General features: G+C 39.7%; 5 protein-coding genes across 8 annotated transcripts; 2 read left to right on the top strand and 3 right to left on the bottom strand.

The window, feature by feature from the left end:
- The first annotated feature begins 2489 nt into the window (after window positions 1-2489).
- On the top strand, window positions 2490-19219 carry etfdh (electron transfer flavoprotein dehydrogenase). The gene is made up of 13 exons (NM_001005631.1): window positions 2490-2568; window positions 4179-4319; window positions 8717-8946; window positions 9064-9145; window positions 9478-9596; window positions 9724-9801; window positions 11597-11743; window positions 11986-12126; window positions 13693-13836; window positions 14261-14429; window positions 15251-15433; window positions 16241-16462; window positions 18680-19219. Exons 1-13 carry the CDS (start codon window positions 2538-2540, stop codon window positions 18841-18843), a joined length of 1851 nt encoding a protein of 616 aa, NP_001005631.1. The 5' UTR covers window positions 2490-2537; the 3' UTR covers window positions 18844-19219.
- A 476-nt stretch (window positions 19220-19695) lies between these two features.
- On the bottom strand, window positions 19696-31295 carry ppid (peptidylprolyl isomerase D (cyclophilin D)). Its single transcript, NM_203653.1, has 10 exons — window positions 31138-31295; window positions 29702-29842; window positions 28957-29063; window positions 28272-28460; window positions 26437-26559; window positions 26152-26258; window positions 25120-25261; window positions 22344-22430; window positions 21558-21600; window positions 19696-20273 (listed from the first exon to the last, which is right to left on the bottom strand). The coding sequence occupies exons 1-10, from the start codon at window positions 31220-31222 to the stop codon at window positions 20185-20187; spliced, it is 1113 nt and encodes a 370-aa protein (NP_988984.1). The 5' UTR covers window positions 31223-31295; the 3' UTR covers window positions 19696-20184.
- Window positions 31296-34208: 2913 nt separating this feature from the next.
- On the bottom strand, window positions 34209-36668 carry LOC105946468 (the record flags this gene model as incomplete). Its single annotated transcript, XM_012956168.2, has 1 exon — window positions 34209-36668. A coding segment is annotated over exon 1 (2460 nt), but the record flags the coding sequence as incomplete, so codon positions are not given.
- A 14338-nt stretch (window positions 36669-51006) lies between these two features.
- Window positions 51007-93565, top strand: fnip2 (folliculin interacting protein 2). Of its 4 annotated transcripts, none has more exons than XM_002934740.5 (18): window positions 51007-51325; window positions 69114-69240; window positions 71799-71936; window positions 73463-73563; window positions 75830-75901; window positions 76084-76184; window positions 76905-76994; window positions 79405-79476; window positions 79804-79939; window positions 80954-81155; window positions 81739-81827; window positions 83211-83357; window positions 83928-84097; window positions 84842-86054; window positions 86602-86758; window positions 87458-87658; window positions 88456-88571; window positions 89471-93565. In XM_002934740.5, the coding sequence occupies exons 1-18, from the start codon at window positions 51234-51236 to the stop codon at window positions 89547-89549; spliced, it is 3303 nt and encodes a 1100-aa protein (XP_002934786.2). In that variant the 5' UTR covers window positions 51007-51233; the 3' UTR covers window positions 89550-93565. The 4 variants fall into 4 exon arrangements, with proteins under 4 accessions (XP_002934786.2, XP_004911217.2, XP_004911216.2 ...); XM_004911158.4 differs by lacking the exon at window positions 51007-51325 and adding an exon at window positions 63318-63758 and having other exon boundaries at window positions 89471-93351; XM_004911160.4 differs by lacking the exon at window positions 76905-76994.
- A 691-nt stretch (window positions 93566-94256) lies between these two features.
- Window positions 94257-109776, bottom strand: c4orf45 (chromosome 4 open reading frame 45). Its single transcript, XM_002934741.5, has 5 exons — window positions 109566-109776; window positions 107074-107303; window positions 100554-100612; window positions 95486-95638; window positions 94257-94361 (listed from the first exon to the last, which is right to left on the bottom strand). Exons 1-5 carry the CDS (start codon window positions 109648-109650, stop codon window positions 94340-94342), a joined length of 549 nt encoding a protein of 182 aa, XP_002934787.2. The 5' UTR covers window positions 109651-109776; the 3' UTR covers window positions 94257-94339.
- Between the last annotated feature and the right edge of the window lie 599 nt (window positions 109777-110375).

Below are 110375 nucleotides of genomic sequence, written 5' to 3'. Positions count from 1 at the left end.
TTTTACAGTGTCAGAATGGAGCACCAAGGTTCTACCAGTAAACTAATATCAAGAGCCCACCAATCATCAGTAACTCCAGTTAGTCCAGGACTAATACTATGAGGTCAGCTGCCTTTTTTATGTACCCCATATGGTACTACAGGTATAGTATCTATTATATGGAGTACTTGGGACCTGGGGTTTTCCAGATAATAGATCTTCTGTAATTTGGACCTCCATACCTTAACTCTAAAAATAATTTTCATGCAGCTTACAAGGCACTGTTTTATTATTACAGAGAAAAAGGAAATAGTATTATCTGCTTAAAATAGACTCTGTCCAGGTTTCCAGATAAGGGTGAAGACACACAGAGCTACTTAGTAGCAGCTACTTTTTCACAGCTACTAAGGGCTCTGGCACTAGGGGAGATTAGTCACCCGCAACAAATCTCCCTGTTTGCGGGCGACTAATCTCCCCGATTTGCCATCACCTGCCATCCCACCGGCGACTTACTTAAATGTAAGTCGCTGGTGGGATGGAACACACGGCGGCGCGATTTCGGGAAATTGCCGAAAAAGCCTCGCGAGGCCGCCGCGTTTGCCTTCTCACCGGCGACTTACATTTTCTCCGGTGGGATGGCAGGTGATGGCAACTCGGGGAGATTAGTCGCCCGCGAACAGGGAGTTTTGTCGCAGGCGACTAATCTCCTCGTGTGCCAGAGCCCTAAGGCAGTGATCCCCAACCAGTGGCTTGTGAGCAACATGTTGCTCTCCAACCCCTTGGATGTTGCTCCCAGTGGCCTCAAAGCAGGTGCTTATTTTTGAATTCCTGGCTTGGAGGCAGGTTTTGGTTGCATAAAAACCCAATATAATGCCAAACAGAGCCTTCTGTAGACTGACTCTTATTGGCACCATCAGGAACCCATTTTATTCTTGTGTTGCTCCCCAACACTTTTTCCATTTGAATGTGGCTCACTGGTATAAAAGGTTGGGGAACCCTGCCCTAAGGGATCCTATACCTGTACAAGCTGTTCAGAGCAATTCAGTGGATATACACATCAAGACTGAAAAGGACAGCACAGAAAGACAGCATGCAGGCCAAACCTTTATATGCCTGTCCTATTTACAGCACAGACTATTTTTTGTGTGGGTAATCTATTAGCTCTTGCTCTTCAATTTACACTGCACAAATTCTTCCTAGGAAACTCACCCTGCCAGCCCTATATAATTGTCTCCTTGGTTTCCTCAGCTTATCTTTGGCAACAAATTTGACATTTTACCTAATTCCATCACAGAGTTGTAAACTAATGCTATCCTGAGGTTTCTGTGTTCCAGAAAGGGGAATGGTCCACCCAGAGTAATTCAGATAGTCTGGCCTGCCAGGTGTGGGATTGCCCCTTAGTGGGTTTTAGCAGCCTAACTGGTAAAATTGATGCTTTATTCTATAGAAGGATGGCAATTTTAGCCAGGGGTCTAGGGTCTAGACCCCTGGCTAAAATTGCCATCCTTCTATAGAATAAAGCATCAGTTTTACCAGTTAGGCTGCTAAAACCACTAAGGGGCAATCCCACACCTGGCAGGCCAGACTAGCTGTTTATCGATTCTTTGAGAAGTGTATGGCCAGAATAAAGGTTAGGCAAAAGAACCAGCTGCCTAGGGCGCAAATTGTATGTGTGATTTACATACCTAGCAACTCCAACTTTTGCCCAGTTTTGGACTCCTCTACATGGTTCCCATCACTATACCTCATTCATTCCCCTGGTTTTCTAGTTTTTTTTCTATCAATATATAATGTGCACATTGGTTTTCTGAATTTGGAAAAAGGTGTACTGCATGATAAACCCCACTACAGGTGCCTTGAGTCCATCTTGGAACACCAGTGCCTTAATGGGCAAAAAGGGGGGCTGAGCGCATGGCTAGCAGGCAGGTGAACAAGGCAGGGCTGTTAGTCACTCATGCCATAAAGGAGATAATGACTCCAGGCTTTTTTGACAACTTATTTCATGTTGCTATTTAGCATGAAGAGGAATTCAGACATAAAAACAGGACTGGATCATTATCCTCCTCATGCCATGGGGTTGGTTGACAGCTATGGCAAGGGGGTGGCAGGCAGACGTTGGTAAAAGTGCCAGTAGCTGATTTCTATTTAAATGTAGGAAACTACAATATTCATACAGCAGATGCCGCTCTTCTGAGAGTAGTTCAGTGACATTGGTGCGTGTTTTTGTTTACATTCTCTATACGTATAAATTTAAGATGAACATTATACTTTAACGTCCCACGCGTGTAAAATGACATTTCAAACGTCTATATATGGGATCTGCCTTCACAGGGGGTACAGATTTCACAGAACTGCGAGCTCTATGATTGTAGTCTGTTTCAAGCTCCTCGACCATTATGTATAGAGGAAAAGGGACTACACCTCCCACAATTCAGCGCGATCCGAGCCAGCGCCTTGTAATTGGTGGAGTTTCGGCGATGTTGTGTGCCAGTGCGTAGCTGAGTGAGTGAGTGTGTGGCGAACGTTCGGTATCGGGTGACCTCTGGTGAGCCACAGCCATGTTACCACTGTGTAAGCATACACTGCACGGTAAGTGGCAGGGAGCTTCTGTTAATGAGTATGGGGCATGGCAAGTGTGTGTGTGGGTTGTGGTACCCTGGGCACCCAGCTGTTGTACCATTTCCGTGCAGTATGAATCAATATTGCTGGGACACCATGCATTTTCACTCCAGCAGGCTGCAGGGAGTTGTATCCAACAGGAAGTGGGGAGGTTCAGGGATTCGATTTAGTTCTCTGTTGCAGTGCTTAGGGGCAGCTGCAGCACCTCTTTGCCCATGTCCTCTGGCAGTGATTGACAGACTGGGCTACTTGCATTGCTAAAGCAGTTCAGCACATGAGCTATACTAGTGCCCTTTCCTGCCCATGACTGCATACCTTGAGCTGTTGTTATAATTGCATGTCAGTGTGTAGGTATAAGAGAATAAATACACCACATTGGTAGAAATGTATTATAGGTGGCAAAGGATGTGTCCTTCCTGCACTGCAACTGTGTGTAGCCTGTCAGTGCTGCCCCTGCTGGTCAACTCACTATCTAGGGGAAAGGTCAGGAGTTTTATAACTTGTATATATCACTGCCAGATAAAGGGAATTAGTGCCTGACTATAAACCAAAGGTTAGAAAGGGATTGGGTTATACACCCCCGAAACATTGTGCAGGGTTTGAAAAGGTGTCATGCAATAAACATACTTATTTTTTGCATTACAAATGGATTGATGTCCTTTTTTTTCCTCTATATAAACCAAAGGTTCCTCCCAGACGTAGCATGGAGAATCAAGCAATATAGCAAGTCCATATAGAATGTTGTATAAAAGTCAAAATGTATACTGTAGAAATAACCAATGTGTTACAAAAACAATATTTTGTAATTATTTTCCTTTTTGTATAGGCTACAAATTAATTTTTTCATTGATATTAAGTGCTATGTGAACCTCTGCCAGGGATCCCCAACCAGTAGCTCGGGAGCTACCCCTTGGGTGTTTCTCCCAGTGGCCTCAGAGAATGTGATTATTTTTTAAATTCCTGGCTTGGAGGCAAGCTTAGGTTACATAAAAACCAGGTGTACTGCCAAACACACACACACACTCTTGCCATATATAGAGTTTTCAGTCTGTAGTCCTGTTGAGAGCCATGAACAGGATCACCCTCATTCTGCCATAATACACTAGACTTGTAATATAATGCATAGCAAATCATGCAGTTGTATATAATACACAAGAGCCATGAATATCCAGACATTTTGAAAAATGCACAACATGTGTCAACAAAGACAATACCCAAAACAGTGACAAATAGCCTGTAATATATACAGTATTCATAAAATACACAAAAGCCATGAATATCCTGTAAATTATACCCTTATAAACAGTGCTTGGTGATTTCATCAGTTATAATCGGTGCTTAGTGATGTAATTTCTGTTGCATGACTCACTGAAACTTGTGGTATTATAATAAATAATGTAACCCATTGTAAAATATGTAGATAAAAAAGTCATGACTATATAGAAGTATTTGGCCTTTGGGCTCATGTTTTTATATGGCCATGGAACTCCTCCGTAATTTATAATATATTATATTTTACAATAAGTTGTACAAATATTCACTGTTTATGAAACTAGATATTTCTGTTTTTCCCCACACAGCACATCACTGCTTTGCTTACTTCACGGCACTCAAGAATTGCCTTCCTTCTTCCTGTCTAAAGAGATGGGCTTCTTCCTCAGTGCCTCGCATCACAACACACTATACCATCTGCCCACGGGACCAGGATAAAAGATGGGAAGGTAAAACTGTCTTGGTAAAATTTGGTTTCAAAAGGGACATAAATATTTAAAGGATATGACAGACGAGGAGTTTCGCTGCTTGCAACAAATCTACTCTATTACGGGAGACTAATCTCCTCCAAATGCTTTTACACCAGTGATAATGTAAATTGTTTTTGTGAAAACGTATGCAATGCTTTTTAATCTTTTTCATCTTAATGAACATGCCAGGCTCACATAAGCCTTATATTGTATGGCTCTCCTTCCTTCTAACTCTTCTCTTTCTTAACTGTTGTTGTTAAAATGTATGTTAACTCTTTAAATAAAAACTTAAAAAAAAGAAAATGTTTAGGTTTGCCACCCTTTTAGGGCTCTGGCACACAAACCATTTAAACCATAGGCAAGAAGTATGTTTAGCACAAGCTCTATTCGTTGAACTAATGTTGAGAAAAGGGAAATATTTTTTAGGGCTCTGGCACACGGGGAGATTAGTCGCCCGCGACAAATCTCCCTTGTCATGGGCGACTAATCTCCCCGAACTACCATCTCACCAGCGAAAATGTAAGTCGCCGGTGGGATGGTACACACTGCGCAGGCGATGTCGGCAAATCGCCGAAGTTGCCTCGCGAGGCAATTTCGTCGATTTGCCGAAATCACCTGCGCAGCGTGTGCCATCCACCGGCGACTAACATTTTTGCCGGTGGGATGGCAACCCGGGGAGATTAGTCGCCCGCGAACAGGGAGATTTGTCGCGGGCGACTAATCTCCCCGTGTGCCAGAGCCCTAAAAAATATTTCCCTTTTCTCAACATTAGTTCAATGAATAGAGCTTGTGCTAAACATACTTCTTGCCTATGGTTTAAATGGTTTGTACGAACTCAATCAAAACAAATCACCAGACCACTGACCTTCACCAAGCCCTCTCTATAGACAAATCCCTCTGTCCCAAGAGCTGCTGCTTCTGTTAGGCTATCAGATAAGCAGCAGCTAATTGGACTGCTGATTTGTTTTGCTTGTTCGTGTACAGACCAAGAAGTATAAGGCTACTGTCACATGTGTTTCTATACACAGGCCGAGAAAACAACCGATCCACTAACAGGCACTGCTTGGCATGGGCGCAGACAGATGAAAGTTTTTGCTCTGAAATCTGCTCTGTGTGTCTGCACCTAGTCAAGTGTAATTCCTGTCAGTGCAGACAGAGAAGTGAGCTGTCAACTTTTTTTTGTGTATATAAACAGCCATGTATGGCAATAACCTAATGTAACTTTATTTTTTATTTTGGATTTTGCCTTGTCTAGTGCCAGAAATGACAAAAAAAGATTTTGTCTATTGATTTTGATAAGAAATTTGTTTGTTCAGCACATTCATTGAGCTCATGTTGCTCCTTTAAAGAAATACTGACACCAGAAATGGAACATTTTTTTATATCTATCTGATCCCCAATTTTCTTCTATGAGGGACTGCCATATGTGTGCAGCGGTAATCCGTTAGCATTAGAAGCTATAACTGACAGGTTAAGAAGGGGCAGCAAAACAGTCAAGTTTAGGAACTTCAAGTAACACATACAAAAACAAACCTTGCAGCGAAAATCAATCAACATGACCTATAGGTACCTTTTAATGTATGTTAATATTTTGAAGAGTATTGGTTTTTATTGTCAGGATCACTTTAAGACAAAATGTGCTCTAATTTAGTTCTTTTTAAAACATCTACAAAAAGTAGAGTGACTGTTTTCTTTTTCTTTTTAATAAACCTTTAGTTTGCAGGTCACATCTAATCCTTTGGGCTGTGGGCTCCTCTGCAAGGCTAAAAATAAACTCTGTCTAGTCCCATTACTGTAGTCAGTTCAAATTAGTGGGATGGGAAACTGGTGTAATTAACTGTTGCTAATGTCATGAATTAAGAGGCCAAGGCTACATCATTAAAACAAGGGAGAAAGCCAGATGTACCAATCATCTCAACTGAGCAGTTTCTTTTTGTCATATCTATTCCTTCCTCATGACCATAGGTAAGAGCAGGGTGTAAGGATGCTGGACCAGATTGATCCATCAGTCAGTGCTACTTTAGTGTGGGCTCAAGGTCATAAAAATAAAAGGTTGGTAAGAAAATTAAAGTCCAACTTAAATACAGTCCGGATAGTTAAGGCTTATAATGGAAATAAATCAAACAAAGGAGAATAATCCAGAAAATGACTGATGTCATGCACTTCTACAGGGTACCGCCTCCACCATGGTTTGTAACACCAGAAAAATTCTAAAATACAAATATAGAAGAGGGGTACAGTGCTACTTTCAAAAATGAAGGACATTTGGTCTAAAATTTTGTGACGCTGTATAATATCCCCCCCCTTGGTTTAAAGGACAAGTCAACCCAAAATATAATTTTCTGTCTAATAAAACATAATTCTGTCTAATAAAACATAATTCTAGGCAACTTTGCATTATACATTAATTAAAAATGTGTACATTTTTTTTTTTTACTTATTTGTATATATAATTGCTATTAGAAGTAGTGTTTGCCAGTCCTTTTCTATTCTCTGCCCTAGTGGCTCTGGCATTTGAAGCAATGTAACACAATCAGCAGACTGACAGACCTGTCTTGCTGGAGGAGACTGACCTTTGCAACATTGTTTAAAAAGTAACAACCAGGAGTTTAGCAAATGCTGCTTTCAATAGCAATTACATTTACAAATAACTTTTAAAGCACTTAAAATGTTCAATAAATTCACATTGGAAAGTTGCTTGGAATTATGTTTTTCTTTTATTAGGCAAAAATTATTGTTAAAATAATTATTATTATGTCTCCCTTAGGTAGAACTGTGTCACAAAGAATGTTACTGCAAACCATGTTATAACTTAAATCTGCTAAAAATCATTAAATATTGAATAAACCCAATAGTATTGTTTTGCCTCCAATAAGGATTAATTATATCTTAGTTGGGATAGACTACAAGGCACTGTTTTATTATTACAGAGAAAAAGGAAATCAATTTTTAAAAATAGAATTACTTGCTTACAATGAAGTCTATGGGAGATGGCCTTTCTGTAATTCGGAACTTTCTGGATAACGGGTTTCCGGATAAGGGGTCCCATACCTGTATTATTTTTTATTTTAATCTCAGCTTGAGCCTGTACAAGCAATTCCTTTTCTCTGCGCATCGACAGGTTACATTTTTGTTTTGGGCAGATCAGTTGTGATCCAACAGGATTGAAGCATAGTCTGTTGATCATATGGTCAGGCAGTATATTTGAAATGGGCCCTGTCTGCTTACCACTGTAATTCTTACTGAAATCATCAAGTCAAGTGGGTTATACACATGCATGGGCAGTTTGACTTTTTTGGGCCCCTTGACTGAAAGCTTAGAATCTGGTGTTTGTCACCTTTATTTTGGGAATATATTAGAGGATAATTTTGACATAGTAACAACAAGACCCTATCTCCCTCTATTATTGTAATGCAGCCTGAGGGCTGAACAATATAATAATGCATTGTAGCCCAAGGGGAGTGAATATTTATGTATGGCACTGTATATTGGTGTATTTATTTCTGACTAGTAATTTGCAATTGTGACCAAAACTTATTTGATTGTTGAAAGGTCAGTCTGTGGTTTAAAAACATCTGTAAACATTAGCAAAACTCCCATATTCAACTTTGCTCTTGTGTTTGTTTTAGGCTAAAGACTTCACTGCAATAGCTGGTTTATTGCTTTTTATAATAACAACAGGTTGGAAGGAGACCTTCTTTTTTATACAACTTAAAACAGAGCAAGTAGCAGTTACTGACAGAAAGAGCAGTAATTAGGCTTGCTCTGTAAGAGGGAATTCTACCCTATGCATAAGGGCTTAAATACACATTTTCACGTTAGTAAAAGAATTTGCAAATGTTATTGTTTAATTTCTGTTCTGATGCTTCAGAGGGGTAAGGCCTGGGAGTAGGCTAAGCATGTGCTGCCTTGGTGAAAAAGTCTAAGAATGAGAGAATTTGGCCTAGAATGTTGTTCCTTGTGAACAGCATCTGTAAAACCATAGGGTCATAGACCCGTTTGTTTGCAGATAGATAACTCCTAAAGTATGTTTGTGCCCCCACTGTACTGGGACACACAGGTAAGTCAGGAGAGACAGTCATTCTGTGTTGCCTGGAAGATTCGTTTACTTGTTGGCACTGGTGACCCCGTAGGCTTGCAGCTAAATTACATGGACACCTCAGGTGCAGGCCCTTTATCACCAAATTTCCCAAGTGATGCCAAATAAAAATTTTCTGCAGGGAAAGTTTGGCATCTGCATTTGCGACCTCTAGCTCAATTACCTAGATTGCATTTCTGCTGACCTGTAAATAATAATGTGACCTCAAATTAACATCATGTGTGCTATTGCCCTGTATTAAGATTGACTTTACTCTTTTTTTCCCTAACTTTTGAAGGGATGAACATGGAAAGATTTGCAGAAGAAGCAGATGTTGTGATAGTAGGAGGTGGTCCTGCAGGACTCTCTGCAGCGATACGTCTCAAGCAGCTTGCGGCTGAATGCGACAAAGAGCTACGTGTGTGCCTAGTGGAGAAAGGAGCACAGATTGGGGCACACACTTTGTCAGGAGCTTGCCTCGAACCCCGAGCCCTAGAAGAGCTTTTCCCTGACTGGAAGGAACGAGGGGTATGTTTTGTCCTATTGTTGGACTAGAGTAGTAAATATAGAAAGTTGAGTCATCATTGGCTGTGTTCTCTTCCAGAATAAGCAAATTGTTCATATTGAAATTATTTTGTTTCTCAGGCTCCTCTAAATACTCCTGTGACTGAAGATAAGTTTGGAATTTTAACAAAAAAACACAGAATCCCTGTACCTATCCTTCCAGGTATGCATTGCATAAATATTCCCTCAAAAAGTATTGGTTTACAAGATTATCACAGGTAGAACATAGTTACTGAAGGAAAAGCAGCTTTGTACTGTACAATTATTACATGGACCAAGCACCACTGGTACCTTTACACATTACAAATGTGCTATATGCACTAACGTGGTATTTTGAGCAGAGTGCAGTATTGATATTTCAAAATAGTGACTTTTTCTTTGGGACGCACATACAAAGCTCAGAACCCACATGATATATATGGAGATCAATGGGAAAGGGCAGGAAACTGTACATTTATAAGTAATGTTTACTAATGTTCTGCATATTGCACTAAGGACTGCCAATGAATAACCATGGAAATTACATTGTACGCCTTGGGCATTTTGTTAGCTGGCTTGGGGAGCAGGCAGAAGCTCTTGGAGTTGAGATATATCCTGGATATGCAGCTTCAGAGGTAATAACTGTTCTCATTTGTGTGTAAATGTGCTGAGTACCTGCACTAGAACATGCCCACTGAATACCTAATATTAAAACAACACATCAGCTTCATTAACTTGAAATGTGCATTTGTTTTTCTGCAGGTACTTTTTCATGAAGATGGCAGTGTTAAGGGCATAGCAACTAATGATGTCGGCATCCATAAAGATGGCTCACCAAAGGTAATTGCACAGAAAGATAAAGTCTATGTTTTCTCTCAATACAGTAGCAGCCACCTTTATCCCAGTTTACTAATCCAGTTAAAGGGATTCTGTTACGATTTTTATGGTGTACGTTTGATTTCTAAATTACACTGTTTACATAGCAAATAAATCACTCTTTAAAATTTCATTATTGAACCAACAAATGTATTTTTTAGCTGTAAGGGCTCTGGCACACGGGGGAGATTAGTCGCCCGCGATAAAACTCCCTGTTCGCGGGCGACTAATCTCCCCGACTTGCCTACCCCTGCCATCCTACCGGCGAACATGTAAGTCGCTGGCGGGATGGCAGACGCGGCGGGGCGATTTCCGGAAATCGCCGAAAAAGACTCGCGAGTCTTTTTCGGTGATTTGCGCGAAATCGCGCCGCCGCGTCTGCCATCCCGCCGGCGACTTACATGTTCGCCGGTGGGATGGCAGGGGTAGGCAACTCGGGGAGATTAGTCGCCCGCGAACAGGGAGTTAATCGCGGGCGACTAATCTCCCCCGTGTGCCAGAGCCATAATATTGGTGTGTAGGCAGCCATCTCAGTGCATTGTGCCTGAGTCTGAGCTTTCAGAATGAGCTAGCACTACACATTAGAACTGCTTTCCTGTCCTATTGTTTCTCCTGCTCCCATGCAACTGGAGGAGTCCCAGGCCAGACTTAAATTTCTTACTATTATGTGCTATTCTGATATCTACTTGGAGCTGCTATCTTGCTCCCTTCCCATTGTTCTGCTGATTGGCTGCTGGGGGGTGGGGGATATCACTCCAACTTGCAGCTCAGCAGTGTGACTGAAGTTTATCAGAGCACAGATCACATGGTTGTGGCACCCTGAAGATTATGGCTAGCCCCATGTGAAAACTCAAAATTAAATTAAAAAAAAATTTGTTTGGGTTTTTGAAAAATGGTTTTTCAATGCAGGATTCTGCTGGAGAAGCTCAATTAACTGATGCATTTTGAAACACGTTTCCCCATGACAGAATTCCTTTAACGGAAAATACTTTCAATAAAAGGAGAATATACAATTGCTTAGCAGTTTGCACCTGCCCCTGAGTTAGGCAAAAACATTACTAAAATAAAGTAAAACAGAGCTTCTTGGGAATGTATTTAGCTGTATGTATATTTTAGTACAGCCAAAGCAAAATTAAATATTTACCCGCTAAATGAAGGAAATGGGTTTCTTAACATATACTGGCAGATAAACTGCCAAATCAGTCTGAAGAGGACAGCTTTAATCTACCCGTGTATGGCTACCATAAGGAAGTGCTGGAAGTTAGGTGGGAGGGGGACAAGGGAAGAGAGAGAGCTTTAGGGAGAGAAAAGCAGCAGCAAACTGATGTAGGAACATGCCATTTATAAGGTCATAATTCACAGTTTGGTCCCATAGAGAAATGACTGAACTGTAGATAATATAGAATTGATTTATTTTGTGTCCCTGCAAGTAAGAGGCAGACTATCATGGCTTCCTCTCATTGTGAGAAATCATGTATGTCTGTGTAAAACAAAAAAAAAGAATGAATTATTGTCTTGAATTCTGAATTTTTGTTTATTTACACATGCCTTCGCAGACAGTGCCTAAGGCCAGGGGCACATTGTGTGTTTTGTCTGCTGCCATAAATATGCCAACAGAGAAAAGGCAATCTGCTCTCTTTGTGCTTCCACACTGTGTGTGCTGATCTTTTTATATATTGATCTGACATATCCTTGTTCCATCACTATATATGTGATAATTCACATCAGAGTGCCATTTCTGACATGTTCTTTCCTACAGTCTACTTTTGAACGGGGCTTGGAACTGCATGCCAAAGTAACTATCTTTGGGGAAGGTTGTCACGGGCATCTTGCCAAACAGTTATACAACAAATTTAATCTGCGACAGAACTGTGAGCCACAGACCTATGCAATTGGGCTTAAAGAGGTGAGTAACATAGAAGAACAATTGAGATCACATTCAGATAGCTGGTTTAAAAATGAATAATTGAGTGCTATTTCTTCTTGAGAATAGGGTTAGCATTGCAATAGTAGTTTCTTCTCATTTCTTCTCAAAAAATGCAAGATACTTTTAAAAGACCTTAAATTCTGCTTTGTCACAAATATGCCCTAGTCAAAAGGCTTTTTATTGGTGTGCGTATTTGGTAATTGTGATTTTTTGTTTTGCAGCTGTGGGTTATTGATGAGAAGAAATGGAAGCCAGGCTGTGTTGAACACACAGTGGGTTGGCCTTTGGATAGACACACGTATGGAGGTTCATTCCTTTACCACCTTAATGAAGGAGAGCCTCTTGTAGCGCTTGGGCTTGTGGTAGGCATTACCTGTGTTACATGAACAGTTTGCCAAAAACTATTCTTCTATACTTATCTTTGTGGTGCTGAAGAGTTACTTTTCTGTTGGATTTGATCTCGATTTCTGTTAGCCAGTGAGTTGAATTTTATGGTCCGTTGGCAGGTTTGCTGACATTATAGTCTGTTGGTAATTTTAACTGACCAGAACCTTGCTACACAACAAGACCCTGAGACAAGGTCCTCAGTTGAAATTATTTATTAATCAAACAAACACAGAGTCTTGTGGAAGCTATCAGCAACACAGAACAGCAACTGAAATGTGTCATTAACTGCTTCAAGTGAGACCCTGAAGGTTTCAGTCTTTTAGGGCTCTGGTACACGGGGAGATTAGTCGCCCGCGGCAAAACTCCCTGCTCGCGGGCGACTAATCTCCCCGAGTTGCCTTCCCCCTGCCATCCCACCGGCGAAAAGACTCGCGAGGCTTTTTCGGCGATTTCCCGAAATTGCCCCGCCGCATCTGCCATCCCGCCGGCGACTTACATGTTCGCCGGTGGGATGGCAGGGGGAAGGCAACTCGGGGAGATTAGTCGCCCGCGAGCAGGGAGTTTTGCCGCGGGCGACTAATCTCCCCGTGTACCAGAGCCCTTATAGAGGATGACATACCTTATCTAAAAAGTACATGATACCCCTTTTACAACTTTCTGTGTGCTCTGTGGTTACAGCTGTGCTAATAACAAAGTGCATGTAGGGTCTTAACTAGTCAGCACTATCATGTGTGGCCCTTGTGATTTTATAAGATGTTATACTGAGCTTTTTATATTCAATTTTATACCGTGTATATATCGCATATTTATATACCTTTTATCTCCTACCTCGCCTGCCTTGGGTTGTCTTTATAGGGGACACTAGGGGATTTTATGTGTCCCTTTATACAGAACTTACCCGTCATAAGCGAGTGTCTAAACAAGTCTGAAAAGTTACAAATTACACCTAATTACATGTTTCACTATATTTGCCATAGATATGTTTTAAATTGATTTTTGCAATAATATAGTAGAAATTCATATACTAGCAATAAATTGCTGCACATTATAATCATGTCCCCCCCCCTTGTTCTAGGACCGACTGGGAGTCAGCTTAGTATCACTAATTGCTGTATAATTATCTGTATAGTATGCCAAAAGCAACTTGCTGCTACTTCTTCATAAAGTTTATAGTGTAATATTTACAGGGTGAATTGAAAGGCATACTAGCCCCCAATACAGTTGCTGTTGTAAGTAATGCAGTATGTTACACACTGAAACGCCACTGTGGTTATAGCAAGAGCACAGCTATTCAGTTTACAATTGAAATTGCATTAGGATGCAGTGAACACATACAGAGGCAATGTTTTTATATGTTTTTATAAGAATACTTTCTGGGTGTGGGTAATACCAAATACCAGATTAACATTGAAACTAGGTAAATATGGTTGACTTTGCAAAATCATGCAAAAACAGAAATGTATACTTTTTTGGTTTTGCTGAAGAAGATTGTCTTTCAGTTTCCCGTTGTGCACTTGATCAAATGTGATTTGTTTCCTTAGGTTGGATTAGATTATCAAAATCCTTTCATAAACCCCTTTAGAGAACTCCAGAGATGGAAACACCACCCCAGTGTAGTGCCAACCCTTGAAGGTGGAAACAGGATTGCCTATGGAGCTAGAGCATTGAATGAAGGAGGCTTTCAGGTAAAATATTAATGGCTAGTATAGATGTGTTTAGAAACCTCATGGATGTGGAAACCAATGGGCTGTCATAAGTAGTCTTATTCTGTCATTGGGTGTATTTCCCTCTTAACTGCCTGCTGATTGTTCCCTTATTTTACCACTAAAAAGCTTTAATTTGTGTCCCACTATGAACAAAGCTTGACCTTCGTTTCCTCCCTGCCCTCCTTCCACCTTATCTTCTCTTTCCAACAGTTTAGCTACCTATTATAATTTCTTTATACTTCACATACTTCAATTTAAAATAAACTTTTAATGTGATGTAAACATTGATATTCTGAAATATTTTGCAGCTCATTCTTCTTGACTATTTTTTTGGGGGCTTACTGATTGCTGGGGTCAACAACACCATTTTTCATGTGTCTTAAAGTATCTGTTGCCTTTTCAGTCTTTGCCAAAACTCACCTTCCCTGGTGGTATACTTGTTGGGTGTAGTCCTGGATTCATGAACGTGCCTAAAATTAAAGGGACACACACAGCTATGAAGAGCGGCATGCTGGCTGCAGAAAACATCTTTAAAAAACTGACAGATGAGAGTATCCAGTCGAAAACTCAAGGTCAGATTTTCTTCAGTTTTTAAGCTAATATGTATTAAGCATTTTAACCTTTTATACATAATTTTTTTACCTTGTTTTAATCCCTGCTCATAACTAGGTCTAATATATAAGAACATAGCAATCATTTCTGATATAGTCTTAGGAGGATCCAAGGCAGAAAATATTTAATAACCATTCACCTCCAAATCTTACCCTTATTTGCCTTCGTAACCCGTTTCCATGTTGCGTCAGCCCTACAAGAGGCAATAAAATGACCACAACAGGAATATGGTTACTCTCAGTACAGAAATGGCATGTAGATTTTAATATTTTTCTGGTAGGAGTCTGTGACCTCATGTCTTTGTTTATATTTGCAATCAGAAACTTTGTTGCTATGTTTTATACACCCCAAATATATGGAACACAAGGAAAATGTTGGATCTTTATTAATAAGTTATATTATTAATGTAGAAATGTCAAGTGAGGCAATCCATTAGTGATTGCTGTATCTTTCATAATTTTCCATGGGTTTATATGAATTTGAATGAATTTGTATGTTCTGCATGTCTGTGTGGGTTTCCTTCAGGTTCTTCACACGCATGCAGGTGACTGAGGAACTGATGAAAATGACCCAAAGAGTGTGATGTATGTTATTGGGGCAGATACTGGTGTGAATGATGTGTAAAAGTGACCAAGTAAATGTGTCAATGTAAATAAAGATTTACATTGTAGATATAGTATTTGCTAGCAGTTAATGTAATAGCTAGTGCTAATGATCTGAGCTGTGCCTTCCTTATTGACAAAAATTGCTGTGATTTTATTGTTTCTTTTCTTTGTCTTAGGACTTGATGTACCAGAGTATGAAGAAAGCCTGAAGAAGTCATGGATTTGGAAGGAGTTATACTCAGTGCGCAATATTAGACCTTCTTGCCACGGGCCTTTGGGTTTGTATGGTGGTATGGTCTATACTGGAATCTTCTACTGGATGCTACGAGGAAAGGAGCCCTGGACATTAAAGCACAAAGGTAAAATAAAAGGCTGACTGTGTTTTTTGCATGTTAAGAAAACATTTGTTCTTTTGTTATTTTTTGTCTTTGATTTACTGCAACTTCAACAATGGCATATACTGACCCGTTACATGCCTACAGTTGGTTTGTCTTAAATCCTAAATGAGCATTGCTTTTCCATCCCAAGAGATTTACTGCTCTATCAAGTCAGCGACCCAACTTCTCCCTACCAATGTTTTAATGTCCTAATGTGGGACAAATTAGTTGACGTCCCAGGCCTGCCAAATTCTAATGAAGCTCCACCTCTTTTTGTTCCCAATTTGAAATTGTCCTGCAAAAACAGGGACCATTGGGGGACAGAACCAGCTGATGTTATAATGGTGATAATAGCATATGTACTGATGCTGTAAAATAGTCCATGTGGGGACAGTATTGCAAATATACTGGCACAGAGTGAGCAAAAAGTTATTGAAATGGTTTTATTATAAAGGACAAGGTCTTCAGAATACTTTGTCTACTCTTAAAAAGGTGTTCAAACTGTAGCTATTTTGGAGGGCCCAAAAAATGAATGAAATATAACTAGGATTTTGAAGGTCAGTGATGTAGTGCAGGCTACTTGCATGATTTGCACATGATCACTAAAACTAAATTATATTCCCAGCCATGCATATACTGAGCACTCAGTTTGCTACTGCAAATTGCTTTTTATATACCCTGCATCCCTTGTTTTTAAAATGTTACTTTTTTTTTTTTTTTTTGCATGAACCAGTGGATCCTTTACTTTTGATAACTTGGACTTATGATGCATTTTCTTTTCCAAAACAGGTTTGGATAGTAACCAGTTAAAACCTGCCAAGGACTGTGTACCAATTGAGTATCCAAAACCAGATGGCAAGTTAAGCTTTGACCTCCTATCATCTGTTGCCCTCAGCGGTACTAATCATGACCATGACCAGCCTGCACATCTTACTCTAAAGGATGACAGTTTACCAGTGAATAAAAATCTGGCAATATATGATGGACCAGAGCAGAGGTTCTGCCCAGCTGGTGAGTCTCCATGTTACCAAATACATAAACAAGGACTGTATCCCCTTAATCCGATCTCCCTAGTTTAAAGAACAGGCCAAAGCTTGCATTAAGAGGGCAACATTTATTGAAACTCATGCTTTTTATTGCATTCTTGGCAAACCCATCTGCCAGCAAGCAAGGGAGCCAGCATAAAGAGAATACTTTTATATTTTTCATATATAAAATATATATATTTTATATTTTTTTAATTTTTCGATGTTGAAAACAGACTTAAAGGGGTTGTTAACTTAAAAAGGCATTTTTGACTAAAGAAAGAAAATGTAATTCAAATCAATATACATTCTATACAAGTTATGTGTAAATGTATTTGGTATGAAGCAGTATCTGCCTTCCCCTTGCTGTTTGACTATTGAAACGATGTAGCAGGAGCCAGCTGATTATCAGACTATTATCAGATTATCATGGTTGGAGGACAGTGCCTTCTGCTACATTCTTTCAATAGCTTTGAACCCTCAGTGAGTGCATGGGAAGGCAAAGTGCCAAAAAGAAAGGTATGTGCATACCTCAGTTTAGTTTGTAGCATAGTTCTGTTTTGCTTTGTCTTTTTGAGTTAATTGTTTATTTGCAGTACTAATGTACTTACCAAATAATTTTATATTGCATGAATTTGGTATTTATATTTAAATGAGAACAAAAAAGAATAATTCTAGATGTCACACTATATATTTTGGGCTTTTGAACCAGCCCAAAGCCCAACACAGGCCTGTAGTAGTGACAATCTCTGCCTCTGTGCCTAAGTAACTCACAATTAGGGATTTAGCCAAGATTCTGCCTTTTTCGGCAGGATTCCAATTTGCCTGAATCCATGCTCCTGGCCGAACTGAATTTGTATCCTAAAAATCACTTGACTCTTTGTCATGTAAACACGGAAGTTGAACATTTTTTGACATTTAACCTTTCCAAAGCCTATTTAGCATATGCGAATTAGGATTTGGCGCATCCCTACTTTCAATCTATTCTGCTCTGGGGTGTTGTCTGATTAGTAAATCAGATACATATTACATGGCAACACAGTAACCAGTGCAGTCTACAACAAAATGAATTAAAGGAAATGTAACACTAAATTTTTTTAAGTAAAAAAGCTATTCTACCCTGCACCAATAACTGCCCTATACTGCAAACCACTTAATATTTTAAATGCTTTAATAGAAAATACCTGCTAAAACTTGGCTTCCTGTCAATTGAAGTATGGCGAAGGAAGGAGCAGCAATCAATATGCAATGATCGATTGATCGAGCCTAGCCTGATTCCTTGCCATACAAAGAGAAGGTTAGGCTTGATCAATCTATCGTCGCATAGTGATTGCTGCTCCTTCCTTCGCCTTATCACCGTAGTTCAATTGACAGGAAACCAAGTTTTAGCAGGTATTTTCTAATAAAGCATTCAAAATACTAAGTGGTTTGCAGGATAGGGCAGTTATTGGTGCAGGGTAGAATAGCTTTTTTACTTAAAAAATTTTACTGTTACTTTTCCTTTAATGAACATCATTGGCTATTAACAGATGTCTCCTCACGTTGTGATAGTGATTTATTTATTTTCTTTGACCCCTAAGTTTAGTTTCTCAACAGCAGCTCAGAGCCAACAGTCAGTATGTCCTGCTGTGAATAACTCAAAGGGCTTGAATCAGCTCAGCAAATGGATATTAACAGTTAGTACTGGGATTAAAGGGAAACGAAAGTCAAAGTCACTTGGGGGTGCCAAAATGTTAGGCACCCCCAAGTGACTTTAACCGCTTACCTCGTACCCCGGGCTGGTGCCCCTGTTAGGAGAAAACAGCACCAGCCCGGGGCACCTGGAGCGCAGCGCTTCCGTCTTCCTCGCTTCCTTTTCCTGAGTGCCAGCGGTGGGCGCATGCGCAGTAGAGTGAAAAGCCGACTTTAACATTTAAGTTCGGCTTTTCACTCTACTGCGCATGCGCGCGCAGCGAATCAGCAGCAAGGAAGCGCCGGCAGCTACCCCGGGCTGGTGCTGTTCCTTCCTCACAGGGGCACCAGCCCGGGGTAAAAGGTAGGCGGTCAAAGTCACTTGGGGGTGCCTAACATTTTGGCACCCCCAAGTGACTTTGACTTTATTTTTCCTTTAAGAAACAGTGCATGAAAAGCTCCCCACCAATTTTATAGAAACTATGACAAAGTTAATCACTTTAAAAACCTCTGTACGTGTTTTGTTTTATAGGAGTATATGAATTTGTTCCACTGGAATCAGGAGAAGGATCCCGGTTACAAATTAATGCACAGAACTGTGTTCACTGCAAAACATGTGATATTAAAGATCCAAGTCAGAATATAAATTGGGTTGTACCAGAAGGCGGCGGAGGGCCCGCATACAATGGCATGTAATTCACAAAAGCTAAACTGTGCTTTGCATTCTTGCGTCATGGAATGGTTCCGCCTTGGAAGACCTGACATCACAGGAAGAACAGATAATTGTAAATGAAGCTTCTAAATGAATGTGACTGGTGTGAATATACTAATGTAATATGAACATCTGATTTTTGTAGAGAAAGCAATCCATGTGAATTCCTGGTAGAGGTGTTCGGCTCTGGGTGCATGTAATATAGCAGAGGTGTGCTAACGTACCACATATCATTCCCATGAGCTGCAGATAAGGATTATTTAAGGATGGAAATTAACCTAAGAGCATTATATGCTCTGCAAGCATTTTTAAACTGTTAAAAGAAAAACTATGGAAAAATACACAGTATTTTTTTTTTTTTTTACTCTTTATTTGTATCTGTGAATTTGTGCACCATAAGTTGTTTTTGCCTTGCTTTCCATATCAGTAGGCTAAGAAATGGCATGTCTTGGCTTAAGAGGAAGACGGAATCCAAAATGTGGTTGTAGAGTCTTAGTATTTGTGGTAAGAGGATCATTGAAGTGGAAAGGAAAAAATGTGTAGGTGACAAAAGTGTTAAGGATAAAGAGACCTAGGAGGGCGCAATATATATAATTTTCCCCCACACCTGACAGAAAAAACTGTGTTGCAAAAGCTCATTCAGGGAAAATAACTAAAGTTGAGGATTTCTGGCCCAAAACCCAATGCAAACTCACAACGCAGGGTTTCCTTTATAGTTGCACGAGCCCAGAGGCTGGATGCATCACAGCATTGCAGCAACACGATCAACCCCCTTGGTTGTTCATTGTTGCCATAATGAAACCCAACCCTAAGTATTCCTTTGTGTAAAGCACAAATCAGAAAAAAACCTTTATTTTGTTTCAATACACAATGTAGATTTGCCAGTCACTATTTTCATAGCAGTAACAGTCTTTATTAGGAAGGACAGTAAACAGATGTTTATTCTTGCACAATTATAACAAAGAAATGTTTGAATTATATTGTAATTGCTTGTCTCTTAAAATTTACACAGGGATATCCCCCCTTTTTAAATGGGGTTATTAATGAGAGACTAAAACAAGCTTTACTGCCTTCATATCATCTGCCAACAAAAGCCAATTCACAAAACAATAACAGCCGGGCCTGACGGCAGATGTCTCCTTTGCATAGTTCATGCAGCGCCACAACAAACAGAACCAACAACCAGAGAAATGAGAGCTGTAAACAATGATGTACAGTTATCAACCTGGGGAAATAATAATCCTTCAGTTTTTATTTTTGGTTTATGAGACAACTGCTTATGCCAAACTCACACATTCCAAGGGACCTAAAAGCTGCAGACAAATTTAGGCAAACATCTTGGCATATACGGCCTTCTCCTTTTCTTTTTGCTCTTTAATCCTCTGCTTGACTCGCAGAATTTCACCACTGACAGCTTAAACGAAACAAAATGATCAGGTTACCTGCTGGGATATTCAGCTTCTAGTATTTCAGAACTGCTCCCCCCCCATCCAAATTATTTATTGCTAAGTGTGCTCTTTACCAGGATTTCACAACTGTGCCACTATGTCAGAACTGTATGTTCATATGGAAACTTCCCAAAACCTTGTCCTGAGCAAAGTTAGTAAACACTGGCATCTCTTATAAATAGCTATGGACTCTCATACTTGAAATGTGATATTTTATTCACTTCTATTAATAGGGGTTACTACACAAAGGAATGTTACAGGAGAACAAAACCTAATTAAACAGCTTTAATCCTCCTGCAGAGGACTCCCTGCCCCTCCTCCTAAACCGCCTACACACCCAAATACCCTGCCCTGCTTTATTTTACCTCATGACATTGGGCAGGGTTGGCAGCGGCCAACTCAGGACTCTTGGCTTCCTCTCCCAGGCACTTTGGTGGGAATCAACCACCTGTAGTATTGTGCAGTCGACGGTAGAACATACCGACTTCAACCGCCTGTGCTCCTGGTCACCAGAGAGCCTGGAAAGGAAGTTAAAACGTCTAGAGATGGCGCCCACTAACCCTATTGTGCTTCTCTGACTTATGAGGCATGGGGGAAGCAGGCTTTACTGGGGTACGTCCATGCTGTGACCCAGGAGGCCTCTAAAGGGTACTGAGGTTGTTGTGCATGGGCTTCATTCTGCTTTAAAGGGGTTGTTCACACTTACATTAACTTTTAGTATGATGTAGAGACTGCTATTCTGAGACACTGCAATAGGTCTTCATTTTTTATTCTTTGCAGGCTTTTGAATTATTTAGCTTTTTGTTCAGCAGCTCCTCAGTTTGGAATTTCAGTCGCTATCTGTTTGCTAGAGTCTAATTTAACCTAGCAACCAGGTAGTGATCTGAAAGAGTGGAATATGAATAGGAGAGGGTTAGAATAGAAAGATAATGATAAAATTGTAGCCTCATAAAGCAATCATTTTTTGCTGCTGGGGTCAGTGACCCCCCCATTTGAAAGCTAGAAAGTGTCAGAAGAGAAAGACAAGAAAAATAAACATGAAAACCAATTGAAATGTTTCTAAGAATAGGCCATTCTGCAACATACTAAAAGTGAACTACCCCTTTAAATACATATAGCTAAAAAATGTAACATGGACTCTAGTTCTGCAGAACTAGCAGAAGAGCTAAAAACAGATGTGCTTCACACAGTAACAAACCGTGTACAATGGGTGGGAAAAAAAACCCCATATAAAGCCAAGCCAATAGTACCTTTATCATCTGGTGATAATTCATGAGCCTTTTTAAGATCCTCCTATAAAAAAAAAAATGTAAGGATGTAAAATCACACTGTCAGAAACAATGGAGTAAATGGTTAGCAATAGTGCTGGGCGGTATACCTTTTAATACCAAATACCGGTATTTTTTTTTTTTTTTTTTTTTTAAATGATATACATTTTGCAAATACCCCCCATACCGGTGTCAGAACCCGGGAGTTGAAGCTAAGGAGCCGGAAGGCGGAAGTGCTTGGGGCCAGGACTTTGATGGAGCGCGGGAGAGGAATTTGATCGCCGGCAGCGCTTCACCCGTTACCATAGCAACTGTCGGGCAGCCGGGGCACGGAGGCATGAAGCGTGTGCTTACATAAGCCGGGAATCGGCTGGCAGCTGTGTGAGGCAGTACTGCTGAGACCGGCGTAATGAATAGAAAGAAAGGGGACAAGGGCTTTGAGAGCCCCCGACATTACAAATTATAAGTATCCTTCTTTATGGCCCTTTTATTGTGCCTATCAGTATGTGCTGTCATGTATTACTTATTTATTTGTGTGATACGTTCCATACATACCTGGGGGGGGGGCATCTGAGTCTCACCCTCTCCTTATAAATCTCCCTCTAGCAGTGACCTGTGCCTACCCCTGTGTCTGTACCTGTGCTGCCCAAGATTATGCATGGAAAAAAAATACCGTCAAATACCGTGACACCGATATAATTTTGAAAAATACTGTGATATAAATTTTTGGTCATACCGCCCAGCTCTAGTTAGCAACGTGTAGATTACCAGTGCTTGTTCATAGTCCTTTAATCCTTGCCAACCCTGAGCCCTCCTGTAAAGTGCTTTGGTGTGAGATGGATCAATTTCCAGGGCCTAAATGGAAAAAATATAATCATAATAATGAGTCAGTAAGTGGGTTTGCTCAATTGCACTGCACTTAAAAATACACTTTCAAGTAAAGTCAATTGAAAGCTACCATTGCATCTCTTAGGATTCTTGTTCTAGAGAAGCTGACAGTCACAGGCCTACAAAGGATAGATGCTTTTTTAGATGCAATAGCCAGTTTAATTCTCCATGTGTAGCATGCTGGTGTTTTACAGGAAAACAATTGCCTTTCAATCATTTCAGTTCCCAGACCCCCAAAAATAATAATTTTGTTGTTCCTGTAGTTCAGCCAGTGTCGATACTCCCCAACTACATGGGCACTGAGCTGCAGCCAATACATCAACTACAAGAGAATCTATTACCAAAAAAAGAAGCATCACAAAAGATATCATTGTGCTTAATTCATTAGCGCAAATAAATTAAAGATTATGGAACTACAGACTAGGCTGTTTTCCATGCATTACTCGTGCAACTAAATGCATTTATTGACAAAGAGAAAAAGTGGCTTAACCTACCCACACGTTATATAGTCAAGTTCAGTCATCAGCACGCTGCCCCTTAATATCACAAGGGTCTTACCTGCCATTAAGCCATATCTACTCTGCCTTATCCAACATTAAAAATTACAATGAGGCAGCAGGAGATTGGCCGCTAAAAAGGAACCTATACAAAACTATAGAGAATCATTCAGACTGCCTTACTCTAAACTACCTCCTACACTCTCCACTAACAGATATTTCCCCGGTACTGAAGAAAATCCCATTCCTAGACACCTACAAAACACAGCACTCTGAGATATAAGCACTGCCTCTCCCCACACTACTCACTGTATCTGACATCGCTGGGGAATAAAAAATTCCCTATAGCATTGGGAAAGCCATGCTACGAAAGCCTATTATGTATCTGGCAAGAAAAGGGACATCAAAACATACAAGATTTACTAACAAGGAATCATAATCTCCCAGACAGACCTAAAAGAAAAATTTCTCTTCACATTCTCGTTTTAAGCCTGCAAATTTACAAGACAGACAATACATAATCTAAAAGACACAGATAAAAACACCCCCTCAACAATCTGTTGAAAGTCAAAACTACAAAACATACCATACATTACAATCACAACTATACATGCTGAAGGGACAAATTCAATAAAAGGAGAAGGAAAAGCTAATAAAGAGTTAATCTCAAGCTGCAGGCATACATTCAGTTGTCTCAATAGTGCCCTTAAGTCTCCCCATATTTCACCTGTTCAGAAGTTAAATAGGAAGAAAAAAAATTCCCATAATGCCTCACTATTGCACAGACACCCAGACCTGAACATGCTCAGTTAGTAAGAGTATGGGGCAGATTCATTAAAACACGAGTTTGAATCCCGAATGGGGATTGGATACGATAATTTCTGAAGATCGCAAATATCATGAAAATGCTTACGAAAAAATCGTATAAGCCACGATAATATCGTATTGGCGATCCGAAAGTCACAACATTTTCATACCGAACAATTGTAAACAAACAGCAGAACCTTTTGAATGAACGCTCTAAACGTTCGTGTCTTAATAAATCTCCCCCTGTGAGTCAAGCTTCCCTGCTGATTGGCTCAGATCCACATTCCTAAGGGAGCAGCAGAGAGGAGAGAGCTGAAAGCTGCGTGTCTCTGGCAGAGGAAAACAGACACAACTAATCTTTTTACAGAGAAGTCAGTGCAGCGTTTCTGGGAGTGCTTATGGCTGTATTTACACAGACCTTTCTGATAAAGCTTACTTAGTTTTTACCTCTCTTTCTCCTTTAAAGTAAACCCCCACCAAATATTTTATTTTTCAACAGACACCTTAAAATTTCATATGATCATAATGAAATTGCTAGCAGATATCAACAAATGACATTTCAAGATGTGAAGTCTCCCCTCTGAGTCTCAGATGCCATGGCCCTAAGGCAAATTTTTTATACTGTTTTTGGCTGTGCTCCAATATTCAAACTTTCTAGCTGGAAGTGATCTCCTACTGGATGCAGATGGTTGGAAAACCCCTACAACTGAACATAGACTTGGCTTTATTTAGCAACTCAACCTGGCAAACACCTGGCAGGCAAATTGGCAGCAGCAGCCTGAAAACCCATATTACACCAATGGCTCCTCTCCACAGAAGCCATTACACTACATATGGATTGGCTGGAACCCATGACCAATAGGGAACAACTACTTGGTCCGCATTGCGTCTTTCACAGGCAATAAAGTATTTGACAGTCTATACTTTTCAAAAAACAACATAGTATGAAGTAGAAACCTTAAAATGAAACTCACTATTTTTTTAAACAAACCATTATGCCCAAAATATGTTCCATGGGATTGGAAGCACTCCATATTCCCCCCAGGAGTCACTGCAGCAATAAATTATTGGCATCCTAGCTACAGTGAACTCAGTTTATCCTGTGAAGCCAATTGAATTGTCTCGGGAAGAACCTCCTGCTCAGTTATGTTAAGTTGAAAATTCCTTCTGGTTTCCTATGTTTAGGACACTCATATTGTTGTTTTTTTTACTTTTCAATGTAACTTTACAATCTTCTGTTTAACAGACAAGAACCTAATCCACAATTTCTGTTGCTAATTTTACTTAAATTTTACAAATAAGTAAAGTATGCAAACAGCATTTCTGAGGTGCATTTCAGATAAAAGACTTACCTCATTGCAGCTATCAATGGCTGCTCTAAAGTCAGATACTTTGAGTTTGCAGGCAGCAATATTCAAGTTACAGCTGACAGCAATCGGGTTTAACTTTGATATGTTGTCATCTCCTGTGACATCTTTGCAGCTTTCTACATATCTGTACAACAGGAAGTGTGATCAGGATGTGTGCAACTTATCACCAATTAATCCAATACAGCATAGGAATGAAATAATGCAACCAAACATGGCACTTGCCAACCCCACTGTGCTGCTCTGTGTTTGGCAAAGCAAAACCAACAAAGTGTTACTTTTGGGCAAGTGGGAAGGATGAGGTTGAGAAAAGTCGATCCAAAAAGCTAAAAATCAAGGGCATGGGCTTTGGTCACCCTTTAACTCTGCAGCCTATCTGAAGGAACATCTGGTTAACCAGTGAATCAGGTATTTAACAGGATGTAATGGTTCTAGAGCTCATCTGCTGTAGCCTGGACACCTGGCACACTACATATTCAGCCCAAGGGCCAAGATAGTGACACTTGACTTACACAGTGCAGTCTAGCAAAGTAGATGGTTTTTGAGTGCAGGTCTGGACTGGGATTCAAAATAGGCCCTGGCATTTCGAGCACACAGAGGCCCAAACAGCCCCCTATAAAAAGTGACTGATTATGGCATCTTACAGCAGCCCTTCTGGCATTTGCCAGAACCCACAGATTGCCAGTATGGGACTGTATGGGCAAAAGATGTATCTGTAAAATGTATGTTACAGTGTAGTGTCTGCTGGCTTATTCCCAAACACAATAATTGCCCAGCAAAGGCTGCCACACAAAGCACACAGGCTGAGGTATGCTGGCATCTCAAACAGGGCAGCTCTGGAAAGGGAAAATAACTTTCATATGAACTGACTTTATATGGGGGCATCAGTTCATTTTTAAACATAGCAACAATCTTTCGTTTAGCAAGTTTTCTTTAAACTCTAAGTATCAATACAGTAAAAAAGAATAACAACTGTACCCCACAACTATGTACAGATATAATATTTATCTGATGTACCTTAGAGCTTTGTTATACTTCTTTGTTGCCATTTCCCAGTTCTGAGATTTGAAGAAATTATTTCCTATATTCTTCACATTTTCCGCTATACTGGTAATTCTTTCAACCTGCCAAAAAAATAAAAAATTTTCAGTGATTAAAATTGCTGGCATTGAAAAAAAAAAAATGTTCATTGTCCTCAAGTTTTGTATTGCAAGGAAACAGAGAAATTAATTTGTCCAACAATAATGAACCAGGAGAACTGATATTACTCTTAAGAGCGAGTACACACTACATTGTACTTACATCATTTAATTCTACATCCGAGTCCTCTGGAAAGTCAGGGTGGGTGTCGCCAGAACCATCTGCTGGAGAAGATATCCATTCATCCCTGTCATTCAGTTCCCCACACTCTGCTATCACACACATCTGGAAATGGAAACAGGTTGGTTTTAAAGGAAATTTGCTCGTTGCACTAGAATTAAAGTCTTATAGATGATTTAGATAGAGATCTTCTTATTGTTAATCAACAGAATTTGAATGTGATCTAAGCTGATCTCACCAAAATAGCAGACCTTGTTTTAAAATCTTAAAACCCTATACAGAGGCTTTTCAGTGGACAGCTGGCTTTAGTTTAATTTCAAATTTCACTGTTTAGAGAAAGGAAAAAAAAAATAGGTATTTTCTAATTAAAAGAATAGGCACAAGCCATATTCATTGCACCAGTGATAAAAAAAAAAGGGGTATACTTTCCCTTTAAAATGTTGGTTTTTGGAAACAACTATTAGCAAAGTATATATTTCATGAAGTGTTTTACATATGGGCAGTTACGTGCCATATTTTTAGAGAGACCTGCAATGTTCAGGGGTATATTTATTGGCATGTGCCATACTTGCATGGAGCAATCCATGTTCTTCTCGTTGTGAGATCATTTTGAATTATTTTCAGAAACCATACCTTGCTTTATAGCCATCAAGGATTTTAGAAATACTCCAACTTCTCAGAGGACATAGCTCAACTGCATTTTATCTGAACAAGTTATTAATATTTACTGTACTGTTGCTTAGAGTGCTTGTGGCTGATCTAACACTGGCAGATGTGAAGATCCATTTGATGTACATAGATGCACTGAGCAGATAACTATATAACTATAATGAACTATGAACCTCTGCAATCCACAGAGGGTTATCTTAAAAAAGGTACAAAGTTTGCTACAGCAATTAATCAGAAGATGGCTAATGGTATCCAGTTTAAATGCAAACATCCTATAGGCTGCTGCAAATGGGCAAACGTTGCGCTTTTTATTACATATAGGGGAAAACATAAAAAATACTTCAAACATAAATAATGGGAAGCCATCCTAAAAGGAAAACAAAAATCACTCACCTTTCTGTATAAAATTAGCTGGGCCTAAGCCCATCTATAGTGGATCACTGCTATGTTTTACTGGGGGTAGTTTCATGGAACTTTAAAGTATTATGCATTTAGTGCAGAAGCATTTGGTATACACCATATTTCATTGATCACTTTCCACAGAGAACATATACAGAACCTAAAGTTTATGGCAAAAAGTCACCCAATAGCATTACAAACAGCAACTAAAATAAAAACTTTAGCCCTTTAGGTTTTTTCATTTTCCAAAAATCAAATCCAAATACATCAGGAATGAAGCAACTTATTCATCGATCACAAGCCATCCGATTTGTGACACACTACACGTGTGCTTAAAGCACTGCGAACTTAAATATTTTTTTGCTTTTATTTCCATTTCCCCTTTCATCAATATATCTTTAATTGATTTATCATCTTTTCCACATAGTCAGTGTGGCCTTTGCTATGGTCATATTGAAAATTGTCTTTTTCCCTAAAAGGCACTCCAGTCAAAATTAGGGTGTGTATGGCTGTAATAGCTCAGGGCTGAAAATACTGCCATGTGGGCTGCCTATAGGGTCACAGAGAATAATAAACACATTATTAGAAATTATTATACAAAATATATAAGGATATTTGTGAGGAAGGAGGTTAAAAGGAAATACATGCTCTTCTGCAAATAAAACATGCAGCCCTACCAACTCCAGTTCTAGTGGTGTTCCAGTATGGTACCTGTTGTGGGGCCTGGAATGGAGCCAGGGGAATCTTACCTTTGCAGGCTTCTCATCCTTTACTTCAACGTTTTCCAACATTTTGACAATGCCATATCCTTTAAGCACTTGGCCGAAAACCACATGCTTTCCATCTAAATGAGCTGTAGGTACAGTAGTGATAAAGAACTGTGAGCCATTAGTATTTGGACCAGCATTAGCCATGCTGAGTAACCCTTCTTTGTCATGCTGCAGGGAGATAAATGAAAAGGCACTGATCAGAACACAATACAAATCCCAACAAACAACATTAAACTGTAATTATTGAATGCTGAAAATGTGCATATTTCGGATACCAACTCCTTAATATAGAACAAGTCTCTGCCTATAGCACATGTATCATTTCGCTGCAAATTGCTTTATATCATATCTGTGCAGCCTGCCATTCAGACAATATAAGCCATCTACCACATCCACAAGTCTTTCAAGTGTCTGCACTCCCAATAAATTCCACGTTGCGGGGGTGCTTAGTCAAATACATTTTAAAGAAAACCCTAATTAAAATTCCATATCTTTATTCCAAATATTTATTGTGAGCACATCCAAGGAATTTTGTGCGATGTGCTCACAATAAAGACATGGAATTTTAAATTGGGTGTGCCAGTCGGAATATATATAAAAAAAAAAAAAAAACACTCAAAGGATTTCAAATGTTAATACAGATGATTTGGCCTAAAAGATTTACCTTGTAATGGAAATTTTCATCCTCAAATTTCTCCCCATATATACTTTCGCCTCCAGTTCCATTTTGGTTTGAGAAGTCTCCACACTGGATCATGAATTTCTTAATAACTATGAGCCAAACAAAAAAGGGTTTGTTAATATTTAGGTTTTACATAAATGGTGACAGTACACACTCTGCCAGTGTACAAAGCAGATTCCATTTGTCTGTTCCTATATTATTATAAACTTGCTTGAAGGGGTGGTTTACCTCCATATATTATAGAATGGTCCATTCAAAAAAATTGGACTTCATTATTTATTTTTTATAGACTTTCCTAATGTAGGCCACTGATCACAGCAGCCAAAAAAAAAAAAAAAAAAACTGAGGCTAATGATACTGCTTATTTTTCAGCCTGGTTGCTAAGGTAATTTGGACTCTAGCAACCAGATAGCGGCTGAATTCCAAACTGGAGGGTTGCAAAAAGCGAAATAATAAAAAAAAAAACAAAAAAAAAAAACACAAATATCAGAAAATAAAGACCAACTGCAAATTGTCTCAGAATATTACTCTATAAATTATACTAAAAGGTAACTCAAAAGGTTAACACCACCACCAACTGTTATACCCACAGACAACCCTTTCCATTCTACCAAAGCGAATGCCCTGCTTATAACACTCAGTAATATTCTTTTATTATAGGAAAATATCATGAAAATATTGCTGCAACCCCAGTCCAAAAGCAAATAACAGTGTAAAGTTCACTTACTTCTGTGAAAAGGGCATCCTTTAAAATGAAGAGGCTTTCCGGTTGATTGGCCAATGCCCTTTTCCCCAGTAGAGAGGGCACGGAAATTTTCTGCAGTTTTGGGCACAACATCAGCAAACAATTCCAAAACAATCCGACCCACTGAAAAAAACACAATAAATGTTTCACAAAAGGGCACAAGTTTTCCTTTTTATTTATCCACCCATAAGTCTTTGGTATATATCATCAACTTCAATGTAACAGATCACACAGCACCTTGAGGCTATGCTGTGACTAAATACTTGGCCCAACATTATGAAAGTGCAAGGATTTTTCAAATAAAAATACACTAAGGGGCCCATTCATGAAAGCAAGATTTGTTTTTCAGATAAAACATATTTTTTTTCTAATTTATAGAACTTTTAATAATGACGATAATATTGTTAAAATTATGCAACTTTTTTGTGGTTTGCATTAACTTCCACGAAAAAGTCATATTTTTCACAAAGACTTCGACTATTTCGGAATTCATTCAAGCTTTGGTATCATGACTATCTTTTGGCCAGGTTGGATAGTGACATTGAGCCCTATGGAAGGCTTCTGAAATCATACATTGAAGTTTCATGCCAGAAATATATTTGCGCTGTTTATGATTGTTTAGATCTGAAAATTTTGTGACTTTCGGATCACAACCACAATATTTTCGTACAACCATGAAAAGAATTTTTGCACATCAGAAATTATTGTGGTTACTCCAAATTTTTTCCAATTGTGCTTTTAACCAGCGAAAATGAGTGCTTTTATGAATGGGCTCCTATAACTGAGGGTAAATAATGAGTGGTGCTGTGGTACTGACGAGCTATTAGAGTAGGGTCAGCATTAGGGAAAGGGGGTTCACTAGCAAGAAGCAATGCAGGGCTAAGGAACCCAAGCAGGACAGACCAACAGATATAAATAAGGAACTGCCCAACATGCAATCCTTCCAGCATCCCAGTGACAGGCAAGGAGATGGCTGTACCAACAAAGGCACACAGCTGACAAAGGCACACAGCTGACAAAGGCACACAGCTGAAGGCCTGCAGGTTGCACATCCCCTTAGAGCCCAAATTGCTCCCAAGCTGTGGGGGACCCTTACTAGGGAGGACCAGATCAGTAGTTTGGGATAGGCATTGGGGATCTGAGGAGACTTTTTGGACCTCAAGATGTGCTGTAAATCAAAGCCAGCCTTAATCCTATAGTCACTGTTACACAATAAAATGTCTTTGTGTTCTTATCTACATGCCCCCCAATAAGCCATAGCAATGCCCTACCTGCCCTTCCCAAACACCATGCATGAGAGAACCCCCCTAGGGCGGGCCTGCCATGTGATAGAGCGGAGATGCAGAGCTGTACAGTTCAGCCCAAAGCATCCCAGCCCTGCCGGCTATTATTAACGTGCAACCGGCAGCGCCACTCACCGCGCTCTCCTCCAATCTCCACATCCAGGAACACCTTTGGGTTGGAGGGGTTGGACGGCTTGGCCACTGGGCTTGGGTTAGACATCTCCGGGGTCCACACCACACGCTGCACACACGGATCACCGGCTTCTCAGCTCCTCGCCACACTTCCGCTGCAGGGAGGGCGGGACTTCCGGTAGCATCTTGGGTCTCGGACGAAGTTTCCAGTAGCAACATAGCACTTCAGTATGCTGATAGAAGCCTACGATTAATTATAGAGATAATTTGGCGCCATTGCAAATAAGCGGCCGAGTGCGCTTTAGATACAGCTTTCTTTCTAGAGCAGTCGCTTTGCAATGTACGTGGGAGTTATGCTAAGCGGCCATTTTAATCCTGGGCAACAATTTAATATATTAATCCGCGCCAGTATTACAGTGTTACGTTTCTGTTTGATAAAGGCTAAAGAGGTCACCAACTCGCAGTGGTTCTGTAGATTGTATGCTCAATGATATGGCTGCTTAAACGCAGCTGCCGCGGTAGAAGCATGGAATCTGTATAGAATGGAGATAACACGTAAGGCCTCATTATAAAAGTATTGTGTAAAGCTAGGTGGGAGCGTCAAACCCTCCGCATCAGGGTCACTGCTAGGCACCCAAGGCTTACAGTGTGTTAGTGTGGGCCTCTGCTAGGTTTCATGCAGCTTGGTGCCAGTGTTATTAAAGGAACAGTAACACCAGAAAATGAAAGTGTATAAAAGTAATAACAATATAATGTACTGCTGCCCTGCATTGCTACAACTGGTGTGTTTGCCTCAGAAAGACTACTTTAGTTTATATGAGTTAGCTGCTGTATAGCCATGGGGGCAGCCATTCAAAGGAGAAAAGGCACAGGCACATAGCAGATAACAGATAAACCCCCATTATATGTGGCTTATCTACTAGTTATCTGCTATGTAACCTGTGCCTTTTTTCCAGCTTGAATGGCTGCCTCCATGGCTACACAGCAGCTTATTTATATAGTAACATAGTAAGTTGGGTTGAAAAAAGACATACGTCCATCAAGTTCAACCATAATGCCTATATATAACCTGCCTAACTACTAGTTGATCCAGAGGAAGGCAAAAAAAAACATCTGAAGCCTCTCTAATTTGCCGCAGAGGGGAAAAAATTCCTTCCTGACTCCAAGATGGCAATCGGACCAGTCCCTGGATCAACTAGTACTAAGAGCTATCTCCCCTACCCCTGTATTCCCTCACTTGTACTAAGAGCTATCTCCCATAACCCTGTATTCCCTCACTTGTACTGAGAGCTATCTCCCATACCCCTGTATTCCCTCACTTGTACTGAGAGCTATCTCCCATACCCCTGTATTCCCTCACTTGTACTGAGAGCTATCTCCCATAACCCTGTATTCCCTCACTTGTACTGAGAGCTATCTCCCATACCCCTGTATTCCCTCACTTGTACTGAGAGCTATCTCCCATAACCCTGTATTCCCTCACTTGTACTGAGAGCTATCTCCCATACCCCTGTATTCCCTCACTTGTACTGAGAGCTATCTCCCATACCCCTGTATTTCCTCACTTGTACTGAGAGCTATCTCCCATAACCCTGTATTCCCTCACTTGTACTGAGAGCTATCTCCCATAACCCTGTATTCCCTCACTTGTACTGAGAGCTATCTCCCATACCCCTGTATTCCCTCACTTGTACTAAGAGCTATCTCACATAACCCTGTATTCCCTCACTTGTACTGAGAGCTATCTCCCATACCCCTGTATTCCCTCACTTGTACTGAGAGCTATCCCCCCTACCCCTGTATTCCCTCACTTGTACTGAGAGCTATCTCCCATAACCCTGTATTCCCTCACTTGTACTGAGAGCTATCTCCCATAACCCTGTATTCCCTCACTTGCTAAAAAGCCATCCAGCCCCTTCTTAAAGTTATATAATGTATCAGCCAGCACGACTGATTCGGGGAGGGAATTCCAGAACTTCACAGCTCTCACAGTAAAAAATCCTTTCCGAATGTTTAAATGGAACCTCCCTTCTTCTAAACGAAGTGGGTGCCCTCGTGTAGTAGCTTTTCTGTAGCAAAAACACCAGTTTTTTGCAGAGCAACAGCACATTATATATTAATTACTTTAATTTTTTGATGTTACTGTTCCTTTAATAGGGGAGGAGAATGAAAATACCTGAAGGCTGATAAGTTTTGTACAAATGTGGCAACCCTGGCGAAATGCCATATAGCATATTAAACCATACAATATATCAGGAGGTTAGGCTATAGATGTATAAAGAATGGCATTAGTGCACTGGGAATGCCACAAATGGCAATTGTGGCAGTAAGAAACTGCACCATTACAGTTACACTGCAATTATGGGAAAAAAATGCCAATTTCTGTATGAAGATTTGAAATGCAGTAGTAAATGATGCTTAATACATTTTTTGGCCATTGGGTTGTGATTTTCAGGTGTAGCAAGTAGTCATTTTATAATAATTTTAACAGAATTATCTAACCAGACCAGATCCCCAGCAATACTGTTGGTGCCCTTGAGGGGGCAGCCCTGCAGTTTTAGAATTCCTACTTTACAGCTACATAGACACATCTCCTCTGTCCCTCCTTATCCCTCTGTATTTACATGCTATCCCATGCCTTCTGTTCTATTACATAACCTTTGACTTTACTTTTTTTCTCCTTCTTATGTTGTGTCTTTTTATAATTTTGTACCAATAATATGCTGTTAATTTCTGCTTCTGTACATTTTTTTGTTTTTTTCTACTCTCCCAGTTCATATCTAGTATAAATAAATTTGAAGCAACTGGACTTGTTTAGTAATCATTGAAGACGTTTCACTACTCATCCGAGCAGCTTCTTCAGTTCAACTGACTGGTATGGGAAGTCCTCAGCATATATACTCTTCCACTAATCCAATCACAATGGCACTATGTAACTCTTCAGAAAGGTGACATCTGAAACTCACAGAGGTGTGAATGCTGTGGAGTTACTTTGAAAGGATTACCAAAGTATCATGCAACTCTTCAAACAGGTGTTACTTGTTAGAGTTGCATGAATGGATGTGTGAAGAGTTCTGAAACTGCCGGGGTACAGATGTTAGAACAGCATTGTATGTAGCAGACAGATGGTGTCGAAGTCCCCCGCCTCTGTTAAGGGATGGTTTCTCCACTTTGACATGAATGGCCTCTTTTACACCTCTTTCAAACCAGCGGCTTTCTTTGTCCAAAATTTGGACATTGCTATTTTCAAAGGAGTGTCCCTTGTCTTTTAGGTGTAGAAAGACAGCAGAGTCCTGGCCTGTAGTGTTTGCCCTCCTATGCTGAGCCATTCGCTTGGAGAGCAGTTGCTTTGTCTCACCAATGTAAAGGTCGGTGCACTCCTCGCTACACTGGACTGCGTATACAACATTGCTTTGTTTTTCCTTTGGTGTTGGATCCTTTGGGTGTACAAGTTTTTGTCTCAGTGTGTTGCTAGGTTTGAAAAACACAGGGATGTGGTGTTTGTTGAAAATTCTCCTGAGTTTCTCCGACACTCCTGCTACATAGGGGATGACTATATTGCGCCTTCTCTCTGCCTCAGGACGGTTATTCCTTTTGGTGTTCCTGTTGGGCTTAGTTGCTCTTGTTTTGACAAAGGCCCAGTCTGGGTAGCCACAAGCTTTCAGTGCTCCTCTGAGATGTTTACATTCCTTGTCCTTGGACTCTGTATCAGTTGTTACACTTTCCGCCCTGTGGTGTAGAGTTCTAATGACACCCAGTTTGTGTTCCAGCGGATGGTGGGAATCGAACAACAGATATTGATCCGTGTGAGTGGGTTTCCTGTATACTTCTGTTTTCAAGATACCCCCCTCTTGAATGGATATCAAACAGTCCAAAAAAGCAAGTTTGTTCTCATGGACATCCTCCCTTGTGAACTTGATGTTGTTGTCCACTGAGTTAATGTGTTCTGAAAAGGCTGCCACTTCGTTGGATCTGATTTTAACCCACGTGTCATCCACATACCTGAACCAGTGACTTGGTGTAGTTCCATTGAATGTGAGTAGGGCCTTCCTTTCCACTTCTTCCATATACAAGTTTGCTACAATGGGAGAAACTGGTGAACCCATTGCACAGCCATGTTTTTGCCTGTAAAATTGGTCCTTGTATTTGAAGTTTGTGGTGTTCAGGCACAAATCTAACAATAAACATACTTGGTTGGGACTGAGTTTCGTTCTGCTGCTGAGGGTGTTCTCTTTCTGCAGTCGATTTCTTACAGTCTCAGTAGCCTCTGTGGTAGGTATACATGTGAATAGTGAAGTGACATCATATGATACCATAGTTTCTTCTGCCTCTAGTTTAACTCCTTGAATATTGGTGACAAACTCTTTGGCATTTTGGATATGATGCACTGTTTTACCTACCAATGGGGCTAAGATGTTGGCCAAGTATTTTGCAATGCTGTAAGTCACTGAATTGATGCTGCTGACAATAGTCCTGAGTGGTGCTCCATCTTTATGTATCTTGGGGAGTCCATATAAGCATGGTGTAGCTTCTCTGGGGTACAGGCGGTGGTATAAAGCTCGATCAATGGCTTCCTCCTTTTCAAGTTGTTGTAGGCAATCTATCACCTTTTTCTTGTAACTGCTGCTTGGGTCTCTCCTTAAAGGTTCATATGTATTGCTATCACTGAGTAGCGAGGTCATTTTGCAGTGATAGTCAGTTGTGTTTAGCACAACTGTGCATCGCCCTTTATCTGCTGGCAGGATGGTGATGTTCGGGTCCTTACTGAGAGATGTGAGAGCTCTCCTCTCTTGTGTAGTAAGGTTAGAGGGGGGTGCTCTGGCACTTGACAATGCAGCTGACACTTTTAGTCTGAGTTGTTCTGCTTCCTCCACCTTTATATGGTTGTTATTGATGGCAGATTCTGTGGCTGTGATGAGCTCAACCACTGGGATGTGTTGTGGTGTCACTGCATAGTTTAGCCCCTTGGCTAGCACGTCCTTTTCTGGCTGAGTAAGTACCCTGTCTGATAGGTTCTTAACCCATGTATCTTTGGTGTTCTTGGATGTCTCATCTTTCTGCCTCCAGGTTAGTTCCTCTGTCCTCAAACGGCTGCTACGTGACAGTAAGCTGGTGAACTTGCTTATTTGCCTCTCCTTACTCTTAATGTGTTGGGCCATCTGTGCATGTTCAATGAACTGAACCACCCTTTCCAGAGTTACATCAGGTAGCTGTTTTGTCAGACTCTGTTTCAGTTGTTCTATTTTCTGTTTAAGGGCCTCAATGGTGAAGTTGATCTGTCTAACCCGTTCATTTAGTAGATGTTTTTGGGCCTTCTGTAAGATATTGCTGGCTCTGTGACCTTTTACGGTGGAACCCAGGCGTAGGCTACAAGGAGTGAGTCCCTGATGTCTGCATCTGAGATTGAAGCGTAGATGGTTCCGATAGTCTGCGAGTTTTCTTGCTGTTCTTTCATATTCCCGAACCAGTTTTAGAGTATTCTCTCCAAAATGAATGGCAATATGTCTATGAAGATTTTCATTCATCCAGGTCATGGTATATCTAGTATAAATAAATTTGAAGCAACTGGACTTGTTTAGTAATCATTGAAGACGTTTCACTACTCATCCGAGCAGCTTCTTCAGTTCAATGCTCGGATGAGTAGTGAAACGTCTTCAATGATTACTAAACAAGTCCAGTTGCTTCAAATTTATTTATACTAGATATACCATGACCTGGATGAATGAAAATCTTCATAGACATATTCTCCCAGTTCATCTTACATTCTTTTTGCACATTGTATCTTATATTGTTAATTTTCTTACCACCATGCTTTTTTCTTTCCTTTTTGCTCATTGCATTATACTCTCCTAATACTGCTCTCACCTTTTTATTTTATCCTATTAGTGTGGCACACCACCTCTTTCTTTAGGGACAGAGAGCGAGAGGGATCAAAACAGCAAAACATTCATTTTCATGCAAGAGCAATTACACAGCAATGTCCTTGATTACTTTCTATCTTGGTACTGCTAATGATTTTCTATAAATATTACACAACCAAGGTTGCCATCTCTGTTTTTTGGCAGCACTTCCACTTTAAGAATTCAACTTTCACACAGAAATGTTGTGCAAATCAAATGACATTGATGTCGAAAGGTAGTACCAGTAACTGGATAACATATCAGCAGCAGCAAGCTATGTGTTCTGTTCCAGAAAGCACTCTATGATCAAATTGTCATCTATTTTATTATTTCCTAATGATTCCTAATTGAGAAATGCTAGGAATTTTAAAAGGGTGTCCTAAGGACATTTATAAATAGCAGAATGTGCAAAAATATGTATGAAAAGTCAATTTCCCACAGAAAAGGCTGTTATATTAAGTAATATACAGCTATATATATATTGGTTATGGTAGTATTTAGTTGAATAAATTTATGGTGTATAGTTGCTTTGGACTTAATAAATATACCGATTATAGGGGGGGGGGGGGGTTTGTGGTTTATTGTTACTACTACTAAGAGGCAAGTAAACCGTTGTTTTAAAATGTTTTTAGGGCCCTCAGGGAAGAAATTGGCTAATAGCACCATAGCATTGTTAATGCAATATTAATGCAAAAGCAGGGATTATTTAAAGGAACAGAAACACCAAAGAAAAGAAATTAAAATATAATTTACTGCTGCTCCCCACTGGTAAAAGTTGTATGTTTGTTTCAGAAACACTACTAAAGTTTAAATAAATACCCTGCTCTGCATCCAAGGAGGCAGCCATTCAAAAGAAAAGGCGCAGGTTATATAGCAGCTAACATAAACTCTATAGAATACAATGGTGTCTTATCTGTTATTTAACCTGTGCCCTTTTTCCAACTTGAATGGCTGCCCCCATGGCTACACAGCAGCTCATTTAAATAAACTTTAGTAGTGTTCCTGAAGCAAACACACCAGTTTTATCAGTGCATGGCAACAGTAAATTATATTTTATACTTTAAAACACTTTCATTTTTTTGTTGTTACTGTTCCTTTAATTGTATTCAGTACCACGGACAGTGTTTTATTTATATATTATTGTTATGTAGCACAACAACATGCATAAATATGTTTCAGTAGAAAATCCAAATAGTGGATACAATATATACAGTACTAGTGTGTACATTTAATTTAATGCTGGCACATAATGCAGAAATCTATATCGGCAGGCAGAATTCACGGGTTTCAGCTAATCATACTAGTGATAGGGAAAATGTAGAATGAAATTAAATAAATTAAATTGTCATATTTTTAATAAATAATAATTAAATAAATAGATACAGAAAAAAATCAAGGTTATATTCTATTAAACTATTGTTTGTTTAAAGGGGCGGTTCACCTTAAATTTAACTTTTAGTATGTTATAAAATGGGCTGTTCCTAGCAACTTTGCAGTTGGTCTTCATTATTTATTCTTTATCATTTTTGAATTATTTGCCTTCTTCTTCTACCCTTTTCCAGCTTTCAAATGGGGGTCACTGACCCAAAAACTATTGTTCTGTGAGGCTACAATTTTATTGTTATTGTTACTATAATAATACTTATTCCAGTCCCTTATTCAAAGTACTGCTGGTTGCTAGGGAAAATAAGACCCTAGCAACCAGATTGTTGAAAAACCATTCTGAAGAGCTGCTGAACAAAAAAGCTAAATAACTGAAAATCCATTAAAAATAAAAAAAAGACCCATTACAAATTGTCTCAGAATGTCACTGTCTACATCATATGAAAAGTTAATGTAAAGGGTAACTGTCTCTTTAATGAAAGGGTCATATTTTCTAGTTTGCTGTAATGCAGTACAGAGTACAGCAAAATATAAGAACAAAAGCAAACTATTTTTATCTTCATTTTTTTTTCTCTGTAAGAAGAAAATTAAAAAAAAAACAAGTTTGTGGAAGGATCCTGTAAACCTTAGGATCCAAGTATTTCAGATAATGGATCCTTTACAATAAAATAAAAATACAAATTCTTAAAAACTATGACATGCTTACAATTGACTTAAAAGATGGCCAGTGGTTGGCTGTCCACTATTTCAGCCATTCTGCTTCACCATTGTTTAGGAAGTCTTAGGTATGGTAGAACATTTACTTTTAGCCCTTCCAAAAACACATTTTATAAAACAAATGTGAAGGACTCTGAAATTGTAAATCCCATGTTGATGGCAGGTGTTTCTGAAGGGAGGGGGGTTAGGTGTAGGATGACAGTACCAGCTCCACACACAGAAAGACACGCTGTACTACTTTTTGCATCTGGTGCAGGTCATTCCATCTCTGTCAACGCACTACCAGTCCCTAAAATCTGAAGATATCCTTCATGGCTGAAATGCCTATACAACTCTCTGCAACTCAGTATGATGCTGCAGAATTCAAACACTCTTACTTAGATCCATATGTACATACTAGTAAGAAGGTTCCCAAGAACCTCTACAGTGATCTGAAAAAAAAGTTTATTAGAACAATCAATCACATAACCTAGTGTTAACATTAGATAAATCTATATTAGATAAATTAGAGCACCCGCAGCAGAAGTTCTCTCTTTCAGTGGCACATGGAGAGATTAGTCGCCCCGCAACAAATCTTCGTTACCGTGGGTAACTAATCTCCCTGCAATGCCATCCCACCAGCAAGATGGCATACGCGTTGGTACGATTTCCCAAAGTTGCCCGAAGTTTCCTTGGAAATTGTATCGATGTATATGCCATCCCACCTGCGATTTACATTCTTGCCAGTGGGATGGCATTGCGGGGAGATTATTCGCCCTCAGTAACAAAGATTTGTTGTGGGGCGACTAATCTCCCTGTGTGCCACTGCCCTTAGCTCTGTTAGCCCACAATAGTTAGACTATTTCAAAACCAATTCTACAAAAAGAATGTTTACAAACTGATTATTTAGAAGCTACGAACAGTCAAATCTTGCTAAGAATGGGTATACCAGCAAGTTCCCCAAAGATCTGACTTTATGATACTCTAAGAAGTTGCAAAGAAACACAAAGCTGAAGGCCTATACTATCAGAAAATAAATGATAAAGTTTTGTCAAAGGGTACCCAGGTGAAACCCCCATGGCAGTATAGCTTGTGATTACAAAGCTGGGCTGGAATGAACCACAAGAACAATGAACAATGTTCTCTGGGCAGAAAATACCAAATTGGAATGCTCAGTTCCATGCTTAGTGAAAAAAACAGTGTATTACCACAAGAATAACACAGCTGCAGGATTATTATTTGGGTTTGTTTTGCAGGACATAGTAAGAGATTGTGTTGTGTAAATTGTATACAGTAATCCAATATCTGCAGCTTCTTAGAACTTATTTGTAAGTATATATGATAAAAATGCAGAGCGATCCTGGGGTTTCTTTCAGGTATAATGTTTCATTTTAATAAAAGAGCAGAATAGTGAGTAAACATAAGATTAGACAGTAAACAGCAAACACAAGCCAGACAGATTTCAACTTGATGCCAGCTAGTGCCACCTATCTGCATTCTCTGCCAAAAGATCTTCCCAAATAATGTTTTAAACTCACAATGAAATCACTTTCCAGTAGTTGGATGCAATAGTCCATTATTTTGCTTTTTTGATTTTCCTTAAATAAATAATGCTGAACAGTACTGAAACAAGCTAGGCTGTTTAAAGGTCTTTCACCTTGCCCAAACAGATAAATAAATGGTCGGGCTGTTCTCTTACCTGAACTTAGGTGGCGCTACAATCCTCCTAGCAGACTTAACTGTCCTTCTGTTCATTTTGTCACATGAACAACTGGTTTACTTTAGAGTGTGAATAATTCACTGGACATGTGTAATATAAATTCTGCTTTCAGTAAGGAGCAGGTGTTTTATATTTCAAGTTAAAGAGGGTTTATTCTGTGTTCTTTACAAGCGGCACAAAAAGGTAAACACTCGGACCCAGATTAGTAACGTTGAGGATGAAGTAGTAGAATTCTATTAAATGTATTAATTTCAATGTGTTTCTTTGACATTTCCTGTCAACAGTTATTCCTCACTCTGCTTTATGTACAGAACTCTGCTTTCACCACAGAATCACTAACATTTGTTCTCCAACTCTGACCTGGTGAAATCCCAAATAAAGATGGAAAAGAAGGATGGAATGTTACTTTTCAGCAATGTGAGATATTTTACTGATATTTTACTATAATTATCAGTTGCTGAAATAATGAGATTTCATTAAATTTTAAAATGTTGTACTTTAAGTGCAGTTCCATTACTGAATCTCCATTGACTGGATGGAATCCAGTAATTTACTTAAAACTAATAAATATTATTACTGTGATACTTTATAGGTGAATTTATAAGACTATGGGGCAGATTTACTAATCCACATATCCGAATCCCGAAAGGGAAAAAATTGTTTTGGAAATGAAAATTTTGTGACTTTTTCGTTGCCGTTGCGAATTTTCATATTTGTCACAACTTTTTCGTCACCATCGCCACTTTATCGTATTTTGCACGACTTTTTAGCCGCTGTCGCGATTTTTTCGTATTGAGCGATAGTAAACGGCGAAAAAACCAATCCGATTTTTTTGCGATGGCGACGAAAAAGTTGCGGAAAATATACGGAAAAGTCGCAACGGCGGCGAAAAAAACACGGGACATGCGAAAAAGTTGCGTCAGCGATGAAAAAAATCACAAAAATACCGATCATTAGGAAAAACGCATTTGGACGCCTTCGTGGATTAGTAAATCTGCCCCTATGTATATCTTTGTATAACCTTTGTATCACCTTTTAATTATCTATAATTTAATTTACTTTCTTATAAACTGCTTTATTAATTTAACAAAAGGTATAAACATTTTTGGTTTAAAATATTTACTTATAGACCCCTTTATTATTATTTTATTGTACAGCGCTGCAGAATATGTTGGCATTTTATAAATATGTAATAATAATATTGATCATGTATTTATAAATCCCCAAAACATATATTAAAGTATATAGTACAAATATACAATAATTGTTAAATACATTGAACATACAGATTCACATACAAAGCAAATAACTAATAGAAAAGGGAAAAGGACCCTACCCAAAAGATGTTACAATCTAAGGGGCTCTGAATGGGCTGATTTATTAAAATACAAGAATGTTTTTTTTCCCTGGAACTTAAGGAAAAAAGTAACCGCAATTATACTCAAGTATGATTTTATTAAGTAGAACAATGACTTTTTTTCCAAGCTAAAATGCCATAACAATGATTCTAATTGTTTTTTTTTTTTTTTATTATTATTATTATTATTATATTGAATATAAATAAACACAGCCACAGAAAAAAATGGTTTATTGTGTTGCATTTTTCAGAGCAAAAATTAATAAATCAGTCTAGAAGTCATTGAAGACAATGTACTGTAAGGTACTGTCATTTATTGCAACAATTCAATTTTCCAATTATTTAACAGATAGTCCTTTACTGTTATTACTCTGAGGGATCATCATAATCAAATAGTGGGGGGTCGTTTTCACATTGAAGATATAAAGACAAGAGGCTTTAGACTTAAAAAACAGAGTTTTCACTGCAGCAACACTAAAGCTGGCCATACACAACCTCATTTCGTATGATATTCAATGCATGTATGGCGGATCGTCGAGACGACCAATATCACAAAGGCTGTGGCTATCGGTCGTCTTGTCAATCGGCCGATTTAAAAGATTTTGATTGGGTGCCGTTGAAGGCGCCCGAACAAAATCTGCATTCAGGGCTGAATCGACAGGTGGAGGTAGAATTCCTATTGATTCTACATCCACATCTGACGATTCAGCCCTGAACGTCAGTGGGGGAAACAAACGATCTTTCCTGTGAACAATGGTCACAGGAAAGATCAGAATTGCCACGTGTATGGCCAACTTAAGGGCAATGCACAACTGTCAACCCCCAGAGTTCTTTTCCTGGGGGATCATTGGGCCGCTGACCGGAATATGTTTTGCGAGTCAATGGAAGTGAGGTTATGAGCATGCACACTGCTCAGAATGGCATTACTAATGTTAACTGCACATGTGCAGTAAGCGAACGGGAATTTAAATCATTTTGGTAGACCGGGAAATTGGGAGGGAATTTGTGACACTCCTTACATTTTTGGGAGGGTTGACACCTCTGGCAATGACACATGAGGAGATTAGACACCCCATAATTAATATCCTTTAGTGGTGGCGACTCATCTCCTCTAAATGCCAGAATGAAAACATATATGTCGCATCAGCTTTCCAAAGTTGCCTCACAAGAAATCTTCAGGTGACTTCGTAAGGGCAGTGGCACGCGGGAAGATTAGTCACCCACGATAAATCTTTACTACCGTGGGCAACTAATCTCTCCAATATGCCATCCCACCTGCAAGAATGTAAATCGCCGGTGGGATGGCATAAGCATTGCTTTGTTTTCCCAAAGTCACCCGAAGTTTCCTTTCGATGCGTACAGAGTGGCAATAAGTTTACGCAGATTAATTCTTCTCACAATTTATGGCCACCTCTGCATTCTGTACAGTGCTTTTCCCAAATAATATGGCGCCAACTGCATTTGTCATTCATAAGGGGCGGGAGGGAGGATGCCTACATTATTAAGACACACAAGTTAGGGAGCAGCAGAAGATGCTTTTGATGTTTTCCCCCTCTGATGCTGCGCTGTAAACATTTCCCCAGGCAGAAGTACTGTTTGAATGAGCACTTGTGCTCCTTAGAGCTCTTGCACTTCTTTCTGTGGTACAAATAAATGATCCGTAAAGTGTTGCACTATATAAAAAAATAGGGGATAATGCATTTATCGAAACACCTCTAGTATCTGTAGGAGGCAGACTGACAAAGCAAGGTGCACCATTCTGTGGTACAGTACTAAGACTGGCTGTGACATATGTTGGGACATTTACCAACCAGCAGAATAGTACATTGCAGGGCTGTTGCAATAATATCCACTTGCTATTCACTTTTGCTCTCTTCGGATGAGCTGAAGCCTGAATAATGTGACTGCAACAATTACTAAATGCACTGAAAGAAATAATTTTAGGAAACTTAGTCATATGCAGCACAAAAATAGAACTTGTTCTTGCAGTTATTGGCCTTACACTTCTGGCAAGTTTTTTTAAAAGCAAGATAATAAATATTTGTGTGGTCCTTTCCTTTCTAACAAAAGTAGCCCATTTTGTTATACTCCCATACTTCATATCTTGCACCAGTAGGGCCGTATTTATATATAGGCACCCGAGGGCCAATGCCTAGGGTGGCAGCATTAGGGAGGTTGCCACACGTTGGAAATGATGTCACATGCACCCATATGCGTGACGTCACTTCTGTACACTGGGGGCATACTTAGGTCTGGTTCTTAGCTTGGCACAGGACCTAAATACAGCCCTGCTTATCTGGAAATCTCGTATCCAAAGAGCTCTGACTTAAGGGAAGGCCAACTTCCATAGAGTCTATTTTAAACAAATAATTCAAATTTTTCCTTTAATTTAATAATAAAACAGCAACTTGTACTTCATCCTAACAAAGCTGAGTGAATACATATAGATGGCTAAAAAATAATATTGGTTTATTTAATGTTTTTTAGTAGATTTAAGTACAGAGATCCAAATTACAGGAAGACCCCTTATCTAGAATACCCCAAACATTCTGGATAATAGATCCCATACCTGTATTGTTGTTTAGCAAACTAACAGAACAGTGAGATTCTCAAGCTGCAAACTGCCCTTCAGCTTTTAATCTTTTAATGCTGGAATTAGTCCTCTTCCTTGTCCTGATTAGGAACATTATCCTTCCTTAAACAGCTGGGCAAGAACCCTGTTTTCTCTGACATGTGACAGCAGCATCTATGTCCTCTGTGTTTTTCCTTGGCATTCTTCCACTTAATACATCCAGCAGCCTCTGATGCCTGAGTCACTCAGCTCCTCTCAGCACCTGACAACAGATTCACAGCAAGTGATATGTCTGAGGAAAGCCTTTCCCAGCCAAATTATATAAATGCTTGCAGAATTCAAAAGTTCAGTAGGTAAATTAAGGACTGAGCTGGATGTGAGCACATCCTCGTGAGAGAGAATTAAAGAAGAATCTTAGTTTGATGGAAGCAGTCATGCCAAACTGCACCTCCAACCAAGCAATTCCTGGGACACTTGTCATAAACTTCTCTGATCTGCCTAATCCCACCAGCCAGAAGAAAAAGCAAGTACTCTATTAATTCAACCATATTCCTTGATACAAGTTAGTAGTCTAAAGATACTATGTGTGCTCTAAATATACCTCTTTGAATCTCCATATGATTTCCTGTGAAATGCAAACTGTGTCTGATTGTGTTAGGGTGTAACAGCCATATCCATTCAGTAAAATCTAAAATTCTTCTTCAGTGTCCATTGTTATCTGCATGTTTTTATTTCAGTAACACCAGAAAAATAGTAATAACAGTAACATTGCACATATTACTATTTATTGTGGAAGGCTATTTAATATAAAATACAGAGGGAAAATACTAAGTTGGACTTTTTAGGTAGTGAAGTTTAGGAACACAACCTGCACTTTAAAAAAAACATTTCCCTTTTGGTATTCTGACTCCCTGATGCATGGCCATGTCAGTAATTCCAAAATGATATGAAAAAAGGGGGCCTAGGCACACCAATATTTACTTCTATGTTAGCTTTATTGTGCTGTAAAACATAAAAATGGCTCAATAAATTTAACACAGTAATTGATATGTGGTGTGTGTGTGTGCTGCCCCCCCCCCCCCTATTTTATATGAGTTTAAGCTTGGACTTGCTGCAATTTCCTCCTTTAATTCTCGCTTTTTTGAGACTTTGCTGCTTCTTGTTTTAGGGTGAAGACACACAGAGCTACTAGTAGCAGCTACTTTTTGTGGCTACTAAAATAGACAATGCTGATCATTTACTGATAATTGTCTCTATATGTGTTTTAGCAAAGGCAATTCTCAGTATTGTCTATGGCAGGGTATTTTCAGGAGTTTAGTAGCCATGGAAAAGTAGCTGCTACTATGTTCTGTGTGTCTTCACCCTTAGGGCTCTGGCACACGGGGAGATTAGTCGCCCGCGACAAATCTCCCTGTTCGCAGGCGACTAATCTCCCCGAAATGCCATCCCACCGGCGAAAATGTAAATCGCCTGTGGGATGGCATACACGGCAGCGCGATTTCAGTGAAATCGCGGAAGTTGCATTGAGAGGAAACTTCAGCAACTTGCACCTCCGCGTATACCATCCCACCGCTGATTTACATTCTAGCTCAGGGGTGGGCAAACTACGGCCCACAGGCCAAGTCCGGCCCGCCGAGGTTGGCGTGTCTCGCTAGTTACTTGCGCAAATCAGAAGCGGTTTTAAGCGCAAAGGTTTAATATCGCTAATAAATAATCTGCCAGTGTCAAAAATGGCCACTGGGCTGCTTCCTCAACCTCCCATCACATGGACGCAGGTGGCGTCTCCGATTGGCGGGCCCTGGGATCGCACAGGAGTGCGCCACAGTCGAATCTGGATAAGAAGAGAGTTGGGCAGTATGGTGCAAGGACGCGGGTAGACGCTTGCAGGCACAAACGTGTTGAGTTGGGCAGTTCACCTTCAGACTTGACTAGTCCCTAACTCGGAGTCTGCTCCTGGTCTGGCAAAAAGTAATTTATCTATAGTGGTTCTGTGTGTGTAGGTTTATGTTTGATATGTATGCATCTGGTGCTGGCCCGGCCCACCTGTTTTAAAAGTCAATGTGGCCCCCGAGCCAAAAAGTTTGCCCACCCCTGTTCTAGCTGGTGGGATGGTAGTGCGGGGAGATTAGTCGCCTGCGACAACAGAGATTTGTTGCAGCGCGACTAATCTCCCCATGTGTCACTGCCCTTAGAGGTGTATAAGTGTCTGACATAATCATCAAAATACAAACCACATATATGTTTGCTTGTAATTCACATGGTTTACTAAATGAGCTTAGGGTTGAAAAAGGAAATTAAACCTAATGATTTAGATCAGGGTCCATTGATCACACCTAACTTGTATCTAGGTATAAAAATGGAATGGAATATTCACTTATACTGCTAGAAAATAGCTAAAAGGTTTTTCTTTTAGCACTAATTTACATTACATGTGGTTAATAGGATACTTTTTTCTGATAATTGTGCCCCTTTTAATATGGCTATCCTGTAGTCATGTGTACAGATTAGTGATTATGTAGAAAGTAAAGTAAAACATTTTTACAAATTTAATATTTTTTACTGTGTAATATGTTATTTTACCAATGATATGAGGATTTTAGAATATTTTCCAACAAAATAACAGGGGTGGTTAACACTGGGCGGATTTATGCCTTGCTTAAAGCTATAATATAGCAAGGGGTGGATAACAACTTGTTATGGTTAAATATAGACACTCAGAAATGCGCACACCAAAAACAATATTGCAAAAGAAATAGGTTTCTGTATCTTTACCCACTGCAGATCTCTGGACATTCTAAACAAGCCTGGACTGCCAATCTGTGGATTCTGGCAAATGCCAGAGGGGCTGCTGTAAGGTGCCACAGACTATTTGTTGGGCCTGTGGGAGGCTGTTTGGGCTTTTGTGTACTTGAAATGCCAGGGCCTATTTAGAATCCCAGTCCAGACCTGATTCTAAGGGTATGATTGGGAAAGAATGTCCATCCTCCTGCTCTTACCTCATCATTTAATGGGATAAACCAATGAACTTGGGCCTGCAAAAATTACATTATTATTATTTTTACTAAAAACAGACCACTTTTAAGAGGACCACACGGTCTTCCATTTAGCAGTGGTATAACTAGTGGGGTCCCACAATTGCAAGTTAGCATTTAAACTAAATTCAGCTGGCTAGATATAAACCCTTTATAAAAATATATGTCTGAAATATACTATTTGGCTTAGTTAGGTTAGCCCTATCTGTAAGTATTGTTACCCCAGTACACAATATAAGCAATCCATCCAACTTAGAAATACCACCTATACCTAGGGGCACATTTACTAATCCACGAACGTCCGAAAAGCGTCCAAATGCGTTTTTTTCGTAATGATCGGTACTTTGCGACTTTTTCGCGAATTGTCGCAACTTTTTCAAGCTCTCAATACGAAAGTTGCGACAATTCGCGAAAGTCGTAATGGCAATGAAAAAGTCGCGACAATTCACAAACGTTATAATGGCAATGAAAAAGTCGCGACAATTCACGAAAGTCATAATGGCAATGAAAAAGTTGCGACATATTCACATACAAATCAAGTTGGAGCTATGCCCTGTGTGATGAGAAAAGTGCAGACAGTAGCTTAAAATTTCAATAAAAGACCAAGCAATTTTCTGCTTGGCCTGGAACAGTGCAACGTAGTGCTGTATAGTGGTTCTATGTATATTTGTACCTATCAGGGGTGTCTTTGCCATGATGTAAGGTGACTTCAGCACCACTGTACCATAAAATTACCAGTTTTTCAAGGTTTGGTGCGCAATGTGCACACACGTGATATTTTTTTGCCAAAGAGGTTACAATGTAAGATAATTATATTAGGCATATATTAAACCCAGAATTGGGTTCAGGATTCAGTGAGTATGAAAACTGGTTCTGCACTTGAACAAATATTTTGTGGAGAATTCTGTATTTTCCCAAATCCAAAAATGATGGAATCGGTGCAATATATATTGTGCTTATTACCACAAGTTCAGGGTTTGTTTCATGTTAGCAATTCAACCTTTTAAACTCACAGGTATTTTGGGGCATTTTGTTGACCACTGGGAGTGCGATATCCCAGGTTTTCTGAAAAAAATAAAATATATATCTTGGACTTACTTTACTGTTATGTTTTTCCCTATTAATGACATTTGCGTGAAGTAACAATTTTACCATCTAGGTGGTAACCCTACCCACAAGGTGCCAAAACACCCCATGTGTCGTTGCATTTAAGGTACCAGCTATTTGCCACCCCTGTGCAATTCTATCCTTGCCTCATGCCAAAACCCCCACCTGAGAATGCTACAATGTCACTCTTACAGCAGAGCAGCCAGTCAGACTGCAGCCCAGCCAAGAATGCCACAGTAGCACTCTTACAGCAGGGCAGCCAGTCTGACTGCAGCCCAGCCAAACCCACCTGAGAATGCCACAGTAGCACTCTTACAGCAGGGCAGCCAGTCAGACTGTAGCCCAGCCAAACCCACCTGAGAATGCCACAGTAGCACTCTTACAGCAGGGCAGCCAGTCTGACTGTAGCCCAGCCAAACCCACCTGAGAATGCCACAGTAGCACTCTTACAGCAGAGCAGTCAGTCTGACTGTAGCCCAGCCAAACCCACCCGAGAATGCCACAGTAGCACTCTTACAGCAGAGCAGTCAGTCTGACTGTAGCCCAGCCAAACCCACCCGAGAATGCCACAGTAGCACTCTTACAGCAGGGCAGCCAGTCTGACTGTAGCCCAGCCAAACCCACCTGGGAATGCCACAGTAGCACTCTTACAGCAGGGCAGCCAGTCTGACTGTAGCCCAGCCAACCCCACCTGAGAATGCCACAGTAGCACTCTTACAGCAGGGCAACCAGTCAGACTGTAGCCCAGCCAAACCCACCTGGGAATGCCACAGTAGCACTCTTACAGCAGGGCAGCCAGTTTGACTGTAGCCCAGCCAAACCCACCTGAGAATGCCACAGTAGCACTCTTACAGCAGGGCAGCCAGTCTGACTGTAGCCCAGCCAAACCCACCTGAGAATGCCACAGTAGCACTCTTACAGCAGAGCAGCCAGTCTGACTGTAGCCCAGCCAAACCCACCTGAGAATGCCACAGTAGCACTCTTACAGCAGAGCAGCCAGTCTGACTGTAGCCCAGCCAAACCCACCTGAGAATGCCACAGTAGCACTCTTACAGCAGGGCAGCCAGTCAGACTGTAGCCCGGCCAAACCCACCTGAGAATGCCACAGTAGCACTCTTACAGCAGGGCAGCCAGTCAGACTGAAGCCCGGCCAAACCCACCTGAGAATGCCACAGTAGCACTCTTACAGCAGGGTAGCCAGTCAGACTGTAGCCCAGCCAAATCCACCTGAGAATGCCACAGTAGCACTCTTACAGCAGGGTAGCCAGTCAGACTGTAGCCCGGCCAAACCCACCTGAGAATGCCACAGTAGCACTCTTACAGCAGAGCAGTCAGTCAGACTGTAGCCCAGCCAAACCCACCTGAGAATGCCACAGTAGCACTCTTACAGCAGGGCAGCCAGTCTGACTGTAGCCCAGCCAAACCCACCTGAGAATGCCACAGTAGCACTCTTACAGCAGAGCAGTCAGTCAGACTGTAGCCCAGCCAAACCCACCTGAGAATGCCACAGTAGCACTCTTACAGCAGGGTAGCCAGTCAGACTGTAGCCCAGCCAAACCCACCTGAGAATGCCACAGTAGCACTCTTACAGCAGGGCAGCCAGTCTGACTGTAGCCCAGCCAAACCCACCTGAGAATGCCACAGTAGCACTCTTACAGCAGGGCAGTCAGTCAGACTGTAGCCCAGCCAAACCCACCTGAGAATGCCACAGTAGCACTCTTACAGCAGGGCAGTCAGTCAGACTGTAGCCCAGCCAAACCCACCTGAGAATGCCACAGTAGCACTCTTACAGCAGGGCAGCCAGTCAGACTGTAGCCCAGCCGAACCTACCTGAGAATGCCACAGTAGCACTCTTACAGCAGGGTAGCCAGTCAGACTGTAGCCCAGCCAAACCCACTCTCCTGGCAAGAGGTACCCCTCACCGGTGAAACAGGCAATGTAAGTAGCAGGTTACCACCAGGTGAATGGCTCAGTCTGCCCTGGGATATACAGATATATAGAGATAGACATAAATATTTGAGGTTGGTATGAAGCAGCCTGAGATAAGCCCGAAGCTCCCCGCCCCCACCCACACATCCCCCTCTCCCCCGCCTGCTCTGGGTGTGGAGCGAAGCCCAGACGTCCGATGTTGTGCCCGGCCCCGCCTTCTCCTCCCTCCTTCCCTGGTCACATGAGTCACTGCTCCTCTGTGTAGGAGATAAGGCGCTTCTTCCCTAATCCCCAGCATGGCGCGCCGGTGTGCAGCTGCAGCAGCTGTGCCATTGCTTCCCCGGGTCTCCGTGCTGCGGGCTCACATGCGGCCGTGCTAGAGGGGTTATGTCCCGGGATCGCCATGGCACAGACGCTCCTACACAAGCTCTTCTGCAAGAGAGGAAACCCGGCTTGTGCATCCCCTAGAGGTGCCAAAGAAGGACCCGTGTTCAGGTGAGCTACCCCCGATATCCGCCTGCCATGTGCAGCTACTAGCGCCGTGCTCTTACCGAACCCCACTTCCCAGCATCCCCTGCCAGCCGTAGGATGCTGCTGGTACCCATGGCGGCTTCCTGAGGCAGCTGAAAGTTGTAGTTCGGTACAGCCTTACTTGTCCCCATGTAGTAGAAATTCTGTGCGCCTTTAGCCACCATCTAGTTGTCTTATAAGGCTGGTGCTGCAGGCGAACTGAATCTGCTTTTACTTTACTGTTTCTTCTTTTAAATACTTGTATTAACCATAGCACCATTGTGGCTGCTGCACTGGAACCATCATTTGTAACCCAGGATGGGCACAGAGGGCATTGCACTGTTACTTGCCATTTGGTTCAACTACTTTATACAGGTATCGGACCCCTTATTCGGAAACCCATTATCCAGAAAGTTCCGAATTACAGAAGGGCCATCTCCCATAGACTCCATCTTAATCAAATAATTCACATTTTTAAAAATGATTTCCTTTTTCTCTGTAATAATAAAACCGTACCTTGTACTTGATCCCAACTAAGATATAAGTAATCCTTATTGGAGCCAAAACAATCCTATTGGGTTTAATTACTTTTGAATTACTGTTTAAATAATTTTTTAAGTAGACTTAAGGTAGAAGATCCAAATTACGGAAAGATCCTTTATCCGGAAAACCCCAGGTCCTGAGCATTCTGGATAACAGGTCCCATACCTGTACCACCAGCAAAGAAGGATCAATACTGATCCTCCATCACTGCCACAAATGATTACACACCTATATATACTCCTTTCTGTATAGATTTATTCTGGGAGGGGGATTTCCATATCCTTGTGTCCCATCCTCCAGTGCTTGTCTACATGCGACCAGTGACACTAGAACACCAGCTGCTACTTCCAGGTTGTCTCTTTCAGGAGTGTTATATAGTCTGTAGTCATGCAGTCTCTAGTTCAAAAAATGTTTGTAGTTACAGTTACAGTCCAGCAATGGGAAAATGTGGGGTTCCATAGGTGATGCAGTCATAAATGCCAGGGAAAGTGGCTTTCATAAGAGGGTACAGATCTGTGTAGTATTCATGTTAGAGGGCTTTCACTTGCTTTCTTGTATAAGTTGCATGCTAGCTTACAGGTGCAGTTAGAAGTGTGCATTCAGGTGCTGTCATTTGCTGTTTGTGTGTGAATTCAAGCCCAAAGTGTATATCTGCAGTAAAATGCAGGAACAGTGACCAAATCTAATTGAATTCAACCCCCAACAACCAAAGGCTATTCATATGGATTCTAAGAGTTCATCACCATCTGCCCTAGGACAATGGCACACAGCAGGATTCTAAGCATTTTGGCACCCAGGCAATAAATAGCTTTTGCTTGGAATTTGGTTTTAGTAATAATTGAATGGACCCATGGGTGCACTTGCAGGGCAGGTAAGTGTTGATCAGAAACATCAGTCAGCATTTCTGAACAGTGATTCCCCTGACTCATGAGTGCACCCGTGGGTACAAATATTTGCAGCTGAAATCAGTATTAAGTGATGCAGTGTATTTTTCCACCAGCCTTTATGTTCCCCAAGGGCAACAATTTCACACTTACAGAGGACCTAATTTCTATATAGGCACCAGTGGCAAGTACCGAGGCTGGCTGCTCCAGGGGGCAGCCATTGGGCGAAATTTGCAATTAATCCAGAGGAGGCGCTGATAGTGTACCCTTTTACTAACTGATTGGCACATTCACACTGGCTGTCTTGTGTATGTGCCAGTTACACAGGATGGGGGACATGCCTACTTCTGCTTCAGCTGGAGATCATCTCCAGGGAGCCTGAGCTCCAGTTGTGATGCAACCAACACTGCTGCACTGCACTGCATTTGCTCCACAGGTATTAGAGGAAGGGGCAAATGTTAGAAGTATGGTGTATGTTGTTGGAGAGGGGGAACTTGTGCAGTTCTTTCACCCATGCAATAAACTTGCCTGGATTACAGCAGTGTGCCATTGCCCTTAAAGGAGAAGGAAAGGCTAAGTCACTTGGGGGTGCCAAAATGTTAGGCACCCCCAAGTGACTTAGATCGCTTACCTTTTACCCCGGGCTGGTGCCCCTGTACGGAGAGAACTGCACCAGCCCGGGGTAGCAGCGAGCGCTTCCTCCTTCCTTTTCGCTTGTGCGCGCATGCGCAGTAGAGTGAAAAGCCGAACTTAAACAAGAAATTTGACTTTTCACTCGGCAGAAGAAAAAGGAAGGAGGAAGCGCTTCCTACAGGTACCCCAGGCTGGTGCTTTTTTCTCCTAACAGGGGCACCAGCCCGGGGTACAAGGTAAGCGATCTAAATCACTTGGGGGTGCCTAACATTTTGGCACCCCCAAGTGACTTAGCCTTTCCTTCCCCTTTAATGCATTGCCTACAAAACACAGAGAGTATTTAATTTACTTTCTAGGACCTTTTCAAATTGTTACTGTCATCACATAATATTTATTAATATCTTATACTGGTTTTTATGCTGTAATCGAGTCGAAGCCACTACTCGTTAAAAGGGCCACTAACAGAAATAAAAGTGCAGTAAAATTAAAGAGCTTTTTGATATTAAAATAAGTTATTTGATCCTGCCTTGTGGGGCAGTGATTGTAGAGAAGTAGAAATAGTTACATAGCTACATAAGGACAATGAAATTGATAATTTAATGCTAGTATGAAAAATGTTTCCAGACATATAGTAGAAATATTAATTCCAAATTCACACAATAATACACATTGCTTTAGATAAAAGCAAGTCATACACCATTGGATCCTCTAATTTGGCAAGGTTGCTAAACAAGAAGATCTTTCCACCAATATTCCCACCTAATGTAAGCAATATCGGAGTAATTCTTAGGGCCAAACAATTGAATTACAATGACTGGAACAGGGCCCATTGGAGTGAGGAGCACATCAAGTAGCTGATGCAGTCCCTGATCCTACTGGAAAATAAAATCTGCCCAAATGACATCTGCTCGATTTTAGGCCAGGTATCAGTTGGGTAAGTCTGTTGGGGGTCCCCATACATGGGCAATGCTGCCGAATCAGTCTGAAGCACTTAAATCCAAAGCTGAAATCTGCCCGTGTACGGCCACCTTAATAATCCAAATTTAGGGTCCTAAAGAAAATGTTTAAAAATCATTATTGACCCCCGAACATGTTGCAATATAGACAGCACTCCCTGATTGTCTGTAGCAATGTAATGTTATACTGTAAAAAGGTAGAGTTTGCCCAGGTGTTCTAAGCCATAGCAGCTGCTTTTAGATATTTAGCCACTACTACTGGTTTTTATTATTTATTTATTTTTATAGTTTTTGAATTATGTTATTTGTCTCTTTGGCCTCTTTCCAGCTTTCAAATGGGAGTTACTGACCCCAGCAGCCAAAAATAATTGCTCTGTTTATTTATTATTATTGTAACTTTTTTTTACTTTTCTATGAAGGCCCTCTGTTCAATTCCCATTTCTTGTTCTCTTCCAGGTTGCTAGGGTAAATAAGAACATAGCAACCATATAGCTGCTAAAATACCAAATGGAGAGCTTATGAACAAAAAGATAAACTGAAAAACCATAAAAACATGGAGACCAGTTGCAATTTGTTTTTAGAATATCAATGTCTACATCATATTAAAAGTTAATTTAAAGGTGAATACCCCTTTAAGCTATTTGGGATATTTTACCATACCCAGGTGCATTACAAATTATTGTGCTTGGTAAATATGTGTTGTGCATATTTATGTGTAGCTCTGTATATCACAAAGAAATTGACACGTGATGCTGTAACATGGAGCCATTTTGAACATAAAAATGCTGTGTAAAACGAATTCGCCGAAAAAACGGAGTTTACTAACTGGTTGCTGTGGGTTACTGCCCAAGTGCAAATTTGCCAGTGATGGTTTGGCTTTTGAGATCAGAAAGCTCTATATATATATATTTGGTGTATTAGCTAGTTTGGGGTGAAATCAGAATTAGCTGTGTTTTAATGCATTATTTATTTTTCTCTAGATTATTAAAATATTTAATTTTTTAATACTTTGTAGAAAGCGGTTATTGCCCTGAAAATATATGTAGTTTTTCTAGTTAGAATAAAAGCTACCCCTCAAGGAATGCCCCTAAAGTGAAATTGTAAAAGATGTTGAAAAGTGAAAAAAACAAAATAACTTTAACTACAAGTCTTCAGAAACCATGAACATCCCAGATAACAGTGGTTCCTAATATTTCACACCTTGTTTGTACATTTTTAAATTTTTATTTAATATAGCATTATAGTACACATGGGCCACAAATACCCTAACACAGGGGTCCCCAACCTTTCTTACTCATAAGCCACAGTCAAATGTAAAAAGGCTTGGAGAGCAACACAAGCATCATATAAGTTCATGGAGGAGCCAAATAAGGGCCATGACTGGCTATTAGGCAGCCTTTATGCACTCTATCAGCTTACGGGAGGCTTTATTTGGTAGTAAGTCTTGGTTTGTTTTCAACCAAAACTTGCTACTAGTGCTGGGCGGTATACCGGTATATACCGAACACCGTTTTTTTTTTTAAAAAATGATAAAAATTTTTAACTTACCGGCATACCGGTGTGGGCGCCTCCTGGCAATTTTTCTTACTATTTCCGGGTTGTGCGCACTGACGTTACGTGTGCGCTGACGTCACGCGCGCAACCCGGAAATAGTAAGAAAAATTGCCAGGAGGCTCTGTGAGCTGTCGGGGGTGCCTGCAGCTGCCTGGCCAGTAAGTTATATTTATGTGAAGGGGATGGGGGGGTGTTTGGGGTGGGGGGTGCGGATGGGGGGGTGTTTGGGGTTGGGGGGGTGTTTGGGGTGGTCACCTAATTATGCATGGGGAAAAAAAAATACCGCCAAATACCGTGATACCGATATAATAAAAAAAATACCGTGATATAAATTTTTGGTCATACCGCCCAGCACTACTTGCTACCAAGTCAGGAATTCAAAAATAACTACCTGGTTTGGGGGCACTGAGAGCAACATCCAAGGGGTTGGTGAGCAACATGTTGCCCCTGAGCCACTGGTTGGGGATCACTGCCCTAACATATAGTGAAAGGCTAAGGTATAATTGCTGCTTAGTGATGTTACTTAGAAAAAATGGAGCCCCAGTTTTTAAAATATAAATATAATAAGATATAATAATTATAATCTAATACCTTTATACCTAATACCTAATTATAATCTAATCTATAATCTAATTATAATCTAATACCTAATGCCTTGTGCTGTTATGTGGTCCCAGAATTTCTGTGGAATTTTTAATATCCTTATATTTCACAATGAGCTCATGTAAAAAGCCAGAAAGTACATTCAGTTAGGGTTATGTAGAAAGCTGTATAAACAATGTCTGGACTAGCTTTGAAAGAAATCTATAATGGTTTACCTCTGTTTGCACGCCTCAAGTTCCCCCCCCCCCCCCGTAAACTCACATTCTGGGACTTTCAAGTCTCTCTCCTATCCAAAGAATCTGTGCACTGCCCCTATGGAAAGTAAAGGGGCTTCAGGTCCCAGAATCCATCTGTTCATATTGGAACAATCCGAGGTTGGGGTTGTATTGATACACTGTGAACCTAAGAAATATTGGGGAAGGGTTTATTAGAGTATTGTGGGTTCTTTTAAAAATGTATATTTACTTCTGGTGTTTATAGTGTTTATACACCTTTTCTACATAAGCCCAACTGAATGCTCATGTCAACAAGGAAGGAAATTTTCCTACTTTTTTTTTTTTTCTTACTCTTTATTCCATGGAACTCCAGTAGCCAACGCAGCACAAACTATTTTAGCATTTGCAGCTCAAATATTTATATTGCATGTGCAGTTATGTGCTAAAATTTTGGAAAAACCATCCCTTCCTCATGAGAAAATATGCCCTCTATTGTAAAATATATCAAAGTCCCCTATGAGTTCCATAAGCATATAAAGGTTACTTTAAAGGACAGGTCAACCCCAAAAAGTTTTTTCCTAATAAAAGAAAACATAACTCGAAGCAAGTTTCCAATATGAATTTATTAAAATATTTTGTGCTTTAAGTTATTTGTAAATGTAATTGCTATTGAAAGCAGCATTTGCTGAACTACTGGTTGTTTCTTTTTAAACAATGTTGCAAAGATCAGTCTCCTGCAGCAAGGCAGATCTGTCAGTCTGCTGCCTTGTGTTACATTGTTTCAAGAGTCAGAGCCACCAGGGCAGAGAATACAAAAGAATATTACACCGCTTTTATTAGCAATTATATATACAAATATCTAAAAACCATTACAAGTTTGTAATAAATATATATTGCAAAGCTGCTTAGAATTTTGTTTTCTTTTATAAGGCAAAAAATATATTCTGGGTTGACTTGTCCTTTTAGTAAATTGTGTGGCACAAGCAACGTTAAAAAGCACAGATTATATAGTGAATAATGTACCCCTCTTGTAATATATAAGGTCTTCAAGGGGTTGAGTGACCATATTAACGCACAAGGCTGAAGGTCTCCAAGGGGACCTCTAATATCTTTATGAAAATAAAAAAATGAGTTTCAGTGAGACAAGCACAGATTATAACTGATGACATCACTTAGCGGTGTTTATAAGGATATCAGTAATAGTATTCTCATTGCTCTTGTGTATTATATGGAGAGATGTTACAGGCTATTTGTGATTGTTTTGGGTATTGTCCTAGTTGGCATGTGTTTTGCACCTTTTAAAATTTCTGTACTACATTTCTGTATCCCTTTGTTACCTTCTTATTACTGTGAATAATCTTGGCAGTGTATCTGTCTAGTAGCAGTATGGTTGCTAAACAATACAAATATGACCATCTACTAAGGGTAAAAAAAAATTTAAAGCCTATTTTTGTACTGCACTTTTGCCTTAAGTGCAAACCCACTTTGGGAACAATTGAACAAAAATAACAAAAAAAGGTTATGATGCAGGACTAGCCACAAATGTGTGCTTATTAGGACAATATATTCCAAGCATAAGTGGCCCTTTGTCAATTGATTTGATACAGGGCTAATTAGGCTGGAAACATGTTGTTGCTAAACAATGGCCTGTGTAAGCTGTTCAGGTAATACAGTCTCAGTCACATGTTGGGTTACTCACTGGGCAAAGTTTACTAGGATAGTCCAGTGCAGAACAGGTGACTGTTGTTGGTTCTGTCTGGTTACTGCTTGTGGGTTGTTATTCTCACTGAGCTGTGGTGTTCCCTACATCTGCAATAAAGATAAACCTCTGTGCAGCTCAGACTAGAGGGGGAAATCCAGCCCTTCCTGAGAACAGTGAATCATTTTGTTTTCTTACTATCAGGACAATTAAGACCTACAGGGAATTCTCTAAACAAAGGACCACATTCTAACCAACATGCTTAGTATTTACACCTATTGCTTAATTTGGGCATGTTTTTCACCAGTATACATACGTTTCACATAAGCAAAAATGTATAAAATTTGTTGCGCCTATTCATTAAACTAAAAAAATCCATGTTTTTTTTTTTATTAGAAAGTCTTATTGTAGGATTACTGGTCCTGATGGAAAATGTCCACTGATTGGCTGAATAGAAGAAAAGATGAGCTACAGCTCGGTGGCTTGGCTTCACTTCTTGCTGTTGTGATTGTTTTGGGAGATGGCTCAACCAAATGTGATCATACATGTATAGCCCCTGGTATGGCCACCTTACTTCCTCTCCCTGTGGATTTGAGAGCGTGTTTAACCCAAGTTGCTGCGTGTATCTCGGGTTTATTATAAAGGGGACTCCATTATACAGAATAGGGGTTAACTGTGAAGGGTATTAGTCAATGGTCTGTATAATTTTACAATGTATATACAATATAAATTATATATTATTTATACATATATAATTTTCACGTGGAGTTGAAAAGGGTAAACTGGAGGCATTACATTGGCCATCAGCTGCCTCAACATAAAATTCTCGCTATGTAAGCTTTAATTTTTAAGGTTTACTCATGGGAGGAAATTGCAGGGATGCATTATATGAGAAATATCACCCTCCCTATTGCACTTGGGTGCCAGTGGATTTTGGTCACTTGATGTTTGCTTAGTGCCTTGACCTTGTTTCATATTTAGGTGATGGGTTATATTTTGGACACTGATTAATCATTAAAAAGAAGACTGGTTATGTGTTGATTTTAACACAGAGCTTTATGGATCATCCAGATAGGGGGATGTTTCCATGCGGTTATTGTTTTGAAAGACCCTAGATTTCCCTGTTTGTTTTTACATAAATGACAGGAGTGTGAGGCATTGCACAGATTGTTCAGTGTTTGTGTTGGTTCTGAAAATCATGCCAGTCTTCACATGCAGTTCCACTAACAGAATTGCCCTCCTGACAGCTGTGGCTAATTTTTGTTAGGAGTACCACACTTTTTGTAGTGCACACAGGGTAAGTGGAGATAAGTAGCTATTACCCAGGAAGACATATTTGTGTCCCTCGCCTTTGCCAACTGTCATTACAAGCTTATGCCATAGGCAGTGCATTTTTCTGCCAGCTGATTCCAGAAAAGGCGTGATGTGTGCTATAGAGTTTAGGAAGCTGTGTGCACGCAGCATTGTGAGTCCCGCAGTCCACTCATGGAGCATCTCGCAACCAATAGTGAGAAATGTTACATGTGCTTGGCTTCCATGCTGAGATAATAATTTGGCCCAGTTTGCCATATTGATAAATGCAAGCCTAGATGCAGTCCCTGGCAGAGGAACCTGTACATGTGTTCAGCGTGTGATCCTACACATGTGTTTTTATCAGTCACCTGCCCATGAGACTTACCAACGTGTCTGATCAGGCACATTTAGGGCAAACACACACAGATGTTTTGGTTGAAAATTGCTCAACTGTTTCTGCCTGTGTTTACCCAGCACTTTGTTGTTTGCACATGAAAATTGAGTCAATATGGTTACTTATTCATACCTCCTTGCCAAAACACTTCTTCTTTATGTGCAGCGGGTAACTAATTCACTAAGCTTGGACCTTGTTGTGATGAACTTGACAGATTTGTCAAGTATTGCAGCACTTTGTCACCCCCTTAAACACCTGTGGTGTGCCACTACTGTGCTTATAAACTGTGCTTATTGATGTCATCAGTTATCATCTGTGCTTAGTGATATAATATTTGTCACATGACTTGGCGAAGTCTAATAAATAATGCACCCATATTGTAAAATATTAAAAAATGAAGTCACCTCAGAGTTCCATTAAAAGCACTTGCCTTTATATCATCTTGGAATTCCTTGGTGGCCTTTAATATCCTTATATTTTACATCAGGGAGTTCATTAGTTACACTTTTGGCTCACAGGGTGGAGTTTGAGACTTTAGAGGTTGAGCTATCATGCCACGAAGGCTCTGCATTCTCTGTCTGAGCCACTTAATAAACATAACATATTATAAAATAAACAAACAGATCTATAGATATAAATATCACATATCAATATGGCTATATCATTGTATTTTTTTTCTCGAGTATAACAATCATGTTAATCTGCCAAAATTGTATCAAACCTTTCCCAAAAGGTGGTTCCTTTTATATATTGTTTCATGAATAACCTGCATATGAAACATCAGTATTGCTTTCAGATGGGAAGGGGAGCTGTGGCGATTAGGAGTATGGTCAGCATTCATACTGTAGTTGCTATAATTAGCAGTTCATGTGATCTAGGTGACTCCTAGGGTAACACACAGCTACTATTAGTATAATGAAATGCATGAAGCTCCCTTGTTCATGTGGTCTGAAGCTTTTTTGCTCCTTGAGCCATTGCATCATTTTAACTAGTGAAAACACTTTGTAGGACAACCTGGCTTCAAGAGCTTCCCAGGTGAACCTAAATTATTATTATTATTATTAACATTTATTTATAAAGCGCCAACATATTCCGCAGCGCTGTGCAATAGGGGGGTTACATATATTGGACATACAGAGTAACATAAAGCAATTGATAACCGATACAAGAGATGAAGAGAGCCCTGCCCAAAAGAGCTTACAATCTACAAGGAGAAAGGGTTGATACACAAGGTGGACGCTATTGTCACATCTGACTTGCAGTACCTAAATTACAGGTACTGCAAGTCAGAAGTGCTTTTGGTCTTTACCTGTAGTTTACTATTGGGATAACTGCTATTTGATGCCATTTAGTTGCAATACTGCAAGTCTGAATCTCTGTATTTTATCAGAGGGCAATTGACTGACCTATTAGAAAATATATCTAGGAAAGGAGCAAGACAGTGTGACGCACTCGTGCTCCATAGGATTCCATAATTCAGCAGCTCTCATACAATTGATAAAATCCACTCAAAACCAGCTTCTCAGGGGTAGTTAGGTATTGTTTATAACTTCTGTCTGGCACCTCATCGAAAGGTGTCCATATGTCCATACAAGGGCAGATTTCAGCTGCCGATTTGGGTCCTTTAGGGGCTTACCTGACTGACATCTGGCCTAGAATTGGGCAGATCTTGATCAGGCAAGTTTGATTTTCCAGTCAGATTGGGGGTCGCATCAGCTCATTGAAATGGCTTGACGGCGCCTGTGCCTGCTTTTTTAAGTGTAAGTATCAGGAGAATATCCACTCATTTGGTGACCTTGCTAAACAAGCGAATCGCAACATGTATACCTTGTCTCTCTTCTACACAATAGCAGCACAACCAGGGTTACAGTCTTGCACACCTTGCAGTAAGCACAAAGTGATACAGCAGCACTCCAAATAGATGCAGAAAGTGGTTTATTCATGCTACAGAAGAGGGCTGATTAAAAAGGGCTAATACGATGCCCGAGGCATTACCTGTTTAGTAGAACAAATTACCCACTTTTTGCACATCTTTGGAGCGATTCAACATCATTTTTTTGTTTTAAAGCTGGCCATACACGTGGCGATCTGACGATGGTCGCACGAAACATCGTCAGATCCGCCACACACCATTCAGGGCTGAATCAGCAGGTAAGGAGGTAGAAACAATAGGATTTCTACCTCCTTCTGCCGATTCAGCGCTGAAGGGAGATTTTGGTCAGGCGCCTTCTATGGCGCCCAATCAAAATTTTCAAACTGGTCCAATCGGCGAGTCGGCCGATATCAGCAGCTTCCTGCGATATCGGTCGACTCGCCGACATACCATACACGCACCGAATATCGTACGAAACGAGGTTTCGTACAATATTATCGGTGCGTGTATGGCCACCTTAAGTTGTTCAACCATTCCAGGGCAGTTTTACAGCTTGCACCGGAAACTTCAAAACACAATTTTTGATTGCATTGTCATTGTTCGACATTGTTCCATTTCCATGGGCTCTCCCAGGCACAACAAGTGCATAATTCACGGTGTCAAAGTAAAAGGCACTGAAGTCATTTGCATCTGCTCTGACATTGTATCGAATACTGGTGTCTCTGCAGTTCAGATACAGTCAATATTGCTGTAACCTGTGACAGCCAATCAGAAATTAAGGTTTGCTAGCTGAGTGCAGTTAAAGCAATTAAATAATTGTTTGTAGTATGTTACCCTGTTGGTGTAAAAATCCCATAATTACTTTACCAATACTCCAAATAACAGGTTTGTGGATGGGAGTTTAGTTTGACAGTGTGTATGAAACCGATGGCTTTACAAACTTAATCGAGTATATTTCCTTGTACTTAGGCATAAATATTGTTATCTATCTGCTGAATCACCCAAGGTATTCACTGTCATCCTCTAGTCACAAGTGGCTGTGACATGGAACAGTTGTTGCACGCACACATTGCACAGAGGCTGATTGTGCAGAACTAACAATTCCCTGCAGACTTGTGCTTTGCCTTGGATTAGTGTGGCTGTGAGCCGTGCAAGTGCTCATTGCTTTTCACTGTCACGTGAGCCCCTCTCACATGACGGCTATCAGGAAGCCTGGCCAATGTTAAGTCAACCTTGCATGTGAGGAGGGTGTGCTCTTAGCTACTGTCCTGCCTTTTGCCAGCACAAGCTTATAGTTTTGGTCTTGTGACTGTTTAACCATTTCATGTCCAGTCTGCAGTGGGGAATGTGTGTCCGTGTGAGTTACCTGTTGCTTTGCTAGTCATGCTTCACAGGCAGAGCGTGCCCAGGACAAGCCCTCTCTCCCCTATGTGTACAGCTTTTTAAAAAGCTTGTTTTTGCACAAGGAAAACATTGCAGCAGTGTTTATTTGCTTAATCGTGAATTTAATAATCTGGAAGGGAGGCTGAGCATCTCACTTTATCCAATGGGATAAACACCAAAGCCCTTCTGTGTGGCAGTAGGACGGCAAGGGAATGTGTGGTGGGACGCAAAGGAGCGGCGGAGGAGCTGCGAGCAAGCTGAGGAACTCATGGATTGCTACTAGCTTGCTAGAGAGGAAAGTCAGCTGCTGGGAGCGCAGGGCATGGAAAGAGAAGCGAGTAAGGCAATGCAGTAGTGATACTGGCCCAGATTTATATATATCTCAAAGGTAGGAAGCCTCTACTTGTGCGTAATTGTGTGATATTACTTTGTGTTTCAGTGTGCCTGTCTCTTACTCATTTATCTTTTTAACTCATTTAAGGTTGGCATTTAGAGCGTATAGAGTTAATATAACACAATGATCCTTCCTGGAATTTGCAGTGTTTGTTAATAGAATTTAATTTTCCTTCCATTGCACAGCCTTCACATGACTTCTTTCCATCCTCTTTGTCACACAACATACAGTGACAGGAACGATTAACTCCTTTCATGTGGGAACCTTTTTTATCATGTCAGAAGTGCAGGTGCAATAAATGGAAATAGTGCAATGACCAGCTGTGGTTGTAGTGGCTGCTTTTGTCTGCTGCTGTTCTCCCGTAGCTGTAATTTTTATTGGGGCGCTTGGATCTTCATCAGTATTAACGGTTACCAGTTAGAAGGGAGAGGCTGCACTTTACAGCCATGTGCCAATACATTCTGCAAATAGGGTGTTCCTCGCATCAGCTGCTGTTGCCTAACTTGCATGTCTGAATGATGTACAGGTTGAAGGATGGAAGGACACCTGCTTCCCTCTCTGACCATCCCTCATGAATAGTGGAGTGGTGCCATACACAGGCATCTCTCTGTATTTACATGGGCAACCATAGGCAGACCTTGGCAAGGGTGATGAAAGCAGGGGAAGACCAAGCTGACTGGGAGCCCTAGGCAAACCAGCCAGCCACCTTGCCCCTGCAGGGGGCATCATTGTGCATGTAGGCACAGACCAGGGGTAGGCAGGAGAGGTACCTGCCTGGTGCCCCCATAGCCTTGCGCCCTAGGCAGGTGTTTCTTCTCCCTACCTGGAAATGACTTGCCATAGTTTTTATTAGTGGCAATCTTAATGTTATACTATTACTCATAGAGATCTGGTTTAATCATGGGAAATTGCCTGCGATTAAGACAGATTTCTGTGAGTAAAAAGTGTTATTTGCAGTGTTTACTTACCATGTGTCATCAGCCATTTATGTATTTTTCTAAAAGGCTGTTACATATGTGAAAGATAAACATATAAAGAAACAGTGCATAAAAATCAAATAAACATATTTTAAAAGGTGATATTTTTGAATGATTCTTTTCCTTTTAAATGGGAAAACCTGCATGGGCTGTTTATCATTCACATGTCATATGATCACACGTGTACTCTGCTTGCAGTTGTTTCCATAATGGCTATAAGCAAGGGCACTTTACAGTTATTCAAGCCAAAACGATTTTTAAAATAATTGGTTAACCATAAGTTTGTTACACTTCTTGGTGCTGAATGCAGATTGTGTGGGGCATGTAAATAAACCAATTGGTGATGACTACTAACAACCCCAGTGGTATTTGAATGGTTATATGAAAGTGCAATTTCCACAGAAATGTTTCAAAGGGATTATTCACCTTCACCTTTACCTTTTAGCATGATACAGAGTGTGAAGACAATTTGCAATTGGGCCCCATTTTTTTGTGTGTTTTTTTTTTTTTAGTTATTTAGCTTTTTGTTGAGCAGCTATCTAGTTGCTAGAGACTGGCATATGAATAGGTTCTTTGAATGGCTCATTCTGTGATATGCTAAAAGTTAACAAGAGGAAATACCCTTTATTTTCTATGTGTATTCAGTTAAAAATTAAGAACTTACTCATAAAATCTACTTAAGTCCAGCACATTGTTTGCTTAGAATAACTCCTTCCCAAGTGTAGGTTATGTATAAATGTATGAGCAGTATTTTCATGCTATAGTCTTATTGTCCTGTTAGCCTTCCCTTCCAGGCCAGCCTGGTTGCCCAGGGTAGTGGCATGCATTCTAATGTATTGTAATAATTTTCCTTTATTGATACTTCCATCACATTGGTAGGGATTGTGTGCCTTTCTGCCTAGTAATTGTTGTTTGCCTTTTCTTTCATTTTTCCTTGTGTTGCCATCAGGCAGACACCACTGTTCACAATAACATGGAGAGGAAAGTCCAAAGGAAGGTTCATCTCCTGAAAACAAACATTAATGTGAGGTGAAGTGGAAAGGCACACCAGCCAGGCTTATGGCCCTGCAGCACTCATTACAGCTGAGAAGCTTATGCAAAGGCAACTGAGCAGCCATATGGGTTGGTTATTTGTTAAAGGGGTGGTTCACCTTTAAGTTAACTTTTAGAATGTTATAGAATGGCCAGTTCTTATAAACTTTTTAATTGGTATTCATTTTTTTCATTTATGAATTATTTGCTTTCCACTTCCTACACTTTACTGCTTTCAAAACCGGGTCACTGACCCCAGCATCCAAAAACCTATTGCTTTTTGAAGCTAGAATGTAATTGTTGTTGCTACTTTTTATTTCTTACCGTTCTATTTAGACCTCTCCTATTAATGTTCCAGTTCCCCATTCAAACAACTGCCTGGTTGCTAGGGTAAATTGAACCTTCACAACCCTTGCTGCTAAAACTCCAAACTGGAGAGTTGCTGAATATAAAGCTTAATCATTCAAAACCACAATAACTGTGTGAGTTATTTAATAAAGCTCACTTGAGATAAAATACCTCAACCAACAAGGTTTTTTTTTCCCCAAACCAAAAGGCGATCAGTTCTAAATATGCCCCTTTGCATGTTTGGTGCAGGTTATTCTAAGGCTGGGTATACACACATCGATATAATTGTACAAGTTTTGTATGATTTTTGGACCATGTGTAGGCTCCGAATCATCATCCCAGCAAATTTTGTACCATGGCGATCGTTTGTCGTAAGAAAACTAAAATCTGAACATATAGTCAGCTTTAGATGTCATGCTAACGTGTGGCAAAACAGGAGAACTCACCAGTTACTGCCAATAGATGTGCTATGACATGCGATCCAGCTCCGAATGGCATCACCAAGCCATCTGTTTGTCCTTTGCATGGAACACCATCAAGGCAGAGTTTGAAATATACGTCTTTTATTATTCACATTAAAAACATCAAAAACCTGGAGGTTTTACTGGCATCCCCCAATAACCACAAGCTTGATGCTACCAGTTACAGGCAATGTTCCCTCTAAGGTGCGCGCTCGTGCACACATACACAAGCTTTGAGACCAGTGCATACAAGTTGTGGTGCGCACAAAGAATTTTGTGTGAAAACACAGGATTTTGTATTTATTCTGACCTGCGCACACAGTTTTTAAAAATCAGCACACAAAATCTGTACAGGTATGGGACCTGTTATCCAGAATGCTTGGGACTTGGAGTTTTCCGGATAAGGGACCTTTCTGTAATTTGGGTCTCCATACCCTAAGTCTGCTAAAAATCATTTAAGCATTAAATAAACCCAAAAGATTTTTTTTACCTCTAATAAGGATTAATTATATCTTAGTTGTTATCAAGTACAAGGTACTGTTTTATTATTACAGAGAAAAGGGAAATCATTTTTAAAAATGTGAATTATTTGTTTATAATGGAGTTTATAGGAGATGGTCTTCCTGTAATTCAGTACTTTCTGGATAACTGGTTTCTGGATAAAGAATCCCATACCTGTACACAACTGTAAAGGAATTAAAGGAAATTCTACAGTGGATCGTAGAAAAGTTACATGTTAACCGTGCCACCACTTTTTATGGAATTGAATGTATATAGCCCTATTTTATTTAACATGTACTATGCTGTGCACACATCAGTCTAAAATACTAACTGGGGTAGGAAGAGTGAAATCGTGCCATGATACCTGTTAATAGGGCCAGCCATAGGCTTGTCAGGTAAGCAGATGTCCTGTCAGGCAGTCACAAGGGAATTGAGTGGCTAGCAGTGGCTTGGCAGCGGCTACCTCACACCACATGCTGTATATGCTGACAAGAGGTGAACAGGGCAGGGTGCAGAGAGCGCTGTATTGTGATACAAAGCACTGTACAAGTGCAGCCGTCAGTCTGCTCAGCAGCTTTTTTGATACGGGTGGGGAGGTAGATGTAGTCATCTGATAGTCTTGTGCTTTGGAATAAACTTCCCATGGAAATGAGAACATTTACTACTGCAGGGATAGTCTGGTGCAGTCTGTGGGGCCATGTCCAGAACTGGTGGGAAATGAGGCTGCTTCATACAAGGTAGTATTTGTTATTGTTTATTGTTATTTCATCATTATTTATAGGGCACAGCAAAGAATGACATTACTGCAGCATCCAAAATTATGGAAATAAAAAGAAAATAATAATAATAAAAAAATGTACACAGGTACTGCTAATGCCAGTAGCGTTTCCTAATACCTGTACTGTACTTGTCCAACTGAAAGAAATGACACTTGGTGACACTCCCTAGAGCTTGTGATCAAACAATTTTACAGTTTGGGGTACAGAAAGGTTTAGGTTTTTGGATATTCCATTCAGACCTCCCTGATTTATCCAAGTGATTTCACAACTGAGTTAATGTAGAGATGGCATTATTATGATTATAGAAATCAAGCAACTAAAATGTATTTGATTATTTTTTGTTTGGGGGGGGTCCTCTGCATATTCACAGCAGTAAAGCTGTTACTTCCCCTCGTACAGCTAGGTTTTAGTCGCAGTGGGAAACTATGTTTCTGCATGTGACAGCATTGCTAGGGATGTTTCACAATCCTTCTGAAATTGAAATATTTAATCATTTCTATACACCTTACTCACTCTGGTGTGATTCCCACTTTAACATGATTGCTGATATTAGTAGCTGCATTCTATAGCATTGGGTTTGTAGCTGTATTAAATATAGTCATATAGTTCTAAGCATTTTAAATTTAGCAATACCTACTGGCTTTTGTGTTTTACTTTCTATATGTTCTGTTTAAATTAAAAACCGTATAAGGAACATACTGTAAGACTGCTTGTTTGTGGTCATGTTTTTGCCATCATTTTGGATGCTATATATATGTATATAAGATATACATAATGAAACAAGTTATGGAACCTATCTTTTCCAAGTGTGTTCAGGTGAACACTAAATAAACGTCCTACCAATCCTTCTGGCCATGAATTTGCACCAGTATGGGGAATTCTATATCTCTGGGGGCTTTCTGTATCTGTTTTTATATATAATGCTGAAAACGGTCTAGTATTATCAGTGGATTTTGTTTTGTTTTTTTTTACTTTTTTGGCAGTGTGCTATGGTATTTGTTTAGAAGTAAAGACTTAATCATAAAATCTGTATGAGACATATGTAATAGGTTAGTGGTTCTTGTGACTGTGAATCTTATGTTAGAAATAGTCATGGGAGTCAGAAACCAGCTATGCTGCAGCCACAGACTTAAACATGGACATATGCTCTTTTCATCACTCAGCAGTTTTACAGAATCTCAACCTTGGTTCATATGTAGAGACGTGCCCAACACATTGTGACTATCGCTTTATCTATATTACTGTCCACAGCTGGCCTTGTACGGATTTCGACTTGAATTGCATCCGCCTGATTGTTTACCAAGACTGTGAGAGAAGAGGCAGGCAAGTTCTGTTTGATTCTAAAGCTGTCCGGGAAATCAGAAATGAAAGTACGCAGGTAAGACTTTCTACCCTACGATGTTAAATCCACAGTCGGACAGTATCAGGAGTGCCTTTGCCACAATTCTGTTTAGTTTTTTTCATGTTTATATCTTTATAGCTGCTGAAAAAGGAATATTGTTTTCCTCCATGTATGGATACAAATGTCTTGTCTTTCTGTAATTAATTAGGCTCATTTGCATCTGCAAGTGCAGTGAACAAAGTGTATTTTCAAGCACAATTGCCATGTTTTTTCCCCACAATGCACAGTTTTCACCCAGAGTCATTGTAATGATTGCAGGTGATTTTCTTCCCACAATTGTGCTATGTCTACCATGGTTGCATCTGATTTGCCAAAATGGACACAACTGTGCATACACTTTGTTGCAAATCCAACGCAGTTGTGCCAAATATTTTCTGTCTGGCCTAGCGTCATTTTGTGTACACCGCTTCTGGTTCTGTCTTGACACTCATGGCCCAATAGTTGTGAGGCAACCCCTCACGATTTACTTTATTGCTGGTGAGAAAGTATTTGGAGGAGAGTAGTTGCCCATTGTAGGGGAGATTTATCGCGGGTGACTAATCTTGAATGCCATGAGCCTAGGCCTAAAGCCGGACAAGGTGCTTCCAAATGTGTACGAGCAGGATTGGTGCTGTGTTTGCCATGCACCTGACTTAACCTAAATCTGGAACAGAGAGCAGATACCTGCATTTGCCCCATTAATAAAGTGTTGCTTGGATTCAGCAGCAGTTTATTCCTGAGGAGTGAGTGGGGGAGGCACTAAGGCACACTTTTGCATCTCTTTGTGCTCTTGCACTTCTGTCCAGGGCAAAGAATACACCTCAGTTTTGCCAAGCATTCATGGTGCTCTTGACCATGTAATGAGTAATACTTAGCAGTAGTGTCTATGTATCCTAGTGGAATGTAGGTGTAAGTAATGGATGGTTCATATTGTGCTTGCTTTTTGTCTCATTTGTGTGTACATATATGTGCATACAAGTGTAAATGACAAAATGTGTGGTTTTGTTGCTCTGATTTACAATTTAAATTTTTGAATTATTCCTGTCCATTCATCAGCATTTTCAATTTTCAAGATGAACAGATAATTGCTGGGAATGCAGCTGAGTTCAGGTCACTCGGTGGGACAAAGCTGTGACCTGATCGTGTTAGCATGCAACTAGTTAATGCTGTTGTCACATGATTACCTGATCTAGGCCAAACCAGCAGGTATCTGGTGATCATCTGCTTGGGAACATAAATAGGTCAGGTCTTTTAATATTAATGCCTGTCGGGCATTGCCCCAAGGTCATTTTTAGCCGCACGCATTGCACATAATATGAATGAAGGCATCCTTATGTATTAGATAGCAATACATATTGGATTTACTTTAACTTCAATATAATCTGCTTTAAATTGACCAGTGTGTGATAACAGAGTGAAGCCGCCTACCCCATATTTGAAGCCCTTTTCTTATTTGCAATACCAGTACAATAACCAAGCTACATGCTACCCCCACATGAAGTAGTGAATAACATGATGCTGCTTGTGCCGTTCAGAGTTCTGCCACTTGTAATTCAGTAATCGCCACAGTTCGGCGTGAGCAGCTTCTCAATCAAGCACTTACCACTGCCAGCCTTATTAAGGGATTAAAACTTGCAGATTGCAGACTGATGCATACAAAAAAACCCCTCTTACTGCCCTAAATAGTTTGTTATATGAATGGGATTGATATGGGCTTACTCCCTATTAATTTTTGTGCTCAACACTTTCCTGCAGCATTGCATTTGCCAAGTTGTTGCACTCACAAAGTATGCTTTCTGGCTGAGCCCATGTGCCACGGGATGTCATGCTTGGTTTTAGGGACCTGTAGTGTATGGTTGTTTGTACAGATCAGCTATTTTAGGGTTAACTTACTGCACAATCAGTACCTGGCTATTGCTCTGGAAAGGGACATGTTTAATAGTTTTGTTTTTTCCCCTGTCCCTGTGTTGTGTCAAGCACATGACTGCTTCTTGTACACTTTAACTGCCTACTGATGGTCACATTGAAGATTAAATAAACCAGATAACCTGGGTGTTTGTGTGAAATGCATGCTGCCTGGGAAAGCTGAAAAATACACAGCTACAGATTTCTTTAAGGGCGGAGACACACGGGGCTGGCTTTTTAAAAAGTCGCGGCGACTAATCTGCGCGTCAAAATTGCATGCACGATTTGTCGCAGTGAGGAAATTATACTTTATTGGCGAAAAGTTGCCGCGATTATTCGCCACGACTGCGTTAATTTAAAGTTGCGGTGAATATTCGCCCTGTGTGTCTTCGCCCTAATACAAACTTCCTCTGAGACAGTGGGACTTGTTACTGAAGGTTCCAGCTCTACTCTGCTAGAAAGCTAGTTCACAGGCTGATAGGTACATAACAACCACCCTATATGCTAGCAAAGTCCTGCAATTAAAGGGCAACTGTCATGAAAATGAAAAATTCAAGGAGCTTTATCTCCAAGCCTAACCGCCACAGGTACAGCTCCATCTAATAGTAATTGTGTTTAGCACAAATCTTACCCAGAGTTACTTTCTGCAGAGAGCAAGTGAAGATGCACCGGCAAAGATCAGCACCAAATCTTGCCAGACAAGTAGCAGTGGGACCTGCACCATCTCTTCCCGCAGTACATCAAATGGTTCCACCCATACAACTAAAGATTCTTTGCCCAGATACCAGGTAAATATCATCTTTGACACAAATATTAGAGTATAGCAATCAAGAGGAAATATGAAATTAGCTGTATATATTTTTTTCAGTACTGTACTATTTGTTTAAAGGAACAGTAACACCAAAAAATGAAAGTGTATAAAAGTAACTAAAATATAATGTGCTGCTGCCCTGCACTGGTAAAAGTTGTGTGTTTACTTCAGAAAGTCTACTATAATTTATATAAATAAGCTGCTATGTAGCCATGGAGGCAGCCATTCAAAGGAGAAAACAGCAGATAACAGATAAAACATTATTGTATTCTACAGAACTTATCTGCTATGTAACCTGTGCCTTTTCTCCTTTTTTCCAGCTTGAATGGCTGACCCCGTGGCTACACAGCAGCTTATTATATAAATTATAGTAGTGTTACTGTAGCAAACACACCAGTTTTACCAGTGCAGGGCAACAGTGCATTATATTTTAATTACTTTAAAGCTCTTTCATTTTTTGGTGTTACGGTTCCTTTAAAACAAAAAGTGATACGGGTGTGGGATGTTGAAAACATGGTGATGTGAAAAGGACAAACCAGCAGAACCCCAGCAGCAGACAAGCGCGCAGTCCGGTCCTGATGCCTATGACTACATTTCTTTTAAGACACGAAAAGCACAAGGAGGATTAACGTTAAAATAAAGCTTCTATTTTAGAGCTTCTACCGGGTCCCAGAGTGTGTGTCTGTCTGCTAGTCTGTTGGATTTTCCCTACCTATGGGTTTGGGGGTACTGCACCGGGGCTATTAGAGCTGTGTGGTGAGTGGCCATATTTGGACAAGTTTTAAACAAAATTTAAGAAGTCATCTCCACAACTGAAGGGTCCTGAGCAAGGCACCCAAACCAAACGGGTTCACAGAAGCAACATTGAGAAAGTTTGTTTGTTGGTTGGATGTGAGAAAGAAACATTAATACAGGCATTCATATCCACAACCAAAGGAGGGAAGGAGCCGTGGGTAGTTTGGGGCACTACATAGGTTGTAGTGGTTAATTAACTACACGTATGAGATCTGTTATCTTCCATGCTTGGGATTTTCTGAATAAGGGATCTTTCTGTAACGTGTAGCACCATGCTTAATGCAATGCAAAGGGCTGCACCAGTTTATGTATGTAGCATTGGCAGGGCCTGGCATTGCTGCATATTGGAGGCTCTTCAATTGGGTTATCATTTAGGTGGGTGTGTTTTTTTTTTATATATTTATTTTAAATGCCAGACTTAGAACAAAAAGATATTCTTTCGGCAATAAGCCCTGTTTTTTTTTTTTATACATACCTTTATTTTTGTGCTAATACCATGTTTTTAGCCAGAATTTACACCCCACGACATATGGCCTGTGGCATTCATATATGGGTGTTTGGTGTAATTCATGGTTTTTTTTTCCCCCTCTCTCTACATACCTGTGTGTTCCACTTGTGTGATCTGGCGAAAAGTGTTTGATTACTAATTCTTACCTTCTTAGCCTTTCTTGACATTTTGTCACTACATGACTTGTATTTGACTTACAGTACATCAAGCCTGCCTCTGATGTTAATATGTTGGGAGAGATGATGTTTGGTTCCGTGGCAATGAGTTACAAGGGGTCCACCTTAAAGATTCATTATATTCGGTGAGTACATAGAAGTCAGTGTGCTCATTTCTAATGTGCAATAATACTCTATTTTTTGGTATAGAGTCCCTGACTGTAAGGGGCACATTTAATAATCCACGAATCCGAATCCCGAATGGGAAAAAATCGGATTGGAAACAAAAATTTTGCGACTTTTTCGTCGCCGTCGCGGTTTTTTCGTATTGTGCACGATTTTTCCGTCGCCGTCACGACTTTATCGTATTTTGCACTACTTTTTCGGCGCCGTCGCAATTTTTTCGTATTGAGCAATTGTAAACGGCGGAAAAACCAATCCAATTTTTTCGTGACGGCGACAAAAAAGTCGCGGAAAATACAGATCATTACGAAAAACGTGTTCGGACGCTTTCGGTCCGTTCGTGCATTAGTAAATCTGCCCCTAAATGTATCATTTTCTTTGTTTCTTTGCATTGCTTGGCTTCTGGGGAAATTTGTCATTTTCATGTTTGCAAGTAGTCATTAACCAATAGTCTGGAATGTCTGGAATGAAAATGTGGCTATGTATTCTATATCCTAGAAATGCACACTTTTATATTGGATCCCAGGATTTCTGTTGATTTGAGTTACTAAATACGCCACCCACATAAATGGCAGCAGTGTCCCAGCCTTCTGTTGGCTGCTTGTTTAAGGCCAGTGGCACACATACAGATTATAAATGTGTTGTTACACAGGTGATTATTAGGCCTATGCACAGTGCGCAAAACACTCAAGATCACTCTCCACTTATTTGAACAGCGGTAGCCAGAAATCCCATGTGCATTTGCAGCAGTCAGCATTTCCTAATGACAATTATCTAACACATGGGAGCACTCAATATTCCAGGCATTGACATCTATGGGTAGCAAATCCTAACCATTTTGTCTTCCATTCTCAGGTCTGGGCAGTGCAACAGCCAGAATTTGCCACTGCCATACATGAAACCCCCAAGATTGTTTTTAGTAAATAGTAATATTGAATGCTAAATATTAAAGGAAAACTATACCCCCAGAATGAATACGCAACTAACCGATAGTTTATATCATATTAAGTGGCCTATTATAGAATCTTACAAAACTGTAATATAATATTGGTAAATATTGCCCCCTTTACATTTTTTCCCTTGGACGACCATTTTGTGGTAGTCTATGTGCTCCTTCAGAGATCACCTTACAGGAAATAATCCAACTCTAATTATAAAAGAAGAAATTTGGGAATAAAAATTTGTCCATTCATTGACTCGAGTGACCTAACATGTATGTGTGCCCTTGGTTTGTGGGCAACGTGAACCATATGATCCCAGGGGGCTTAAAAATGCTTTAAAACAGTGCTAAAAAAAAATAGTAATTTTCTATTTAGGATTACCCAATTGCACATACTACTAAAAATATTTTAATTAAAATGGTTAATTTAGATGAAGCATATCAGAATAGCACTTGATAGTAAGAAATCCAAGTCCGGCTTGGGACTCCTCCAGTTACATGGGAGTAGGAGAAACAATAGGTTACCTGAAAGCAGTTCTAATGTGTAGTGCTGGCTCCTTCTGAAAGCTCAGACTCACAATGCACTGGTATGGCTGCCTACACACCTATATTATTACTAAAAACAATACATTTATTGGTTAAATAATACAATTTAAATGGTAGGGTGAATAGTTTGCTATATAAACAGTTTAATTAGAAATAAAAAGTTTACCATAAAAATCATGACAGTGTCCCTTTAACTTGTACAAGTTGTACCTTTCTCACTGAAAACATCCCTTTATTCTTAATGGAGTTACAGTGTGAACTTTTTTTAGGGGCGTACATTAACTGTCGTCGTGTGTGAATACGCAATATAATGCAAAGTAGCATAAGTAATTTTACATAGGGCGTCTGTTTATTTGTATATTTTTGGTTATTTGTGTGAGTAGGATTAGAGCAAACAAAAACATTTAATTCCTTTACATTTGTCCACCTTATATATATATAAATGTAAATTTCACAGCAATGTATAATAAGAAAAGGTATATGTGTGTGTGTATTGATTAACACCTGCCTTAGCAGGAATAGCTGTGAACCTGTATCCCACCTCCTTCTCTTTATACCTTAGCTGTATGACAAACGGCATGTGATTTGCTATCCAGTTACCTAGCTGCTATTTCCATGACCAATACAACATGGGTAGATTTAGTTTCTGCATGTCAAACAAAAAAAAAAAGCCCTGCTGAATTTTCTGCTGCTCCCTACCATGGAAGCATTTGGATTTATGGAAATTTTTTTTTGCCTTGCAGCTGTCCCCCCCAACTTATGATCAGCAAGGTGTTCTCGGCCAAAGTGGGAAGCCTCAGTGGGAGTACTAATACGTAAGTCTTCATATAGAACTTTCTTGATGTAAAAGGAAAATTGTTGGAGGTATTAATTTAAATGCATCATATCTATTTATCTCGTGAAAATAAGTCACATGTAGCTCTATTCCTCTGAATGAAATAGGCATGTATAAGCATACATGTGAAGGGCTCACTTTATGTTTCACTCTCCCATCTAGCTTGCAGGACAGCTTTGAGAACATTAATCAAGACGGAGGTGGAGCAAAACTTGGTGCAAATCAAAATGGCCAGGGATCGGTTCAAAACAACTCTAACTTAGGTATGTTTGTATGGGCTTTTACCTCAGCTTGAATACTTGGATGGGTTTGGGTGATATTAGCCATGTCTTTCTATACTATACTTTTAATAAAGGATTAAACTTCAGGCAAAATAATTCATGATGAATAGGCTGGCACAAAACTTCGGCAACTAAATATTACACAGAGTGTCTGCTTAAACCAGTATTTTGGCAATTCTGAGGATTTTTCTGGATAAGGGGTCTTCCCGTAATTCAGGTCTCCTACCCTAAGTCTACTAAAAAAAATGATTTAAACAGTAATTAAACCCAATAGTATTGTTTTTGCTCTAATAAGGATTAATAATATCTTAGTTGGGATCAAGTACAAGTACTGTTTTATTATTACAGAGAAAAAGAAAATCAGTTTTAAAAAATGTGAATTATTTGGTTAAAATGGAGTCTATGGGAGATGGCCTTTCCGTAATTCGGAAATTTCTGGATAATGGGTTTCTGAATAAGGGGTCCGATACCTGTACTGGAAATGTTATTCTTTTGATCTGTAGAAACAGAAATTATTCTTCAGCCACATGGTGCCAGTACAGCTATGGTAGATTTATTTGGGTTTATATCGTCTTCCAATGATTGAAGTGATATTGAAAATATCTGAGGACAGAAGTTAGCTTTTAGCAAGTTATTAGGACATTTTGTTATATTTTTATTTTATTTTTGCTTCTTTTCATTTGCCTCCACTTCCCATTTTAGGTGTTTTACAGATGTGTGGTAGCAAACTGCTGCCTGCTATGTTTGAAGCTCGCCCCCTCCGGCTCATCCGGAGTGCCTCTTTCTTTGCAGGTTTGTGTGGAATGCAGAACAAAATAAGGACCACACAAAATAATAGATTATCATGCTACAGCTATATGATCTTTTTTCTTTTCAGAATTACCATGGGTCTCATTACACAAGGTCACAAAACATGTTTCACTACCTGGCTTGCTGGAATTTAGCAGTCTCTATATGCTGCTAATCCTGACATTATACACCAGTTGCATAAATAGGTCATCATTCAGCCACTCCAGAGCTTTTACTTCCATCCTTCCCCATCCCAGTGGTTATCTAAACCTTTTCTACAGGCTAATCTACATACAGAACAGAGCAAGGGTGGAACCTAGGGATATGGAACACTTGGCCACACATGAAGGCTAGCTTCCGAATTTGTTGGCTGGGGGGGATTGTGTTAATCATATATGTCCTCCATTTGTTAAACATCATACGATAGCCAATGTCTTTCTGTGAGTATGGGGAGATGTAGCGCAGTGACTTCTGGAGGGTCACAGGTTGAACATCAGTTATGTACTGTATGTACTGAAAGCATCTGCTATTGTACTGAATACCTATTGTGACATTAAGGGAGACAACAAAACAACCCACGTGTCATTATCTGTAAACCTGCAGTGCGGCTTGTATGCCTGATGCATCTTCATGTACCGTATTTGTTTTGCTTTCAAGATAGAAGTGACCCCTGGTTTTTCTAAAAAGAGTTACAGTCCACAATTAAGGACTCCTTCCTGTTTGAACAGCGAATACATGTATTCCCACCTGGTGTAAACCTGAAAATATACTAATTACACAACATGCTTATACCTTGGAACTTTCACAGGCTGCTCCTGCCATTGTAGCTTAGCTTTTGCCAAACCCTTAGGGCTCTGGGCCAGCTTTCCATCAGGGCCAGTAGTGCAGTGCTTGAGCTTCACTGGCTTATGTCTATTCAACCAACACTTTTTGTCCTGATGATATTAGTATAAATAACCTCAGGCTCATAATTTTGCTCTAGACTTAGGATCTGCCATCTGGTAATGACTGGAGTAGAGAGCCGGTTTGGCTTTAAATTGGGCATCGCCAAGGCTGACTTAATCCAACCTGCCAGTGGTGCAACTTGCAGCTTCTGTTGAATACCACTGCCAGCAGCATTAACTGGAGGACATGTTCGATATGAACAGGCCAGCAAGAGATCAGCAACTGTAGCATAAGTGGGGTATAAATCTAGCCGATTTGAAAGTTCCTAGGTAGCAGCATAACTGATTGGGGCACTTAGTTTTATGCTACTTTATGGGTGCGTGGCAATCTATCACTGATTCATTACATTATATAGTGTAGTTTATTACTCCTATGTCATAAAATATTTGTATATGTTTTATATACTTGTATGCCTTTATAAGTAACAGGGGAGAAATTAGCTCTTAACACTCTATGGGCCACATTCATTAAAGTATGACAGGTCCGATTACTAAAAATTCATATTTTTTCTAAAGTTTAGAATTTTGGCATTTTCTACGATATTTTTGTTAATTTTCGTGACTTTTTCGTACTTTGTGGCAATTTGTGCAACAAAATCGTATTTGTTGCAACGAGTATGAAAGTTTCGTAATTCATTCAAGCGTCAGTATCGCGACTTTCCTTGGGCCAGGTTGGAGCTGCAGAGTGCCATTGAGTCTTATGGGAGGCTTTCCTTGGGCCAGGTTGGAGCTGCAGAGTGCCATTGAGTCCTATGGGAGGCTTTCCTTGGGCCAGGTTGGAGCTGCAGAGTGCCATTGAGTCCTATGGGAGGCTTCCAAAAACATGCACAGTTTACGATCGTTTGGATACAAAAATTTTGTAACTATCGTATTGTACCACAATATTTTCGGATCGTAACGTACATTGATAAATGTGCCCCCATGTGTTATCAAGCAATTGAAGTGTTCACTTGCTTCTAACTTTTTAAGTACTGAAAAATATATACAAGTAGCTGAAAAAACGTTAGGAACTCTCAAGTAAAAATTATTGGTTTCCAAGCTACAGTTCTATAAATCAACTACAGTAATGGTATATAGGCACATAGGGTCTGTTCCCCACGAATTGCAACCTAAATCCCACCTCTAATTTAGGCATGGCATTGCTTCCAGTGCAAACCATAGTAAAACCAAAGCACTGCAACATTGTTCATTCCCTTCATGAATCATGGATATTAAGCTGCTAGTAGCATGATTATTGTATCAAGGTGACAAATATAAGTAATAATAAGCTTGTTAGGAAGTGCATGCACAAAGCTTGGTGTTCTGTGAATTGGCTCTGATGCTCATTGTGGGATATGTTGCTAAAACAGACATCTAACTTTTAATTGTATGCTAGAATAATAATACTAAAACCAAATTTTGAAAATGTTACTGTATGGGAAGGATAGTTTTTAGACCTATGTTTGATATGTGCCTCTTGTTCTCTGCAGCCCACAGCACACCTGTTGATATGCCCAGTCGGGGACATAGTGAAGACAAAGACAGCGGAATTGCTCGATCAGGTTTGCTTTTAAAATTCAATTCATTATTTCTCTCTTGGCACCAGTCCTGTATTCTTTAGATTAAGGTAACTAAACAATGAATACTTTTCACTGTTCTATTAATGAAAAAGGGATTTAACCTTATAATCTTATTTTGCGTTTGGAAATACTTATTTCCTCTAACAATCCAATACTGATTAAGGGTTCCTTGATTATTGTATTGTGAAAGAGATGTGGTCTGTCTTCTTATGTATACTTTTTTTATTACTTTCTATAGGCACATATTACTACATCTATCTAAGATCATTATGCTAGTATTGTGTCTTATTATTCCCATTTCTTTTGCAGCTTCCCTGAGCAGTCTCCTAATAACTCCTCTCCCATCTCCGGGCTCTTCATATTCCAGTAATTATGCCAGCAGCTACCAGCGGCGCTGGTTGCGGAGTCAGACGACAAGTCTAGAGAATGGAGTCATCCCTCGTTGGCAAGTATTGACTTATTTCTTATTTTATTTATACAGGTATGGGATCCGTTATCCAGATACCTATTATCAACAACATTATAGAGTTATGGAAAGGCCATGTCCATTAGATTCCATTTTAAGCAAACAGTTCTAATTTTGAAAAATGCTTTCCTTTTTCTCTGTAATAGTAAAACAGTAGCTTATACTTGATCCCAACAAAGATATAATTAGTCCTTATTCGAGGCAGAAGAATCCTGCTGGATTTATGTTATTTTTAAACAATGTTTTAGCAGACTTAAAGATGGAGACCCAAATTACGTAAAGAAGCCTTATCCAAAAAAAGCCTAGGACCCGAGCATTCTTGATGACCGTTCTCATACCTGTATATATATTTTAGGCCTAGGTTGCATTGCCAGAATGTAGAACTCTAGGTTTTCTAATGTAGTGAACTAATGATTTCTTAATGTTTCACATTTGGGGATCTGAATTACATTAAGTACATTGATATCTGGGGCAATCTGGAAGTCATAAAAATTGCTAAGAGAGCTAAATAAAGCCCTAAAGCCTGCAATTGCACAACCCAGCCATAGGCTTTCCAGCTACATTCTTTTCTAAAGTGAGTTAGTGAAGATGTAGTAACTGCCTAACCGCTGTCTGCCAATGCTTGTTTGCTACTTGGGTTATTTCTCTATTGGTGCTCTCCTTAGATCCCTGTGCAGTTAAAAAATAGTTCTGCTAAAGTTTTAGTCTTGCTTTAGCCTCTGGCATTTTTCTTAACCAACAATTATTTTATTAATGTTGCAGGTAAAAAATTAATTTCTAATTTTAGATAAATGTATCTGACAGTCCCTTCATTTTATTCATAAGTGATATGTTGCCTATTTTTTCATTACAAAAGTAAACCACCTGGTTTAATTTGAAACTTAGAAGACCCCTTTAAAACCCAAAGTTGAGACCCCTACATCTCTCATCAGCCCTATGCTAAGTTGCAATCTGCACTGATCATCTCAGATGTTCCTGTTCATTTTCTTGCAGGTCTGCAGAAGAATCATTCAGCATGTCTGATGAAACTTATACTTCCAACCCTGCCACAGTCGGCAGAAAAAAAATTGCAGTCAGCATCATCTTCTCCTTACCCGAACAGGAGGATTCCCACAGTAGTTTCCAGGATTTTTTCTTCTCTCACTTTCCTCTATTTGAGTCACATATGAACAAACTGAAGTCTGCTATAGAAAAGGTATCCGACTAAAGAGTGCTTTTATAGTACGGTAGTATCCAGCCTTGTGGTGCAACTATTTTCAGAGGATTTTGTGTAGACAATAGGCAGTGTTCTTTTCTAAGGTATTTAAGTGAATAGATTAATGCTGACCAAATGACCATCAAGCAAATGTGTGGCGGATTTGGCCACCCAAGCAGTGGTCCACATTTGGCAGATCAACTGATTGCTTCAAAAAGGTTGAACATTCAGATGTGAAGGGCCAGTTCAGGGCTGCAGAGCATATTGACAGTTTAATGTATTTCTTAGCCAGTTCTTTTTTTCATCATGCCCAGCTAAAATATGAATCAATGACATGGTTGGGGAGGATCTGATTTTAGGCACATACTAGCACCAGCTGGGCTGAATTGGGCTCTATCCCTGTATGGTCACCTTAGATTTGTGTAAATCTTCTGGGTTACCCTATAGCCCAGTACCTCCAATGCAAAATGCATGTACATTTGAAATAGTTGTGTGTTTCATAGAATAACATTTTTAGATTTAACTTTGCTTTGGTTTTGAAATATAGGTTAGATCTTAAATGTATATTTTTTCCTCTTTTTAGGCTATGATTTCTTGCAGAAAAATCACTGAGTCAAGTCAGCGGGTTCAGTTCTACCTTAGTCGGGTCATGGAAGCCTTAGGACACTTCAGGTATGAACTACTGAGAAACATTCTGTATGCCACATAAATAAAATACGTGATCCACAGGAGTGGAGTTGCTGAGTCTAATAACCCAAGCTGTAAGTTTTTGTTTTTTTTAGAACTATATTTTTATTTATTTTCAAAGAAACAAGTTAAGACATTGTATAGTCATTGCAGTGGTACATTATCGATTTTTAAGTTTAGGTAAGTACATTTGTTCATGGAGATTATTGTAACTGTGCGTATTAAGCAGTGAAGAGAAGCAAGATATATATACAGGTATCGGACCGCTTATCCGGAAACCCCTTATCCAGAAAGCTCCGAATTACGGAATGCCTGTCTCCCATAGACTCCATTTTAATCAAATAATTCAGAATTTTAAAACTGATTTCCTTTTTCTATGTAGAAATAAAACTGAACCTTGTAATTGATTCCAAATAAGATATAATTAATCCTTATTGGATGCAAAACAATCCTATTGGGTTTAATTAATGTTTTATTGATTTTTTAGTAGATTTAAGGTATTAAGATCCAAATTACGGAAAGACCCCTTGTCCGGAATACCCTTGGTCCCGAGCATTCTGGATAATGGGTCCTATACCTGTATTTACTTTCGTTATTTACGAGTAATGTTGCCAAGGGTTCCGCATCATTGTTAAGCTGCAAGTTCTTTAATGAGAATGCAAAGTCAGAAATGAAGTGTGCTTATTTTCCTACTATAGAACAAAATGAGCCGATTTGCAATATGCCAAAACAATGTATCGCCAAGTAGAAGAGATTATTCTCTTCTAGAGTTCTGATTGGTCACCACCCTGCTCACTAGGCAGGAGTGCTGTCTTCTCTCTAGAAAGAGTATTGAAGTAGCTCTGTTTAACTTAGCAGATAGTAAGCTCTTGTGTTTGTAAAACACTGAAATTATATACTGGAATTATATTGCAAACTGACTTCTTTCGCTCTCCAGTAAAACAAGTGCCCTTTGTTGGGTTTCCCATCAAATTGTGCACTTGTCAGATGAATTATTCAGGGTGTGCTTTAATTGCTGCCATATATTCGGTGCACTACACTAGTCTTCCCTTTAAATGGCATTGCTTTGGGTAATATCACTGCAGTGTTCCAGCAATTTGTGTACATTTTTCATTAGTATACTAATTTAATGATGAGTGTCGGGGGCCATGGTTATAAGGGGTGAATATTTACTATGATATTGGGAGAATGGTTAGCAATATATATAATGGAAGTGTTTGAATAAAACTAAATCATCTTATGATCTGTATTGTGTTACAAAATGCTATATTTTTCTTATTTCTACTGAATTCTTATAATATAGAATCATACAGTATATGATTTACCTTATGATGGAACACACCTTTTTGCTTCTTTTATGTCAACCAGGGAAACTATCTGGAACCTGTACTCTGTACCCCGTGTTGCAGAACCTGTGTGGCTCACCATGGTGTCCAGTAGTTCTGAGAAAAGTCACCTCTGCCAGCAGTTTCTCAAGGAGTTTGCTTATCTTTCTGAGCAGCTAAATAAAAATCAGTAAGTTAAGGGTTGCAGTCCATACACATGTAATACAAGGGCTTCTTCTCATACATAAACCTGGACCATTTTATTGAGGGATAATGAGCAGAGGCTTCCTATGTACACGTGGGAAGAGAATTACAATGGATTGTTAGTCAAGCGTAAGGTTACAATATATGTAATATGCAAGCGGGAACTGGGCTCCTCTGTGTGGGGCTGTCAGTGGGTGGGAGTAGAAAATTTGCATACATCTCCATTAAATATGAGGAATAGGTGGGTGAGTGGCAAAGTACAGTGGTGTAGAACAGGAAGGCTCTCAGGTTGCCATGGAAATGAATCATAAAATCCCACATTCTTTTGTCTCTGTGTTAGCACCATTATAACCAAGCTAGCAATCAGCATCCTGGCTGGAATTTGTATTTGAAACAATAGATCTCAAGCACATGAGTCTCTTCTGCTATTGCCCTTCTCCTCCATTACTTTCAGCAGATTGCTAATTGCAATAAGAGAAATTGATTGGTTTTTTTTATTTGTTTTTTGTTTTTTTTTTTTTTAAAGAGTTTCATGTGTTTCATTTGCAATTTTCAGATTTTTTGCGGCTTTGATTACAGCAGTGTTAACCTACCATTTGGCCTGGGTTCCTACTGTGATGCCAAATGGCCATCCTCCCATCAAATCCTTTTCAGAAAAACATACATCGCAATCAGTCAGTCTGCTGGCAAAGTCACACCCTTACAACCCCCTCTGGGCGCAGCTTGGTAAGTTACATTTTCAGAGATCACCAGTAAAGAAACTGCTAAATTTATCTGACAGACCTTGGCTCATTTTGATTTGTGTTACCCTTGGGCTCAAAACATATTTGGAACATGAATGAGAGCTATTTGTTAATAAAGAAAAACAATACTTTCAGTATGGATACTTAACTAACATGTAAGGTATAGTTACCCTTTAATATTCCTTTTTCTGGTGCCCCTTCTATTGGCTAATTTTCATTGAGGAGCTAAAATGGTGTTCACCTTAGATGAACCTGTGTGTTTGCTTTTGATTACTGGGTCAAACCTATAATAATTAATCTATACTTAGCATTTGACTGAATCTGCCATGTAAGGTGATTTTAATGTTTAGAGTGATAGCTAAGCTGCTCAGTTTCATTAAGTCTATAGGAACACTTACTCCCTCAGCATTGATACAGATTGGAATGTGTCTTTAGCTGACTAAGGTTACTCTGTAATAACAGTAATGCCACTTAACTGGTTACATCACATTCTTATCTGCAGTTTGACTTATTGTCTTCTGTAAGGCCACTTACTATCTCTGTGGCCTTATAGTTTTATGGCCATTTCAGTTTTGGGTGGTAGATTTTTCCAAGTGACGTATCTACACAATGTAAAAGTGATTTATTTCTCTCTGGCATAGGATTGAGTCTATCATGACAGCAATATGTTATTCATAGAATTATTGTAAGTATTGCTTCTTTTCATTTTCCACTTCTTTATCCCCAGGAGACTTATATGGGGCTATTGGCTCTCCAGTCAGAATGACTCGAACTGTAGTGGTCGGCAAACGAAAAGATTTGGTTCATCGCATTCTTTACGTTTTAACGTATTTCATTCGCTGCTCAGAGCTTCAAGAGAATCATCTTGTGCACAGCAGAGTCCTGAGGGATGGAGAGCAAATTATAAACGGAAGTCAAATGACGACATCTCTGGAGAAGGGCGAGGTGGAAGACTCTGAATATGTAATTGTAACTGTTAATAATGAACCAGCTTTGGTGCCTCCATCTTTGCCCAGCAACACAGGTGCCACTTCACTGAAGCCAGAGGGCATGGGTGTAGACAGTTCTTTAAGGAACTCTGATTTGTGCTTCTCACAGCAAGAGAAAAGTAGTAGTCATGCATTTCTGTGTGCAAATGATAATCAATCCATGCATGGCAGTTATGGCTCTTGCAAAGAACACCCAGTTTATGTTCAAGATCCCAAGCTGGAGAATCTCATTCCTGTTACAAGAACTGCAGCATGTAGTGCTGAAAGCCTCATGAAATCGGAGTACATTTCATCTCCTGTAGCTATGTCAAAGTGGTCTAAGACTGGCCCGCATACTAACAATATGAATAATGAGTCTTCAATTGATAAAGTAACTTTTGTTGTGGGCTGTTCTCCATCACCGGACTTAGAAAGCTGTAGGAAGGGTCTGAAAGAAGTAGTAAACCAAAACCAGGGGCCGCCTTGTGACGACTCCAAAGAAAAAGTTGAAACAGTTGATACTCCAGTTACTACACCAAAAAAGAACATTTACTCACGAATTCCATCCTGTGATGGTTGTTCCAGTATGTTTGATGAGTACTTTGCAGAAGGGAATAGCATTGAAACTAATACAGTAGAAGTCCTACCCTCACATCAATTTTTATCCAATAAATTCTTGCCCTCTGTTCCTGTCACTGAAGGAAAACAAATATTCACTATTGACACAAGGACTTGTTCAAATCCCCCCAAGCACACGGCTAATGCGGGACCTGATCCATATTCTCTCACACTACCCTCTCAAGGCCACCCTGGTGAGGCCCAACGGGAAAGCAGTGAGGTTAGAGCAGAAGGAGACATTCCAAGAAATGAAAGCTGTGACAGTGCCCTTGGAAACAGCGATGATGAGTTTGTAACATGTAATGCACCTTCAGATTATCACACTCATTCAGAAGTCGAACTTCCACTGCCAAGGTAACATATATGCAAATGGGTACATCCCATCCCTTCAAGAAATACAAATCCTAAAGGGCTAATAAAAACAACTTCTGGTTCTTTATTTTACCTAGTGCAGAGGGAACCATTAGCTTGATATGGCCAGATTTTATGATTGAAATTATCCAAAGCATAAGGAAAAGCTTGAAACACTTTGCAAAGGCAAATGAAGTTTGGCAGTGTTACTGCATATATATCTATATATGCAGAGAGAGAATTCTTTTAAGTGTCTGCACTCCAATGCTGATTAAATCCACACAGTGGGGTGCTCAGTCAAATGAACTGTATAAATACTTTGGGGCAGATTTATCAAAATGTTAGATGAGAGTTCACCACGGAAAAATTCACCCACTTTCTATTCATTCTTGTGGGATTTGTAGAAGCTTTTTTATCAATAGGTGAATGTTAGAGCTCACCGTTTGATAAATACAGTTCTTTAAATCCCATAGGAATGAATAGAAAGTGGGTGAATTTTTCTGTTTCTAGTAATTGAAAACTACAAATACTTTTTTTCTTGTCATTTTAGGTCTGACATCATCAGCAGCCCAAGTCTGAAAAACTTTGGCAGATCCCTCTTTGCAGGTTATTGCCCTACATACATGCCAGACATGGTGCTCCATGGTATGAGCAGTGATGAGAAACTGAAGCAGTGCTTGCCAGCTGGTCTGGCCCATGCAACACATGTAAGCTGCTGCACAATGAACTGAGCGTTCGATGGCTTGATAACTGTGGGGGTTTGTCCAGGTTTGATTTTTAGGTATATGTGAAGCCTAATGTACTGCTTACATAATTTACACCATTATATGACATTTGGGCTCCAGAAGAACAAAATACACATTTGTATGAATTTAGGGATCACAAAAGATGCCATATTGAGCTGAAAATGCTAAAAATTTCCTCATAGGGTCATTACAGTGCCACAGATAACCCCTATTATTGTTTAGGGCAAAGGCACATGGGCTGTTACTCCTAATTCTAGTAAAAGGGGCACAGAGAGGTAACAGCCAGACCTCAATGCCACAATATTCACTTGTATCCAGTAGCACACTTTTCTCTGCCTATCATAGGTTCAGTGTACCATAGTGCATGTCTTGTGTCAGTAATTCGTGTGAGGACATCCTATGGCTTTTACTATTGAAGACAGTGATGTTAATCTACAAATATTCTGAGTTCTGTATGCCCTAAGACAGACAGCTTGGTTTATGTTATCTTGGTTACCACTAGGTAATAAAGCACTGTTAGTTGGTCCTCAAAGAAGCAAACCTCTCAGCACCTGTGTGTTGTATTTCGCCGTAGGTTATGTGTTCTGAAAACGTTTTTCAAGTTTTAGGTGTTTGTAAACTAAGTATGGGCTGATAGTATTGTTGTTTTTTTTTCCCTAGCACCCTGTGTTGGATGAGCCAATAGCAGAAGCCATTTGTATTATTGCAGACACAGATAGATGGTCTGTTCAGGTGGCCAGCAGCCAGAAGAAGTCTTTGGACAGTATGAAGCTTGGAACAGATATTTTAGTATCCAGTCAAGTGTCCAATTTGCTGCAGTCTATCTTACAGCTTTACAAGCTCAAAACTCCATCTTTGTTTGTAAGTTTTCAACTTCTTAATAAAATGCTGATACAGGAAGTTTGTTAATTGCTTATTTGAGACCCCAGGCCAGTGCTCCTCTTCACTGAAAAATGCATTGGCCCAGGGTTCTATTGTAGGGAGTGCTGAGCCACCATCTCACTTCTGGTCCCTGCAGTCCTTGCTGCTGTCCTGGGCATTGCACAAACCCATTAGAGCAAAAACTTTGGCTTTCATATTCTAAGTTTCTGTTGTGCTTGCCCAGCACCCAGGGCAGCAGATAGGATCTCGGGAACTGGAGGCAAGATGGCGGCATGGCACTCTACAATAATACGCCTAGGCCAGTGCAGTTTTCAGCAGAGAGGAGCACTAGCCCAGGGTCTGTGGCTAGTAACTATAATCACAAATTAGAACCCTCTAGGGATTAATCCTGTCCTTGGCTGCCCAGGTCAATGGCCCCCATTTAAAAGCTAGAGACAGAAGAAGAAAAAGGCAAATACAGGTATGGGATATGTTATGCAGAATGCTCAGGATCTGGGGTTTTTTTATTTTTATTTTTGATAATTTGGATCTCCATTCAGTCTACTTAAAAAATCATATAAAAAAAATAATTTTCTGGGTAGGGAGCAAGTAATGTGACTTTTAGAGGGGGCATAAAGTGTTATAATTACCTGCAGTGGATCTTTCTGCGCTGCCTTCTATCTGTACAATGAAGGATCTTTTAATAATTTATAATAATATTTAACAGAAGATTTTGTTGAGTTTACAATCACATGCAGTAAGTTCCAAATGTAACTTTTTTTTTTTTTTTTTAAAAGTGTGTAATGCATCTTGAGGACAAGCTGCAGGAGATGTACTTAAAAAGTAAAATGTTGTCGGAATACTTGAGGGGACACACAAGAGTCCATATGAAGGAACTTGGCATTGTTCTTGGGTAAGCATTTGCTATTTGCTGGGTGTGTGTTTTATGTTAATGCTGTGCTCTAATCTGATACTGAACAGGTAGGAGTTATATTATGCCAGGGCATTAAAAAAAGCTCAGCTTAGGAGGTGCCATACTTTTGAAAGCATTAGCAGACCCAGCTGAGGGACTTTAAAGGAATTAAAAAAGTACAAAACCTTAAATATCTAGGAGTACCAGTTTTTAGCCATGGTGTTTTTGGTGTTTTAAAATGCTAAACTTTTTCCCTGGGCCCAGGTACTTGGCTACGGTGCCACCATCTCCAGGTAGTACTCGCATAGGCTTAGGGTAGACACATGCGGAGTACACTAGGACTTGCAGAACTATATTTCTTTGACAATAGGTAACCTGCTCCCTTTAGCTCAGGGATCCCCAACCTTTTATACCTGTGAGCCACATTCAAATGGAAAAAGTTTTGGGGAGCAACACAAGCATCACAATAATTTAGACGGTTGTTAAATAAGAGCTATGATTGGCTATTTAGTAGCTCCTATATGGGCTGGAAACCTACAGAAGGCTCTTTTTGGCATTACACTAGTTTTTATACAACCAAAACTTGCCTCCTAACCAGTGTTGCATATTATTTGCATTTTAGCCACTGGGAAAACGTTTGGAGGAGATTAGTTGCCTGCAGTAGTTGATATTTATTGCAGGTGACTAATTTCCTGGTGTATCATTCCCCTTATTGGTTTTTCTAAGCATATTGCAGTACACAGCCTGATTCTAGAACCCGCTTTTCATATAAATAGCATAATATATAGTATGATTAATACTGGAAGAGCGCATTTGGTCCCTTTCTCTGTTTCAGGGAAATGCACAAAAGCTACAGTCATTTGCGCATATCAAATATATTTGTTTCTTTTCTTCCTCAGGATTGATTCGAGCGATCTTCCTCTGTTGGCTGCTGTGGCAAGTACGCATTCTCCACATGTGGCCCAAATTCTTTTATAAGCTGAATTTTACAGTCATTCCATAGGCTGAAAAGGGGAATCTACCTTTTAGGAAGAAAGCAAATGCACTCTGGATGGAAAGAGTGAGAGGAGCATGGACTTATATCACCCCCCAACTCTGCTTTCTCATCTAGGAACCTGTTCAAGTTTACATGATATACAAGGCATTATGATATCCCCTGTGGCCTTAGTTTTGCTCTACTGGGAATGATGTACGCTCTACAAAGAGACTGTCATGCACTACAGTAATGACTCTGCTTTGTATTCTGGGTTGGATGGTGACAAACAAGTGAGAATGCTTTAAGGCAGCTGGGATAGCGAGGTATTGCTGCTGCAGTGAACTTATGGTGCGCCAGCGCCCTTAATGTAGCATGATTCTTCTGTGTTGTAGCATTTGCTGTTTTCAAGTTTTATTTGTTATGTTTGTTTTTATTTTCTTTTACAGTCCTCTTTTGTTCAGTTTTGTTTCTTTGTATAATTGGCACCATGTCATTTTGGTAAATTTAAAACAGGCACATTTTGAAAAAAGCTGCTTCAAGATGGAGACAGTGGTTGTAAGAAGGATAACTCAGAAATAGAAGATCCTCCATGTTTATCAATAAGAGTTTATCTATAGAAGAAACTCTGTTTAATCAGGAATGGCACAATGTACCTTTTGGTTGCAAGAGGATTCTCCATGTAATGAACCTGTCAGCAGAGTGAGACGTGGCCTTCAGCATGGAGAAACCACCCTTTCAGATGTTTGATTTTATTGTCCTATTTGAAGCTCGCTTAAAAAAGCTAACCACTTGCTATGAGTTACTGCCCAGGTGCAAATTTGCCCAGTGTTTATAAATGAGACCCCTGTGCGCCATTCTTTTAAGGAGAATGGAGAGATACAAAGTTTGTAAGACCAGCAGGAAGGATGTGATACTTTACATAAATGGTTTACATCAAATGTGCAATTTTAGGTCCTCCAGAATTTTTTTTTTAACTGGCCCACCCAAGAGCCCTTTTATTTCTGTGGGATGCTAAGAGTTGTGATTGAACAACCTCTGAAGGGATTCCAGTTGCCCATGCTTGGTTTACATACTTTAGTTTTATGTAGATAGGTGACATCACTGTAATTCATTAGCCTGCTTCCCAGCAGTTTGTGCATGGGGCTCTTGATCTATTCTAATTGAGGTCAACCGATTGCTTTGGGGCTGGTTGTTCAGAGATTTACCCAAGTGGCAGATACTGTACATCGAATCCTGATGTGACCACCAAATAAACTGCCCAGGAAGCTTTCTGTTGCTCCTTATCGTTTGCAAGACACTATGGCCTAGTTACCATTTTTGTGAATTTTCACACAAATCCCTATACTGACAATCTTTAAAATTTATTTTTTTATGCAGAATTCTTGTATTTGTTCCTTGTGGTTTAGTTTCTGAATTGAATCTAATTTAGCTGGAAAATTTATTTCAGGCAGTCAGAGGAGTCAGCACTGTACTCTAATCCATTCTCTAGTACCATATGAGCCATTGAAAAATGTATGCCCTGCTAATAAACTGGTTGGGAACATCTAGTTTTGGGACATTTTATAATGAGATATATATATATATATATATATATATATATATATATATATATAAATATTTGGACAGTGTAAAAAGCCATATATTAGGCCCCTGTTTATTGCCTCAAATACATTTTTTCTGTATGGATTATCTATAGACTGCCAGATGGCACAGATCTCAGATGTGCCAGATCTCAAGGGGAATCACCGTGGTCAGCACTTTCTGTTGTTTTCAGTGGCCTGTGGGAAACACTGGCGGAGCATTTTGACTGCAGAATTTTCCCCTGAGAGCCCAGGGAGGTGAGAACAGCGTGTGTGCAAAGGCCGAACTCCCAGCAGGAACTTTTATTGCAGCCTACAGTGCTACAAATGATGAGCCAACACAGTAATTAAAATGAACCTTATCATTTTTGTTCTCACTTACCATTTAAATATGCCCTTTTGTTGTTTAAGGTCAGGGTTGTTTTTATTTTCTGACATGTTACAGTGAGAGAAGTTATTTTTCCTATAATGAGCTGCAAAGAATGAAACTTGAGATTTAGAACCATCGCATTTTAGGGAATTTTAACCTTGTAATTTGTCTGGAGCAAGAGTGCTTTTCTTGCTCGACTGCATATATATATATATATATATATATGTTAATGTTTTTTGCAGTTTATGCTGGAGCATGCAGGTCATATCACCCACAATGGCAAAAAATTTACAAACGGAGTTTTACGTAGCTAGCCACCCATGTGATCTGTCAAATCAGACTAATCCAATGCTTTGGCCAAAGATTGGATAGTAAGGACCTATCAGGTGACATCTGTACCAAGTTGATGCAACATCTCTCAATAGGAATTTAACACCTGCCAAATATTGGTTAATAAGCCTGTCAGTATGACTTATACATGGTCCAATAAGTTGCTGACCTGGTCTGGCAGAGTAGCCAGCTATATTGTAACTTGGTTAGCTAGCCAGCTAGTTTAGCCTTATAGTAACCAATGAACAAATAGTTCTAATGTCTCAACACATGGAAGGCAAATGAAAATCAGATGCTTATAGGTTGCCATTTTGGGGAAAAAAATATACAACAGTTTTAGGAATTCCACCCCCCAAATGGACTGGGGAAAATCTTAAAAGATATGTGTTTGGTTGTACAATACTAAACAATGCATGACTCAAGGAGAGACCTTACTTAAGCAGTCCAAATATTTCTGGGTAGTTGACTGATTTAGCAACAGATATAGGATAGTATTGGTTATGTCACTGGAGCCATTAGGCAGGCTGGGTACAGTGAGTCCCCCAGGAGGACTACAACCAGCCTGGGACCTCAATAAGGACAGCTTTATGTGTTTTCCTTCTAAGCTCTTCTGTCCAGAGATTATTTTTAGGTGCATTTTACGGACCTTATTGTAATATTTCTTGTGCAGCTGGAGTCAAAGCATTAGAACTGTAATTCTAGCGCTATCAGAGCCAAGTGCAAGAGATACCGATACAATATGCGTTACCTGCACTGTGAAACATTATTCTATTCATGCCTATAAAGGCAAAGAACTGTGGTCCAGACAGACTAAATCATCCTTATTGCAGCTACTGTATGTAAAATACTCGATAAGTAAGAAGACCTCAGCCAAACCTAAACAGACCTTAATCACTGTCTTTTTCAGACTTCTACCTCACAGATTGTGGCTTTGCATGTATCTTGTTAAGTCTTAATTATTTTTTATAAAATTATTGTAAGATAATGATATTATGACATGGAAGCACAGATTTTATCATAATGCCCTGCAATGGAAATGTTCTGCTTATCTTGCTGTTGTATTGTTTTATAAATGGAAAGGCTATACTATGTCAGCAAAGAAAGTGATTGGAACATTTGGAGTGCACCAGTGGTGAATGTTGTAGAGCTTAGCTGTGCCTGCAGTCATTGGCTTTAGGTGTAAGTTTCCTTTTTATCAGTATTATAGCAGGTTTCATTTTAGGTAAACATGTCCCAATGCCTTAGAACTGTGATTATTTGGACAATATAGAATAGAAGCAGCTGGACTTGTTTTCGCCACTGTTAATTTGCAGCTTCTGCCATTCATTCATCCTGGGAAAAAAATTCTAATAATTTAAGATTATTTCATTCTAATGACCAGAGGTGGTGTTTACCCTTAAGGAGAAAGGACTTGCATACAGCTTTTATTTTACAAACCTGGAACACTGATAAATAGTTGACCCATGTTTTGGTTTTCCTTAGTTTTTATTTTCCTTTTCAGATTTAAAATGTAAATCTATCATTTTTTTTCTTAAAAAAGGGATCACTGTTGTAGCAGAGATTGATTTCCAAACAGATTTTCGCCATGAAATCAGAATCAGGTATCCCACGAGATCATTCATATTTTGGATGTATGCCTGTCTCTCTATTTGCCCCAAATTTGGGGAATTTGTAGCTGTTGTGTTATGTATACTTTTTGTGGAAATTGGTGCAATAAACTTTTTGAGTACAAAAACAAGCTGCTCATTTTGTGTTACTCCTAATGACCTATAATGTTTGTCTGGTTTTTTTTTTACAAGACTTGCAAATTTTAAATCTATTAAATTGAATTTAATCCCCAAAAAATGTATGTAAAATGTACACAGCTAATATAAAGCTTTTCTATTGAACTGCTGTTCCAGTCAGCTGGTATCCAGAGGGGTACATGACTGCTGGCAGTGTCTCCAGATGCTACCACTGTACTGTCCTCTGCTCCCATGAGTTCCCAGTGGGGGCTGCCATGTTGGGGAATGCGCATAATGAGCAAGTGGCCCAACGCATACGTGTGCTGTCTGTCAGTGGGACCTCTGATTTATATGAACTCCCTCCTATGTCTCATGAAGTGACAAAGGACTTGCACATTAGCAAAATTGCATTGTCATAGCATGGTGCTAGGCTTCAATATCTACAGTAAATGTCAGGGGATTACTGAGGTATGGCAATATGTGAGCTACAGAGACTCCTGTGTGAGCCCAGTGCTCATATGTGTATGACTGGCGGGATGGTCGGGCCATAGGGTTTGCTGTATTGTTCCCACTCCCTGGCTTTAGTGTCTGTGGAATGTACTTTCCCTTATCTTCACACACTTTAAAAGAGTATTACCACCTAGAACACCCTGACCTGACCAGCCTTCACCCCTCCCCAACAGATGCAGTAATGACAAGTAGAAATCTAGTTTGTTCCTCCATAATGCTCCTCTTTATCAGTTTCATTCAGAGATCCCATCCATTCAGCAAATCTTGTTTTTTATCACTTATTGCTCTCGATTCATGTTCCTGAAAGTAGACAAAAATAAAGGAGATTGTGATTAATCTACCAACACAGGCATTATTATGCAGGTTACAAATATTTACATGTATCTGGTATGGAACCTGTTATCCCGAACACTGGGATTTTCTGGTATAAGGGGTCTTTCCATAATTTGGATCACAATCCTTTTTCTACCAAATAATAATTCAAACCTTAAACCAAGCAGGACTGATATTGATTAACCTGTGCCTTTTCTCATTTTTTCCAGCTTAAATAGCGGCCCTGTGGCTACACAGCCCCTTATTTATATAAACTATAGTAGTGTTCTTGAAGCAAACACAACTTTTACCAGTGCAGGGCAAACTTATATTTATATTTTGATTTTAAACATTTTAGGGGTTTTTTTTGTTACTGTTCCTTTAAAATAGAGTCTATGGGAGATGGCCTCCCACAGTCCAGAACTTTTCAGATAACGGATTTCCAGATAATGGATCCCATACCTGTAACAGGTAAACAAATGTAAATCTCCATGTATTATTAAGGTCTATTTTCAGCAGTGCAGATTTATGCAATTTGATATTCAGTCCAGATTTTTTTTTTGCCCACCATTTATGATTCTTGCTATCCAAAGTAACCAGATGCAGTTATGCGATTAATGGGGTGACACACAAAGTGGCATAACCAAAAAGAAAGAAGTTTGGCTCCTGCATAAACTAGCCACACATTGTATATTGTGTACCCATTGTATGCGCTTGGGCAGTGAATCTCAGATCCAGTGGTGTTGACGGCAATGATTAGGCATTGATAACCAAGCCCCAGTTCACTTAGGGGGGTATTTATTATGCTGTGTAAAATAAATTCGCTGAAAAAATGGAGTAAAAAGCTGTGTAAAATAAATGGAAAAGATCGCCATCTGAACGCCGGATATTACGCCGTTTGAGCTTTGTTCAAAAGGTATCAGGCAGCTCTGGAGGGAGGTGGGGAATTGCATCTTATGTCAATCCTATAAGTTGGAAACAACTACAGGACCATGTATATAGTTTTTCATGGTCTCCCATGTGGTTTTTACTCCCTAGGGCTTAACCACTGAATGAGCCAAGTCAAGAGACAGTAAGATCTTTCTGTGCATGGCCAGCTTAAACTTGTTTACCTGTAAATTGAAACCTGTCCTGGTATTGGATGTTCTTCAAGTACTGGTGCTCCTTGCCCATTTCTGTTTTCACTGTCACAATTGTCTTCTGTCCATGCCAGTCTAGATCTGGCTCCATATCCCCATTCATCAAGAATATGTGGAGACGGGGTCCTTAAGAAATCAACATGCTGTTAAACACATGATAAAGGCACAAACAAACAACTTTCCTAAAAGTACAACTTGTAATTTGTAACTTAGTTGCTACCTCCCTTTACTTAATAACCTATAAAGGAAGGGTGGAGATTAAGATGGGGGACTCCTTCGTAGCTCCAGTCTAATACACCTCCCAGGACCCCTTGAATAAACAATAAACCCTGTGCATAGGGCAAGCTCCATTAAATGAACTGATTATTTTCCTTTACCTATTGAACCCATTGTTACATTTTTCCTGCAAAACCTTTTGTCAAGTCTGGGTATTATGTAAAAGTGCCTTTTTCTGTACCTTTATTTCTTGGGGATTTAACTGTATTTTCCCTTGGCGTGCTAACCTCTGTCTATCTGTATTTTGCTTGTTTAACAACCTAAACAGACAGCTACACAGAATGAATTCCTTATCCCACCCCCCTCCCGGTATTTATATATTTATACTTTGTACAGTTACAGTGCAGCTTTAATTATAACCTAATCAATCATTGCAAGGGAGTCTAATGACTAGAAATAAGTTCTCAACATTGCCGACAGTCACCCTGAGAAAGAAGTGAGAAGTGACAGGTGTAGGAGAGCACAATAGCTGGTGGGTCCAGGCGAGATGTGCCTAACATCACTGCAAGAGGGCTAAGCAAAATAACATCTCCTAAATATGAGTTCTGTATAATAATAAATAAAATATGAGTTCTGTATAGTAACAACAACCAATACAGCCATACAAACTAAATTCCAAATCAGTAAATACATCCTCCTTCTACATTATATATAATTGGACATTCACTAGAAGTCAGTGTACTGTTTTCATAATTCCTCAAGGGGGCCCTCGTGTGCCGTTAGCCAAGAAACATGCCCTCTCTGCTGTACTATAGAACCAGCCCTTTATTTTCCACTAAAATAAAATACAGTTTCATTATGCTCCACTTTTGCCCTTTAACCTGCCATTATTAATGCTCAGTATTGTTTCTATGAAGTATCATTTCATAGTTAGATTCACTGAATTCATTGTAATTGCAGTTTACTATAGGGATTAATGATTCTGCAAAACGTTGGGGCCCAGAGCTGCCCATGAGGGCTAAGGCTAGTGCCACACGGGGCAGATTCTCAGCCTGCAGATAAACGCAGGCCCAGAATCTGCCCCTACACTTGAAGAATCTGCCCAGGGGCAGGCACAGGCAGTGTATTTCAGCCAGTAACTGCAGTTTTGGCCTTAATACTCTGCATCTGCCTGCCCCTAAACCGAAGCAATGCTTCCAGGTGCAGGCCCAAGGGTAATGCCACACTGGGCTCATTCTCTGAAAGTGCAAAATGCTTGTCAAGTGCCCCTCCACTCTAACAATCTATAAGTTATGCCTGAACCCAGAGCACTGAATCCACCCATGTACAAACACACGCAGTGGATATCTGCCCAAAACCTCACACTCAAGCAGTTTTAGGCAGAAATTCTCTGCGTGTGGCTGCACTCGGGCAAATTGAATGCTTCTGGGGTAAAGATTTTTACAGCATTGGGGCTGATTCTTGACAAGCATTTTTCCACTTGCTGAGAATACGGCCGTGTCTGACATTAGCCTAAAGCTGAATATCTGACTGCTCAAAGCTGTTAAACACATTCTGCCAAATTGACAGGTTATCTGTATTGATAAATGTGTCCATTTATTAACCCTTTCATGGCTCTTCTTTGTAGCAGTAAATGTTTTTAGCCTTCCCCAGTTTGAATTTTAGTAAAGTCTGGCCTAAAATACTGACACTGTGGGTTTCCAGCAGGGGCTGCACACAGAGATAGTTCTTTGTTTTTATGACAAAATAAGCATTTTGTTAATAAATTCCATCTGGGTAGGGCCCATATAGACAAGCTTTATTAAATATAAATATTTTTCTTTCTTCATGTGGTCCCAGTCAAAAAGAATGACACATCATTTTACCTTCCAGACACATCTAGTCGTGCAGAGGTATTTTATTTTTCATAAAAATGACACCTAGTCGTGCAAATTGAACTTTTTATCTTCCTTTCTGGCTTGCCATGTAAGCAGCTCAAGAGAATGAATACAGATACAGAACCTATTGCAGAGACTGGGCAGGAATGTGGAAAGATATTTTTTTAGTCAGTGATGTATGAATGAATGTTACTATCCTTTATTTATAAAGCACCAGCATATCAATAAAACTGAATCTGCACATATCTTATATTTTATCTGTAGTCAGTTGATAAAGCAGATTACAAAGACTCCATAGAATTCTCTAGAAACTTCTCTGGCGACCTTCTGGGTAGCAGGAGGGAAGGAAACCTGGTGTGCAAGATATAAGTCTTTGTGTTCTGTGCTGGGTGACAGTCCTTGGGGTTTCTGCTGATGCTTCTAAATGTGTGACATCTGTATCTGGAGCATGCTTTTAGCTTGGTGATAAAACTACCATCACTTCTTTGTGAGCTGAAAATATTTATGTAAAGGCCTCTGTGGGTTAAAAAGTCAAAAGTAGAGTAAATAGAGTTCTGAATTTTATACTTAGGGACAGAATTAGAAGTGATCATCGCAATTCATTGTGACAAACGTCAAAGACTTTTTCTGAATTGATCAAATTCTATCGATTATTTAGGAAGCAAAGGTTTTACTGTCAATAGGCTTCTGTTTGGGTTTTGGAGTTCTGAGATAATTCATTCCTGATCGCTTAGATGAATAGGATTCTAGCAGGATTCCCATTTTGATCTTTTTTGATGAAGAATCTTTTGATTCTTTTTTCATTTTCCCCCTGATATTTTATTACTTTGCCCACCTGTCCATATAATGCAGCACCTATCTGCACGACTGTTTTATGACAGATTATATAAATCCATGTTTGCATAATAATGTCCTTTTTTGGGCCAGGTAGCACACCATGCATTGTGAACTTTACTTTTACTGGAGTAACGGAGAATAAAATATGTACGTTGGAAGGTTGGTACATTTTTATATAAAAATCTAATTTCTTTGCAGTGGTTAATTCTAGGTAATCACATCTGCAACCTAACTCCAGCCTAGGTCTAGCCGAGTAGCAGGAACTGAATAGAGCTTTGGGGAAAAAGGGAACGTTAGCCATAGCCTCAGTGTACTTGCAAGACTTATAACATGTACAGACCACTGTGACTTAGCATTTTAATGATATGATTAGTCTGTGTGATGCTGCAGGAACACCAATGCCATCTTAAACGAGAGGGATTATGGAGCCTAATTAGGCTAATAGTGGAGGCTTTCACCAGCTTGAACAGGTACAGTCACCAGTTTAACCAGTGCAGCAAACAGCTAAATCATACACCGTACCAATGAAACGTGCAAATTAAGATATCATTAGTGACCAGTTTCTGGCTTAAGTTCTCATAAAGGGGTAGCAGATCACTCCTGAATAACCTTTTTGTCTTTATCTAATAATGGTGCAAGGGAACATAAGGCCATGGCCCCAACCAGGCTGTATGTTGCTGATCATTCTATTCCATTAACTGAACTCAGTGATCATTATGCCTCTTTCTATTTACCTTGAATGGCAGGTTTACTATACTTTTATCAATACAATTAATGAAGCATCCATAATGGAAACACTCAGATATCAGAATTACTTCTACTCAAAAGATGTACATTAGTACAACGGCAGTTCAATTTACACACACAGTGCTTTGTGTTGAATACAGGCATGGTACTGAGTTGCACATCAACACAAGCCCTGTGGTGCGTGTATGTATATATATATATTTATTCTAGAGAATAAATGGGTAATCATTTAAACAAAAGAGCAAGATATATGAATAAAAACTGTATAATGAAAGCAAAGAGGCTGCTACATTACAGATGTCTGACCCAGTAGCTGAAAGGAAAGGGCTGATCATTAGTATGAAAAGGAATGGAAAAGTCCAGGATACTCAGCATAGGAAAGGTACTTTTCTGAATGGCAAACAGGAGACCACTTGCAGCTCATGACATTGCCAAGTGAACAAAAATAGAATCTAAAATATGCAAATATATTTTTATTATGTGAATTAAACGTAAGGATTTATAAATATGTAGAAATCATGACTTCTTGGATCAAACTCATTTGCTTGAAATGATCATCTTGTTGACTTAGATACTTGGATTTGACTCTTTTTGCCAGGAACAACCACATTTCTTGTAAAAACTGAAATTCCACATTTGTTTGCAGCTCATTTGTTACCAGCTATTCCTGCTCAATTCCACCGCTACCTGGAGAAGCATTCTGAGGAAGTACTGTATAATTCATTAGCTAAATTAGCCCTAATTTACTAGAGATAATGCTTTTACATGTACAGGTATGGGATCCGTTATCTGGAAAGCAGTTATCCAGAAAGCTTTGAATTAAGGAAACATAGACTCTAATCAAATAATTCAGATTTGTAAAAATTTTCTTTTTCTCTGTAATAGAAAATTAGTAATGTGTACGTGACCCCAACTAAAATATAATTAATCCTTACTGGAGGTAAAACAATCCTATGAGGTTGAATTAATGTTTAAATAATGTTTAATAAACTTAAGGTATAGAGATCTAAATTCTAGAAAGATCCGTTCTTTTTAAACCCCCGGGTCCCAAGCATTCTGGATAACAGGTGCCTACCTGTATAAAATCCTTACTGTGATTTCTGGGGTTCGTTTTTTAAAGGGCCATATTGGGGGATTTGCAAAATACTTGCATACAAAAAAATCTACCACCTTGTGGTCAATTTAATTATTGATTTATTGACCTTCTGGTAAACGGTTCCTTCCTTGTGGGGAAGCAATGTTGTTCTGGCTGTTGTTCAAGCAAATGATTTTGTGGTTGGTTTGTAGTTTTTACAGTGCAAAATTAAAGGTACTCCTTCACTGTACTCCAGCAACACATACAGACAACATATTGTAGTACTCACCATGGATTCTGATACCTATGAGTTATATTTTCTTCACAAGCTTGGCGGAACTGTCCATGCTGTGCAAGCAGAATAAAGCAAAAATATCCTGTTATTAAAATGTTACATTTTAAATACTTCAATTATCCTGGAACACATATATGCATGTAATTTGTATAAATTTATATTAATAAATGTATTATTTGTCTAAGAAATTAAATTTTCATAAACAGTGTAGATAGATAGATAGATAGATAGATAGATAGATGATAGATAGACTGTAGATAGACTAATAGATAGATACACTGTAGATAGATAGATAGATAGATGATACTGCTTTCTACTTGTTTTGGCATTAAAACAGTATGGCAAATGTACAATCATATTCTTTAACTCTAGTTATCAGCATTTTGCTTTTCTTCTACAATCTAATTACAAATTACAATCTGCCATGGGTTACTAAATCCACACTGGTTACAGTTTTTCCCTGTCACAGTCAAGTCAGTTCTTCAGTTTTGCTGCGGATACGGACCCCTGATAGTTCTGGAATTTCACTGCTAACACAGACCACCATAGGATGCAACACTACTCATGTTATTTAATAAATATATGGCTTGACAGAGACTGTTCTGCTGGCATCTGGTACCTGAACCACTGCACAGAAGCCTAACTATACTGTGCCATCTTTGAATGAGAACCATCAATACCCTTTTCCAAAGGTTTAAATAATAAAGTTAATATTGGGTAATTAAAGGCTCTAAGTTTGCCCAGGAGCAACCAATCAGCAGGTAGAATTTACTGGTCACCTGTTTAAACACAAACATCGTATTGGTTGCTACGGGTTACTGCTACTGGGCAAATTTAGTGCCTTTTATTACATATGGGGGTTAGTATTACATAAGAGGCAGATAAAGATGCAGCACTGCTAGACATGATTCTAATTGGAGAATCTTCATCCTTTGGAAAGATGGGGAGCAAATAAGAACATGTTAACATGTTAAGAAATGGCTTAAGGCTCTTAAACATTTTTTATTTTATTTATATAACACTGATACACTTCCATAGCACTTATAGATCATTCAAATTAGTCCCTGGCCCAGAGGAACGTACAATCTATAACATTTAGGGCTGTGGCACACGCTGACATTAGTCGCCCACAACAAATCTCCCTTGTTGCAGGCGACTAATCTCCCCGATATGACATCCCACTGGCGAGAATGTAAATCGATGGTGGGACGGCATACGAAGCATGGCAATTTGCCGAAATCACCGAAGTTGCCTCGAGAGGAAACTTCAGCAATCGCGGCGCTGTGTATGCCATCCCACCAGCGATTTACATTCTCACCGGTGGGATGTCATATCGGAGAGATTAGTCGCCCCCAACAAGGGAGATTTGTCTCGGGCTACTAATCTCAGTGTGTGCCACAGCCCTTACGCACACTAGGCTCAGTTTAGTCAGAAGCCAATTAACCTGCCTGTATGTATTTGGAGTGTGGGAGGAAACTGGAATGCCTGGGAGAAACAAACACAACTTGGTTCTACTTGCAGTTTAGTGAAAGTCTTTTTTTTTTTTACAATATTCATCTAAGAAACCATCAACAGCTGTATAGGGAAGCGTTTATGGCCCCTGTATGTAGCTAGGCAAAATACTGTGCTACTTTGGTAGGACCTCTGTTTTGCAATTTGATATAAATGTTCTAATTTTTTTCAAAAGTATGTCATAAAGACAGCATATCTTTTATGTAAGGTGTTATATAATTAAAATAATATTATCATATAATTTCTTTATTAGTACTATTCCATGGAGTCAAGGGCACCAATATGTGTCAACTAAAATGCAATAAACAAAATAATAATTACAGAACACAGTTTCATTGATACTTTTCATTTAGATACCAGAACATACTGATCCTTATTTTAAAAACACTAGGCAAATTTGCTCCTGGGCATTAACTCTTAACAATCAGTTAGTAATTAACATTTCAGCCAACTGCAGGTAAAACAATGAAAGCAAACATCTGATTGGTTGCCATGGGTTACTGCCCAAAAGCAAAATTGCTCAGTGTTTATGTGACCCCAACTGGAGAGGTTACAAAGCACCTTATATTATAGAACACAGCATTAGGAAGGGAGCCCTGTGTGTTATTTTTATGAAAATTAATTTAATATACATCCAAGAACACTTGCATTTTAATCTGTAATTTTCTATGATGATGTGAAAAGACACGCTGTGCATTAAGTGAGACTGACACCTTATGCTTTGCTGGTCGGAGATTGCTCCATAGTGGGTGAAACAGAACTCTCCAGTCTGTAAGAGTGAAGAGATTGATCTCCTCATGACTTTTATGCTGCCCTAATGATCTACTGCATTTCATTAGATTCTACTCTTCCCTGCTGCCTAAGTATTTGGCAGGTCACTGACCAATGTGGGACAGAAGGTCTTGGATCCCTGGAGGTGCAATTTTGTGCATGAAAAGCTCATTATTGGCATGTGTTTATTGAAGGCAGTTACAGGAGTCAGTCTTGCAGGAGACATCAGCCTAGTACTTCAGCTGCAGAACATTCACTTTCCATCTCATTAGGAATTTTCTTGCTGTTCATTGCCCCTCTTTAATTCTCATTAATCAGCGCTATTAATGCCTTGATAACATTCAGAATCATTAACCCCTCTAGGGCACATTCTGTCTCTCTTACCTACGTGTTTCATTGTGGTTTTATAGCATGTTGTTATTACTCATCTTAAATTAGGTTTTGGGAGCTTTCAGCAATCACATTTCATAATCACAATTATTTAATGTACTAATCAGCAGTAATGTAGTAGCAGTATGTTGTCCTGAAGACGCATATCATAGGTATCATAGTGCTTGTTTGGAGCCACTAACCTGCCACTCTATGCAACTTACCTGGGAGACAATGCATTTAGGATCACAGAAATGCAAAATGAATGCAGGAAATAAGCTAATAGATGATTCCACGTAATCAAATCTGGTACTGATGTTTAAATGAACATTATGAAAATTCCTGACCATCTGCAGGTAATAAGTGTCTATAAGCATCCTATCCTCTGTTAGTGCCCAATAAGGGAAGGTGAAAAATATTTAGTGCCAGAAATCCTATTTGTTTTCTTCTATCACAGTGGAGCAGCATAATAATTTGTTTATGCATGAAAAGTGGAGAAGAAAAAACATATATTTGGTCTTCCTTTACCTTTCCTTTTCTTCCCAAGCAATAACTAGCCATTTAGATAATGATGGCTATGGCCATTGATTATGCCTTATTGCCTGTAGTGCATACAGATGGGGAAACAAAAGAATGTGCCTGCATCTTTTAGGCTGGTGGCACACGGGGGGATTTGTCGACTGCGGTTAAATTTCAGCTACCATAGGTGACAAGGAAACTTCTAGCAACTTCAGAAAAAAAAGGCCCTGTGTATGCCTTTCCACCAGCAATTCACATTATTGCTGGTAGGAAGGCATTCAGGACGTATTGTTATTGCTGGTGGGAAGGCATTCAGGGGAGATTTGTAATTGCTGGTGGGAAGGCATTCAAGGGAGATTTGTTATTGCTGGTGGGAAGGTATTCATGGGCGGCTTTTTATTGCTGGTGGGAAGGCATCCAGGGGTGGCTTGTTATTGCTGGTGGGAAGGCATTCAGGGAAGATTTGTCCTGCGGTAGCCAAGATTTAACAACGTGAAAGTTCCTGCAGGAGGAAACTTAGGGCAACTTTGAAAAAACAAAGCGACGCATATGCCTACCCACCAGAAAATCACTTTATTCTTGGTGGAAAAGCATTTCGGGAAGATTAGTCGTCCGCAGTAGCTGAGATTTAACCACGTACAACTAATCTCCTCATGGGCCATCAGCCAAATGGTAGACAGGTTGTTTTCTTTGTTGATCTTTGCCTTTCACTTTTTAAATGTGTATGCAGTGACAGGCCCATGATCAGTGTATTAGTACACACACAGCGGATTTTGATTTCGGAGTGCTAAAGAATCCATTTTTGCCTCACAATCTATTCTGTTTCTTTAATTGGAAATATACATCAGCGGAGAAGACAATTTGTCTGCCATTAGTCTAAATAGATTTTTTTTCAACACTATTCAAAAATGGACTTTAATTTGTATCAAAGCCATCGATCCCTTTTAAATATTTAGTTAAATATTGGTTCATTTTTTTTTATACAAAAGAATACAATTTCTTGCCAGTGATAAGTTCACTATAGACACTAAAGGACAGAGAACTTAATTCCAAGTTAAAACAAGTATACCACGGTTGACAAATGTCCATCTTGTCTAGTTTTATCACGCTCTGTGACAGAGGAGACAGTCTCCTTGAATGATTAATAAGTCATTCCATTTGTTTAGTGGTTCAGAGATAAAACCCCTTGACATGACTGTACTTGTCTGGTTAAACATTTAAAAAATAATTTATCAAATTTATTAAGATGTACAACATTCCTCAGATTGCTAAAATGAGAAGTTTGGACCTGCATATATATTGGTGGTTCAGTACAATTGCAGTGTTTTGTTTTTTTATTATACTTTACATCAGTGGCACAACAAGTTGGTACCAGGCCCTCAGAGGGGCCCAGTGCACAGCCACCCAGTGCTTCATCAGGCCCGCCCACTGCTGCTGCTTGCTTTTATGTATAAATGAGGCACCTGCCTAATCCAAGTATAGGATACCAATGTGCCCTCAGAAAATTATGCAGCAAACAAACAGATTTGTTTCACTAGGGAGTACCTAGAGGTGTCAGACTGCTAGGATTTCTGTTATTTCAGACTACTAGGATTTATTTTTTCTTAATTGAGAGAATATACTTTATTATATATAAATTATATATAAAAAAAACAAGACAATACAAGAATCTTTGTGTTGCAATGCATTTACAACGACCTAGAACTAAATAAAATGGGGGAGTAGCTGGGGGGTAGGGAAGTTTGTTTGCCTGCAGATTTATCTTCAGATGAAAGCACACAAGGGCAGGATGCGGGGAAGGAGAGGAGTTTTAGGGCTCTGGCACACGGGGAGATTAGTCGCCCGCGGCAAAACTCCCTGTTCGCGGGCGACTAATCTCCCCGAGTTACCTACCCCTGCCATCCCACCGGCGAACATGTAAGTCGCCGGCGGGATGGCAGGGGTAGGCAACTCGGGGAGATACTTCATAAAGCAGTGCGTAGGCCTTTCCACCAACAATCCAAATCTCTCCATGGGACATCAGCGTTAAGGTGGCCATACACGGGCCAATTCTAAACAGATATCACACATAGATAGGATTTATGGTACTTGGTCACTTATTCATCCTGCTATTAGACTTGCAACACAGTACAATACTAATGAAGTCTGACTGCCTTATCAAAGATGCACTATGTCAAGATGTAATTTTACTACATCCTTGTGAACATGTAAATTTTCAGATGATGGTAAACAAAACCTACTGCTATTAGGTTGCTATTAGTTGCAGGTAGTGCTTAGTTAAATGGTTTCTTTGATCTAGACAGAAATTTAGATCATAGATTTCACTATAACAATATTTTCACATAACAAAAATATGAGCATGGCTGTACAATTTAACCTGGTTAAACCCATTTCTTTGTAACCTGATCAGTTGTCCAATGCCTCAGACACACAGGCCATTATCAGTTACTAAAATTTAACATGGTTTATCTCAAGAATATGCCACTGACGTCTATGGGAAAATCTCCAGTTGCAGAGACTACAGAAACTCCCTTACCAAATCCCACACAGGAGAAACTCTTTTGCCTGTGACTTTCTAGTATTTAAATGCCAGGAGGAAAAGCATTTCCTCAGATACAGATGCAAATATCTTCTCATTAGAGAAGTAGGGAACCCTCAGGCACACAAATAGTGTTTGCATACCTCAGTTTCTGTTCCATACTAACTAGCCGTCCTGAAATTGCTAGGAAAGCATGGTATGTATGGTTTGGGGATTGGATTGTGTGAGTAGCTGGACATAATAGGATATGGTCAGGATGAATTAGGGGACATGGTTTATATGGATCTGGATTTCGAGTTTAGTAATATATAATCTACTGCCTGCAAATAACCTCAACACTCCAGTCTATTAGCAGCTGGTAAATACATTAATCTTTCTACTCTACTAAACTTTTCTGATTTCCCTGGCCTATACACTAGCCAGTAGTATCTGCCACCTTGACCAGTCCCAACCAAACAGCTTGCACAATGAATAAACTATTATTGGATCAGGGATCTGCTAAATAATCCTGTTAGATGTGGTCCTCATCTGATGGGTTTGCTTAGGCCCTAATGCTAACCAGTTACTTGCCCAATGTCCCATCAGCACAATTTGCTGTTGTGTAAAGCAGCTTGGAAGAATAATAAAATCATTTCACTTTATACTTAGGAAAGACATTTTTTTCAAATGTTTGGAGGTATACATTAATTTTTTTTATTTAAAATTATAATTCATTCTGCACTTCTAGTGAGTGATTGAATGTCATGCCAATCATTGCTCCTTATTACTTTGTGCAGCATGCCTTACAAAAGCACTGGTAATTACCTTGATGTGATTGTTATTGAGAAGTCCCCTTCTATTGAGGTAGCTGAAATCTGACACTCCCCAGCCTATACCTCCAACGTATGACTCCTTGGGTAGAGGTGAAGGGGTACCGGGGGCGGCGCGGCACAGGTAACTCACATCACCTGTGCTCTCTCTAGGCGGCATCACTTCTCCGATGTAACTGGTAAAGTCAGGCAGTTTTGTTCTATAATCCCGTATGTAGTCTGGACCTTTGCAAAAAGTGAGTTGCCAATGAATGTCAATGAAATTAAATTTGCATAGAAAATGTCCTTATATATTGCTTTCACTGTGAAAGACTTTCTCAGTAAATGCCATGTGAAATACATTTTTGTAGCATATGCATTACTATGGTTGTCAATCTCTACCTTTCCCAACAGGGGTCCCTAGAACATTCATTATTAATCTTAAGTCTCTAGTCAGGGAACAATATCTCAGTACCTTTGTCTGATGGTCATCTGAGCAGTTCCTATTACATATCTATGACCTTAACCTGTTAACTACTACTTCTACCTACCAGACTGCTTCAAAGCAGATGTCAGCCGTAAAATAGGTGGCCCAGTGAGAGTCCTGCTTACCAAGACATTATATACGCCCGGACTGGCAATCTGTGAATTCTGCCAAATGCCAGAGGGGCTGCTGTAACATGGCAGAGGCAGTCACTATTTAGTGGGCTGCTTGGGGTACTGTTTGGGCCTCTGTGTATGGAAAATGCTAGGGTCTAATTTGAATCCCAGTCCAGGGCTTGGTGTCATAAGCCATCTTGCTGAACAATCAGTATAACAGGACATTTATTGAGAGGGGCTGCAGTTTTTCCTCACCTCCTAATATACTGATGCACACTGCACAGACTGACATTGGGCATAGGCAGATGCAATTTTCAAACATTGGCAAACCAACAACATCCGTCATGCAAAGATATTGGTTAGAAATGTCTGCCTAACACACACTAACCAAAGAATTTGGTTCTGTGGCTGACCATAAACACCAAAGCAACATCATATAATAAACATTCTTCCCAAATTATGTTAGTTGCATACACTTGTTACAGTTACTTTTAGTGCAAATGACTAGTGATGAGTGAATCTGTCCTGATTTGATTTGCCGAATCAGCAAAACTGCCGAAAAATTTGCAAAACGACGAAAAACTTCAGAAGAGCAAAGTAAATAGGTCAATAGGTGACAAGTTGCCTGAGCGACAATTTTTTTACTCCAAATGCATTAAAGTCATTGTGTGTTTTTTTGTCTCAGTGACATTTTTCTCGTGGTGATTTTTTTGTGGCAAATGTTTGCCACAGTTTGGCGAAAAAATTGTCCTATGTCAAAATTCCACTATCATTACTACAAATGACTTATGGGTTAAGTGCATCAACCAAGATACCATGAAACATCGGCTGTCTGGTAGAAACTTTTTCATCAATCGTAGTTGAAAGAAATACTTGTGCTCTTTGTTTTTCCATTTGCACAGACTTACAATAAATAATCAGAGCAAACATTTAATTCTTAAGCAAAATTTGTTTTAGTTGTTGCTATTTACTAATCTTAGTTCCCTTTATTAGATTATTTGCTGTATAAAAAAAACACTTTTTCAGTATCTTGTTTGACTACATTTATTCTGATAATGGCTGTTGCTTAGCTATTAGCCTTTTTATAAATTATGACCACAGCTACTGAAAAGCAGCAAATGGCATTGTATTAATGCATCTTAGCACACACCAGTATCAGTGCAGGAGGTGTGACTGCAGAGCCAAACAAATGGTCACTGCATCAGGTTCAACTGTTGCAAAACAGTACTAGTAACATAGGTTAATCATACCCTATACCAGGGCCCCCCAAACTTTTATACCCATGAGCAACATTCAAATGTAAAAAAAAGTTCCAAATAAGAGCAGTAATTGGCTATTTGGTAACCCTTTGTTGACTGGCAGCCTACAGGAGGTTCTGTCACTCAGTACACCTGTTTTTTTATGCAACCAAAACTTGCTCCAAGCCAACAATTCAAAAATAAGCTTTAAGTCCCATGGGAGCAACATGGAATTAAAATAGTGTATCAAAGAGCAGATTTTGAGGAGGGGTTTTATTTTGTCTAATGGCCTATGAGAGCAGGGATTGGGACAGGTAAATGATAGTGCTTAGCTATGCTACAATACCACCCCATAGAGTAGAGAGTTAAAAGCAGCTCAATGTATTTTGAGTGATTAAAACTGAGGAAAAATGGACTTACTTTATGGTCATGATGTGCTGTACTATGTATTCTCTTCATATTAGCTAGCTACATAAGGGCAACACTGAGCAACTGACTTAGTAAATATTTCTCTTTTATTATTCTTGTTAGTGGTGATGCTGTGGAAATGAAATTGACAAAATATATATTTTATGAAACCAAAATCTTCAGATAAAGCCAAAAAATTATATTTGATTGGAATTTATCGGTTTATATCAGTTTTTCCAGAGCCCCGCTGCCCACTCATTACCTGTGTATAGCATCCTCTGGCCTGAGCCATCCTGCTGGCTGGGGGAGGAAGAGACATACAGCCTCCCGCGCTGGGTTTGAGACATGCTGTGGCACGGGGCAGTCAGATGCTATGGGAAGCTTAGCAATTGTGCATGAATGAATGAGTGTGGATCCTGCTGTCACCAGCAGCCGAGCACAGCGCTCTGTAACATGAACCTACCCTGCCTGTAACCTGACCAAACAATGTTCCCTTAGCAACAGTATCACCCTAGCAACTAGAAGGCTCACTTACTGTTGGTAGATATTGTAACTTTGAAATAAATACTAGCAATATCATAATAAAAATTGTCAAGTTGAAAAACCCCCCCAAAAAACTAGCAATATGGAGTTATTATAATATATAAGTTAAATGAGGCAAAATGGAAATATTATTGCAGTATTCATTATAGAATTGTAACCGGGGAAGTGTTTAATAATTAGCTGCAGAGATATTACATATTTGCACCAAAATAGCACACTTTTTATTGAAAAACTTTAAAAAATAGTTTTAATAGGATTACTGGAGTCCATCCTAGATATCAGTGCATGCTGACAAATTACAGCTTACTGAGTTGCAGTAATGCTATTTCTGGTTTCATTTACAACTGCAAGTACAGTGTGCAAATTGCAATTTCAAGTCGCCGCGTTTTTTACCCACAGACTTGGCGCATTGCTGCTTTGTACCAAACAAGTGCAAGGAGCAGCTTTAGATGCAAGTGACTGTAAAGGGGTAGTTCCCTTTTGGTTATTTTTTAGTATGTTATGGAGTGGCCTATTCTTAGCAACTTTT

The sequence above is a fragment of the Xenopus tropicalis genome, chromosome 1, assembly GCF_000004195.4.
Source record: "Xenopus tropicalis strain Nigerian chromosome 1, UCB_Xtro_10.0, whole genome shotgun sequence".
In the NCBI taxonomy this organism is placed as follows: Eukaryota; Metazoa; Chordata; class Amphibia; order Anura; family Pipidae; genus Xenopus; species Xenopus tropicalis.
Note: the sequence above shows the minus strand (reverse complement) of the source record. Positions and strands in the feature narration are given on the sequence as shown.

Coding starts and splice junctions, on each gene's coding strand:
- ppid (NM_203653.1), bottom strand. CDS start 31,222: ATGTCTAACCCAAGCCCAGTGGCCAAGCCGTCCAACCCCTCCAACCCA. Junction 29,843..31,137: donor GGAGATTGGAGGAGAGCGCG/GTGAGTGGCGCT, acceptor TGTTTTTTTCAG/TGGGTCGGATTGTTTTGGAA. Junction 29,064..29,701: donor AGGATGCCCTTTTCACAGAA/GTAAGTGAACTT, acceptor TTTGGCTCATAG/TTATTAAGAAATTCATGATC.
- etfdh (NM_001005631.1), top strand. CDS start 2,538: ATGTTACCACTGTGTAAGCATACACTGCACG. Junction 2,569..4,178: donor GTGTAAGCATACACTGCACG/GTAAGTGGCAGG, acceptor TTCCCCACACAG/CACATCACTGCTTTGCTTAC. Junction 11,744..11,985: donor ATGCAATTGGGCTTAAAGAG/GTGAGTAACATA, acceptor TTTGTTTTGCAG/CTGTGGGTTATTGATGAGAA.
- fnip2 (XM_004911158.4), top strand. CDS start 63,583: ATGTGTGGTGGGACGCAAAGGAGCGGCGGAGGAGCTGCGAGCAAGCTG. Junction 86,055..86,601: donor GTCGAACTTCCACTGCCAAG/GTAACATATATG, acceptor TTGTCATTTTAG/GTCTGACATCATCAGCAGCC. Junction 88,572..89,470: donor GAACTTGGCATTGTTCTTGG/GTAAGCATTTGC, acceptor TTTCTTCCTCAG/GATTGATTCGAGCGATCTTC.
- c4orf45 (XM_002934741.5), bottom strand. CDS start 109,650: ATGTCTCAAACCCAGCGCGGGAGGCTGTATGTCTCTTCCTCCCCCAGC. Junction 100,613..107,073: donor TCAATAACAATCACATCAAG/GTAATTACCAGT, acceptor CTGCTTGCACAG/CATGGACAGTTCCGCCAAGC. Junction 94,362..95,485: donor GGACAGGTTTCAATTTACAG/GTAAACAAGTTT, acceptor GTCTACTTTCAG/GAACATGAATCGAGAGCAAT.